We start from the raw sequence: 144179 nt of genomic DNA on the forward strand, positions 1-144179 counted from the left end.
TAAAAATGAGCATAAAATTAGCAATCTAAAAAATTGTCTCTTTTTGTTTGAGGATGTCTCCTTCTGAAGACCCACTATTCTAGACCTTTACCAGCTATTAAATTGACTAGTTCAGAAAAGCAATCTTGCACCAAGATCATAAACAAATTATTACAGCATTGAATCTAGAAGAGGACCTTAGGTTAGTACAAAGGAAATGGTAAATTTTTGGCAGTTGGTATTATTGACTTACAAACAAAGTAAACATACTATTCGATGCCTTATTTTATGCTCTTTCCAAATATAACAATTATTTTTGGGTGATTTTTTTGCAGTTCATATTATTGACTTACAAATAAAGTAAACATAATACTCAATGCTTTTTTATGCTCTTTCCAAATATAATAATCATTTTTGTTGGAAAATAATTTTACCCCCAAGCCTATATAAACCAATTCAGGGTATATATTTGCACATTAGGGGGGGGGGGTAAATTTTATTTCTGATATAAATGTGAAGTAAGTTTGAACTTTGCCCCCACCCCCCTGATGTGCAAATATATACCCTGAATTGGTATATATAGGCTAGGAGTGGGGGTAAATTCATTTCCAACAAAACTGTTTTTATTATATTTGAAAAGAGCATAAAAAAGGCATTGAGTGGTATGTTTACTTTATTTGTGAATCAATAATATGAACTGAAAAAAATTTACCCATTTTTGTAGGAAATGATTTTACCCCCACCCCTATATATACTAATTCAGGGTATATATTTACACATTAGGGGGGTGGGGGTAAAGTTTATTTCTGATACAAATGAGAGGTAAGTTTAAACTTTACCTCCCCCCCCCTAATGGGCAAATATACACCCTGAATTGGTATATATATATAGGGGTGGGGTTAAAATTCATTTCTGACAAAAATGACTATGATAGCCTATTCATAAACAACATTAAAAAAGGCATCAAGTAGTATGTTCACTTTATTTGTAAGTCTGCTGTATGAACTGCCAAAAATTTACCAAGGAAATTTTATAAGAAACTAGGCACCTAGTCCAATTTCTAGTCCAGATCCTAAGCATAGACCTAGGTTTACACAAAGCTACAATGAGGATTGGCCTAGGCCAAGGCTAGCCTATACCCAGAGGGGGGGTTTGAACCCCTCCCGAAATGTTTTTTTGACTTGTAAAAACGGAACATAAATGGATATGAACAAATTTTGTATGCGTTTTTTGAGTTTCTTCCATGTAACCCCCCCCCCCCCGAAAAAAAATCTTTGAGTAAAACCCCCTCTGAAAACAAATCCTGGATACGTCCTTGGCTCAATTACTTACAGATTAATCGTTCTTAGTCGGATAAATTTGTAGGGGTAATAGCTTTGGCACAACCAACAGATCTGTTAATGAAGAACTCGCCATCAAGAGTTGGTTTCTTTGAGTAGGATTCCCGCTGTCACGTTTAAATAATTCAAATTTTCTGACTCCTTGTGATGTTGTAGCTAGTGTTGCCATTAACGAAATAAAAAATCACCATTTTCTCTTAGAATAAATCAACAAAGGCAAAATGGTTGTGAAACATTTTAGTATGTAAAATAAATTCAAATCTTTCAACTATTTTCCATACCTAAGCATTTTTGTATTATATCGATGCATATTTATAACTATTTTTAGGTGATTTTATGCTTACTACCGGTATTCACATATTTAGGTGAATTTATACGTGCTATCACTATCAGTCTCTATTAGTCTTCAGTACAAAGAGAAGCATTTTTCAAACCAAAAAATTTTAAACGCCACATTCTTTCGGATCCGGTTCACAGAACTGATTACAGTTTCCACTTAACGTGTTCAATGTCCAGATATTACAGGTTTTTAGACTTCAAAGACAAATAGGAAATTAGTTTTTACAAAATGTACTTGCTTACAGTGGATTTAAGGCTATTTTGTACCAAAGCACTCTGTACCAAATTTTGTACCAAATATTTTGTACCAAATATTTTGTACCAAAGCACTTTGTACCAAAGTGCTTTGTACCAAAGCACTGGATAGAATTCACAAAATTTATGACTTTGGCATCAATTACAGTCCAAATTTTTAGCATGTATTTCCGGTTACTACAGAGTATTAGGTGACAAGTGTAAGCTTTTTGTTTTCTTACCAATAACTATCCACTAGCTGAATTTAAGCTTAAGAGTGAAATGGAACACAAATCCCAAATAAGAGGATTTGGTAAACATTCAGGTGAAAACTTGGCAGAGTTATCATTCCTACATTTTAACATTCCTTTTTGGCCAGAAAATATATTCCGGCTTTAAAACAGAGGGACCTCAAAATAAAAAAAAATATTTTACAATTATCTCTTTCTACACAAAATCTCTTTACATCTTTCTTGTATTAAAAAAAACGGAATCAATGAATGACAAACTAAAGGAAAATTTATTGATCATAACCCAGATGTAATTTCTTTTTCACGGAAGAACATATGGGCGTTCATGGGCGTGATTTATCTTTATGTATTTCCTTTCCTACTTCTTCATGAATTTAACAACTTAAAACTAAAACAAGATATTTCAGCTTCTTCTTGAATTCAAAAAAAAAAAAATCGTACTAACTTTTGAACTTAGAGGATAAATAGCAAAATACAATTTTGAACTGAATACAAAACATAATGCCTTCGTTTAATTATAAAAAGATATGCTTGAGTTCTATCAATTTTGATTATTAATCTTCTTGAACGTCCATTTTCTTCCATGTTTTCGCCTTTGACACATGTGCATTAGGTATGCCCCAGAATGCATCCGGGAGAAACCTATGCACATGCATGAGAGAATAAATGGCACTGGGGTTTGACCTGCTTCGCACAGGGCTCTTAATGAGCTTCAGCAGAGAAGAAGATATCTCTGATGAGACAATGGGGTGAGACAAAGACATTAGGACTTCCATGAGCCTGGGGAGAGTCAAGGACAAAGAATTTCCACTGCCGTCCTTACAAACCCCTAAAAAGAATCAAAATCACAAAATTTCTAGCTTGGTGTTTTTTATGGTTTTATCATCAACATGCGGAAGCATTTTCCACTCGGTTATGAGCAAATCTTATTCAAAATTTAAAGTTGCAGAAAATTTACGGTGCATCAAAGCAATAGAGGAAATCGTACCAAAAACGAAATTGTCGGATTGAAACATTTGAGCTGATCCAGAGGAGGATCACAGGCATTGATTCATGATTTAATTTTCAAACACAGCTTTTAATAGAAAAAGACAAGTTTGAACAGCACATTGTTCAATATTTGGTGTTCAAGATTTTTTCCTATCTTACTGGTGAAATTTTGATGAAATTTAACATTATCTCCTTCAAGCAGCTTTCCACCTTATTAAGAAGTAAATGAACTTGCACCTGTTCACTATGAAATTCTACATTTTTTTTTTACTTATAATAAATTTATTATTATTATTACTATTTTTATTAAGTTGTTCCACCACCGTTAGAATTTAACCAAGGAACACAGTCATAAGGTAATTTAAAATCATCGCTTATTAGGGGTTTGTGTATGGTATTAGTAGATGATATACTATCTGCAAGATAAGATTGAAAATAAAAGCTAAGTGTCCATATTGCTGTAGAAGACATTAAGCCACACTCCCCATCGTCAGTCATCTCGCTTTGCTAGGGTAAATTAGACAGCGCTCAGCTATATCAAGAAACGCTTGGCACTGTCTAAATTTCATTTTCTATTTTGGGCTAAACACAATAAACAAAAAAATGTCATGACTGAACTGCAAAACACACGGGTCTAAGACATGACACGTAGCAGCTGAGCAAAGGGTAAACAAATTTCAGATTCAACTGACAGTTACAAGCCATGGAAAATTATCCTTCAAACACTTTGCCAAGTCATTTTTGGATCCTAGCATGATGCTTGCATTGTCCGAAACAAAGGCAGCGATGTTTGTAAGTGGTATTTTTTTCTTATTTTACTTAATTAATCTACAATTAAGTTCTTCAACCCTTTACTGTTGCATCAGAAACAACTGGCATTGAATTAACTGCTCGACTGGTTTGTGCTCTTCCAGACAGTAATTGCGAACAATTATTACAAGAAATTTCATTGTTAGTCTGTCTTTGGATTCATTAATGATAATTGAGATCTTGGTGACTTTCAATGCTTTGATTATCTCGCATTCACGTGCTTTTTAAATTAAATTTTTATTATTGCGGTCGTATTTTTGTCCTTGCTGAGGCCATAAGGTGAACGAAAGGTTTGTCTTTTTCTTTTTTTCTGACTGCTTAATTTACTTTTTAACTTTCACTGCAACTGATGTCCTCATCCATGTGTCTTGCTTTGCAGCTCAGTGGCAGTTTCTTCCCTGGAGGAGCCTTTAACGATCCATCTGACTCTTTAAAAGCGTCTTCAAAGGATGAATTTCGTCAATTCAGAGAATTTATATCGAGGAAAAGAAGCTTGCAATCAGAGAAATTAAAGACGAGGGAATTATTTGATTCTGTCATTCATAATTATCGCGTTTTTCTTTAGTTTTAAGTCATGAGATGTCAAATAAACAATTACCTTTGAATTGAGAGACTGTGGTGTTAATGCAATTCCTCCTTCCTGTTAATAAATCATTTGACAGGATTTACTCTCTTCTGGGACTTGATGTGATTTTCATTGTTGCTTTTTTAACCGTGGATTTCATTTACAATTTGATGTGATAATCCCAGTCACTTTTCTTTCAATCATAGATTTTGTTGTCCATTGTTTTCATTTGGGATTCGTTGTGATTCTTGTTGTTGCATGTCTTCTAGCCGCAGATCTTGCTTTTGCTTCATTTTAGTACATTATTACCTACAATATATTTCCATGCATTTTGTTTTAGCTATTTGGATTCATTCGAAATCATCTATATAGTTCGTACGACACAATAGATACCAAAAAACTTCTTTCCCAGCTTTCCCCCACTCGTTATATTTTTGCTTTAATGGCGTTGTTATATAATCCTGTAACAACAGGGAATGTTCTAATGCTTATACCCTCTGATATATCTAAATCATCGCTGTATTCTTTGATTTCAAATCAATGGGTGGCAAATCAGTAATTTCAGACCATGACATGAATTCAATTCCTTCTTCCTGTTTATCCATTACAGACGCAACAATAACACGCTCCTTATTCCATTATAATTTGTGAAACATCTAAATTACGCATTAGCATTATTATCATGTTATTCTTTTGTTTTAAGTCACATTTTTGTTTGGAATTAAAAATGATTTTTGCTTTTTCTTGTTCCATGCCATTTTCATTAGCCGTTCAGAATTATTTGTCATCTTGTGTAATCTTTGCGCGTGTAATATATACTACAATTTAATTCCTCCATCCTGTTCGTCCTTCACAGACTCATACATAATAAATTAACACGTTTCGTTATTCAAATGTAATTTTGCTTTGTTTTCTAACCGCTGACTTCGCTGTGCAACATTTTTCTTTACAAATCAATTTGATTTTTACGATTTCTTGTATCCTACCTTTTTCTTTAGCTGTTTGGAGTCATCTGTCATCGTTTGTAATTTTGCATGCGTCATAGATATTAAAAATGATTACCAATATTCACCCCTAGACAAAAATTATGTAATTTTTGTTCTTGGAATGGATATAAATGTTACATGACTCGCATGATTTTTTTCTGCTATTAATTCTATTCCCCTTTCCTGTATATCCTTCGCAGACCCAAAATAAACAAATTCATTCCAAAAAGCGAAAATCATTCCTACATTTCATTATTTGTTTTTGGCCAGAAAATCTATTCCGGCTTTAAAACAGAGCGACCTCAAAATAAAAAATATTATACAATTATGACTTTCTACATAAAATCTCTTTAAATTTTCCTTGTCTTTTTGTATTAAAAAACGAAATTAATGAATGACGAACTAAAGGAAAATTCATTGATCATAACCCAGATGTAATTTCTTTTTCACGGAAGAACACATGGGCGTTCATGGGCGTGACTTATATTTATGTATTTCCTTTCCTACTTCTTCATGAATTTAACAACTTAAAAGTAAAACAAGATATTTCAGTTTCTTCTTGAATTTAAAGAAAAAACTCTTACTAACTTTTGAACTTAGAGGAAAAATAGCAAAATACGATTTTGAACTGAAAACGAAACATAATGACTTTGCTTAATTATAAAAACATATGCTTGGGTTCTATGAGTTTTGATTATTAATCTTCTTGAACTTCCATTTTCTTCCATTTTTTCGCCTTTGACACAGGTGCATTAGATATGCCCCAGAATGCATCCGGGACAAACCTATGCCCATTCATGAGAGAATAAATGGCGTTGGGCTTTGACCTGCTTAGCAGAAGGCTCTTATTCAGCTTCAGCAGAGAAGAACATGTCTCTGATTGTACAATGGAGTGAGACAAAAACATTAAGACTTCCATGAGCCTGGGGAGAGTCAAGAACAAAGAACTTCCACTGAAGTCCTTACAAACCCCTAAAAAGAACCAAAATCACGAAAGTTCTAGCTTGGTGTTTTTTTTTGGTTTCATCATAAACATGCGGAAGCATTTTCCACTCGGTTTTGAGCAAATCTTATTCAAAATTTAAAGTTATGGAAAATCTACTGTGTATCAAAGCAATAGAGGAAATCGTACCAGAAACGAAATTGTCGGATTGAAAAATTTGAGCTGATCCAGACGAGGATCACAGACCTTGTTACTGGCCTTGTTTCACTGTCCTTGTTACTTCAAAAAACTAATAATGAAATCTAAATAATAAAACTCAATTATTAAATTGCTTTAAATGTATTGTTAAAATTATGTTAAAATGTTTCTGACAGAGAATAAAATTTTTCTTGCTTTCTCTTTAAAGATTTAAACTTTAAAGATCTAAGACCAATCTAAATGATAAAAACTAAAATGTGTAGTTTTTGTTTTATTTATTTGAAATTTGAAATTTTTCTAGGAGTTGAAATTTTGTTGTGAAATTGTGTGAAATTGTGTTGTGACTATTCGTATTAACAGAAATTTGCTTACTTGCGTACTACTTACTTAAAACTGAAAATAAAACTAAATTGTTTCCTGTTCCTTTGAAGTTCATGTCTACACAAGTACTACACATTTTCTTTAATATCTTCTGACGCAAAATAAATATATTTATATTTTTTTTATCGTGATATTCTTCCATGTTCGTCTCTAGTTCTTACCTACATACGTACTGTATATTGTCTTAGAAAAATTTTAGACACAGAGGACTTTTTTTTCTTTTTTCTCGCTAAAATATTTAAACCCTAAAATTAAACATTGAAACTTAAACAACAAAAACTAGATTATTTTAAGTGTGTTTAAAATTCTTGTGCTCATAATAAAACTGAATTCTTTCAGGTTCTTTTATAGTTGCTGTCTACACATGTAGTCTAAGCACTCTTATAGAATCCTTTGAAACAGAGGAATACCTTCCTCTTATTCCCACCTTAGATTTTTTCCCATCTTACTGGTATGCGCTTCAAATTTTGCTCCAAATACATGTCTTTGAAGTTTTGCAGATTACCAAGCTTTGTAGCGTCTATAGCAAATGGGCTAGTGCGAGCCAAAACATCTGCTTTGATGAAATTTTACATTATTTCCTTTTAGCAGCTTTCCACCTTATTAAGAAGTAAATGAACTTGCACCTCTTCACTCTAAAAGTCTACATTAAGTCGGTTCATCACCGTTAGAATTTAACCAAGGAACACATAGTGTAATTTAAAATCATCGCTTATTAGTGCGTTGCATATGGCATTAGTGGATAGTATACAATCTGCAAGATAAGATTGCAAATAAAAGCTAAGTGTCCATATTGGTCTAGAAGATATTAAGCCACACTCCCCATCGTCAGCCATCTTGCTTTGCTCGGGTAAATTAAACAGCGCTTAGCTATATGAAGAAATGCTTGGCACTGTCTAAATATCATTTTCCATTCTTGGCAAAACATAATAAAACTAAAAATGCCATTACTGAACAGCAAAACACGCGGGTATAAGACATTACACGCAGCAGCTGACCAAAGGGTAAACGAATTTCAGATTCAACTGACAGTGGCAAGCCATAGAAAACAATCCTTCAAAGACTTTGCCAAGTCATTTTTGGATCCTAGTATGATGCTTTCATTGTCCGGAACAAAGGCAACAATGTTTGTCAGTGGCATTTTTTTCTGATTTCACTGAATTAATGTACAATTAAGTTGTTCAACCCTTTACTGTTGCATCAGAATCAACTGGCACTGAAAATTTCGAAATTTCGTTGTTAGTCTGTCTGTTGATTCATTAATGATGATTGAGATCTTGGTCACTTTCAATGCTAAGACTATCTTGTATCCACGTGCTTTTCAAATTACATTTTTGTTATTGTGGTTGTATTTTTGTCCTTGCTGAGGCCATAAGGTGAACGGAAGGTTTGTCTTTTCTTTTTTTCTGACTGCTTAATTTACTTTTTAACTTTCACTGCAGCTGGTATCCTCATCCATGTATCTTGCTTTGCAAGTCAGTGACAGTTTCTTCCCTGGAGGAGCCTTAAACGATCCATCTGATTCTTCAAAGGGTGAATTTCGTCAGTTCAGAGAATTTATATCGAGGAAAAGAAGCTTGAAATGAAAGAAATTTAAGACGAGGGAATTATTTGATTCTCTAATTAATAATTATTGCGTTTTTCTTTAGTTTTAAGTCATGAGGTGTCAAATAAGCAATTTCAATTGAATTAAGAAATCCTGGTGTTTATCAAATTCATCCTTCCTATTAATCAACCATTTTAAAGGATTTATTTTCTTCTGGGACTTGATGTGATTTTTATTGTTGCTTCTCTTTTAACCGTGGATTTCTTTTATAATTTGATGTGATAATCCCAGTCACTTTTCTTCTAATGGTAGATTTTGTTGTCCATTATTTTCATTTGGGATTCGTTGTGATGCTTGTTGTTGCATATCTTCTAGCCACAGATCTTGTTTATGCTTCATTTTAGTACATTATTACCTAAGACATATTTCCTTGTATTTTGTTTCAGCTATTTGGATTCAATCGAAATCATGTGTAAATTTCGAACGGCATAATAGATACCAAAAAGCTTCTTTCCCAGCTTTTCCCCAGTCGTTATATTTTTGCTTTAATGATGTTGTTATATAACTCAGTAACAACCAGGAATGTTCTAATGCCTATACCCTCTGATATATCTAAATTACGCATTGGCATAACCATCGTTGTATTCTTTGGTTTCAAATCAATGGGTGACAAATCATTTATTTCAGACCATGACATGAATTCAATTCCTTCTTCCTGTTTATCCATTACAGACGCCACAATAACACGCTCCTTATTCCATTATAATTTGTGAAATATCTAAATTAAGCATTAGCATAATTATCATGTTATTCTTCAGTTTTAAGTCACATTTTTGTTTGGAATTCAACATGATTTTTGTTTTTTCTGGTTCCATGCCATATTCTATAGCCATTCAGAATCATTTGTCATCTTGTGTAATCTTTGCACGTGTAATAGATATTAGAAATTAATTCCTCCATCCTGTTCGTCCTTCACAGACTCATACACGTTAAATTAACACGTTTCTTTAATCCATTGTAATTTTGCTTTGTCTTCAAACCGCAGATTTCGCTGTGCAACATTTTCCTTTGCAAATCAATTTGAATCTTGAGATTTCTTATTACATGCCTTTTTCTTTAGCTGTTTTGAGTCACCTGTCATCGTTTGTAACTTTGTATGCTTCATAGATATTGAAAATGATTACCAATATTCACCCCTAGGGAAAAATTATGTAATTTTTGTTCTTTGTTCTATAAATTCAATTCCTCTTTCCTGTATATCCTTCACAGACCCACAAATAAATAAATTCATTCCAAAAAGCCAAAATAAATTCATTCCATTCCAGGGTGGTTAAGAAATTCAGGTGTGGATTCATGTTCCCCTTCCTGAGTATCTTTGAAGACGCTAAAATAATGCTTCTTCATTTTATGGTGAAAAATCAGCAATTTTGATTGAGTTAAGTAATTCTGGTATGAACTCAATTCCTTCTTCCCATTCATCCTTCACAGACTCACACACTTTAAACTAACACATTCCTTCGTTCGATTGTAATCTTGCTTTGTGTTCAAACAGCAGTGTTTGCTGTGCAACGTTTTCCTTTGCCATTCAGTGTTATTTCTGCTGTTTATTCTTCCATGCCATTTTCTTTAGCTGTTCAGGGTCATTTGTCATCTTGTGCAATTTTGCATGCTTTATAGATACTAATACCACTCCTAAGGAGGAGGGAATGATGTAGTTTATGCTCTTGAAATGCATATAAATATGGTGCCACTCATATTACTCACGCCGAAATTACTCACATTACCCACTGTAATGTGGGTACAAATTACCCACTCACGTGCCATGCCAAAGTTAAGACTTTAATCAGTTTTTCTCAAACTTGTGACTTACCTGGATCGTTCTATCAAGCCAGAAAATCCCAGGGTTTCAATTTTCAAAAAGAAATTATGAGTTACAAATTTTTTTTTGCCAAAATTAATACTTTAAACAAATTTTCTCAAACTTGTGACTTATCTGGATCGTTTTTTCAAGCCAGAATATCCCAGGGTTTCAATTTAAAAAAAAAAAAACAAACTATGAGTAATTTTCTTAAAAAAATTATGCATACATAATGACAAGCACAGGTGCTCCTTAAAAGAGAGTAGATTGATATACTAATGAACAAGATGATTTTCCCAACCTGATTGTAGGAGACAATGACACTGAAGAAACTGGATATATACACTAGATTAATGATGTTGATAGTAGGTTGGAATTAAATGATCCAGACCTTAACAGCAAAAGTGAGAACTCAATATCAAGAGTTTCCATTGAAGTATTGGCGCTGGGAGAAGCACTGGTAAAAATATAAAAGTTGGTTAGAATCCTGAAAATGTCCTCCAAATCCCATGATCATTTTAAAGCTATCTGCAAGACATATAATTTTAGTCGATCCATCACAAACGATATGGATGTTCGATGGAACAGCATCCCTACCATGATAGAAATGTGTTGTCAAACAGTTCGTGGTAACGAACAGTAAGTAAGGAGCGACCCGGCTCAATGGTAACCGAAACTCTAGAAAACGGTATTTTGATACAAATAGATACATCAAAAGAATCAGATTTTAATGCTGATTTCAAATATCTAAGTTTCATCAAGTTTAAATTTACGTATCAAAAGTTACGCGAAAATTTGGCTGATTTTCGAAAAAAGGGGGAAAGACCCTCTAAAAGCTATGGAACCTTAATGAAAATCACACCATCATATTCTGCCTATCAGAGAACCCTACTGTAGAGGTTTCAAGCTCCTATCTACAAAAATTTGGAATTTTGCATTTTTTGCCAGAAGCAAGATCACGGGTGCGTGTTTATTTATTTTTTTTTTTTTTCCAGGGGTGGTCATATCGACCCAGTAGTCCTAGAATATAGTGGGAGGGCTCATTAGAATGGAAATTAAAAGTTCTAGTGTCCTTTTTAAGTGAACAAAAAAATGGAGGGAAACTAGGCCCCCTCCCACGCTCATTTTTTTCCCAAAGTCACCTGATCAAAATTTTGAGATAGCCATTTTGTTCAGCATGTTCGAAAATATTATAAGTATGTCTTTTAGGATGACTTAATCCCCCGAAGTTCCCGGGAGGAGGGCTGAAAGTCATGAACTTTACCCAATGTTAACATATAGTATTGGTTATTGGGAAGTATACAGACGTTTTCAGGGGAGATTTTTCCTGGTAGTGGGGGGGGGGTCGGGCGTTATAAGGGAGGATCTTTCCATGAAGGAAGGTTTCATGGGGGAAGGGACATTGCTATGAAGGGGACGCCGGACTTCCCAGCATTATTTAAAAAAAGATCAGAAATTAAATATAAAAAATTAAGTTTTTCAACTGCAACAGCAGCAACATCAAAACTTTAAACGAACAGAAAATATTACATATATGATTGGGTTCACCCCCTAGTCAATACTTCACTCTTTAAGCCAAAGATTTTTTAGTACTTTCATAAGAGCTATTTATTCTAATTAACGGCCTTTGTGATTAAGCGGTCATTTTTAAAGAATTGGAACAAAATTCGAACTTTTGCTTAAAGAGCAAGGTATTGACAAGGGGGCGAACCTCCTAACATACGTATTAAAAATATATGAACATAGAAGTTCGTTACGTAAGTTAATTCGTAAGTTACGTATATTTATTACTAATAAAAACGTTCGTAAATAAAATTAAACAAGTTTCGAGAAAGCCATTTAACCAAATAAAAGTAAATGAATATGAAAATTTTGTTTTAATTATTCATGTACGGTGAGCCAAGATCAAAACCTGCATTTATTCAAAAACGTTCAAAAATTAAATAAAAAAAAGAGTTTTTTTAACTGAAGGTAAGGAGCGACATTAATACTTAAAACGAACAAAAATTATTCCGTATATGAAAGGGGCTGTCCCCTCCTCAACGCCTCGCTCTTTACGCTAAAGTTTTACTTTCTCACAACTCTATTTTTGTTAAACAATAAAAACTTTAGCGTAAAGAGCAAGGCGTTGAGGAGGGTACAGCCCCTTTCATATACGAAATAATTTCTGTTCGTTTTAAGTTTAAATGTCGCTCCTTACTTTCAGTTTAAAAAACTTGTTTTTTTTATTTAATACCTGAAAAGAGCCATTGCGCGACTTCTTAAACTGAAACATTTGTGACGCTAAAATGAGAGAGCTCGAACTTCACTTCACTTCACTGCAATGAGTGGTCCATTTTGGAAGCTGTCATTAGGGTTCTTCGCCCGTTCAAACAGGCAACGGTGATAGCTATTGGGTGTCCTTATGTCTCTGCAAGCAAAGTTACGTTGATGGTTAAAGTATTTCATTTGCTTTTTCAGACACCCGATATTAGTGCTATGACTGAGTCAGTCAATGGCCTATAGGAATTATTGGTTATTCATCCCAGGCGATGATTTTTTTACCAGTCCTAGGTTTGATAGTCTACACAAGTTGGCTTTTTTTACCCTGCAATTTATGAAAAAATGAGCAAAAAAAACAGATATTCAGCTCGTCAGAGCCTTTCTTCTCTTCTCCGGTAGTTCATTTCCTAGCAGAGAAGTACAGAAAAACTATCTCCATTTCAGTTTAAATCTTTCCCAATTGACGTCCTCCCTATCAAGACATAGACTATCAGAAATACATCACTGACTCCAGATGAAGAAGACAGCTTGCTTTTTAGTTTCTCGACACGATAGGATACGGACGAGCTCTTCAAGTCAAAATATTAACAATATAAGAACTGCCCGCGTAGCAGAAAAAATTATCAGGGCATATGAAGAGACAGTTCCAGTCTTCTTGAGCGAGAAACAAAGATCAGGAAAAAAATATTTCTGATGCTCTAGAATTTTGAACTGACTGCTTCTACACTTACCCGGAGTTAAGTGAAATTGCATGCCTGTACCTTGCAGTGAAAAAAACGGAAATATCTGTCAAAACGGCCGTTTTTTTTAATAAAAAGGCCGTTTCTGTTTTTCGGTAAAAAAAAAAAGGAAAAAATAAGACGGAGGTCCGTTTTTTTCTCCGTTTCTGTTTATATTCCGTTTTTTAATTGCCGTTTTTACTGTTTCTGCTCTTGCCAAAAACAGAAACGGTACTGGCCCCTAAAACCTACGTTTGCATAGTTTGTTTTGACACAGATCAACACTCCCCTCGACATTTCCTGAAAGATGCACCTGAATGCCCTTGGTCTTTTTGGACACTAAGGGTCAAACTTACCAATCACTTTTGACTTTTGAAAAGGGTACTACAACTTTCAATTTCCTATCGAGTGACCCCTTCCAAAGTTTTCACGACAACTACTTTCATACAAAGTGTCTTGGTGAAAAGAAAAAAAAAATGGATACACGGAGCCCACCTCGCTCTTTGTTTAGGCAGCGCTTATAATGCAAACTTATCTTTGGACTTGGTTTAAGTGGAATCCTAAAGAAAATATTTTACTCTTTGTCATATATTTTGTGAAGCTTAAAAAACTTACGGGCCAGTATTCTCTTTCTAATAGCTAAGCAAGTTCACTTCGTAATGGACACACAAAAGTTTTTTTTTGTGAAGTCAGGCTTGAAGCTTAATCCCCAATCCCTTGAATTACACTTATCAAGGAATTCATCTACTCTTGGCTAGACAACGTAGAAACGTGTTACAATATTAGGCAATGAGCCCAAGTTTGAAATGCAAGAAGGGAGCCCTCATCATTTTCAACCCAAAAACTATCTACTCCTGCTGAAATATGTGTTGGTGAGGAGAGTTTGCCTTTTGGATTAAGTTCCGACTGTAAAAACCACATTATAAGGATTTTCTTTTAGCTTTATTGGCGATTACCAGCGAATTTGACTTCAGGCAAAAAACACTTCTTTTTTTCGAGAGATATTTTCAAACTCCCAACAGTTTATTTGCGGTGGCTTCTCCCCGCAATGGCATTTTTTTAATGCATTCTATTTCAGGAAAGGTTATTCTAAAATACTTTCATTCAATTTAGTATTAATTTAAGATTAGTTCCTTAGCTTACATTCTAGGATAGACTATTTCGGGTTTAGCTCTCAGTCTTCCTCTTCAGATACTCTTCTTCAAGCTTTCCTGATGAACATATATTCCCGTGTCATTTTAAGTCTAGCAATAAATTACTGGATATCTTCTAACACTTAGTATTAATTTGTAACGTTCATTGACATAAAATGCAATATGGGTATTGTCTTTTAATAATGTTACTTTAATTGCTACAGAAGTGCTACTATTGCTGTAGTGTCTTGGGTGTTTATTAAAAACCGACAGAAATAAAAAAAGACAATTGGATAATTTAGATTACTAATTCGTATACAGAAATTAATCCATACTAAATTTATCTTAATCCATATTAAATTTAAACATAATTAATCCATACTAGTTACTCCATTTTAAAGTTGACATTTATCTGTGAGTAGTAGTTAGTCAGAAACATTTTGTTTCCAAGAATTACCAAGAATCTAGTCTGAATAATAAAGGCCTAGGGTTAGGCTTGAGAAAATCTTGGCAGCCTAAGTAGACTAAACAGATTTTAACCTGATTTTGGTGACAAAATTTGGGGCTTTCTAACTTTTTTCTATACACTACATTTGAAAGTGACTGAAAAGACGAATATGCTGCAGTTTAGGGCAATTAACTGTCTGAACAACGTAATTTGTGCAGAAACTTCGGTTTAGAATATGCTACATCGCAATTCAGGGTAACATGGCAGATCACTTTTCAGTATGCGCTCAATCAGATTCATTATTCAGAAAGTGTTGGAACCAAAGAGTATGGGTAACTAATAGTAGTTACTCTTACTCTTTTATTGGAACTACAGTTTAAAAAAAAAATAAAGGATAAGCATCATCTATAATGAAAGGAACTAGATAGCACTAGCAGCTTTTTCAACATTACTGCCAATTTCCATTCTTGCCAGTTGTGATGATAATTAGTAGTCCTGGAAAGTTCAATTTGAAGCCATGGTCCCTTATATCACTGATGATAGTGACGAAATAAAAGGTAATATTATCATAGTATTATTGGTTCCTCAAAATTTTCTTCAAACCCAATCAATAAAAAAAAGAAAAAAATGTCCATTTAGGGAATAATGACATAGAATCATTAAAACAAAATTAATGCAATACCAGGAAAAGATGGCTTACTAATAAAACAAATGCAACAAGATGATTCATCTGAGTACAGTCCCATTGCTTTTTGGGAAAATGATAAAACTTGGGTTTGAACCCTATATTGATGAACTAATTATTTCAGATCAGTCAAGTGTTTGGAAAGATAGATCTACACTACATAACGTAATTCAACTTGAGTATGATATTAAGAAAGCTTTTACATGAAAGCGAGTCGTTTCAGCAGCATTTTTCTTTATGTAAATAAAACTTATATTAATCTTGATCAATATGAAATCTTCACGCAGGCTCATAAGTTTAAAGTAGGTTCATTCAGGGGTGCAGCTAGGGTTTTTAGTTTTGAGCGGGGGTATAAAGAATGTGCCAAAAATGCAGACACATAAGCTAAATTAAATCAAAACATAAGCTAAATTCCAAGGTGTTACAGCTGCGTACCGACACTTATAACTTTGCGGGAGGCCCCTCTCCCTCCTTACTTGTGCCCCTGGGTATATTTTTTCTATAGTTGATATAAGGTCATACAATTTAATAGATCTGTCAAACCTAAAGTCGGGGCAGAATGCTCCTCTGCCAAACAGGCGTCACTAGGAGTTCCTAGAGGAGGGGTTATGAGTCCTCTGATTTTAATTTGGTGATTAATGATACTGTTTTGGCATATTTTCGAACCTCCCATCCAATTTTTTTTTATTAAAAATGCACAAGTTGAGATATATCTTCAATAAGATTCGCTTTGTCTGCAGATGATTAGGTCATTTAGAGTGACTGCCATTTTCCTAAAACTTACCAACCCAAGCTTCAGAGAGCACTTGATCATTTGTCAATTTGGGTAAAACAAAGAAAATCCAGAATTTCAGTCCCCAAAACTCCGGGTTTAATTTTTTAAAAAAAGAGAGCATTGTCAGGAATTTCTCTCATTTAGTCTGGTTTTCGTGTGGCCTGCAAATTCATTTTGACAGCAAAGTGAAATAGCTTGGTGTTTGGCTTGATTCTAAATTAAACTGGATTCATCATATTTATCATTTGACTGGTGCTCTTGAAAAGCAGCTGAATTTAATGAAAACTGTCACTGGGCAAAACGGGATGCTAGCCGAGAAACCATTAAAAAGTTATTCCTGTTAGTGACATATGGAAAGATACTAGATTGTGGTATCCTGTCTATTACTTTGCATCCAACAAATCACTTTCTAACATCGAATGAACCATTCATTGTGGACTAAAGCTTATCATTGGTGCTCTAAAAAGCAAACCCATTGCTCCGCTATTTAAAGAAGTTAGCGCCCATTCTTTAGAAAAACACTTTTCGAAACTATCATCAAAATATTTTACAAAAGTTAACATTAAAAAAAAAATCATACTCGAAAATTTTTGTCTCGCTGAAAACCAAATTTTTCCTTATCGTCAACTGACCATCAATAATCTACAACAGGGTCGCCACCAGCTCAAAAATAAAATCCCGATTTTTCTTCTAAAAAAATCCCAGAAAATCCCGGAACACGGTTTTTAGACCATACAACATAGAGCTGCACAGTGACGACGTAAAAATCAAAACGCGTAATTAGAAGTGTAAAGGATTTGGAACATAAATTCGAGAAGCCTTTTCCTGGTGTCTCGTTACTAACAGAGTTAGCAATGTATATGTCAAAAATAGCTTCTCTATGAGGTCTTCCAGGAGGGCCAAAGGTTATCGTGTGAACATTTTATTCTCAGGCCAGTGAACAGCCAATCACTGGGATTTCCAATATTAGAGAGTCGGGACCAAGTGTATACTTGGAATGGGAGTCCATCTTTCGCCTTGTTTTTGAGAGAGTAAAGTATATTTCCGCAAAGTTGATTTTGAAGTTATTAAATGAAAAAATTATTTCTTATTTTGGGTTATTTGATATATTGCTCACGGATAAACATGCAAGTTACCGTTCTAAAGTGGTGGAGGATTTCTGTGCTAAGCACAAGATTGATCACCGATTTTCTAGTGGCTATAAACCGTTTTCGAATGGTTTATGTGAAAACCGAGTAAAAGCTTACAAAAACATATGCAAGGCCTACTGTTATGAATCCAAGTCTAATTGGTCGGAGTATATTCCAAGTATTCAACTGGTACACAATTGCGCTGTTTCATCAGCCACAAAATTTCAACCATTCCAACTTATGTTCGGTCGACAACCGATTTCCTGTCTTGATTTAAAGTTACTGCGACCGCGACGGGACGACTTCAACAGTTACGAAGAGTTTGCAGCTAGCCAAATCCAACAGCTTTTCTACCTCCACAGTGTTTGTCGCAAGGAAATCGAAAAATCAAGAGAAGTTCAGACCGGACAATATAATAAAAACAATACAAAAATTCCAAGGTTGAAAGAGGGAGACATTACCTATGTTCCAGGATATGACATGCAAAGGGTTAAAACTAAAATTTCGCGGTCCATATATAATAACAAAAGTAATACAACCAAACCAAGCTTTCCTACTACAGGAACTAGACGGAAAGGGTACCAGAAGAATAGTAAACATCAGACTAATGAAACCAGTCAAATACCCCTCCGTATTTCTTGCGAAAAATTCAGAGTACTCTGAGTATGTAAGTAATAAACCAGTCACTAAAGAATTGGAAAAGACATTAAATGATGTTGTGCGTTTAGGTCAGCGTTTAAAAGAAATTTCTTTATGTATAGATGTACCAATAGCACAACAACAAAGTTTAAGAAATAAAGGTAACTCAAGCACCGCCTACTTAGAATCAAGAAGCCAAAACGGAGAATTAACAGTCCAGGATTCCAATACCACCAACCCATTATTTGTGGATGTAAACACAGGGGATACTCACCTTGACATGACTAATGTATCTACTATTTTGTCGAAACATACTAGACCTACAAGTAATACTGTCCAGGGGAGTAGCACCAATAATAATGTAGAGAGATCCCCAGCAGTACTTCCATTTGTTGAACCACAAGCTAGTAGAGAAAAACCAAATAGGTCTAAACCGAGGCGTTCCGCAGCAATAAAACCCCGGGGATTTTATTGGGAATAATATCTTAACGTCATTGCAGCAGGGTATGAATTTTAAAGTTTCTGCAATTTCATTTATTTGTCGCTGGTATTTTCAGGATTAATTAGCCTTTCTCGGTCATTCCTTTTGCCCTAATTCAAACTTTATACATAATCCCAACTTTCCTTGTCCTCATCAAATTCAGGGGTATGGGGAACAAGTCTATTTTAAAGCATACAGAGAAAAATTAAATGTTAACATATCCAGCTTTCGACTACTGTTGTTAGTGTGGTTCGTTTATACTATGTAAGTTTTACTTATGCAAGTATCGTGTAGTGTTTATATCATGTAATTATTTACTAGTTTATGCTGTAGAATGTTAGTAGGTGAGAAGTGACTAATTTGGGAAGGGAATATTTTGAATTCAATTAAAGTTTGAGGGTTTAATTATAAGGGGGTACGCCAAATTTCGGAAATTTAACTTAAAACAGGGGGGGGGGAGAAACTGTAAAGTATTTGGAGCATAAATTCAAGAAGCCTTTTCCTGGTGTCTCGTTACAAACAGAGTTAGCAATGTATATGTCAACAATGGCTTCTCTATGGGGTCTTCCGGGAGGACAAAAGCTTATCGTGTGAAAACTTTTATTCTCAGGCCAGTGAACAACCAATCGCTCGGACTTCCGATATTAGAGAGTCGGGCCCAAGTGTATACTTGGAATGGGAGTCCATCTTTCGCCTTCGTCGTAGCTAGTTGTACTTGTGCTACCATATTTTCTCTGTGTGTATTCTCACGTTATTCAATAAATACCTTATACCAACGTTTACTGACTATCTTCGAATTTACGTAAACCATTACATCTGCCAATTATAAAAGGGCATATATAAAGAACTAACCAGAGGTTTACAGAAGTACGGTGAAACGTGGTTTTTAGCTGTAACTAACAACTGATTGTCAAAACTCCTAGTATTATTTCTGTGAAAACACTCTGGTGGATTAGTAGGATCTGCGACAAATATTTTAGGTCAAAGCAATTCACCAAAGTTCCAAAAAAACGTGTCGACGCATCCACGTTTCATCGTTATTTGAATTTCCCGCCCAAGAATTGACGTCACGCTTCGCAGCCATATGGCGCGTTCAGACTATCCAATTTTTGGAAAATGGGACGAAAATCTGGAAAAAGGAATAGTCGTCCAGACTAGGTGGTTTTTTTCAAAAACTTGGTGTTTTTTTCAGAAGATATCTGTACAAATTTATCGGCGCTATCCACATCAAATCTGTTTTTCCGAAAACAAATTTAGAGCCTCAGTTAGACAATTTACCTTTTTCTATTCAAAACCATCTTATACAACTATCTTTATTTATAACTTATCGTGTCTAATCGTCTCCTCCTTCTGGCATTTTTTCCAAAAAAGCTGTCCACGCTACGCTACAGAAAATAGATAGTCTGGATGCGCTAATATTCAATATGGCTTGGCAAGCGGTAAAAGTTTCCTTTTATCACGTCTTCACACGTCCCTTTCCCTTTTACAATGCCTGCTTTTCTGTTTAGCAAAAGTTTCGCAACTATCATTCGTCTTACAAAAGCATCCTTTTGAAATAAGCATCCTTTTGAACAGAATAAGTACAATGCCGTACGCTTTTTAATTACCTTTTCTGAAATCAACTTTGCCTGAGGCATTACACGCGGCAGAATGAACTACACTAACAAGAAAAGAAAATCCTTGCTGTTTTCGTTTTGAATTCGCCGCTCGTCGTTACATAATTTTCAAAAGTCAAATCCCGAACGAAAAAATCGTTGCCCCAGTGTACAAGCGCAAATCCAGGGGGAAGAAACAAAAACAGAGAATATTCGTGATGCCGTACAGAAAGAAAAATAGTAGACTATCAGCCAAAATCGTTGAAAATCTCTTTTTAATGAAAAAATCCCGGTTTTTAGCAAAAATCCAGGTTTTTTAAAAAAATCCTGGTTTTCTTACAAAAAATCCTGAAAATCCCGGACACAAAAAAAAAATCCCGGACTGCAAAAAAAATCCAGGAAAACCGGGATTAATCCCGTACGGTGTCAACCCTGATCTACTATCCATCATAGATGAGGTCATAGAAATAAATATATCCTGGGGCGATACGGATCGCCCCAAGGTAAAAATAAATAGTCTAATCCTTTGTCAACTAACAGTAGCAAAAATAGCAGAACTCCATGGTCAGAGATAGATATTTTCTAATGGATCAGTTTTCAAGGATGGAAAGGTACCAATTTGTACATTTTCTGAATTGAACAATATATCTATGGGCATAGGTCTAAAAGGATTGTTCCTCTAAACCCATGGATGACATCCAGGACTTCTCAAAAACTGGAGAAGGAAGAATAATCTCTGGAGAGCTTACAAAGGCGCTACACTTTCAGCGAGTGCTATTCGTCTTTGTCAATTCAAGATCTACCAGGATATACATAATTCCTTGTGTAGGAAAGCCAAATCTCTCTATTATCTAAATAATTTTGCTGCGTGTGGCAATAATATTTGTAAAACTTGGAAGGTAATAAATTCTGTACTTAAACCCGGTTCTCATTTCTCAATCTAGATCTTTACCTATGAGTCTTGTAATTGGTGATAAAGCTGTGGAGGGTGAGCTTAATGTCCAAGAGGCATTGACTTCATTCTTCGCTAATATTGGTAGGAATATTGCTTCTACAGTTACTTTGTCTCGGCCTAAGCCGGACTTTAGATCTTACCTCGAGCCGTCTTGTGTTAGGTCTATGTTTCTAGAGTCAGTAACAGTAAGTAAAATTACTAAAATTGTTAATGGCTTGAAAAATTTCGTCCTCATCTAGGCCAGATTCATGGGCGCCCATAAGGGGAGGCAAGGGGGGTGCTAGCCCCCCCTTTCCTGGCTGAATGACGATGTCATATGTTTGTATTAATTTAAAAATATTTTTCCACAAAATAACTTTTCAAAGAAAAGTAAAGAGCTCTATTAAGCCAAAAATGGGCAGAAATAAAGTCAAATAATCTTCCAAGCGTAAAAATGCCCCAAATCACTACCAACAATTAAATGAAACTCAAAACAAACATAAATTATAATAAATAGTCGAGTCAAGCTCAAAACGAGCAAAAATTAACATTACTAGAACTGACAACCCCCATGCCTTCTCAAGACCAGAATATACCTTAGGCTTTACTGAAAAAAAAATGACCGTGGACTGTCAGTTTATTATACATATACTGATATTTATTCATTAAAATTAAAAAAGGGTAAAAAAAGTTTTTTACTTATTTAAGTAAAGCAAGTGAAAACATTTAAACATATTTTGTTTTCAGTAAAGCGCAAATTATGTTCTAGTCTTGAGAAGGCAAGGGGGTTATCAGCACTACTAATGTTAATTATAGATCGCTTTGAGTTTGACTCGGGTATTTTTTCTAATTTCTGTTCATTTTGAGTTTCATTTATTTATTGATAGTGATTTGTGGTAGTTTTACGCTTGGGTGATTACCTGACTTCATTTCTGCCCATTTTTGGCTTAATGGAGCTCTTAATTGTGGGGGTTTGACATGTCCAATATCCCTAAACATGGGTGCCTATAAGGGGGGGGGGGCAAGGGCAAGTGGTTATCCTCAAAGACATAATCTCTGGACCTTTCAACTACACTGAACAAAATGGCTATCACAAAAATTATGATTAAATGTGTTTGGAGAAATGATTGCTGCACGGGGCGGGGGCTGGTTGACCTCCAATCACTTTAGACTGTTAAAAAGACCAGTAGAACTTCTGATTACCAATCAAATGAGCCCCCTCTGAGGTTTATACGACCATCCTTTCTATAAACACCTTATATCCCCCCAGGACATACCTTACAATCTTTGCTCTTAGGGTTGTGGGGGAGGGTGGGGGGGTTATCATTCTCAAAGTTATAATTTTTGGACCTTTAAACTACGCTGAAAAAAATGGCTATCCCAAAATTTTGATTGGGTGTGTTTGGGGAAGTGATTGACGTGGGGAGGGGGAGCTGGTTTCCCTCCATGAGCTCTTTTTGAAGTTCCCATGACATTTCTTTCTATAAGAAGGGCCCTGGTCTAAAAAACAAAACAATATATTGTGCCCACATTGCTCTTTACTTAGGCAGCGCTGTCGCGCTGCCTATGAAATTTTGTCTTGAGATTTCAATTATACAGCACTGGAAGTGCCGATTAGACCAGGTAAGCCCCCCTTAAAATTCAGCCTATGGGCGCCCATGGCCAGCATCGATCCCTACTAAGGTAGTTAAATCTATTCTTCCTTCAACAGTTTTGCCTCTAAAAAAACTTGTTAATCTTTCATTTGAATGTGGAGTTTTTTTCGGATGCTCTCAAGCGTGCTCGGATTATTGTTTTGTATAAGGGTGGACCAAGAATTGATCCGGCAAATTATCGACCAATTTCAATGTTATCAGTATTTAGTAAAATCTTTGAAAAGGCTATGCTTTCTCGTCTCCTTATTTTCCTAAGATCTAAAAATTTTCTTCATGATTTTCAATTTGGTTTCCGAATCAAGCACTCCACTGAACATGCATGTATGACCCTTTTGAATTTCATTCATGCTGCGTTCGATTTGGGAGTGATTTCGGCTGCCATATTCCTGGATATGCGTAAGGCTTTCGATACCTTAACCCATAAAATCCTTCTATCGAAGATGTATTATTTTGGCATTAGGGGAAATGTATTTTCTTGGTATCAGTCTTTTTTGAAGGATAAGTTAATTTCTGTTGATACACTTTTCTGGTCACCCTCACAAGTGAATTTTGGCGTCCCCCAGGGATCAGTTTTAGGGCCTGTGCTATTTTTGATTTATGTAAATGATCTTTATTATGTTGTAAAAAAGTAGAAACTTATTAATTGCTGTAGACTTTGTCATTCTAAGCCTTCCCTTGCCCATAGTGGCAACTATAGTTCACCTTCTTCTGATGTCCTTGTTTGTTTTCCTGATGACAGCACGCTTGGCACTTCGGGAAATTGTGAATAAGAGCTTCGATTAAATTTGGAAAATTTGTTTGAAAGGGTAATTTTGTGGCTTGATGCTAATTATCTTACCCTAAATTTTTCTGTCCAGTTTTTTTGTTTTTTCGCGTGTTTCCCTGGTTTATCCCCAGTTATCAGAAATTCACCAGCCAAGCGGGATAATTCATAGATATAAAGGATAATTCATATGTTCGTTTTTTGGGCATTCTAGTTGAGGAAAACATATCTTTCAAACGTCAGATTGATTTTATTAAAATGAAGATGTGCAGGATTTTTGGTTTTTTAAGGTAACTTATACGTAATTCTCCTGGATAAATTATTGAAACAGTTTTTTATCGCTTAGCTCAATCTTAAGTGTTTTATCTTCTAATTGTAGAAATCCCAATCTTTCCTTTTCCATTAAAACTACTGTCTCAGGTCTACAGTAAATCTATACATCTTTTATTAAAGTATCATCATTCAAAAGTTACCATTTTGCTTTATGTTTAGTTATTATATATTCTTTCATGAGTATGCTTTGCTTTTTCTCACCTTCATGGTGAACTCCCTCGGCCCCTAAGTGCCCCACTATCTTTTACCTCTGATCAAAATAGTTATAATCTTCGCAATATGACAAATCATGTTCAAGTTCCATTTACTCCTTGTATAAGATCAGATTTTAATCCTCTAATGGCGTGTCATATTGTTTGGAATAAGTTGATTGAATCAGCTCGAGGGTGCCACTCGTTCGGTTCGTTTATAAAAATCGTTAAAAATTCTTTGGCTTCTTAGAAGTTATTTTATCTATGTTTTTTATTTATTTCTTTCTTTTTGCATTATTTTTTGGGGTCTATTTAATCTACTTAGTTAATTTAGTCTATTCATTCTATTTATTTTTTTTCTATAATTTTTATTTTATTTATATTTTCCTTTCTTCTCCTTTTGCTGTTCTGTCTGTAAGTGATCATTTTAAATTTTCCTTTGTTTTTCATCTCTGAGTAAGTAACTCATTTGTCTTCCCCCCTTCTTTAAAGGCCAATGACCATAAGGGAGAATAGTAACATGTAATATTGTATTTGTATTTAATGAAGAATAAATCTTATCTTATCTTATTACAGTCTCAGATAATATTTTTATTTTTCCTTCAGAATGCCTAGCTCTCCCAAGAGCTTCAGACCTGATGCTGGATGCAGACTCAGGAGTATTTGTTATCCTCTCTGACTCTAGAAGTGTCCTTTCCATCCTAAAAAATGGACAAAGAAAATGAAATTACTGACAATATAGAAAAACAGGGTATCCACCACCCAATTTTTCGGAAGGTTGATCTTGCAGTAAATGAAACAGTAAATTTAATGATTTTTAATGAAAAAATCTAGATTAATAAGGACTGCATTGCTGCTATTTTTTTTTTACATTTGCTGAGTGTTGTGTCCCCCTGCGGATGATCCATCCTAATAAATAATTTGCTGATGTTATTTTCTGGGTGAGGACTAGGTATGCAATGACTAGACCACGACAGGCGTTATATCGTCTTTTAAAGAAGGGTAAATGCTAATTTCATAGTTGTATCAATATTGAAGAATTAATAGGTCATATCCCATCGAAATGTCAATGTTTTCCAATTGAGAGAAGTCTCCAATTAGGAAAATAAAATCGTTAGGGCTGAAGGTCTCCACACCTCTATTTTTGGGTTTCATTATTTTTGGTAAAGTAAAAGACCTAATAGCCTTAGATACATTTGATGATTTTTTGTGTTTAAAGGTATCTGCAATTGGTTGTAACATGTTTGTTGTTCTAATAGGAGGTTCCACCAGTCAGGTAAATCTTTCACGGCAATCTTAGAATTCTTTTTTTTTCTCAATGTGGCTTTTGTGGAGAGGCAGAGGATGAAAGCGGAGCGTATATTTCTCTGCATCTACATCGCGTGGTCTTTGGGCTAATTTTTTAATTTTACGCGTTTTAAGATAGTTTTCAGCGCATACTCCACAGACACCTTCTCACGCAAACTCGGATTTTTCCTTACAGATTAGGAATGCAAACTTGACCATATTCCCAGATTTACTTCCAAAACCCAAGGTTTGAAGAAAAAAAAAACCAAAGATTCTGAGCAATAATAATATACATATTTAACATACTTTTGGGAGTAGTGTTTTAATATACTTGTTTTTCTCGAGATGCTCCCAGGTTTAGGACTGAAAACAAGACTGAGAGCTTGGTAAAAATCCCAAGAAGTGGCAACAATACTATAGACTATTAAGCCTAAAGTCTATTAATTACATTATTGACAGAACAATTTTTTTTATTCTAATTACAGTTATTCATAACATGAAACAAAGCTTAAACACTTGTATATACAACACAATTTAATTTTATATTAAAGTATAGAACAAAAGCTATAAAATTTCTTGTGTGACTTTTACTGAGTCTTAAAACGTAGAAACATGACTAGCAGTTGAAACAAATACAAGATCTCGGTAAATTGGCTTATTATCCTGAGGTGACACCCTGGCCTTCTAAAATAAAACACAATAAGTGCTCAACAAGTTTAAGCCTAGTGATGAATCCTGAAGGCCAGTAGGGGTTATACGGAAAATGAAAAAAATAATATTAAATTGATAAAAAAGTAAATATGACATATTGTAGTACCTCAAAACTAATTGATATATCGTGGCTGCTATGCTTCAAAGCCTTATTTTACATTTTTACAATTCTAACATTTTTTCAAAAGCCGTTTACTAAGCTGTTCTCAAAGGGAATATAAACAAGAGAAAGCACATCAGGAGGATCAAAACTTGATTGAGAATACATTGCTCTACTGATCTACCCCTTGAGAACAGCTTAGTAAGCAGTTTTTGGCTATTTCAGAAGTTCGCTAATTTCAGATAGGAAGTTTATGCGTAACAGCGACAATATGTCATCATCAATATGTGTAGCAGCACAGAAAACTATATACGAGGTATGATGCATGCAAGATATCCTGAGCAATGCCAGAGCCACATTATAGCCACACTATTGGGTAGTAAAAGCCACACTAGCCACACTTTCTAGTAAAGAGATGTTTAGCAGTTTCAGATCACCTTGGTGTAACATGAGCATTTAGGTGCACCTTAAGCATTAAGATTTACTAAGAATTCTGTCTGCTATGCAGAAACTAATGACATATTTGAATTCAAGACATGCAATTTATATGAAATCACTTCCAAAAACCTTGGCACCAAAACCACGGCTGGCTTGTGTAATGTAGGCTATCCCGGGCGTAATTTGGAGAGCTGAGCTTCAAATATAGTCTTGGAGATTAGCCCCTCAGAGTTAAGACCTAAGGCATAATTTGACAGACTAAAGAAGTTAGTAGCTTGAAACAGCAATTTCTCTGTCTGTAAGGATTTGTAAAAAAAAAAAATACAAAATATAGTAATAGTAACCGATACTTGAGAACAAATTGGTGCCGATACAGACTTTCAAGCCAGGTTCTTGCCAGTTAAATGTCTGCTTCTGTAGTACAGGCGTGACAGTAAAATAAAAGAAAACACTTAAAATTATTGTCATTTTTTATCAATAGGTGTGACTATGATGTGGCTCGGCAAAAAATGAATCCAGTCTTTTTTATTTGGAGGGCTGATTTCAAATATTAACACACGTGCTAATAACAGGTGCAACTGACGGCTGACATTTGAGGGTAGTTTTTCAAGACGACATTGCGGTGCTCATCAAAATACAGCAAAGTAACAGAAGTCAGCTCTTTTGGTATACAGCATTTTGTTCGACTTTCAGGAACTGCTCGTACTTTTTGCAGATATTCGCTAAGAAGAGCGTAATTGGTCTGATGAGTTCTCTGGAAAATAAATTATTTTAATCTTAGAAACATTCACAGATAACGGTTCAAGAAAACAAAGACAGCTATGCTATTATTCATTAATTAAACAGTAATATTAAAAGGTAATATTAAGAAATATAATGATATTAAAAATTTCAGACAGGAAAATTCATCGTAATTAACCAGTAGACTTCTTGTAAAGTTTTCATTTTATTATCATACAATCTATAATGCGTGTATTGTTATTGTTTTAACGTTAATCGACTTTGCATGTGCTTTGAGAGTAGAACATAATTAGAAATCGGTTCTCTTGTTTAATACAAAGGTTTCGATACATCGTCTGGGGACGACATCCCAATATTCCTATAATCATCTAGACGCTTATAAACATTTAAAATTTATATATTTATTAAAATTTATAAACCATGTATAAAAAATCTCAGTCTCAAAATAAAAAAAAGACTACCAAATAACCTAACAAAGTTTTTACCTATCTTTAATCATACCGCAATTATTTTGAGAAAAATAAGATTTTGAAACAATTATTTTTTTTCGGAAAATACATTACAATTGGGGTTTTATCGACCAGAACATTTTTCTTTGAACTCCCTTGAACTTTCTGCACCAAAATGAGAGACTCTTCATCCCTAAAAACCAAGGTGCCCTAATCAGCATGTTTCACATTTGACAACAGAAAACAGTTAGAAGAACAGAAAACAGTTAATACGTCACGACTCCCGTTGTGAATTTAACATATGCCAAGATTTATTCACTAAAAACACAGGGTTTGGATAAAAACTCCAATAAATAGTCTAATTTTATTCAGCAATTTAATTTAGTTAATTTTGTTTAGGTAATTTTAATTTAGTCTCGGTTATTTAGTTAATTAGTTTACTTAATTTAGTTTAGTTAATTTTAATTTAGTTTAATTTTGCTTGATAATTTTATGGTTTATTTTAAACCATTTGTTTTATTTACATTTTATTTAAACAATTTGTTTTAATTTTAGTTTTTAAAATGTTACGTTTTTATTTTAGTATTTTGCAAAACTTTTTGAATTTATTATAAAACAGTGCAATAAAATTTAGTCTTGGTGCGATAAAACACTAATTGAACAGGTATATATGAATTATTTCCATGGAGGCCGACATCTCAGGCGGAGAGGGCAGTGATTTGAAGTAAAAGAAACATGCATTTAATTCATGAAGGATGAAAAACAATAGAAAATATCCTAACAGCTCTTAACTTCGGGGGAAAGGGACAAGCCAAAGGCCACCATCATACATACGCTCCGGTGTATACTAGATTTATAATCACTATTACCGTCACTGCGTTTGATTAAGGTGTGTAATTTAGAGAGAATACAAATCATAGGCAGCGCGCTAGCGCTACCAAAGTAAAGAACGATGTGGGCACAATGTGTTTTTTTTTCTCCATACCCGGGCACTTCGTATCGAAGGAGTTGGAGGGCAACTAGCCCCCCCCCAACCCCATCATTTTCCCAAACATATCCAATCAAAATTTTGAGATAGCCATTTTGTTCAGCGTAGTTGATTCCCACATATAAAATATGTTTTTCAGGAGGACACTCCCCCACAACTTTCGGGGCAAGGGTTTTAAGTTATGCACTGAGGGCATTTAAGAACGATGTTGGCACTATGTACTATTTATTATTTTTTCCTTTAGAGCAGGGCACTTCATGTGGAAGGGGTCGTCGTAGAAACTTCAAAAGGGGTTCGTTCGATTGGAAATTGAGAGTTTTAGTGCCCTTTTTAATAGTCGAAAGTTACTGGAGGGCAACTAGCCCCCCCCCCACACCCATCATTCCCCCAAACACATCCAATCAAAATTTTGAGATAATAATTTTGTTCAGCGTAGTTGATTTCCAGATAGAAAATATGTTTTTGAGGAGGACACCCCCCACAACCGTCAGGGCAAAGGTTTTAAGTTATGCCCTGGGGGCATATAAGGTTTTTATAGAAGGCGTTATCGTAGAAACTTCAAAAAAGGCTCATTCGATTGGAAATTCAAAGGGCTAGTGCCCTTTTTCATACTCGAAAGTGATTGGAGGGCAAATAGCCCCCTCCCCCCCCCCATGCCCATCATTTCCCTAAACACATCCAATCAAAATTTTGAGAGAGCCATTTTGTTTTGCGTAGTTGATTTCCAGATAGAAAATATATTTTTAAGGAGGACACTCCCCAATCGCCCTCAGGGCAAGGGTTTTAAGTTGTGCTCTGGGGGCATATAAAGTTTTAAAAAAGGCGTTGTCGTAGAAACTTCAAAAAAGCTCAGTCGATTGGAAATTCAAAGGGCTAGTGCCCTTTTTAATAGTCGAAAGTGATTCGAGGGCAACTAGCCCGCCCCCTCACCCATCATTCCCCCAAACACATCCAATAAAAATTTTGAGCGAGCCATTTTGTTCCGCGCAGTTGATTTCCAGATAGAAAATATGTTTTTGATGAGGACACACTCCCATAATCCTCAAGGTACGGATTTTAAGCTCTGCCCGGGAGGCGTACTAGATTTGTATTGAAATCTTCGTCGTAGAAACTTTAAAAGCAATTGATTTGATTGGGACTTCAAAGAGCTAGTGCCCTTTTTCATAGTCAGACGCGATTTGAGGGCAACTAACCCCCCTTTCACGTCGACCATTTCCCCAAACACATACAATAATCATTTTTGGTTAGCAATTTTGTTCAACGTAGTTGAAAGTTTTGGAAATTATGTCTTTGAAAATGACAACCTCTCCCCCACAGCCCTCAAGGCCGGGGTTGTAAGTTATGCCATGGAGGCATATAAAGTTTTATTGAAAGCGCTGTCGTAGAAACTTCAAAAGAGCTCATTCAATTGGAAATTGAAAGGGCAAGTGCCTTTTTTCAATAGTTGAAAATTATAGCGACTAACGCCCCTCTCACGCCCACCATTTTCCCAAACACATCGAATTCAAATTTTGAGATATTTATTTTGTTCAACATAGTAGAAAGTTCTGGAAATTGGGTATTTTAGGATGATAACCCCCTCAGAGCCCTCAGTGCAAGGGTTGTAAGTTAAGCCCTGGGGCATATAAAGTTTTTATTGAAAGTGTTGTCGTAGAAACTTCAAAAGGGCTCATTCATTTGGAAACTGAAAGTGCTAATGCCTTTTTTAATAGTTGAAAGCGATTGGATGGCGACTAACGCCCCTCTCACGCCCACCATTTTCTAAAACACATCCAATCAAAATTTTTGAGAAATAAATTTTGTTCAATGTAGTTGAACGTTCTGGAAATTAGGCCTTTTAGGATGATAACCCCCTCAGAGCCCACAGTGCAAGGGTTGTAAGTTATGTCTTGGGGAAATATAAGGTTTATATAGAAAGTTGTTGCATAAATCATAGGCAGCGCGATCGTGCTGCCTAAGTAAAGAACGGCGACACTCGAGAACGAAACAAGAAACGGGGACTAAGTAAAGAGGAGAACACTCCCCCACAACCCTCAGGGCAAGGGTTTTAAGTTATGCCCTGGGGGCTTATAAGAACGATGTTGGCACAATGTATTATTTATTAATTTTTTTCTTTAGAGCAGGGCACTTCGTATCGAAGAATTTGTTGTAGACACTTCGAAAAGCGCTCATTCAATTGGAAAGTTGAGTGGCTTTTGCCCTTTTTAATAATGTGTGTGACAATAATGAATGTGCATTGTCAGTTTAATATACATATACTGACATTCAGTAATCAAAATGTTAATATTATCTGATTTATTAAAGTTATAAAAGTAAAAACATTTATATTTTTTCAGTAAAGTGCATATTTTGTTCTGGCCTTGGGAAGGCTTAGGGGTTTTGCGCCCAAATTATGTTAATTTCTGCTCGTTTTGAGTTTGACTCGGTTAATTGTTGTAATTTCTGTTCGTTTTGGGTTTCATTTATTTATCGATGCTGATTTGTGGTAGTTTCACGCTTGGTAGATTATTTGATTTTATTTTTGCTCATTTTTGTTTAATCGAGTTTTTTACTTTTCTTTGAAAAACTTATTTTGTGGAAAAGTTTTTTTTAATTAATAACTTGAAAGAGAAGGATCTCATAATGAATATTAGACCTGAACAATAGAACTGTAAAGTAAGGAGCGACCCGGCTCAATAGTAACCGAAGCTCTAAAAAACAAATTTTGATAGCAATAGATATATCAAAAGAATAGGTTTTTATGCTGATTTCAAATATATATGTTTCATTAAGTTTAGGCTTACTCATCAAAAGTTACGAGCCTGAGAAAATTTGCCTTATTTTCGAAAAAGGGGGACACACCCCCTAAATGTCACAGAATCTTTATGGAAATCACACCAACAGATTCAGGGCATCATAGAACCTTACTGTAGAGGTTTGAAGCTCCTATGTGCAATAACGTGGAAGAAGATAATTTCTTAACCCCATTGGCCTGCTATAAGGTAAGAAAAGGAAACGAACAAAAATGGGGTTTTTAAGGCCAAACAAGAATACTGAATAAGCAAACAAAGTGAATATTTTGAGAGGACAGCCACCTCTCTTCTTACAAAAACGAGGAAAGGCGGTTGTCCTCTCGATATATTCGCTGTGTTTGTTTATTCTGTTTATCTCGTTTGGCCTTAAAAAGCCCATTTTTGATCGTTTCCTTTTCTTACAAAAACGTGGAATTTTGTATTTTTATTTGCCATAAGAATGATATTAAATACGTGTTTATTTGTTATTTTTTTTTTCTTCCCAGGGGTGATCGTATCGACCCAATGGTCATAAAATATCGCAAGAGGGCTTATTCAAACGGAAATTAAAAGTTCTAGCATCCTATTTAAGTGACCAAGAAAATTGGAGGGCAAATAGGCCCCCTCCCACGAGGATAACTCAATCTCCCACAGTTCCCGGGGGAAGGGCTGCATGTTATGAACTTTGCCCATTGTTTACATATAGTATTGGTTACTGATAAGTATACAGACGTTTTCAGCGGGGATTTTTTCTGGTGGGGAGTTGGGGTCGAGGGTTACGTGGGAGGATCTTTCCAGGGAGGAAGTTTTCATAGGGGAAGGGAGGGACATTACTGTAAATTAAACCCTTATTTCCCAGTGTTATTTAAAAAACAATCAGAAATTAAATAAAACCAACAAGTTTTTCAACTGAAAGTAAGGAGTAGCATTAAACCTTAAAATGAACATAAATTATTACGTATATAAGCGGGTTCGCCCCCTAGTCAATACCTCGCTCTTTACGCTAAAGTTTTTTTTTTAGGACTTTCAAAAGAGCTTTGTGATTCAGGGGTCATTCTTAAAAAATTGGAACAAAATTCAAACTTTAGCGTAAAGAGCGAGGCGTTGAGGAGGAGACAGTCCCTTTTATATACGGAATAATTTCTGTTCGTTTTAAGTTTTAATGTAGCTCCTTACTTTCAGAAAAAAAAAACAAAAAAAAACCAACAAGAATTTTTTTTTCTTTTTTTTAGCACTGAGGACGACTTGACGGAGGTCCTAGTCGAAATATTTGCTGGTTTTTCGTCTTCATATTTTACCACTGGCTGACAAAATCCTCGTTTTCTCAACCCTTTTTTGGTTTTATTTATCATTTATTATTTTCTTTCCTCTCTTAGCTTCATACGTCATGTATAGCCAGTGTGGTCTTAGAAAGTATTAATGACCCCTGAATCACAAAGGCCGTTTAGCTAGAATAAATAGCCCTTTTGAAATTACTGAAATACTTTAGCGTAAAGAGCGAGGTATTGACGAGGGGACGAACCCCCTCATATACGTAACAATTTCTATTCGTTTACACTTTTAATGTTACTCCTTACTTTCAGTTGGAAAAAACTTTTTTTAATTTAATTTATGATTCTTTTTAAAAAATGCTGGGAAATCCAGCACCCCCTTCATGGAAATTCTCTTCCCCCATGAAGAATTCCTCCATGGAAAGATCCTCCCACGTAATCCAATCCCCCTGACCCCCCCCCCCCCCACCAGAAAAAATCCCCCCTGAAAACATCTGTATACTTACCAATAACCAATATTATATGTGAACAATGGGCAAAGTTCATAAATCGCAGCCCTTCCCCCGGGGACTTTGGGGGATTAAGTCGTCCTCAAAGACGTGGTCTTTGAGGACATCTCGAAATTGTGATCCGGTGACTTTGGGAAAAATATGAGCGTGGAAGGGGGCCTTGTTGTCCTCCAGTTTTTTTGGTTACTTACAAAGGGCACTAGAAATTTAATTTCCGTTTGAATGAGCCCTCTCAACCCAATTTTGGTGTGCGTGTAACAGAACCACAGCGTAACTGAGCCCCAACCAAATGAACCCCTGTAACTGAACCACCGTGCAATTGAACCTCTGTGCATCCACATCCGTGGAACTGAACCCCCGTGTAACTGAACCACCGTGCAACTGAACTCCCGTGCAACTGAACCTTCGTGTAAACTGAACCCTCATGCAACTCAACTACCGTACTCAGTTTTCCAGTATTCTAAAAATATGAGGCGATATCATTACGTAAAACACAAGTTAGAATATTTACATGTTCAACCTTGTTAGAATTGTTTGTTTTTTAAAGTCATGATATAAAAGCCTGTCAAGATGATTTATAAAAAAGCTCTGTTTTTTGTCACAAAAACAAAGAAAATCTGACGTCACAAACCATTAAAGCTAGATTTATTTCTCCTTTTTCTTATGCCTGTTTGTGTTTTGTGAATGAGCCCTCTCGCGACATTCTAGGACCACTGGGTCGATACGATGACCTCTGTGGAAACATACAAAAAACAAACAAGTAAACACGCATCCGTGATCTTTCTTCTGGGAAAAAATACAAAATTCCACATTTTTCCAGATGGAAGCTTGAAACTTCTACAACAGGGTCCTCGAATACGTTGAATCTGATGATCTGATTTTCATTAAGATTCTATGACTTTTAGGGGTGTGTTTACCCTATTTACGAAAATAAGGCAAATTTTCTCAGGCTCGTAGCTTTTGATGGGTAAACCTAAACTTGATACTTATATATTTAAAATCAGCATAAAAATCCGATTCTTTTGATGTATCTATTGGTATCAAAATTCCGTTTTTTTAGAGTTTCTGTCACTTTTGAGCCGGGTCGCTCCTTACTTACAGTTCGCTACCATGAAATGTTTGAAAACATCAAGAGAGCTTCCTGCCAATCCAAAGAACAGCAATAGCTTTTGTATGCAAAAAAAAAAAAAAAAAAAAAAAAAAAAAAAAAAAAAATCGACAGCCTTTGTTTTTGGGGCAGCACATGCATAGGGGGTGGGCTAGAATATGTTCCGGAACCACCCCTAAAATATTGTATACGCACAATACATCGTCCAACAAAACAAAAATTCAGTAGGTCTATACCTGTTTTTGTAGTAAAAATAAAGGCATGCGTCATCGTAGTAAAAAACTCCTAACATACCTTTAATATTATTAACTATTTTAGCTTAACTTGTTCTAGTTTGTAAAGGTGTTTTATTCCCTACTAAATTTTATATGACAGGCAAGCATGACAAGGCTTCAGAGCCTCCTTCTCGCTCCTTCTCCATCTGGAATATTAAAATGTGCCTATTTCCCCACAAATGTTGGGAAATATTCCCCTCATTTCAAAATTCCCCTCATTTCACCAGCTATCTTGCTTTACTGAAATCACCCTCTCCTCAAACTGAATTGCTACTTATGTGCCTGTAAAGTGCATAATAGTCAATTGCTCTGAAAATAAGTGTTTTTTAGGAACTTTCAAAAAAGGTTCCGATTCTAATTACACGGCCCTTGTGTTCAGGAATCGGTCTTAAAGAATTGAGAAAAAATCGAACTTTAGTGTAAAGAACGGGGTATTGAGGAGAGGGCAGCCCGCTTCATATACGGAATGATTTCGGTTTGGTTTAAGTTTTAATGTTGCTCCTTACTTTCAGTAGAAAAAATATATTTTTTTTAAATTCTGATCGTTTTTTAAATAATCTCAGGAAATACGCCCCCCCTCCGTGGAAAGTTCCCCCACAAACATTCTTCTATAAAAAGTTCCCCCACGTAAAATTCTTCCGCTTGGAAATTACCCCCGGAAAATTCCATCCTCACTGCCAATTTTTTCCAGAAAATTTCTTGCTTACGATTCCACCTGAAAATGACTCCTTAGCATACTTTTATTTGAAGAAAGGCTTGCTTTTATCTATTTTCTGATCCTTTTTAAGGTAACGGAGGAATCCCCACTCGTGGAAAAGATTCCGGGAAACCCCCACCCCCAATGGAAAGTTTCTCCCGAAGAAAACTTCCCCATGGAGAATTTCTCCATGGTAGAAATAGAAATCCCCCAGAGAATTCCGACTCCGCTGAAAATTTTCCCCGGACAGTTCCCCCAAAACATCTTCACATGTAAAATGGGGTAGCCAACAAGAAAGTTCGACAAATAAAAAGAGTTTCAAATACAAATTCTGGAAAATTCCCCCGTTGGAAATTTTCCCTGGAAAGTTGACCCCGGAAACTTCCATCCCAACTGGAAATTCTGCCCGTAGAAAATCCATCCCCAGAAAATATCCCCTTCTCTGAAAAATGTCGGTACCCTTCCCTATTACAAATACTAAATGTAAACGGTGGGCAACTTTCATAGCTTGTGACCCCTCCTCCAGTGGTTCTGGGGGGTTCTGTCATCTACAAAGACATAGTTATTGTACCTTTCAACCATACTGAACGAAATAGCTATCTCAATATTTGGATCAGAGGACTTATTGGGGAAAAAAGGCCGTGGGGGGGATAGCTACCCCCGAATATTTTTGGTCACTTGAAAAGGGCACTAGAACTTCAAATTTCCCTTAGAATGAGCCCTCTTCTGACATTCTAGGGCCATTAGTTCAATATGATCACCCCTGGAAAAAAAAATAATAAACACGCATCCGTGATCTTTCTTCTGGCAAAAAATATAAATTCCATATTTTTGCCGCCAGGAAGTTAAAACCTCTACAGTGTGGTTCTCTGATGCCCTGAATCTGATGCTGTGATTTTCCTTAAGACTTTTTGACTTTTAGAGGGTGTTTCCCCCTTTTAGAAAATCAGGGAAATTTTCTCAGGCTCTTAGCTTTTAGTGGGTAATATTAAACTTAATGAGTCTAAGATGTTTGGAATCAGCATGATAAGCTGATTTTTATATTAATTTGTCTATTGTTATCAAAATTCCGTTTTTTAGAGTTTCGGTTACTATTGAGTCGCGTCGCTTCTTACTTACGGTTCGTTACCAAGAACTGTCTGATTGTTTGTGAATTTTGCCTAACAGTAAGAAAGAAGAGTAACATAAGGAAAGCAAAAAGTGCAGATCTTGATGCACATTTATGTTCGACTTGATTTTCTTACCAGTGTTTCCTATTTCACCTTTCCAAAAAGTGCTGATTATATTCTGATAGCTTGCTCAGGGGAACCTATAACTCATATTTCATTGCGCACTATTTTTGTTGACAAAATATTGACCAGAAAAAAAAATTATAGCTTACGTAAATTAAAAGTTTCTTACTTTAAACGTTAAAACTCGCACTAGATGCAAAAAAAAGAAAATAGATAGAAGTGAATACTTTGTTCATGAGTAAGCGGATATTATAAAACAATAAACTTAGCTTTAGTAAATTTCTTTCATCAATGTAATTTGATCAGTAGTCTTTCTTAAGAAACCTTAGAAAACCCTAGCATGAGTAAATATCCTTGTTAAAAGTTTTCTAGATACTCAGGACGGAAATGGGCTCAAGGTGTTACACGAAAAAAGAAATTAATTATAGAACTAGGAAAGAACATTCCCGATGGACATTTCATAGATATTCTACACACGAAATAATCTATAACGTAAAAAAACTTCGAAAGGGTTTGGAAATGCTGGGGTTGGCTTGCTTGTTTAAAAATTTAATCACATTTATAAACATAGTCAATGCAATAACGCTGATTTAGTAAAGGGCGATTTGTGTCTGACGGAACTGTGGTCCCTCCGACACCGTGATCGCCACGAGCTTTTTTAGAAGAAAGATTGGCATTCTGCACTTTTTTTAAGCGGAACCACTCAAGGATGTGCAATAAGCGTCATTGGAGGCATAAATTGGGCCCTTGGCACCTTCAGATCCAGCAGCCCTCCCTGCCACTGTCAACTTCTTAGTAGAAGATGTAGGCACATTGCTGGCACGTCTAAAGAAGTTTTTTGGCCAAGGATAACAATAGAAAAACATTTTGTTTTGTAATTTGAATAAGAAGTGACGGGAAAAACGAAAAAATCTAGGATTTTAGGGGCCCGGGCTGAGAGGCACCTATCCCCTGTCGTATGTACAGTGAAAATTGCATCTCATTTGAGCCAGAATGAGAAATAATTTCCAATCTGTGTCACAAGAACATAAAAGTGAACCAGTGATCTTCCAGCACCTACCCCTTAACCACCCTTTCACCGTAAATTTTATTGCAGAAGGGTCGGCATGTTCAATCTTTTTGAAACTAAATCATGCAAAATTTTCAGAATGTACGATTGAGAGACAAAAGAGCCGTGACCCTTCACCACCAACTTTTCAGCAGAAAGGTTGGCAGGTATGATCTTTTTTTTTTACCACCGAACGGCTTAAAGCTTATTGGCCAAGTACCGTGGGCCAAAGAGTTATTTGTCGTGATGATGGTTTTGGAAGCGTATGATCTTTTTTAGCACACAAACTAATAGAAATAAATAATAAAACTCACTGAGATACAAAAAGACATAAATCCTTTTATAAAAGGACGTGAACACAGATTTTTTGAAACACAGCAGTACTCACAACAATCCTCACACAAATGCTCCGAAAAAATCCCGCGAAAAAAAAAATCCAAATAGAAAGATTTCTACAATTGTATTTGAAAAGAAAAAAAAACCTGAAATGTTGTATCTTCAGCAAAACAACAATACATAGGTATTTTCTTATATTAAATGAAAATACACATTTTTTTTATGCGAAAGTAAAAAGATTTATTAAAACCAAACGAAAGAAAGTTATTCCGTTATTGCGGGGGCCTGCCTTCTCCTCAGCTCCTCACTCTTTACGCTGGAGCTTTTTAGTGCTTTAAAAATACTTCTTATCATGACTCAATAGGCCAATTCAAATTAGGACAGAAGTCAAGCTTTAGCATGCGGAATGGGAGCTGAGGACCGGGCAGCGCCCTTCATGCATGGAATAATTTCTGGCATTTTTTTTTTAATTGTATAGCCAGGGTTATCCTAAACCTAAGGAGGGCTACCGACCCCTAAAAAGCCATACTTTACATTAAAACTAAACTCTTGCATACCAAGGATTCAAGAAAATAGAGGTCATTTAGTGTATTTGCTTTCCGAAAAAAGTATAATCATCTAAAATGAGCTGTCATCTCCGCAATATGAGGGGAGTTTTAGTCCCTTTAGGGCTCTCATGCATGTTGAATTTCATTGCATGGTTTCTATCAAGGCCGCGATTTTTTAGGGGGGGGGCATAAAATTGCAGGAGCCGACGTTTTTTCCTCCGGAAAACCCCCCTCGAAAATTATACTCGTGGAAACTTCCCCGCCAGAAAACGCCCCCTTGTGGAAAATTCCCCACAGAAAATTCCCCACCCGAAGATTCCTCCGGAAAATCCCCCCATTGAAAATTTCTTCACGCGAAAAATAGAGCTACCACAGAGAAAGTACAATATAGGTATCTCAAAATGTCAATCAGTTGTCCTTAGGGATAACACAAGGACTATATATCAAAAACAGTTTTAGAACAGGGGCTGGTTGGTCTCCAATTATTTTCGACTTGTAATAATGGCCTATAATACTCAATTTCCTATCGAATGAGCATCCTTCAAAGTTTTTACGGCCATGAGGGGGAAGTTGGAGATGAGGAAGGGGCAGCCCCCTTCCTATGTGGAATAAAATCTGCTCATTTTGGGGTTTAATGTTATTCTTCACTTTCATAATAACAGCGTAGACCAGAAATATTCCCAGAAAGTAAGGGGGATTAAATATCAATTTCTACCCCCCCCCCACGCACCTTCCTTAGAACTAGTTCTCTATTTACCTGAAAGCTCAATGAGAGTTATGATGTTTTGGTGTTAAAATGCACCCTTTGAGGTATCTGTCCCCTCCCTAACTACAAAACAATCAGAGAACCCTACTGTAGAGGTTTAAAGCTCTCATGTGCAAATATTTGGAATTATGTATATTTTACCAAAGAAAGATCATGGACGTGGGATCACTTTCCAGATATCAATAAGGACTAAATATCAAATATGGTTCTAGGACAGGGGCTGGTTGACTCTAATTACTTTCTATTAAAAAAAAAAAGACTAAAACTATCAATTTTCGATCGAAGGGGCATCCTCCGAAGTTTCTACGACCATGAGGTTGAAGTTGGGGATAAGGAAGGGGCAGCCCCCTCCCATACGGAATGAATTCTGCTCATTTAAGGGTTTAATGTTACTCTTTGCTTTTACAATAACAGCGTAGATGAGAAACATTCCTGGAAATTAAGAGAAATTATACATCAGTTTCTACATCCAATCCCTTCCCCGTCCCTTATTTAGAACTAATTCTGTATTTATTTGAAGACTCCATGTATAAGTTTCAACCTAATACCCTCAGTTGTTCCTTATATACTGCTGATACGCCCTTTTGATAACTAGCATGCACACAGGGGACAGTATTTTTATTGGGAGGGGGGGCAAGAGGGGGTGCTGTTGAAGTAGGTGCTATTCAAGTGGTAGTGAAGAAAAGTAACTCTTTAACAATACATTATAATAATACATTAATACAATACATTATAAATAATGAACACACATTAAACAGTCATAAATACAAGTGCTGGTGCTTGGTATTTTACTAAAATTGTCAGCAATGAGCCGCTGCAGATGACAGTAGTATAATGTAAACAATTTATTGGATGGACAAAGGTAAACGTTGTATATACTCGGCTTTTTTCAGCTAGATTCACCCCTAATACTACAGTACATATCCCCCTCCACTCCCCCCAGCCCCCCACATCCTGTACAGGATGCTCAATCACATAATTGAACCTAGCTCTATTCTAATAGCCCTGGGTATTGCGCTATTCATTTGCTCGTAATTTTGAACGGATTTTGACTCTGTAAGATTTAATTTGTTGTACTAAACTTTTAATATACGTGATTTATTGAGATACTATTTAAAATTTGTATTAAATTGATTTGTTTTTGGGTTCGTCAATTTATGTTAATGAATAGCATTGATATCAGCGGGCCACATAAAGCTACAACAAAAATCCTTGGTAGCGCAATATCGCTGTCTAAGTAAAGATACAGGATAAGTCGAAGTATTACACACAGATTGTTTAACATTATATAGTGACATATTCCCCAAATTTAAAATTTGAAAGTGTTTGAAAAAGTTAAAGTTTAAGTTAGAATTATTAACTTATCCATGGGGTATTGTCTGACAAAGAATATCCAGAAAATCTGAAAAATACTTGGCATCATTGCGGCAGAAAGCTTAAATTAATTAAAAATTACCTGGGATGCCCTTCTGAAGAAAAATTGCGTCCTAGAGTTTGAAAATTACCTTCCCCTTTTTATCTTTGTTTAAATAAATGAATTCTATAAAAATTACGCAAAAGTTTTTCTTTTGTAAATCAGGGCATGGGGCGGGGGGAGGTATGCATTTCCGGAGGATGTACACTTGAACATCGTTTTTATGTCTATAATTCGCTTCACAAGCAAAGCTCGGTCTCCTAGTGCAACATGATACTCGTAAATCTGATAACAACAGAAAAAGAGAATGGGTTGGTACCGCTTATATATGCACAGAAAATTTCTAAATTGTGAGAAAATATAAACATACTTTGTTTAAATTCACTTTATTCGTTTCTCAGCAGACATTTTGTACAGCGTTTTGATGTAGAGATAAATGTCCCACAAGTCCCATAAGTCACAAGTAACTATGTCAAATGCGACTAGTTTCAGTCATAATTCTTAGCACATTTATGTCAATTCTTTTTTTGGAGCTGGTTAAAAGATATATTTAGAAAAGCGAAAATAGTGAGAAGTCAGCATGGTATCAAACAGTTCGTGGTAACGAACTGTAAGTAAGGAGCGACCCGGCTCAATGGTAACCGAAACTAAACAACGGAATTTTGATACCAATAGTACATCAGAAGAATCAAATTTTAATTCTGATTTCAAAAATATAAGTTTCATAATTTAATCTTACCCATCAAAAGTTACGTGCCTGAGAAAATTTGGCTGATTTTCGAAAAAAGGGGGAAAGACCCCCTAAAAGCTATAGAACCTTAAGGTAAATCACACCATCATATTCAGCGTATCAGAGAACCCTACCGAAATCAGAGAGGTTTCAAGCTCCTATCTTCAAAAATGTGGAATTTTCCATTTTTTGCCAGAAGAAAGATCACGGATGCGTGTTTTTTTTATTTATTTTTTTTTTCCCAGGGGTAATCGTATTGACCCAGTGGTCCTAGAATATCGTAGGAGGGCTCAAGGGAATGGAAATTAAAAGTTCTAGTGTTCCTTTTAAGTGACCAAAAAATGGAGGGCAACTAGGCCCCCTCCCACGCTCATTTTTTTTTCTCAAAGTCACCCAATTAAAATTTTGAGATTGCCATTTTGTTCAACATAGTCGAAAATCTAATAAATATGTCTTTTAGGATGACTTAATCCCTCACAGTTCCCAGGGAAGGGGCGTTATGAACTTTGCCCATTGCTTACATATTGTATTGGTTATTGGGAAGTATACAGACATTTTCAGGAAGGATTTTTTTCTGGTGGGGGGGCTGGAGGAGGGGGTTACTCTGGAGAATCTTTCCGTGGATGATGTTTCTTTGGGGTACGGGACATTTCTATGAAGGGGGCGCCGGATTTCCCAGCATTATTTAAAAAACTATCATAAATTAAATAAAAAAAAACAAGTTTTTTTTAAATCGAAAGTAAGAAGCAACATTAAATCTTAAAACGAACAGAAATTATTACGTATATGAGGGGGTTTCACCCCCTAGTCAATACCTCGCTCTTTGCGCTAAAGTTTTTTTAGTGCTTTCAAAAGAGCTATCTATTCTAATTAAACGGCCTTTGTGATTCAAGGGTTTGTGAATTAAATTTTTTTTTAACTTTTAACGTAAAGAGCGTGGTATTGACTAAGGGGAGAACCCCCGCATATACGTAATGACATATACGTAATAAAATAAACAATAAAAAAAAACGAGCGATACGGCTCAATAGTAATCGAAACTTTTAGAAACGAAATTTTGATGTCAATAAATGTATCAAAAGAATGGGCTTATAATGCTGATTCTAAATATATAAATTTTATTAAGTTTAGTATTTCTCATAAAAGGCTACGAGCCTGAGAAAATTTACCTGATTTTTTAAAGAGGGGGGAAACATCCCCTACAAGATAAAAAATTTTAATGAAAATCATACCGTCAGATTCAGCGTATCAAAAAACCCTATTACATAGGTTTCAAGCTCATATCTGCAAAAATCTGCAACTTTGTATCTTTTTGCCAGAAGAAAAATATACGAATATAGAAGTTCGTTACGCAAGTTAATTTGTAAATTACGTCAGAACCAAATTTAGAGACAGCCATTTAGCAAAAGAAAGTAAAATTTTTATGCAAATTTTGTTTACTTAGTCAATGACGGTGAGCCAAAATAAAAGCTGCATTAACTAAAAAACGATCAGAAATTAAATAAAAAAAAAGTTTTTTAAACTGAAAGTATGGAGCGACATTAAAACTTAAAACGAACAGAAATTACTCCGTATATGAAAGGGGCTGTCCCCTCCTCAACGCTTTGCTCTTTACACTAAAGTTTGACTCGGTCTCATAATTTATTTTTGAAACAACAAAAAACTTTAGCGTAAAGAGCGAGGTGTTGAGGAGAAGACAGCCCCTTTCATATACGGAATAATTTCTGTTCGCTTAAGTTTTAATGTCGCTCCTTACTTTCAGTTTAAAAAACTTGTTTTTTTATTTAATTGTACATAGAGGCAGCCCTACATTTGTGAGTTAGTATGTGAGTCCAAAATGTATGGAATAGGACGCTATCAGCGCTTATTAGGCATTTCAGTTACAAATAAGCGAATCGGAGTTTCAATGAAATACTGGAAATAAAAATTAAAACAATTAAATGATTCCTGGAAAGGGGTCCCCCTCTACCAAATTCCACAACCAAACTACAACCAATTTGACCTATCTAGTTATAACGAATATCATTTAAAAAAACACTAATTCTTATTTTCTTTTTCAATATTTTCTTTTTCATTCAGGAAATTAAATTAACTGTATATCTACCTTCTTATTCTTCAATGATTTCATTTCTGTCCTATTTGCAGATGTAGAGCGTGTATTCATTGCCAATTTTGAAAATTTTAAAACAAGAGAATCTAATGTTCAACTGATAGATTTCAAGAAGTGAGAGCACCTTAAATATCAGGGGAAAAATTGACTAAAAATATCAAATATCAGGGGAAAAATATCAGGGGAAAAATTAAATATCATTGGAGCAAATGTGGCAAAACCGGAAGCATAGAATGTTTTTCAATTTTGTAATTAACTAGGCTCACATTTTTATTCGATGATAAGGCTTCAAAGGCAGTTTATTTGGAAAAATATTAATGTGGAACATATTATGAAGCGTAATGCAACCATATTTTTCACGTTTTCCTTATGTTAAAAACGAGCCTGGATTAATAAAAAAAATATCTGTTCAAATTAAAGAGCAAATTTGAGACTTAGTTTTAGAGCTACTTAATAAATTACAGTTTTTTTTCCAAATTATTGGGGGGGGGGGGTCAACTGCCCCACCTTGTCCCTCCCCCCTCAACGGCACCACTGCATGCCCATAGTATGTTTTTCTTGTGTTCGACATTCCTCTTCAAAGCTCTCGGGTGTTATGCCATTCCCACGGGCATATTTACTTGACCTTTAGACTATTTTGAACAAGATGGCTATTTCAAAATTTTGATCAAATGTTTTTGCCGAGAAGGCAGCTAAGGAGGGCATGGGTAGGAAACTGCCAGTCCTCCATCCACTTTAAAACATCCACCTTAACATGCCCTGAAAGTTTCAAATTAATACCTTCAGCAGTTCTTAAGATATTGCAGATCCACCCTTTTTGATAAACTGGATGCACATAGTGCCTTTTGATTCAGTTTACGATACTCCTCAAAATTCCTTAAAGTGTCACATTTAAGCACTTGACCTTTGTGGATGCACCTTGCACTTGGTGCTGCGGGAGGGGGTTGTTAAATGTTAACTCTGTAGCCATAGTTATTAGACCTTCTGACTATTCCAGCTCTATGTCACCAGAGCTTCCGGACCTGACACGATTCCCAATCTCATCCTCAAAAGATAGGCCCCTTAACTTGCTGGTCCTCTCACCTCTCTGTACAGAAAATGCTTTGCAGCAGGATCATTCCCGAAAGCCTGAAAAATCGCTCATGTGGCCCTTGTTCCAAAGGCAGAATCCGACCTTATTAATGTAGGATGTTATCGTCCAGTAAGTCTGTTGTCCTGCGTAGGTAAAGTTTATGTAAGCGTCATTAATAAAACCCTTTACCAACACCTCGAGTCACATCTGTTGTTGGCAAAGATGCAATACGGTTTTCGCAGAAAAAGATCTACATTAGACTGTCTGATTGCGCAGTATCAAGAGTGGCTTGAGTTCCTTTCTCCGGGGCACGATATTCGCCTTCTCTCATTTGACATCGCAATGGCCTTTGATCGTGTATGGCACAAGAGACTTCTTTTTAAAATGAAAGCCTATGGAGTTGATGGTCAACTCCATTTGAGGTGTTTGCTGACTTTCTTCGTCACCGTTCATTGTAGGTTGTCATCGACGTCTTCATATCAAAAGAATACCCAGTCTTATCAGGAGTACCCCAAGGAAGTATTCTTGGGCCAACTCTTTTCTTCATGTTCATAAACGACCTAGGGGACAACCTTGTGAAGAAACCTTACCACTTCGCTGATGACACGACGACAAAAACATCAGTTGCTAAGGACGAAGATCCCAGCGAACCCCACAAAGAGCTTCAGGCTAGCCTGGAGAGAATTAAGGAGTGGGCAGATACGTGGCTTGTCAGCTTTAACGGATCTAAAACGAAAGAACTCCTAATTTCTAAGGCGCGTAACATGAGGGCCCATCCTGATTTCGTCTTCAAAGGAAAGGCAATAACACGAGTTGATACTCTACGTCAACTTGGAGTTAACTTCTTTTCGGATCTTTCATGGACTGAGCATGTCAGTAAAATTAGATCCTCTTGCTCCAAGAAGCTAGGAATTATCCTAAGATGCAAAAGTCTCCTCCCTGATGAGTCTATTCTGCCACTATTCATTTCGTGCATCAGATCTGTCATGGGATATGCATGTACTCTCTTCGCTGGTGCACCAAAAGCCACATAGCTCCACTCCAACGGTTTCAAAATCGAGCAGTTCGTGGAGCAACTTCTGGCAACACGATAGCTAAAACTCCAAAGTTGATCCAGGAACGCTTCGACGTGGCGTCTATGTCTGTTTTCTACAAGTACATGTATAACTCTTCATCAAAGGAGCTATTGAAGCTTGTTCCTGACAGAGCAAAGCCCTTGTGATCAACTCGCCGAAGTACGGCTCGTCAGGTCTACCTTGAGCAGGGTGCTCCCCATCAAGAATATGTGAAAACGAGTTTCGCCCGACGATCGGTCACCACGTGGAATAGCTTGCCCGCAGAGGTAATCTCGAAAAATCCTTCCCTTGACACGTTTAAGAGAAGGTATAACAAATACCTCAGTGTTGGAAAATGATGTAATTACCAGGACTAGTGGCATATCATCACCTGTGATGGAGCCGCGAAGCCTGTAATAAAAAAAATGAATAAAATAGCTATCTCAAAATTTTCATTAGATGCATTTTGGGGGGAAAGAGCACGGGGGGGATGCCCTTCGATCAATTTTGAATCTTAAAAAGGCCACTTGAACTTTCAATTTCCAACTGGATGAGCCCCCTCCAAATTTTATTCGACGACCCTTCCCATAAAAACCTTATATATTAACAATGGGCGAATTCCATAGCTTACAGCCCTTGGACAGAGGACTGGAAAGGAGTTGTCAACGTCGGAGGCATTGTTATTTGACCTTTGGACTGTTTCGAACAAAGTAGCTATCTCAAAATGTTTATCGGATGCGTTGGGGGAAAATGAGCATGGTGGGGTTGGTTGCCCTCCAATTACTTATGACTGTTATTAGGGCAATATAACTTTTAATTTACAATTGAATGAGCCCCCTTTGAAGTTTATACGACCACTCCTTCCACATAAAGTGCCTCTGGGAAAAAACAATAAATAAGGAATAATACATTTAGATCTTATGTTTTTTTTACTAGAAGCAACGCAATAGCATTGCCTCTGCAAGTGAGTATAACTCTCAATTTCCCTTCTACTGAACATAAGAAATTATCGAGGGAGAACAGGGGGGATTTTCAATGGGGGAGAATGTTCAGGGGGGTTTGCAGAGGGGGGATTTTCCATGGGGGGAGCTCCGCGGGGAATTTTTCTAGAGAGAGATTTCCGGGGTGGAATTTTCCCCTGGGGAAAATTTTCCGGGGGGATTTCCGGGAGGGAGGGAATCCCATCGCACCAAAAATGGCCAAAATAGTTACTTTGTTGTGGCATAATTAAAACGGTCAGTAAAACTTTCAATTTTCATACTAATGAGCCTTATCCCAACACTGAAGGACCGTCGATCACCCTAAAAAAAAAAAAAAAAAAATAAATAAAAAAAAATAACCATGAATCCGTGACTATCCATTTTCAGAAAAAATACAAAATGTCATATTTTTTGAAAAGAGGCTTGACTGCTCACTGAATTCCACTGAATTGAACCGCTCGCTGAATTCAAGTGGTTAATTTTGATGTGCGTGTAACTGAACCCCAAGCAACTGAACCCCTGTAACTGAACCACCGTGCAACTGAACCTCCGTGCAACTGAACCCCTGTGTAACTGAACCCCCCATGTAACTTAACCCCCGTGCAACTGAACCACCGTGCAACCGAACCTAATGCAACTGAATCCCAGTGTAACTGAACCCCCGTGCAACTGAACCTCCGTGCAATTGAACCCCCGTGTAACTGAACCATCGTGCATCTGAACCCCGGTTTAACTGAGCTCCCGTGCAACTGAACCTTCGTGTAAACTAAACCCTCGTGCTACTCAACCACCGGGCTCAGTTTTCCAGTATTCTACAAATACGAGGCGATATCATTGGGTAAAACACAAGTTAGAATCTTTACATGTTCAACCTTGTTGGAATTGCTTGTTTTTCAAAGCCATGATATACAAGTCTGTCAAGATGATGAATAAAAAAGCTCTGTTTTCTTGTCACAAAAACGAAAAAAATCGGACGTTACAAACCTTTAAAGTTTGTGTCTGTTTGTATTTTATGTCTCCGCTTTGTCACTATAGGACCCCCCCCTCCCCCGAAAAAATAACCCCCGTGAAAAATACCAACCACCACCCCTTCCGTTACTGGTTGGTTTCCAGTCACTTTTGACTTATAAAAAAAAGGAGTAGCACTCTCAATTTCTGATCCAATGAATATCGCCCGAAGCTTCTACGACCATGAGGCGGAGGTGGGGATGAGGAAGGGGCAGTCTCACTCCTATACGGAATAAATTCTGCTCATTTTGGGGTTAATAATAACAGCATAGACCAGAAATATTCCCGGTAATCAAGAGTGGTTAAATATCAATTTCACATTTTCGATGCTTTTAAAGTTTTTTTGTCGCCCTCCACCACCAAAAAATAACCCCCGAAACAAAAAACCTGGATACGCCTCTGAGGAATTTATATCAATATCTATCTCCTCCCTCTTCTCGCCTCTCTCTTAGAACTAATTCTATATTTATCTGAAGGCTCATTTAGACTTAGGATGTTTTGGTATAAAATGCACCCTTCAAGATATCTCCCTCCCTCTCTAACTACAAAACAATCATAAAACCCCATTGTAGAGGTTTAAAGCCCCTATACACAAATGTTTGGAATTGTAAAACAACAGGGAATTTACCTAAGACAGTGAAAAATGTATAGACCTTAAAAATATTTTGGCTAGTTTGGGAGGGAAGGGGTTGCCTCAAACAGTGCATTTTAATATCAAAACATCCCAACTCTCATTGAGCCTTCAGATAAATACAGAATTAGTTCTAAGAAAGAGACAAGAGGAGGGCAGACGTAGAAATTGATATTTAATTCCCCTTGCTTTCTGGGAGTATTTCTGGTCTACGCTGTTATTATGAAAGTGAAATAACATTAAACCCCAAAATGAGCAGATTTTATTCCACATAGGAAGGGGGCTACCCCTTCCTCATCCCCCCCTTCATGGTCGTAAAAACTTAGGAGGATACTCATTCGATAGGAAATCGAGAGTTATAATCCTTTATTATAAGTAAAAAGTGATTGAAGACCAACCAGCTGCTGAGGGGGGATTTTTACCAGGAGGTAGTTTTCACAGGAGGGTATTTTCAGCGCGGGTGATTATTTCACGGGAGGGGGGTATTTTCGCGGGGGTATTCTCCGGGGGTATGTGAACACCTAGACCCGTAGACAGTGAAAGGGCGAAGGGAACCCCATTAACAGACATAAAAAATGAAAAATAAATCTGGCCTTAATATTTTGTGGCGTCCGATTTTCTTTGTTTTTGTGACAAAAGAAAACAGAGCTTTTTTATGAATTATCTTGACAAGTATTTATATCATGACTTTAAAAAACAAATAATTCCAACAAGGTTGAACATACAAAGATTCTAACTTGTGTTTTACCCAATGAAATTGCCTCGTAATATTGTAGAATACTAAAAAAGTGAGTACGGTGGTTCAGTTGCGTGAGGGTTTAGTTACACAAGGGCTCAGTTTCACGGTGGTTCAGTTACAATGGAACCGTTAATTTTGATTGAAATCCTTCGTCCTTAAGGGGGTGTCTTTTCCCTGATTCTTGCCGAAAGCTGATTCTTTTACTGTATATATTGTTATCGAAGCTCCTTTTTTAAGAGTTATAATTACTAGTAGCACGAGATTGCTCCTTACTTACAGTTCGTGACCATAAACTGCTAAATATATAAAAATAAATATGAATCCAATATTTCCATTTAAGCGTTGATAAAAACAAAGTTTCTTGTAACACTTGCCTCCTCCTGCTAGGAATATCTCTGATGGTACTCATGATCGTCCCTCTACCTCTACCTCTACCTTCTCTGCCGGAAAGTGCATTAATTTAACTTTTATGCTACAAAGAAAACATTTTTTTGCAGTAAAAGGGAGAGCTATCACCGGGGTACACCGTATTCAGTTTTTTTCCAATAAAGGGAGACTAGATATTAATTCTAACTACCCCCTCCCTTCATTAACCTGATGGCTTACGATGAGTTAGAAAATTTGGGTATGAAAACGTATTTTCTAAGGGATCAACCCCCCCCCTTACCTAAACAATGACCCAGATGCTTTACTCCATAATAGCTTATGTGCAGTTATACACCACTTTAAATAATTTTGCTAGGTATAATTTTAACTCGGTTAAATGAAGCAACATATGTCTATGTAACATACCTGTTATTTTGGACCTGACATATCACATAGCCTACCCGATTATTTTGGACCTGACTCATTAGGAACAAATGCACAACCACGTAGAACTTTGCACCAAGTAGCACACCACTGCCTTTGAAACTGGGAAGTTTCGATAATTCTAAATCAGTTGGATATCTCAGAATTCTCTATCGGTATCAACTTGGCCCTCATTGTTTCAAAATTATAGTTTTTTTTGCCAAAAATGACAGAAAACGCCACTTGCGTGCAACATAATCTTTCTGGCTACTTAAAAATGGAACTAAAACTTTTAGTTTCTGCCGAATGATCCGTATCCCGATTTTCTAGGACAATGGGTTCGGTACGGTAACTTGCAAAATCGCTTGTAATCCCTGTACCGAATTTTCTTAAAAATTACCTTCAATCTTCCAAACTAATATCTGAATTACTCTAAATCACGGATGAAAAATCAGAGATTTTTACTTCGGAGTGTACGCACCCCTGTAAAGCTCAACAGTGGAATTTTGCATATTGTGTTAGAAAAGATTTCCATACAATTCCCCAATATTTGCATAAATAAAATTACATTCAAGCAAAAATCGTGTAGCCTGCTCTAAATTGGGTACTTGTAGGTTATTGGAAACACATTCATGAATTACACTTAGGTTACAGCTCAGAAAACCGGTTTCAAAACTACAAAACAAAAGACAGATGATGACGCAGCATACCAGTAAGATAGAAAAAAAATCTTGAACACTGAACACCACTGCCTGGAACGCAGAGTAGTGAAATCACCAAATCTTATGATAAAATCACCAACGGTGGCAACCCTAGTCACGTTAAGCCAAAACACTTTTAGATGAATGAAATTATTGCTAGCTGAAACCTGAAATCAGAGTTACCACCTTTCAGGGCACGTCAGCTTTTCAAAAATTGTTCAATAAAAAAAAATATAATTGCAAAGAACATTTAATTTTGAATCAGATTTTGTCACCCGGAATGACGGGGTACGTAATTATAATGACTGATTTACTTTTCTTTTATTTTTAACAGCCCCCCAAATAGTAGGTTGATTATAAAAAAAGTGATTGGTAGCTTTAAAGTAATAACTTAGATCAATTAGTTTATTCTGTAGCTATAAGTGTGTTCATGCTGTACATCTTTAAAAATGTTTTGAGGGGCTAGTAACTTCAGTTTTAATTCACACATGTAGTCAAAGAAGAAGAAACATTTCAGGAACGGTCAGGCAGTTCGTAGCAACGAACTGTAAGTACCCAGCGATGTGGCTTAATAGTAACCACGAAAGTCTAAAAAAAGGAATTTTGACATCAATAAACATGTCGAAAGATTTTGCTTATTATGCTGATTCCAAATATATAAGATTCATTAAGTTTAGTGTTACTTATCAAAATCTACGAGCCTGAGAAAATTTGTCGGATTTTCGAAAAAGGGGGAAACACCCCCTAAAATTAAACGAATCTTAATGAAATTTACACCATCAGATATAACGTATCCAAAAATCCTACTGTAGAAGTTTTAAGCTCCCATCGAGAAAAACGTGGAATTTTGTATTTTTGGCCAGAATAAGATCACGAATGCGTGTTTATTTCTTTATTGTTGTTGTTGTTTTTTTTTCTTGGCTGTCTTTTTCCCAGGAGGGATCGAATCAGACCAAAATCCTAGAATATCAGGAGAGGACTCATTCAAACGGAAATTAAAAGTTCTAGGGCTCTTTTTAAGTGACCAAAAAGATTAGAGGGTAAACTAGCCCCCCCTCCCACGCCCATTTGCACCCAAAGTCTTCCGATCAAAATTTGAGATAGTTGTTTTGTTCAGTATACGCGGACTATGAATCATCCACTTTAAAACTAATTCTCTTAGTAAAGGATCTTTGGTATTTGGAAATTCAGCCGAAAGAAGATCATCAATTTCGACTAGATTACAGATTCAATCACGAGGACTAATAATCAACAGCAAAGAATCTAAGGATCTAAGAACTATGCATTTGAGGATGACTTTACACCCAACAACCCCGGGGGAAGGGGTACAAGCTATGAACTTTGCCCATTGTTTACATATAGGCCTATTATTTGATATTGCGAAGCATACAGATACTTATCGTGGGGGGATTTTCTTCCAGAAATGTTACATGGGAGCCAGGCCAGATCCAGGGGGTTAAGGGGTTTGAACTCCGTGCAATGTTTATCCAACTCTTAAAAACCTAACACAAATCAAAATAAACAAATTTTTTATGCATTTTTTGATTTTTTTGTGACCCCCTCCACAAAAAATAGTTTTGATGCCCCCCCCTTAATTTTTTTTTGATACGGGACTGCATGAGAGGATCTTTCCACGGGGGAATTTTTTGTGGGGCAAGGGATTTTCTATGGAGGAGGGTCTGGATTTCCAGGCGTTATTTAAAAAATAATAAGAAATTAAATAAAAAAAAAGTGGTACTCCTGTATTAAACGCACTCTTTTAAAGCATAGCATATATTAAATGCGTAACATAACCTAGGTATCTTTCCCCTCATCCTAAACCCAAAAAAACTAAAGTTTAAATATTGTAAACACAGTGAGAAACCACTGTTTGTAATCCAATTCTCTGTTGAAAGAACCTGTTTGACTAGTTTCTTTTATCATCTATCTCTCGTGGTTTACAACTAATAGAACAGTACCAAAGATTGAACTTTACCAAAGATTTTGATCTTTATAAAGTTTATTAAACGGCCATTGTGTTTCACGAAACATTCCTGGATAATTGGTACGGAACGTCAAATTTTAGCGTAAAGAGCGAGGTATTGAGGAGGAAGTAACTCCCGTCGCATTCGTAATAATTGTTGTTTGTTTTAATTTTTAATCTTGCCTCTTAGTTTAAATTGAAAAATCTTGTTTTTATTTACTTAATATACATATAAAGGAATTAGGATTTTATGGCAATTCAAATTTACTCCTTGTTTCTGCTTCTATATTTCGATTATATGCGCTTTACTTATTACAAGTCTTTTCATGTGCTAGAATTTGTAATATGGTATTATCAGAAACAATTTACACAAAATTATGTTACTGCAAAATGTATATTAAAACTGTTTGTTATTCATCATTATTTGTAAAATACGATGTAAAGTTTAAAACTATTTATGTCTTAAATCATAATAAATATTTTGCGAAATTTAAAACTAAGTCACAACAATCACAACAATTTTTTATATAACACTTTTTGAACAGCTGACGTGCCTTGAAAGATGGTAATTCTGATTTCAGGTTTCAGCTAGCAATAATTTCATTCATCTAAATATGTTTAGGTTTAACATGACCAGGGTTGTCACCCTGACCTGGAAGACTTTACTGAATCAGAGAGGAAAAATTTTACTAGATCGCATCTGTTTTTACTTAATGCTCCAAAAAAATTTTGCGCGTGCATCAAGCATTGATTTTTACTATAGGAGGATAATCAATACGATTTTCACAATCTTTTTCCCTTTTTTCTTCTTTTTTTTCTCTTTTTCTCCTTCTCATAGTAGGCTATGACTGAAGATTCCGGAAACCAATAAGTTCAAAACTCCTTATATATATATATATAAATATATATATATATATATATATATATATATATATATATATATATATATATATATATATATATATATATATATATATATATATATATACACATACATACACACACACATACATACACATATATACTATATATATATATATATATATATATATATATATATATATATATATATATATATATATATATATATATATATATATATATATATATATATATATATATATATATATATATATATATATATAATGTTACATTTCTACTTTCTGTTAATTTCTCTCAGCAGGCTCCTTTTTCCTCAATAAGAATTTTCAAACTGAGGAGATTCACCTAATCATCTTGGGTGGTTGGCTTTTGTTTTGATTCCAATTGATTCCCAATCACCCCAAATCCAAGTGTCATTATAGCTTTATTTTTAGTTGGTAAGATTTGATACACAGAAAACTGATTTTGTCGACCTTTAGACGTTGGAAGTGAAGCGTCTGTTTATGAAAATAGGTGACTGCTTGTCTTTCTCTGAGACAGACAAGCAAAATTGTGAATTGTAATACAGGCAAGCAAAAATTGTAAATTGTCATATGTTTACGATAATTTTTTCCCCTGAATTCATGGAAAATAAATAAAAGTTTTGTTTACTATAAATCATGACTTTTTACTAGTTTTTACTAGATTTCTGGAAATTTACTAGATCCTCTAAATTTACTAGATTTTTTTTTTACTAGATCTAGTAAAATCCTACTGACGGTGGGAACCCTGGTTGCCACGGTTGATGATTATATCATAAGATTTGGTGGTTTTACTACGTCTGCGTCCCAGACAGTGGTGTTCAATGTTCAAGATTTTTTTCTATCTTACAGGTATCTGGGATGCCAAATGGAAACTTTTAGTGGCTTTTGGACACTTTTTCACTCTGAGGGATACTATTGGGTCAAAAAAGGCAGCTTTTTGAAAAAAAGGACACTTTTTGGACAAAATTCCAAATGTCTTTATTTTCTTCATTCTTTTATAAATACGACTGCTTTTAATTTGTACTTTACTCTTAAGCTTTGGTAACGTCTTGGGGATTTTTCTTAGATGTTTTTTCGCCCTGCGCGAACGCTATTTATCCACCGAATAGGAATAGGACCTAAAGTCTTTACCAATGTGGTATGCTAGAACTATTGAATCCATCTTTTTCTTCTATCTTACGGTTGACGTTTGTCATCAAGTCGGTCAACTTCAAGGACCCACCTACTGCTGGTGGCAAAGTCACCAAGGCCGCTGAGAAGGCTGGAAAGAAGAAGTGAACGGCCAGTCCCTGCTGGCACGCTCCGCGTAAATCCCTGTGGCGTGTAGCCGTGTGCATATGGCTATTAAAACACTGCTGTCATAGAAAGAAAGGAGTTTTGCAGAAAAGCTTTGCTGCGGTTCAATTTTATTTATAGCAGCTAGCGAATGTTTCTGTTTTGTATTCTATACTTTCAGATGTGATTTTTTGTCAAACGCTAGTCGCCGGTTTCTATCGAGTATAACTCAAGCGAATTTATTTCAATCGGCCTTGTCTTCTCGCTTTTTTAGTTCTTGAAAACGTCATTTTTGCTCAGGGCTACTTCTAAATGTTCAGAAAACGGCAAGATAGAGGAATTGTTAAACGATTTTAACCAATTGGCTGAGTGGTTAAGGTGATCGACGTCTTTTGTTTAGCTTTAAAACCATGTAGGTCAAAATAGACGTTTCGTTGCTACAGCCGTTCGGACCTTGTCGCAGCCAAAGATCCTTAATAACTAATGAATATCAAAGACTCGCATCTTTTTCGCATAACTTGTGAAAATGCCAAAGTGAGAATGAATCTCTATGGTTGGTTCTTTCCTTTTCGACTAAGATAGGTAGCGATATCGATATAATATTTCGCTCTGTTGAAATTCTCATGACGATTTTTTTCTGCCATCTCTTCAAATTGAACTAGCGCTAAACTTAATTTATAGGTAGTGTTAATGTCAAAGCTGGAAATACCTGCAGAACTCATGCAGGTAACAGACCGCTAGGTAGCAGAACTAAGAAGGGGGAATTTCACAGTTTTTTCGGCACTTTTTTCACAGGTTTGGAAAATTCATAGTGGCAACCCTGCATTTTGGCTAATTTTCTAGAGGGGCACTAAAAGTGTCCTTTTTTGGCTGATTTGGACACTTTTGTCTCTAAAAGTTTTGGCAACCCTGACCGGTATGCTGATACAATGCATTGTACGTAGATAGAATGCATTGGACTTGTATAATTTGGACTATATATTTGCACATTAGCGGGTGCGGGGATAGGTTACGTTTGGTAATGTTAGGTTTTTATAATTCTGTTTCGAAAGTGTTATTTGATCATAGTGTTTTGCTATATTTCATTAGGATTAACCTAACTTTACTTATTGGGTGCATTTCTAATAACCGACAAGTACACTAAATTCACAGCCGAGTGCTATTAAAATTAGAGTGGCTATTAGAGCCACTTGCTAGATGGTTACAAGTATCTGCACCGTTTCTTTTGTAAAAACAAACACACATACATCAGTGATCTTCCTTCTCCAAAAATGTTTTGTTGATGTTTTTTTTTGCTTTTAGTTTGGATTTTTTTCTTTTGTGCAAGAAGCGACATCTACGGCATCACTGATAAAGATTCTATGTCACTAGCCTTCAGAATTTCCGTTTTCAAACAATTAATTAAAAAAACTTTCCTAAAAATATGTTTTTAAAATAAAAGTAATGGACATTTTAAAATTAAGCTCAGGTGATAAAAATACATGTTTAAATTAAAACTAAACACGACCAGAAATTACTATTAAAGAATAAATGAAACCCAAAACAAATAGATACTAAATAACCAATCATAGGAAAAAACATACAACAAGTAATAATACAAATTAATAAATAAATCTTAAAGCGAGTAATGCTCAGATTGAACATGAAAATCAAGCTTAAAACGAAAAAAAAAAATTTTGCTATTAAAGTATAAATGAAACTTAAAACGAACAGAAATTAAATAAACAATCAATGCGAACAAACATACAAAATATATTATTGTAAATGAATAAATAAATTTTAAAACAAGTGAAACTTAAATTGAATATGCAAATTAAGTTTGAATCGAGTAAAAATAACTACAAACAAAAGTTTGGGTATCGCCTCACTGCAGAAGCCTAAAACCTACTGTGTCATTGGCGCTTTACTGAAAAAGATTTATATTACAAATATAATTTTCTTTTGTACTTAATATTGAAGATAAATATTAAAATTTCAGTAGAATTTTGAACTGATGAGCTTTCAACAATTAATATCATTATACATAGAATATTCAGTTTAATTTATTAGTTCTTTCCAAGATTGGTCAAGACAAATATAGTTTCACTACAAACAAAATTTGGATACTGCCCCCTTCTTTAACTGTAAAAACCTAAAGCCTTCTGCGCCATTGGCGCCTTACAGAAAACTATATGAATCTTGAACAGTCTTGGAAAGTATAAACAAAATCAAATTGAATATTAGATATATAATGATATTAATTGTTGAAAGATCCATCAGTTCAATATTTTTTTTTCACTGCAATTTTTATTTTCGTTTTCAATGCTGTAAGAACTGGAAAAGAATAAATTTGTAATATAATTCTTTCTTAGTGAAGCACCAATGACGCGGTAGGCTTTAGGTTTTTACAGTTAAAGAAAGGGGCAGTATCCAAGTTTTGTTTGTAGTGAAACTATATTTGTCTTGACCAATCTTGGAAAGAACTAATAAATTCAACTGAATCTTTTATGTATAACGATATTGATTGCTGAAAGCTCATCAGTTCAAAATTTTACTGTAATTTTAATATTTATCTTCAATATTAAGTACAAAAGAAAACATTTGTAATATAATTCGTTTTCAGTAAAGCGCCAATGACGCAGTAGGTTTTAGGCTTCTGCAGTGAGGCGATACCTAAACTCTTGTTTGTAGTTATTTTTATTCGATTCAAACTTGATTTGCATATTCAATTTAAGTTTCACTTGTTTTAAGATTTATTTATTCATTTACATTAATATATATTGTATGTTTGTTCGCATTGATTGTTTATTTAATTTCTGTTCGTTTTAAGTTTCGTTTATACTTTAATAGGAAACTATTTTTTTTCGCTTTAAGCTTGATTTTCATATTCAATCCATGCATTACTCGCTTTAAGATCTATTTATTCATTTATATTATTACTTGTTGTATGTTTTTTGCTCTGATTGTTTATTTAATTTCTGTTCGTTTTGAGTTTCATTTATTCTTTAATAGTAATTTCTGGTCGTTTTGAGTTTGAATTTTAAAAGGTATTTTTATCTCCTCAGCTTAATTTTAAAATGGCCATTACTTTTCTTTGAAAAACTTTTTTTTCGGAAAGTTTTTTAATTAATTTTTGTTCGTTTTTGATTGAAAAAAGTTTTAAGTTTATATGGCATGGGGGGGGGAGGGGTTGCTGACGGTCCGATTATTCTTGACTTTAAAAAACTGATCTAGAACTTTCAGTTGAAATCGAATGAGGCTTTTTTCAAAGTCTATACGATTACCTTTTTGATAAAAACCTTATATATGAACAATAGACAGCTTGCATAACTTGTGGACAGCGATTGACAACAATGAATGGATTGAAAAAATAGCAAGTTTAATTAGCATATCTTGCGCTAATTAAGTAAATTACATTACTTTAGACTACGTTAGGGGGGGGGCGCCCCCTCGCCCCTAACCTGGATCCGCCATTGCCTTACACTCTCTGTTTCTTTCCTTGTTAGGGAGGAGAGCATATACTTAATAGGTTTGTGTTAATACCAAAACATTCTAACTCTCATTGGGCCTTCAGGTATAAACAGAATTAGTTCAAATGAAGGTGTGGGAAAAAAGGACGTGGGGGGGGGGGGGGTTATTTGCCCTTCGATCAATTTTGACTCTTAAGAGCTGGACTAGAACTTTCAATTTCTAATCAATTGAGCCCTCTCTGAAGTTTATACGAGAATCCCTTCCAGCCCCCTGGCCCAGGGGGGTTTTGTCGACGCTAGAGTTTTGTTACTTAACCTTACAACTATTTTTAACAAAATGGTATTTTTAACCCTTGCATATAAAGCAGCTCTGGGGGGAAAATAATAAAAAATATTGAAGCTATATAAAAATTATTCATTTATTTATGTTTGCACAGGTTATCTTTATGTTTGTAAGATAGTTAATTTTAATTTCTGTTCTTTCGGTGTTTTGTTTATTCTTTAACAGTAATTTCTGGTCTTTTTGAGTTTGAACTATAATAGGAACTAATTTCTGCTGGTCTTGAGTTCAATATGGCTCTTTACTCTTCTTAGAAAACTTATTTTTATGTAAGTTCTTTTTAATTAATAATAATAAAGCACTGAAATACTACGACATTTGCCAAACATAATTTGATTACATGATTTTGGAAAATCAAGCCCGATTTTTTCCCACCATAATGAATGGATCAAAAAGATAGCTTCTAAAAGTAATAGTTAGGTTTATCTACTTGTCGATAAAGGACGAACAGTGTCGTTTTGTATAAACCATTTTTCGGATTTTTTCCGCCAAAATAATTTAGCATTTATCGCAAAGTATGTATTTTAACCTTATTTTAAGTATGGCTGTAATTTAAAGTATTTTATAATAGATTTACTATGTGTTCTTCCCATACAAAACATTACCTTATTAAAGTCTTTGGAGTGGGGGCAGCGTATTTGGCATAAAAAAGAAAACTTTAGCCTAGACAGTAGGAGAGGGGGAGGGTGAGGTTGGAGATAAGCATGGACACTGTTCTGTTTTCTGGAGAAACAGGAAAATAATAAACAGGGCTTGATTGAAACAGAACAGAAACAGAACAGGTCAACAAAAAAACAGAAGTCCTGTTTCTTTTTCTGTTCTGTTTTTTGGTAAAAACAGAAAACAGCTGTTTTCGTTCAAAAAATATTAAACAGCTGTTTTTAGAACACCTAAAGCTTAAAGAAGAAAAAATTTGTAAATGACAAGTTTTGGTTTATTATTAGTTCTATTGCAGCATTTTCCGCCAAAAAGAACAGTTTTTCAATAAAGGGGCGAAAAACTGTCTATGCACACAACATCACCATCCGTTGTTATGGATATTTTCTTCCATTTTCCCGTTCCTTTTTTCCAAAAATGCGCTTTTATGTTTATAAAGAATCTCCTCGAATTCTCCAGAAATGCGTACTAATTATTTGAGACGTTTTGAAAATAAAATAATTTTCGTCATCAAATTGTGCAGTCAGCTCAAAGTCATTAGTGTTTAAGTAGAGCCCGTAGTTACTTTGGCGGGGGACAGTCTCCCCCTCCAGACCATGCTATCCTCTTCCCCCATCCTGATGTTTGGAAGCCATCTGAAACAATGTATGAAAAAAGAAATCTGCACGGGAAAATGACACTTCTTACCACCAAGTCAAAAATTTTCGTTGCCTCGCAGCTTAAAACAACTATTAAAAATTAATTATTTCCTAGCCAATTTGTGTGAGAGACAAATCAAAAGGAAAATTCATGGTTTAAGGGTACTTTGTATATTTTTACGGCGCTTTGCGCTAGAAAATAATGTTCTAGGCCCTCAACCGAATTCATTCTTAAGTAAATATGTAAAATGAAATTTCTCAAATTCTGAATTTCAAAGAAACTTAGACCTTTTGCTACACAATACTTTCTTTAAGCATTCTCTTCTCTTAATAGGTTTCCAAAGGAATGCAATATAAAAACAATTGCACTTTTTGATAACTTATCTCGAAAATTTCTTTTGCTTTGCGGCACTTTCTCCAACCCATACACTCGCTTCATTATAGAAGGTGTTACTACATCAAACTTTTGTTTTAAAAATATGAGTGGGAATACTTTTGATTATTTAGGCACGTTTTCATGGTCCATTCCCAAAGGAAAAGGAGTAGTGACAACCTCGACTATCAATGTTTGATCAAGTGTAACGTGTCTTCGGATAGCCTGTGTTGCAACCTCATTTTTTGACAGACTCCCAGCTCCCCGCTCTTTTTCTCCCTTACTTTCACCGCCCTCTTCTTTAGACACCGCATCAGTTTATTCAGATTCTTCAGAAAGCGTATTTCTATTTCCGGAGTTTTCAGAACAAAGAAAAGAAAGACCGTCTGAATCGTTTTCAACAGTTGGATCGACATCTTCGACTTCATCAAAGGGTTCCAAGCAATATTCTTCAGGGATGTCATTGGCTATGCTTCGAGTGGACAAAAATCCAAGAACTCGTGCAACAGATGAACGAAAACAATAGTAAAAACATGAAGTTCAGGAAAGGGCTCATATCTTACAGGCTTTAGTGATATTGTTCCCAGAATCAGTCACAACGCGGAATATTTTATCTGTCATTAAAAACTTCCTGATTGTAACTTGGATTGCTCAAAGGGTATTTGTAGTTGTATGAGAATGATTATGCCTCTTGAAATGTGAAAGATAGTGGTGCAACCTCTGCTTATTTTTCATCTTCCTGGGGTAATAGGCAGGGATACATATAAAGCCAGATCCTTTTGCAGACCAGCAGTGAAAAGTCAAGCTAGTCTGAGTGGCAGATCTTAAAGCAGCCTTCTGAACTTCTTTTTTTTTGGCAGCAAAACTTATGTGACAATGGACGGTTCACCCAAATGGTGCTTTCAAGCCCCCTGTTGTTTTTTTTAATAAGCTTTTTAATATCTGGCTTATAAAATGCAGAAAGTGGCAATTTGTCCTTAAACAGGTTTTTGCAGCAGAGCATCCGCAGACCAGCTTATTTTGATCGATTGGAAATAAAAATAACTGTCGTATCTCTGCTCTTCTTATTCCAGATTTCACTAATCCATTACCCTATGTGTCACTTGCTTTATTATCCGGAGCTCTCTCAAGGGAAGCAGCCTGACTTGATATGTTTTTTTAGTTGGTTTGGGTTTGTTGTTTTCAGCACCAGCCGCGTATACTTTATCTTTGCGCATATCAATTGTTTGCTTCCTTTTAAGATAATATATAAATATCATGGCAGAAACTCCCCTAGCCTTTAGAGACGCTCTTCAGAAGTTGCACCTAACACTTCCTTTGCTTCCTTTTTTCCATAGGGTACCCAGAAAGATGTCTTGGAAAATCCAAGTCGTTATCAGAAAATGAAATCATGCTTGTCATAAAACAAAGGTTGATTTTAGGATTTTTCACAAAATTAGAAGCACCTTCCAGTAGCCTGCCATTTTGAAAATTGCACCTCCAGCCAAATATCTGACCTCTTCCACCTCAGTGGCGTAATTAGGGGGAAAAGGGCAAATTTCCCCCTGAGCGGTTTCGTTTGCGCAATGAGCCAAGAAAACCTGTAAGCAAAAAAAAGCAAAATGACAGCTCCTAGCTACGGTTTCCTAAAAACTTAGACAATTTGCAGCACAGTATTATAAGGTTACTTTCATTTATTATTTTTGAAGTGTATTGTGTATCAACCATGGCCCAGTAGGGCTTTTAGTGTTAATTAATTAAAATAAACTTTTCCCACAAAATAAGTTTTTCAAAGAAAAGTAAAGAACTCCATTAAACAAAAAATGAGCAAAATCAAAATAAGATATTCTACCAAGTGTGAAACTACCCCAAATCAGCATCGATAAATAAGCGAAACCCAAACCGAACAGGAATTAACATAAGTTGGGCTCAAAACCCCTATGCCTTCCCAAGGCCAGAACAAAATTTGCACTTTACTTAAAAAAATATAAATTTTTTTACTTTTATAACTTTAATAGATCAGATAATATTAACATTTTGATTACTAAATATCATTATATGTATATGGAACTGACAATGCCCATTCATTTGTATTTTTAGACCTCTCAATTTCCAATTGAATGAGCCCCTTCTGAAGTTTTACGAAGACTCTATAAAAACCGTATATGCCCCCAGGGCATAACTTAAAATCTGTCCCCGGGGGGCTCTGAGGGGCTTGTCATCCTTAAATGCATGATTTCCAGAACCTTCAACTATGTTGAACGAAATGGCTATCTCTAAACTTTGATTGAATGTTTTGGGGAAATGGTGGGCATGAGAGGGGGAGTGTGAATTACTCTCCACTCACTTTTGACTATTAAAAAGGGCCATTTCAATTTCCAATCAAATAAGCCCTTTTTGGAATTTCTACAACTTTCTATATAAACCTTATATGCCCACAGGGCATAACTTACAGCCCTTGCAGTGAGGGATCTGAGGGGGTATCATCCGAAAATGCCTAATTTCCAGAAATTTCAACTACGTTGAACAAAATGGATATCTCAAAATTTTGATTGGATTTGTTTGGGAAAATGGTGGGTGTGAGAGGAGCGTTAGTCGCAATCCAATCACTTTCAACTATTAAACAAGGCACTAGCCCTTTCAATGTCTAATTGAATGAGCCCTTTTGAAGTCTCTACGACAACACTTTGAGTTAAAACCTTACATGCCCCCAGGGCATAACTTACAACCCTTGCCCTGAGGGTTGTGGGGGGGGGGCAGTTGTCATCCTCAAAGACCTAATTTCCAAAACTTTAAAATACGCTGAATACATTGGCTATCTAAAAATTTTGATTGGACGTGCTTGGGGAAAAGGTAGGCGTGAGAGGGGGGGTAGTTGCCTCAAATCACTTTCGACTATTAAAAAGGGCACTAGTCCTTTGAATTTCAAATTGAATGAGCCATTTTTCAAGTTTCTACGACAAAGATTTCAATAAAAAACTTATATACCCCCAGGGCATAACTTATAACCCTTGCCCTGAGGGTTGTCGGGGAGTGTCCTCTTCAAAAACATATTTTCTCTCTGGAAATCAACTACGCCGAACAAAATGGCTATCCCAAAATTTTTATTGGATGTGTTTGGGAAAATGGTGGGCGCGGAAGGGTGTTAGTTGCCTTCTAATCACTTTCGACTATTAAAGAAGTTACTAGCCCTTTCCATTTCCAACCGAATAAGCCCTTTTTAACTTTTCTGTGAGAACACTTTCTATAAATGCCTTATATGTCCCAAGGCCATATCTTAAAACCCTTGCCCCGAGGGCTCTGGGGGGGTTGTCATCCTCAAAGACGTAATTTCCAGAACTTAAAGCTACGTTGAATAAAACTGCTATCTCAAAATTTTGACTGGATATGTTTGGGGAAAAGGCGGGCGTGAGAGGGGGGTTAGTTGCCCTTTAATCATTTTCGATTATTAAAAAGGGCACTAGACCTTTGAATTTCCAATCGAATGATCCTTTTTTGAAGTTTCTAAGACAACGCCTTCTGTAAAAACCTTATATGCCCCCAGGGCATAACTTACAACCCTTGCTCTGAGGGCTGTGGGGGAGTGTCCTCCTCAAAAACATAATTTCTATAATGGCTATCTCAAAATTTTGATAGGATGTGTTTCGGGAAATGGTGGGCGTGGAAGGGGTGTTAGTTGCCTTTCAATCACTTTCGACTATTAAAAAGGGAACAAGCCACTCCAATTTCCAATTGAATTAGCCCTTTTCAAATGTTCTACGACAACTTCTTCGATACAAGGTGCCCTGCTCTAAAGGAGAAAATAATAAATAATAGATTGTGCAACATCGTTCTTATATGCCCCTAGGGCATAACTTAAAACCCTTGCCGTGAGTGCTGTGGGGGAGTTTCTTTCTCAAAATCACGTTTTGTATCTAGAAACCAGTCACGCTGAACAAAATGGCTATCTCAAAATTTTGATTGGATGTGTTTGAGGGAATGATGGGCATGGGGGGGTCTAGTTACTTACCAATCACTTTCTACTATTAAAAAGGGCACTAGCCACTCCAATTTCCAATTGAATGAGCCCTTTTCGAAGTTTCTACGAAAACTCCTTCGATACAAAGTGCCCTTGTATGGAAAAAATAATAATAATACATTGTTGCAACATTGTTCTTTAGTTAGGCAGCGCCATTGCGCTGCATACGATAAATCATATCATATTAATTTTTACAGGAATTTGATTGTCTATAATAGGTATTTAAGAGACAGATACAAGAAATAATATACTGCTTAGTGGCATTTTTTATTTATTTATTGTGCTGTATGGCAAAAATTACCGTGTTCAACGGAAGATAAGTTATTCTACAGAATGAGAAAAGTGTATCAGCATTTTATAAGACTTTGGCCTGCTAGGCCAGAATCAGCTAGTTAGGCCACTGTTTCAACTCTAGGCTTTTCCCTGAAAGGGTCTCCATTGATTATATTTAGAGATGGTTGAAAATGTATATTTGACATCTTGAAAAAGTATATGTTGTTATGTTGATGCAATAATACGTGCCAGCAAAAACATATATTTCTACTGGACAAGACTTCAATACATTTACATTCCTCTCTGACTAAACATTTAAGAAAATTTGCAATGAATAATTGGTATTTATCATGTATAGGCTAGTATGGTAATCATAGCAAATCACTGTTATCTAGCAGAATAAATTCCATAAAAACCGTTGAACTAAAGTTTTCCCGGTTAAAGGTGCGGATTACTTCCCATATAATGTAGGATACAGAGGCCCTGCCAATAGAACCAGGATATACAGTAATAAGTGATTTGTTTGAATCTTGCTTCACCTTGACAGTATCTGTGCAACTTTGCTGCTCAATTGACTGAATAATATACACCAAAAATAAATTGTTTAAGTAGAACAAAACTGAACCTTTACCGTTCTCCCATTTACACACCTACCTACTCTCATCTGACTCCTAAGCCCTAATTTTGCATAGCTTAAACAATCTAGCAGCACATTTGATATGTTAGACACACTGAGTGCCATCATTTTACTTACTACTACTCTATATTAGCGCTCCAATCGCAAAAACTGTATGGGGCGTAACCACGCTTCTTCAAAATTTCAAATCACGATTTAAAACACTATTTTGCAAGTTCGAAATTTCTTAATATCTCATTCTCGAATCAATAAAGTAAAATCAAGAACAGTAGAAAAACAGTTGGTAAAAAACAGAAACAGGACAAAATAGTTATTACAAAAACAGAAACAGAGACAGGTAAATAGAAAACAGGTCATCTGTTTCTGTTCTGTTTCTGTTTTTTTGTAAGAACACAACAGAAACAGGTACTTTAAAAACAGAAAGAAACAGAAAACAGAAACAGTGACCATGCTTAGTTGGAGACTCATCCAATACGGGGCGGAACTTCACTTATCTCCTCCGTTCCCGATTTAGGAGATTAGAGAGACTCTTTGGGATGTACAATGTTGGACCGTTTGAGTTGTGGAAGACGTTAAAATACTTAAAAAATACTTTATATTTTTAGTTATTGCAGGATTGCTTTCATAGATTGTGGAATGGTGAGCCCCCTGGCCCATGATTTGGGTGAGCCTCAACTCATAATATGCAATTTTGATTAATTGTTCCGTGTTATGTGCATATATTATTCTATATATGTTATTTTGAGTTATACTTTTATCGCATTTCGTCCATTTTTAAGCCTTGAGATAAAAACTGAAACCTTAGCGTAAACAGTGGTGGGGGGAGTCCCCCCCTCACATGCATAATTGAGCAGCCACAGAGAAAGTAATAAAACTGAAAATAACCTATCTTTTGAATATGTCTTTTTTCAAAATACACGAAAATATTTGTCTAAAGGAACCTGAAGGGCTATCTTTGACATTCCCTTCGATTCTTTATTCCCGTTACATTCATATGTAAAATCTAGAATATTATCGAATGGGTTGAGTCGTCCCCTCCCTGAATAATTCGAATTTGGAAAACTTACCCCTGGGAAATTCGTCCCCCCTCCAAAAACATTTTCTTTTCCGGCTGATAATTCCCCCGCGTTAAACTCCACCCTGCAGAAATTTCCCAGCCGTGGAATATGCTCCCCCAAACATATTCTCCTCAGATAATTTCGGATATTCATAAAAATAGAAACTGAAATTTCTACTCAACTTTTTAGGTCAGAGGCAATGCTATAGCGTTACCTAAGTAAAGAGCCATAAGGGTTCAATGAATTAATAATTACTTATTTTTCCAGGGGCACTTTATGTGGAAGAGGCGGTCGCATAAACTTTGGCACGGGGTTCATTGAAATACAAATTAAAAGTTATAGTGCCCTTACACCAGGGGAGGATCCAGGATTTTTCTAGGGGGGGGGGGCAAAAAATAGGTTGATCCGATAAACTTGCGTTAGGAGCAAGCTTAATTAGCGCAACCTTGCGTTAATTAAGTAAATTGCATTACTTTAGGCTACGTTAGGGAGGGGGGCTAGTTGCCCTCCAATCTCTTTTGACTCTCAAAAAGTGAACAAGAACTATCAATTTCCAATCAAATGAGCCCTCTCTAAAGTTTATACGAGTATCCCTTCCATAAGAAATAATATGAAGGATTCGGAGAATCCTTAAATTACAACCCTTGCCCTGAGGGCTGTGAGAGAGTTGTCATCCTCAAAGACCTAAGTTCCAGAACTTAAAACTACGTTTAATAAAATGCCTGTCTCAAAATTTTGATTGGATGTGTTTGGGGAAAAGGTGGGCGTGGGAGGGGGGTTAGTTGCCCTCAAATCACTTTCGACTATTAAAAAGGGCACTAGCCCATTGAATTTCCATTCGAATGAGCCTTTTTTGAAGTTTCTACGACAACACATTCTACAGAAAACCTATATGCCCCCAGGGTTTAACTTAGAACCCTTGCCTTGAGGGTTGTGGGGGAGTGCCCTCCTCAAAAACGTATTTTCTATCTGAAAATCAACTATACGGAACAAAATGAATAACTCACAATTGCGAGTCGATATTTTTGGGGGAATGCTGGGCGGGGAGGGGGCTAGTTGCCCTCCAATCACTTTCGACTATTAAAAAGGGCACTAGCCCTTTGAATTTCCAATCGAATGAGCCTTATTTGAAGTTTCTACGACAACGCTTTCTATAAAAACTTTATATGCCCCCAGGGCATAACTTAAAACCCTTGCCCTAAGGGTTGTGTGAGAGTGTCCTTCTCAAAAACATATTTTCTATCTGGAAATCAACTACGCTGAACAAACTGGCTATCTCAAAATTTTGATTGGATAAGTTTGGGGGACTGATGGGCGTGGGGGGGGGCTAGTTGCCCTCCAATCACTTTTGACTATTAAAAAGGCCACTAGCCCTTTGAATTTCAAATTGAATGAGGCTTTTTTGAAGTTTCTACGACAACGCCTTCTATAAAAACCTTATATGCCCCCAGGGCATAACTGAAAACCCTTGCCCTGAGGGTTGTGGGGGATTATCCTCCTCAAAAACATATTTTCTATCTGGAAATCAACTACGCTGAACAAAATGGCTATCTCAAAAAGTTTTGATTGGATGTATTTGGGGGAACGATGAGCGTGGAGGGGGGGGGTAGTTGCCCTCCAATCATTTTCAACTATTAAAAAGGGCACTAGAACTCTCGATTTCCAATCAAATGAGCCCCCTTTAAAGTTTCTACGACGACCCCTTCCGTAGAAATGCTTCTGGGAAAAAAAAATAATAAATAAAACATTGGAGCCGTATGGCCTTTACTATAGGCAACGCTACAGCGTTGCCTCTGATTGAAACTCCGCCGGAGAAGTTAAAGTCTTCTGGAATTCTTCGGTTGGGAGTCTATGTTGTTTGGCAACTGGTCACCAGAAGAAGACATTAAAATTTCTCATGACTACTGTAAGCAGAAGGAAAGTTCATCCGAGTTACTGCTATTACTTCAACTCTGGTAGATATTGAATTAAAATTTCGGTAAAGATATAAAATAGTAGATCTTCAGGAGGAGACAAGCTTAATTAAAAAGAGAGACATTCTTAGATTTTTAACTTTGTGTTCATATTAATGGTTTTGTTCGCGTTTTGGTACTTATGTACTATTTGTAACACACGCGAAAAGGGAAGTTTGGTTAATGCTAATGAAATAAAACAAAATAGGATGAAAATATAATAGTTTAGAAACAAATTTTGGCTATATATTTGCACCTTAGGGAGGGGGGGGGTAAAGCATAGCATATATTAAATACGTAACCTAACCTACCCTAACGCAACCTAGGTACCTTTCCATACCCCCTAAGCCCCCAAAAACAACAGTTTAAATATTGTAGACGCAATGACAAACCCCGCTTTCCAATCCAATTGTCTATTGAAAGATACCCCTTTGACTAGTTTCTTAAGCATACTTCCTATATAATATGGGGCGTTTGTTACAAATAGTACATAAGTAACCGCGTTTTTGACAATGCATCCCTAGCCTGCCTCTAAGGGTCTCATACAACCCTAGGCTTTACAAAAATAAACGACCCCCCCCCCATGAAAAAAAGTGATGCAATTCTTACTTTATAATATGCTGAGGTATCAATGAATCAAATTTCCTTGTTGCTTCTTATTTTCTCTGTTTTCAGTTTTTGAATTGATTTATCAGTTTTCATCAACTGTTATGTTAGTTTTTTTTTTATATAGTCTAGGGCTATATGAATCCATAACAGGGAGACCAGGGATGAATTGTCAAAAACGCAAACAAAACCATGCAGAAGAACAAAAATTTAGCAACGTAGAAATGTCTCTCTTTTTGTTCTAACACATCTCCTTCCCAAGAGACGCTTTTCTGGACCTTTACCAAAATTTCCTCAGAAAGTGGATACAGAGGTGAAGCTAGGGTATTGAGTTTTTTTGGGGGGGAGGGGGGATAAAAAGAACGCATGTATCATCCACTCTGCCAACAAATGCGGACACATAAGCTAAATTAAGACGCCAAAGACGCCCGAAGTTCCAAGCTATCGGCACGCCCCCTTAGCTGCGCCCCTGGATGGATAGGGTATATTTTCGTAGAATTTTGATTTAATGGCCATGTCAAAACGTTTTAAAAGTTACTGGGAAGGATATATGATATATCCTTTTTTCTGAAAGTAGAGGAAATGAAAGAACTGTGTACTAAAGTGAATAGTGCTAATAAATTGAAATAGCACCATTGTTTTAAAGTCATTCCAAGAGTTAAAATCTGTTACTTATTGCCATACGCTGCCAAAAACCCTAATCATGCTGTGACTTTTTAGACAGCAATACCTGGCACAACATAAAAGAGTTAATTACCATCAAAACGAGATCCCATATTGTATTTGGCGGTATTGCACATGCTGATTTTATACATGTCGTTTATAGTGTACCCATAATATAGTGTACCCATAATATCCCATCATTTTTGCATCATTTAATTTCCTGTAGACCCAGGGTAGGGGTCGAAAAGGCCACCTGGCGGTACTCTTTTTATTAATAATTACTCTTCAACCAAAGTGGTAGTGAAGTAGTTCGAATTACATACGAGGGTGGTCCCCATTAATATAATAATGATAAAGAAGCAGATTGTTTATTTTGGAAGTACTTTGTCGGGCTCTAGTGTGAGTGCTTTTGTTATTTTACGACAGCTGGTACTAAGTTTTTTTTTAAATCGACACAAGTTTCCTGTGGTCGAATAAGAGGATTAATAATAAATGTTTATTAACATTCAATGGTTTCATTGAATGTTAAAAATCAATAAAAAAATCTATTATAAAAATTCAAATGTTTAAAATCAATAGAGGATTAATAACATTCCAGGGTGTAACCAAATTCCATATCAGGACTGATTTCTAACCAGGGTTGCCAACATGAGATATTTAGAACAGGCGAGTCAATTGAATAGGGTGCAATTGCCCCTTATATTCTTTTGTCCCTCATAAATTTGAAAATTGATTTTTTGTTGTTGTTTTCAATAAAAGATTCCATATTTTCGGGATTATCATTTAAAAAAAAAAAAAAAAAACGAAATTGCCTCCTCACAGACTTTGAAAAATGGATCCCTCCCCCCTACAGACAAATGAATTGGCGAGTAATGATTTATTCCAACATTAATTTTTCTCGGTTCAATTTATCCTCCTGCGTTGTCAGTTATTTATCAAGTGCAATATATGCAAGATTGCTTCTTCAATGAAAAAAAGTGTTGAACACCTTTTGAATTGTGTTTAGTCAGTTCCATGGTTTTAAACGAAATAAGCGGAATGAAACACAGCACGTGTTTAAATTGGCTATTGTTTCCGTAGTTTGTTGAGTTTTGCATAACCTGACTTCTTCTGTTTTCTAGGTCTAGTGGCAATTCTGGTCCAAGTAAGTGAAAAATCATTACATAACCGATTGATGCTCGCAGAGTACGCGCTTGTATTTGATTTTTGAGAATCCAAAGGGACATAATCTCCAGAATCGTTAAATAGCCATTTGAGGTTCGAACACTACATACTTATATTTGATTTTTGAGAATTCAGGGGATATAATCTCCAGAATTGTCATATAGCCATTTGATGTTCGATGAGCATACGATTATATTAAATTTTTCAGAATTCAGGGGATATAATCTCCAGAATTGCTATAGCCTAAAGCAGTGGTTCTCAAACTTCTTTAGACACTGTACTCCTTTTTACCCACAAAACTTTTTAGGAAGCCCTTCTCAGTTACCGATACTAAGTAAACTATAGCTAAAATATAAATAAAATTGCCAAGCATAGAGTTAAAGGGCTGTTTTATTTTTCTATTGGCCGGCTGCGTACCCCTCAAAATATTTGCGTACCCCCAAGGGGTACGCGTACCACAGTTTGAGAACCCCTGGCCTATAGCGTTCCAGAACCCAGAATCGACATTATGTAGTCATTTCATGTTCGAAGAGCATGCGTTTATGTTTGACGGGGGTGCTACCATTTCGACTAACCGTCAAAAGCACTAACCGTCATAACATCTAAAAGGAAAATCCGCCAGAACCACTAATCGTCATAACATCTGAAAAAATTATAAGTTTATATAATAATAATAAGTATAGAATAGTTTAGAAGCGAATTTCGGCTAGATATTTGCACATCAGGGGGGTGGGGGTAAAGCATATCATATATTAAATATGTAACCTAACCTAGGTACCTTTTCCCCCCTAAATCTCAAAAAACTAAAGTTTTAAAATTTTAGATGTTATGGCGGTTAGTGGTTCTGATGGATTTTTTTGTCGATGTTATGACGGATTTTGTAGAGCACGCATTTTGTAGAGCTCCCGACGTTAGTGCTCCTGACGGTTAGATGTTATGACGCCTTCCTGTTTGATGTTTGAGAATTCAAGGGACCATAATCTCCAGAATCGTTATGCAGCTATTTAATGTTCGAAGAATACGCTCTCACGCCTGATATTTAAGATTTCAAGGGGATGTTAATCTCCAGAGCAGGGATGTACAATTAAGGGTTTACTTGAATCGTTAAATTCACCAATTAAATTTGCTATTTTTAAGCAAATATAATGCAATTACTGATAACAGCACTTTTTTCTACCCATTACAATTCAAATACGATAACCGTGGGTGCCCCCTTCTCAACCCGTCACTCGTTATGCTAATTTTTTTTTTTAGTTCTTTAAGAAAGTTTCTTATTCCATTTCAGTTTTTTATTGTTTTAAAAAGTTTTTAAGCGCTTTAAGAAAGCTTGTTGTTCCAAATCAACGGCCTTGTTTGTTTCAGCAGCCGTTCTTAAAAAAGTATGACTAGTAAAACTTCACGGTAAAGAGTGAGGAGTTGAGAAGAAGGCAGCCCTCCTCATATTCGGAATATCACCGGTTCATTTTAATTTCTAATGTTGCTCCTTACTTTCAGTTGAAAAAACAGTTTTTTTTGTTTAATTTCTGATCATTTTACAAATCATTCCTATATAGACATAACAAAGATATGATGTGGGCTACCGGCCCCATATACTCCCAATTTCTTACAATTCAGTTCTACAGACCAATAATTGTAAATTGATTAGTAGCGTCCCGCGTTTTAAGTTTTTCTGCTTAAGAAGTAAAACATTCAACTGTAATTAAAATTTTTGACAAAATCTGAATTTTTAATTAAAATTTTTGAATGAACATCAATTTTATCGTTCATACGTTTGAAAATTCTGCGTGACTTTTGATCTTCTCGCTTTTAATTAAAGCTCCTCGTAGCACTCACCAAATCCCCACCCCCACCCCAAGAACTTTCTTTGTGAGGCTGACGATGTCTCGCCTCATCTTTTACACCTCTTTGCCGGCAGGCGTTTGAACGTAAAATTTTATTCTAGATAGAAAAAATAATTTCTTAAACCACACTGCTTCTCCATTTACGAAAAATTACCCATTATTCTCGCTTAATTTTTGTATGCTAGATATAAAAATATTAAAAAGATTAAAGGCACTATACCCCCCCCCCCAAGCACCAATAATAAAGGCATAGACCACAAAAACTTCCTGGAATAGAGAGGCCTTCAACGTATATTTCTGCCTCCCCCTCCCTTCCTGCAAAGTCTTCCTGTACTTGTCTGAAGGCTCATTAAGAGTTAGGATATTTCGTTATAAAACTGTATTTCTTTGAGAAATCCCCCCTTCTTTCTACAAAATGACCCACCATCCCTCCTTCATACTAGCTGATGCGCACTTATACACAATTATGTATAATTTTATGAAATACGAAGCAAATTAGTTTAGTTAAATGATTTTTTTTTGTAAATTCAAAAACAGTTTTCTGCAATGAAAAGGGAGAAACTACCTCGCAGCACCTTTATTCAGGCTTGGTCTAACAGGGGGACTGGGCTGATGGACATACATAACATAAAATCAATAAAAAATATGGTAAAAAAAATGTTTTTATTTGTTTGTATAAATAACTTTATCATTCTGTTAGGCAACGCTAAATGTTTTAATTCTGGGAGACAAACTTGAGGCTGTCCTCTCATCAGGTCCACTGTCCGATACTCTTCTCAGGCGCTTACGCATGATTTAATTTCGGGGGAGGGGGATAAAAAAGTTCAGGAGGGCTCAATAATCAACTAAAATAAAATTTACATGATGACTTGAAGAGAAGTGCCCGGCAATTCAAGAAAATTTAGTTGTTTTTTTCTTTGGTTGGGGGGGGGGGCTCATGACATTATTTCACATTTTTGGATTTTTTGAGGAAACAAAACTGAAGCAGATATTGAAGAATGCAACCAAAGGAAAGCAGACAGATAAAATATGGTGGCTATATTATACCTCGTTACAACTTCCAGTGCAAATGCTGACATTAAAGACTTTAGGCGATATGACCCAATCAGACCATCCTATTTCATCTATGTCAACAGCAATTTTCTGAAGTCCACACTGCCTAGGTTTGGTGTTAAAAGATGGCAACGAAGAGTCTGGAATACTATTTCCAATCTGAAATATATTTGAGGATTGATTTTTAATGAAATTTATATATATAAATTTCATAAAGCATTTTGCATTAAAATTGCAGTTTATGCATTTTTAGCTTCCTTTTAATTGATTTTTATTGCAGTGATTAGAGGATCAGTAACACAAAGCAAAAGTTTATATAGATGATTTTAGGATGTTTTTTTTTCGATGCTAAACACTGCTAGACACTGTTGCTAAATACTCCTGTGTGACTTACTATTTTGTTGTCTACTTAGAAAAAGAATTCAATTCAATTTTTTTCCCTGTCGGATGGGAGTTAGAAAATTTCGAGAGAAAAGATCAGGAGAGCGAGAGAACTCTACGAAACTTGATGAAAATTCAAAGTACAATGATTTTTTTTTTCAGCTAATGACTGTTATACCTATGACGTCAAAATTTGGCAAAACGCATCAATACGAAGTAGCAGGGTTAAGTCTCCCTTCTCTCCTTGGCTTGGGTGTAGTTTAATTTTGTTCAGTTTTCACTTACATTTATAAGAATCAGTTATCCAAAAGAATGTCCCAAAATTGTAGGTAGCAAGCTCCCCACCTCTTTAACCCAGGATTCACCACTGGCACCTGTGGTACTTATAGCTATCTGTACAGAAAAGTATTTAAGAAACTCTGAAAAAAATGTAGGTGTGTTGCTTTGCTGTGCACCGGTAACACGATTGTTACACCGTTGAGACTTAGTACAAAAATTAAGGTGAACTTATCAAAGTAAATTGTGCAGCTTTTTTGGGCCTTGTTTTCAAATTTTTACAATCGTTATATTTTAGATCAATTTTAAGTTTTTATTACATAGCTAATATTCATGTTTCAACTCACCATATTGCTTCCTTTAAGCCACGAAGCAGGAAGTGTTATCCGATCCTTATTGCCTTTGAATTTCCTTGGTTTCTTATAGCCTCTCGGATACGGGATGTATTTAGATCCTTTTCTACTCTTGTTTTTGTATTTTCTTGAAGGCCGACTTTTCATAATGAATTTATTTGAAAAAATGTCAAACTTTTTCGGATCAACAATGTCATTTGATCGAGATTCTTCTGATTCATATACTGGTAACTCAATGATATTATTATCAATCTCATTATTATGTATTGATCTGCGGTGTCGAATAGGACGTTTTTCAGCGCCGTTTTGTTCTTCTTTAGAAAAAACAACTACAAACGGCTCCATCTTTAGTAGTGTTTCAATGTGGTTCTCAAATGCCGCAGAAATGATGAGTAATTGCCGTTCGTCACCTTTCAAAATTAGATTAACTGCGTGCGTAATGTCTCTGTGAGTTAATTTGTCACCAGAATTTATAATCTTTAAACTTTGTAAGTCCTTAGAATGGTGAAAAGCATCCTTAATGTAGACAATTATTTCATCCTCATGCATAACGCTGTTACCCTGAAAATATATGTTTGCAGACAAGATCTCTTCGTTGACGGTGGCTAATGAAGAAATATCATAAACAAGAACATGCTTTCCGTGATACAAATCTAAAAGAAAAAAAAGATGCTAAAAATTGAAAGAAGTTCAGTTTAAAGTTAACAACACAGCTTACTATAGATTTTTATAATGAAAAAATGTAGTTAAAAACTGCTTAAAATCTTTGAGAACTTTTGTTTATAAACCAATAAAAACGTGGTGTATGAAAAACTTGGAAGTGAAGAGCCTTGTTTAACTCACTTATAGGTGCGCTATTTTTGTGTGAAAACTGATGTAAAGACAAGATTTTTCATTTAAGGCATTTAAAAATTTTGAATTTTTGGGAGTATTTATGGTAAATAGAGGAATTGTTGAGTGACCTAAAAGTACTTTTGCTGATTTTATTGTAATTTTAGCTCCACTGTGGAAGAGATTCCCTATGACGGAAGGGCACCCTGAAAAAATGGTTGGGCAGTTTTTTTTTATATATAATGATAGTTTCCTGTAGAATAGTTCAAAATTATTAGCTACTCAAACTTAAGGATTAATTGAAAATGCAAAGATTTTTGCCTTTTAATTGAAAAAAAGCGGTATTACATTGGCTTGTTTCATGGGCATTTCTTTACCAGCAAATAACGTTCTTGGCAGTTTAGAAACTTCGTTATGAAATCTAGGATCAATAGAAAATTAAATACCTAAAGATATTAGGAAAATAAAACTAATCGAAAGATACTAAAATAAAATATTTGAACACACCGCGTTCTACACTCGTTTTTGTTCGTATTTTAAATTAGTCAAGAAATTGAAATTTACTCCGACTAAGTCCCCCCCCAAAAAAAAGTAATCCTTCTGTTTGTCATTAAGAGAACTTAGCTCCTATCTAATATTGAGGTGAGTAGTGCAAATCTACAAATAAGCCGCACAAGCTAGTCTTTAGCCACCCCAACCCCCAAAACAAAAAGGGTCTTTATAATTATAAAATTTACTCATTTTTACGTGTAGTATTCATTATTGGGACTTGGGAAGTATACATACATTTTTCGGGTGGGGGGAGGGATTTTCTGCTGGAAAGATTTTACATGGAGAGAATTTTCCATGAGGATGGAAGTTTTCAGGGAAAATTTTACACTGGGGGAATTTGCCAGGATTCCTATGCGAAATTCTTCGTATGTCTTGCTTTCTCTTTTGCCGACTCAATTTTACGCATGGAGATCTTAAGAGTAACTGTCCTTGGCGAATTCTCACCAGGATTCAATTGTGTAGAGGATATATCCGTGGGAAGGAGGGATTTTCCATGGAGGCGGAGCGAGATTTTCTGGTATAAATTAAAAAACGACCAGAAATTAAATAAAAAAACACGTTTATTAAACTGAAAGTAAGGAGCAACATTAAAACTTAAAACAAACAGAAATTATTGCGTAGATAAGGGGTATATGTCCATGGTGAATTTTAACCAGGATTCAGTTGTCTAGAGGATATATATTATATTTGTGGGGAGGAGGGATTTTTCCGTGGAGGGGGTGCGAGATTTCCTAGCATTATTTAAAAAACAACAAGAAATTAAATAAAAAAAAGTTTTTTCAACTTTGCGTATATGACTTTAAATATTTACATAACTCATATTCATAACTTTGCGTATATGAGGGGGAATCCCCCTCCTTAACATATAGCTCATTGCACCAAAGTCCAAATTTTCTCCCAATTCTTTAACAGCGACTCCTGAAACACAAGATTCGTTTAATTAGAACAATAAGAAGCTTTTTCAAAATTAATAAAAAACTTTGGCACAATGGGCGAGGTGTTGATGAGGGAGAACCCCCCTCATATACGTAATAGTTTATATATTTTACGTTTTAATCTTGCTCCTTACTTTCAGTGGGAAAAAAGCTTTTTTTATTTATTTATTAACTTAAATAAAAATGCTACCTATAGGTAAGTGTAGCTATCCACTCCTCTCTGGCACCCACTGTTCCTGCTCATAATCGATCATTTACCGCAAGTCAAGGGCATTGAAGTAGCACACTACTAGTACTACTAATACTAACAACTCACCTCAGCACCAAGCCGCATGAGGCCAATACAGCTACGTACGCTCCTCCTCCATTCCGATCTTTAAAGCCTCCCGTTTTACAACCTCCCAGGAAGTTCCCATTTCCTTCAAGTCTTTCTTTATTACGTCCTCCCACCCCTGACGATGACGACCTGCTTTCCGTTTAGCCCTAGACGGTTGACCAAAAAGGACAATCTTTGGCAATCTGTCATCCTTCATACGCGCAACGTGCCCTTGTCATCTCAACCTTTCTTTCCTTATAGCCCTAGAAAGCGGGATTGAACTACATTTTTCGTACGGTCTACTGTTTGAAACACAGTTAGTCAGCTGGATCCAGAACAGTCCGTAGGCAATTTCTCTGGAATTAATCTAGCCAATCTTCATCCGCTTTCTGGAGCGTGCATGCTTCAGAACCATCTTTGACCACTGTCATCACTTTAGCTTCTAATATTCTAATCTTGGTTTGCAGACTTATCTTCCTATTCTTCCAAACTTTTTTAATTATAAAAAAAAACCTGAGCCTTGGCTATTCTACTTTTAACATCTTCACTGCTCCCATCATCTTTACTAATAATTAATTAAAAAAAAAAAATCCACAAAATAATCTTTTCAAATAAAAGCAAAGAACCCCATTAAACAAAAAATGAGCAACAATAAAATCAAATAATCTACCAAGTGTGAAACTACCACAAATCAACATCGATAAATAAAGGAAACCCAAACGAACAGAAATTACAATAAATAACCGAGTCAAACTCAAAAGGAGCAGAAATTAACATAGTTTGGGCGCAAAACCCCTATGCCTTCCCAAGGCCAGAACAAAATTTGCACTTTACTGAAAAAATATAAACATTTTTACTTTTATAACTTTAATAAATGAAATAATATTAATATTTTGATTACTAAATATCAGTATATGTATATTAAACTGACAATGCACATTCATTTGTATTTTTTCAGTAAAGTGCAAATTTTGTTCTGTGAAAACCTTATATGCCCCTCAGGGTATAATTTAAAACCCTTGCCGTGCGGATGGTGGGGGAGTGTCCTCCTCGAAAACATATTTTCTATCTGGAAGTCAACTACGCTAAACAAAATGGCTATCTAAAAATTTTGATTGGATGTGTTTGGGGGAATGATGGGCGGGGGGGGGGCTAGTTGCCCTCCAATTTCTTTCGACTATTAAAAAGGGTACTAGCCTTTTGAATTTGCAATCCAATGAGCCTTTTTGAAGTTTCTACGACAACGCCTTCTATAAAAACCTTATATGCCCCCAGGGGATGACTTATAACCATTGCCCTGAGGGATGTGGGGGAGTATCCTCCTCAAAAACATATTTTCTATCTGGAAATCAATCAATGAATCAATCAATCAATCAACCTTTTATTTTTAAATAAATGAACAAACTAAACAATTAACATGAACATTTCGACTCAAAGCAATGCTTGTACGAGTCACACCCGATATTGGTAAACAAATTTATATCACACTATGAAATGAAAGAGAAGAGTTGATAACATAAGAGAGGGATAAAGAATTAGAAAGGAAAGAATTGAGACGAGGTGGAGTCAAAGAAGGAGAGTGAGAGGATAAAATACAAACGAAAAATTGAGACATTAACTCATGCAGTATCCAATACTGTGTAAGAGAGGTATCGTTTTTGGAGTGTGACAAATGATTTTATGGATTAAGTAGATTCATTAATTGAGTTCCATACAGAAATACTTCTATAAACTGGAGAGTGTTGAGACCTTGTAAGCCTTCTTCTCGGTAGCATAAAATTGTACTTGCTGCACCGGAGAGCTCTTCCTCGATGAATTGTGCTACAAAGTTCGAAGTACCAGGAAAGACCTTGAGGAATTCTATTCGATATTGCCGAGTGTGCTAAACGCAGATTACTAACGTTGATTATCTCTGTTGTATCTATTGTTCCAGTGTCTCTGTATAGGTCTGTTGAGGGGTATATTCTGGGAAGGTAATATGTGGCCTTAACTGCACGGTTTTGTGATCTCTTTAAGGATTTTAGATGAGATTTGAATGTATTGCCTCATACAGAACAGCAGTAGTTCAAGTAGGGGAAGACAAAAGCATTATAAAGCATTTTCATCATGTCAGCACTTAGAAGCAGGCTAGCTCTATGTAACATTGATGTTTGCCTTGAGATTGTTGAAGACAGCTGGGATATGTGATGTTTGAACGAAAGAGAGGAATCTACAAATACGCCAAGGAACTTTGTGACTAGGGAAATCAACTATGCTGAACAAAATGTCTATCTTAAAATTTTGATTGGATGTGTTTGGGGGAATGATGGGTGTGGGGGGGGGGCTAGTTGCCCTCCAATCCCTTTCGATTATTAAGAAGGGCACTAGCCCTTTGAGTTTCCAATCGAAGGAGCTTTTTTGAAGTTTCTACGACAACGCCTTCTATAAAAACCTTATATGACCCCAGGGCACAGCTTAAAACCCTTGCCCTGAGGGTTGTGGGGGAGTGTCCTCCTCAAGAACATGTTTTCTCTCTGGAAATCAACTACACTGAACAAAATAGCAATCTCAAAATTTTGATTGGATGTGTTCGGGGGAATGATGGGCGTGGGGGGGGGGGATTGTTGCCCGCCAATAACTTTCGACTATTAAAAAGGGCACTAGCCATTTTAATTTCCAATCGATAGAGCCCCTTTTGAAGTTTCTACGACAACGCCTTCTGTGAAAACCTTATATGCCCCCCAGGGCATAAACTAAAACCCTTGCCCTGAGGATGGTGGGGGATGTTCCTCCTCAAAAATATATTTTCTATCTGGAAGTCAACTACCCTAAACAAAATGGCTATCTAAAATTTTTGATTGGATGTGTTTGGGGTAATGATGGGCGTGGGAGGGGCGATAGTTGCCCACCAATCAATTTCGATTATTAAAAAGGGCACTATCCCTTTGAATTTACAATCGAATGAGCCTGTTTTAAAGTTTCTACGACAACGTCTTCTATAAAAACCTTATATGCCCCCAGGGCATAACTTAAAACCCTTGCCCTGAGGGTTGTGGGGGAGTGTCCTCCTCAAAAACATATTTTCTATCTGGAAATCAACTACGCTGAACAAAATGACTATCTCAAAATTTTTATTGGATGTATTTGGGGGAATTATTGGTGTGGGGGGGGCTAGTTGCCCTGCAATCACTTTCGACTATTAAAAAGGGCACTAGAACTTTCGATTTCCCATTAAATGAGCCCCTTTTGATGTTTCTACGACGACCCCTTCCATACGAAGTGCCCTGCTCTAAAGAAAAAAAATAATAAATGATACATTGTGCCAACATCGTTCTTATATGCCCTCAGGGCATAACTAAAAACCCTTGCCCCGAGGGTTATGCGAGAGTTTCCTCCTCAAAAATATATTTTCTATCTGGAAATCAACTACGCTGAGCAAAATGACTTTCTCAAAATTTTGATTGGATGTGTTTGGGGGAATGATGGGCATGGGTGGGGGGCTAGTTGCCCTCCAATCACTTTCGACTATTAAAAAGGGCACTAGCCACTCCAATTTCCAATCGAGTGAGTCCTTTTGGAAGTTTCTACGACAACTCCTTCGATACGAAGTGCCCGGGTATGGAGGAAAAAAATAAAATACATTGTGCCCACTTCGTTATTTACTTAGGCAGCGCTATCGCGCTGTCTATGATACTACCAAGGTAATGGAAGCTGTCCACCTGATCAATATTTTCGTTACCCAACTTCACCTTTTCATCTTCATTTATTCCTAACCTTAGTGACTTAGTCTTGTTAACATTAATTTTCAATTCTATTCTAGCACCCTGAACTCGCAAAACCTCTAAAAGTTCATTCAATTTGCTCACACTTTCATGTAGGATGCTTAAATCATCAGCATAATCTAATTCCAGGAGAGTTTTCCCTCTCCACTGGATCCCGTGGTCTCCCATTGCCTTTCCTTTACTTCTTGAGACAAAGTCCATCAAAATGATCCATATAAAGAGGGATAGGAAGCAACCCTGCTTAACTCCTGATTTAATACAAAACCAGCTGCTAACCTCAGTTCCTACCTTAACCGCAGCAGTTTTATTCTTGTACACAGCACTAATCACTTTAATATATTTGCTTGGTATACCATACAAGCATAAGACCTTTGCTAAAGCTCTTCTATCAACAGAATCGAACGCTTGCTCATAATTTATAAAACTCAGGACCAAATGTGTTTTACAGTTCAGGCACTTCTCAATTATTATTCTAAGAGTGAGAATTTGGTCGACACATCCTCTACTTCTAAAATCGCACTGTTCTTCTCTTAAAACTTTGTCTACAGCATCTCTCAGTCTAAAAAGTTTCATACTACTAAGTAATTTGCTACCTACAGAGACCAGAGTAATGTCTCGATAATTACCGTACTCACTCTTATTACCTTTCTTATACAGTGGTTTAATTAAAGTTTTCTTAAAATCGTTAGGTACTTCCCCTTTTTCAAAAATCATATTCATAATCTTCAGTAACTTGTTTCTAACCTCATAGCCACCAAGTTTAAGAAATTCATTTACCACACTATCAGTACTCGCAGCCTTATTAGTTTTTTATCCTTTTAGTATTGTCGCTAATTCTTCCTCGCAAAACAAATCTTCCTTCACATCCAAGGTATCACAAACTTTTTCATTTTCCTCTATATGTTTTCCTGCAACCCTATGTCGGTTCAGCACATTCTCAAAATTTTCTGCCCATCTTTCTTGGACTCTTTCCTTGTCACTAATTGTGGTCCCGTTCTGATCTTTAACTAGGACAAGCCCGGATTGACTACTCCCTCTCTATTTATTGACAAGGCCAGTACAATATTTACTATTATGCCGTCTAGCTGCATCTTCCAGATCCTCGGCAATTTGATCCATGACATCTACTTCACACCTCCTTAGTTCATGTTTTAATGCTTTCTCCACTTTCTTTACATTCCTTTTGTTTTCATACGATCTTTCACTCAGATAATTCTTGTACAATGCCCTTCTCCTCTCCGTTAAACATAAAGCTTTTTCACTAATATTCCTGGCTGCAGTTCTAACTTTCTTCCCTAGGCCACCATCAGCAACTTCAAGAATTGTTTTTCTAAAATTATTCCAGCCATCTTCCACATTGTCAAATCTTAAACTCTTAAGTTTAGTATTCAACTGTTCCTGGGAAGTTTCTTTCAAATTCTCATCCTGGAGTCTACCAACATCATGACTTCCTGGGAGGTAGGTACCCTGCACAAATTTCAGCTTTAGATTAACCCTAGACACTACTAGATGGTGATCTTTACTTTTAACATCACTAATAACACTCCTATATACCCTGGTATCTTGTATTGATCATGCTAGTCTTCGGTATACTATAGTATAATCAATAAGGTTTTCTGTCTTACCATCATGTGAATACCATGTCAACTTATGGGCCATTTTACGATCAAACACTGTATTGGTTATAACTAGATTGCTACACCTGCAAAATTACAAAAGTCTGTATCCATTACTGTTTTCTTTTCCTTCACCAAATTTACCTTGGCTTGGATGCCATCCATCCCTATTTCTACCTACCTGGGCGGCTAAATCTCCTAATAAAAACACCATATTTCTACTTTGGACCCTGTCCCTTTGCTCCTGTAATTGTAAGTAAAATTCATCTGAGTCACTAGTATCTCCGTCAGTCGGTTCTGCAGGGGCATATACTACCATAACTGATACTCTGAGCTTTTAGTCATAAAATGAGCAATTGGTATTCTATTATTAATACCTTCCCAGCCTAAACAGGACTTAGCAGTTTCCTTATCCATCATGAGCCCTACTCTCTGTCTATGTACCCCAACCTTCCTGTCTGACTAAACAAATTCTATATCACCTAATTTCATGCTTCCTACCCCTGGGATATGAGTTTCTGAAACTCCCAGTTTAAATCGTCTGAAATCGTCAGTCAAAATGTCGATACGATAGTCATTTTGTAACGTCGCAACATTCCAAGTTCCAATTTTCATATTCTTTAAATCATTGAAATTATTTTGGCCTCAGGAAAAGCAATGATCCCAGATGCCAGTGCAGGACGGGGATCGCATATCTTCTCAAGTCTACACCGAAGTGCTTAAGCAGGCTTAGAACCGGACAGTAAGAAGTCCCGGGGACCTCCAGTAGGAATGGAGGCTTTTTGCAATCCTGGGCCGATCTGTTTGATGGGCATGATGGAAAACCACAACATGTTTTTTAGCACTTGGCGATGCTCTTCTATCAACAAGAGTTGAAATCCTGTACAGACAGTCTCAAGCCTATTGCCTCCAACTCATTATATATTCATACCTAGAATTATTAGGTTACAACGGGGATGTAAAATATGTAAATATTCAAATAAATGCAAAATTTTAGACTTTTTTTATGTTAAGAATAGCATCCAAAATGGCAAATTAATTAACAATTTTAATCTTCAAGCATAAGTTAAAAGCATAAACTTCTTGAAACATCAGTTAATCTTTAAGTATAAAGTCTACCGACATTGATGGATAGAACTGCTAGAGAGTAAGGTACTGTCTTTGAAAATTGGATTCAGAATATTCATAGTGAACATTTTACAATTTATGCCCATTTTGGATCGTCACATGGGGGGCTATGGCCTCTTGTTACCCTTGTACTAGAATCCCTGGAGCTTGCTCTTATTTTCTCCTGTTAAATTTTGCCCTCAGATTCTTTATAAATCTTGTAAATATTTATCCTTCACTTATGTCTGATTTTATAGACAACTTCTTTTTCCGTATATTATTATAATAACATTTAAACCATGGATATGGTTTAGAGTAAACGTGAGTTGTCTGATATTGGTCTGTTTTCTCCGCTGGGATATGATAAAGCACTAACAAACCGAAGCCTTTTATAACATTAAAACCAACTAGCTGATATTTTGTAGCTTTGACGATTTTTGTTCATAAGTTACTTTATTGATTCTGAATTAATCAATACATTGAATTACACACATTTTACTAGCATTAAAATTTCTTTACAAAATGTTGATGGCAAACGTAATTTTTCAATTTGTTCACTGCCTCTTCGTGTCTAGCAACCACTACTAACAATATTATTGTCTTAGCCTCAGGTTGAGTCGTATTGATTCCAGTAAAATTCTAGCTTAAAGTAGGGATACTTTAGCTATAACTACAATCTATACCGAAACAGTCTAATGTCAACCCCCCCCCCAAAAAAAAAACAAGCAAAAAAACCAAAAGCGGCTACAATGATTACCGACCGATTGCAATCGGCTTAGTTAATTCTAGCGAACGTTAATGCCCAGAAAACACGCCCACCCTTCTTAATCTAGAATCAGTTTAAATCTACATAAAACAAAAAGCAGATAGATAGAGAGAGAGAGAGAGAGAGAGAGAGAGAGAGAGAGAGAGAGAGAGAGAGAGAGGGAGAGAAAGAGAAAGAGAGGGAGAAGAATTAGAATTATGAAGTTTTAACCGAGTCTGCAGCAAAAATGGCTGATGGAGCATATACAACGGGCTGATATGATTAAATTTGTATCCTTAGAATTAGTGCAATATCGAAACAAGAAAAAAAAATGTTTTTTTTACACAGTAAAGGTCAGTTGCACTGCACAAATTGTGTCTGTAACATTTCATTAGCATAAATTGTTTGAAATAGAGGAAGCATGCATCAGTTCGTCGAAAATATCAGGTTTCAAACAGTTCAAGGTAATAAAGAAAATATCCTCGTGCATCTAGTTTTCCAAAGTGGGCATGTAACAACTACTACTATTAATAACTCGTTGTAATACCAAACCACCTAAGGCCAAAACAGCTGCGGACGCTCCTAATCCACCCCCAACATATTTTAAGCTTCACTCCTCATTTCCCCCGACGAAGTTGCAATTTTCTTTAAACCCCTTCTTATAACCTCTTCTCACCCCATTCGGGGAAGATCAGCTATTTGTTTGGCTCCAGGTGGACGGCCCAAAAGTACGATCTTTGGCAATTTGTCATCCTTCAGATGTAAAACGTGGCCTAGTCCTCTTAACCTTTCTTTCATTAGAGCCTTAGCATGGGGAATCAAATCACATTTTTCGGACAGCTTATTGCTTGATATACGATCAATCAAACGCATGCACTAAAATATCCCGCGTCCACACAAATTATGTAAAACGTTATATACAGTTAAGCAGAGGGAAACTCCATTCGTATTTAATATCAAATACTATATTTCGATAACCCTATGGTAGTCCACAGGATTGAAGCGATGCTTGGTAATACCAGGCTCTGAGTTCGACTCCAACTATTGCAAAGGCTGGGCGACAGGCTTGCTACCTGTTCTTGTAAAAAAAAACCACCAACTGAAACGCCAGTCGGATACCCTATGCGCCATCAGTGGTTATTGAGGATATATATCTTTTTTGCTATGTTTTGATGGTATTATTCTTATTACCAAAAAAAGAACAAAAAAAATATAAGTTTCCGTTAAAAATTAGCAGGAAAACATTAGTATGAAGAAAGCCGGTCTACAAGATCTGAATACCTTTTTTTATTTTGTTTTTATGTTAATATCCTTGTTACCAAAATAGGAAGAAAATCGCAAGTTTCCCTTAAACGTTAGTAGAAAACGTTAAGGCTCAGCAACTGAAACTCCAGTCCGACGCCCTATGTGCCATCAGTGGCGTTCTAGAGTATCTGTCTCCGTTTTTACTGTGTTTTGATGTTAATATTCTTGTTACAAAAAAGGAAGAAAAACGTAAGTTTTCTTTAAACGTTAGTAGGAAAACATTAGTAGGAAGAAAAACCCAGCAACTGAAACGCCAGTCCGACGTCTTATGCGTCATCAATGGTTCTAGAGGACCTATATACTTTTTAACTAAGTTTTGCTGTTAAAATTCTTGTTACAAAAAAAGGAAGAAAAGCGTAAGTTTCTGTTAAACGTTAGTTAGTAGTAAGAAAGGCCCAGCAACTGAAACGCCAGTCCGAAGCAGTATGAGCTATCAATAGTGTTCGTTAAACGTTAGCAGGAAAACAGGTACTGTTCTATTAACCGGGCTCTTTTGAATACCGCAATGCATACCAGCCACGAAATATATTGAGACGCCGGATGGAAAAATGTTTACAATGGCGTCTGAGATACAAAAAAAGGCAAGAACTGTATTTAAATTGTTGTTTTGTGGGGTTTAGGGGGGGGAGGTACCTAGGTTAGGTTAGGTTACGTATTTAATATATGGTAGGCTTTGCCCCCTCCCCCTGATGGGCAAATATATAGCCCAAATTTGTTTCTAAACTATTATATATTCATCCTATTTTATTTTATTTCATTAGCATTAACCAAACTAGCACTATATAAAATAGCCCGGTTAATAGAACAGTACCGGAAAACATTAGTAGGAAGAAAGGCCCCGTAATTGAAACGCCAGTCCGACACCCTATGCACCATCAATAGTTCTAGAAGATCTGTATCCTTTTTTACTATGTTTTGATGTTAATACTCTTGTTACCAAAAAAAGGAAGAAAAACGTAAGTTTTCTTTAAACGTTAGCAAGAAAACAATTTAGTAGGAAGAAAGACCCAGTAACTGAAACGCCAGTCCGACGCGCTATGCGTCATCAATGGCTCAAGAAGATCTGTATTCTTTTTAAAAAACTATTCTTTGCTGTTAATATTCTTGTTACCAAAAAAAGGAAAAAAAGCGTTAGTCATGGCAAGCGAAGCATATTCATCATTTTAATATAACAGAGAAAATTCATTCATTAAAAGTTCGGTAGATAATATAAAAGGAATGCCCTTAACAAATCAAGTCATCTTAATAACATTTTGATGTAAGTTAAATTGATTGTTAAAAAAACAAGGCAGACGTTTTTTACACGCCACTTGTAAATCAGCCCATTATCTTTAAGGTAGGTAAGCTTAGGATAGACCGGCATTCTTGAACTAATGGATTGGAACATAAGCCTGTTCAAAATGTCAAAAAATTAATGAACGATGCTCTTTAGTAATTTAGTAATTTATTGTTGACCAAACATTTTATAGATATATTTGTCAAAACAGAAAGGCTAATCTCTAGGGGCGGGGCAAGCTAGCCAAAGAAAGACTAGGAATGAAATAAGTGAGAAAATAAATTTCTAATAGGAGGCTGAAATATCATTATAAAGTACAAAAAAAGGATAATGAATTTCTTTAAATCGTTAATCAAAATCAGGAAATAGGTGCCCAAATATGGCTTGATTACTTTGGTTTTATGGATTTGTCTCTAAAAAAATTCGTGTTGGATGCCCATTTAGTAATGTATATTGTATGATAAGAGGGAGCTAATATTCTGTCAGATTTGCGCAAATGTATTTTACATATCGGGAAGCTTGATAAAGGACCAGAATAAAAAAAAAAATTAATTCATTTGGTACCGCATACGTAACTACAAAAGAGATTCGATTTTTACCACTTTTGTACTATTATAAAACGCTTTATGTTATTAGACAGACAAAAGAGTTTTGTCAGCTTTGAGTAATTTACCTGGTCATTGTAATGGCAACATTAAGCTTTTCGGTAACTGAATTTCTTTTATGTTATAAAGGCGAACATTTAACTTCGTAGAAAGTTCCTGTCAGGGCAAAACTTCAGTTTCAAAAATAACGAGGAGCTGAATGTTAAAAAAAAAGAATATTATTACCGAATTGGGTACTCTTGCATTATATGGGGCTTTCTAAAAAGTCAAGTTTGGTTATTGCTAATGAAATAAAATAAAATAGGATGAATATATGATAGTTTAGAAACAAATTTGGGCTATATATTAGCACATTAGGGGGTGGGGGGGGGGGTAAAGCAATGCATATATTAAATACGTAACCTAACCTAGGTACCTTCCCCTCCCCCTAAACCCCCCAAAAAAACAGTTTAAATATCGTATACGTAATGAAAACCACGCTATCATTGCCTACTCTATAGTAGTTAACCCGTCAAAAACGGGTTTTTGTGACTGGTTTCCTTGTAAAGGCCCATATAATGCAAGAGTACCAATTACCCCGAATTGCTTTCAAGGTGTCCAGACTAGGGCCCGACCAATATAACGGCATGTTGATATGATCGGACCTATATGGGAGTCAGTGTCATAACTGTACATCGGGAAATCATACTGGATATCGGCCGATTTTTTTTTTTTTTTTTTTTTTTTTTTTTTTTTTTGCGCACCTTATTCAGAATATGGCACCAAATTTCCTCATGTCTAGTCTTAGGGGCGGGGCATTCAGCTAATTGTGACCATCGTGGAGAGAGCAGCAGTGGTGAGTCAAATGAAGCCAAAGTATACTTTTGGTCAACACGCACCTGGTCTCAGTATAAATATTAAATTTTATACTGTGTTTAGTATTTAACCGTGCACCTGGTGCAGCAATGTTAAAAATGTATGGTGAGTTAAAGAAAGTACAACTTCCAAAAGAACTAAAAAGAATACAATAAACCATGCATTTCTATTTAATGAATGGTCATTTGTTTAGTGGAAGATTCAATTGATTAAAACCATGAAATCCAGTCATGGGCGCCGCTAAGGGGGAGGAGGTGTCGTTACGTGGGGAGGGGGTTTGAATTTTGTTCAATTCTTTGGACACTCCTGAAACACAGAACGACTCCTGAAACACAAGAATTATTTAATTAGAACAATAGGATTTTTTTATGTAAGTACAAAAACACTTTAGCACGAAGAGAAAAGTGTTGAGAAGGAGGCAATCCCCTTCAGACACCTAATAATTTATGTTCGTTTTAAGTTTTAATGTTCCTCCTTACTTTCAGGTGGAAAAAACTCGTGTTTTTTCATTTAATCAGCGTAAAATGCCAATTCTTTTGATGTATTGACTGTTATCAAAATTCTTTTTTTTATATTTCTACTTGCTATTAGACCGAGTTAATCCGTAATTACAGATCCTATATATATATATATATATATATATATATATATATATATATATATATATATATATATATATATATATATATATATATATATATATATATATATATATTATATATATATATATATATATATATATATATATATATATATATATATATATATTATATATATATATATATATACAAGACCATCAGTGTGTTTATTTAGTTAAGAAAGTTGTTGTCAATGAAAACACAGTTAAACATAATTAATTTGTAACTTCCAACATTTCCGTAGTCTCCTCTACATATACAACACCATCAGTGTGTTTGTTTAGTTAAGAAAGTTGTTGTCAATGAAATAACAGTTAAACATAATTAATTTGTAACTTCCTACATTTCCGTACTCTTGCCGCCTAAAAGGCGCCCGATAAAAACTAACTTACGGCGCCTAGGCCCAATCCAAAAGTGTCCCATGTTGACAGACTGTCAAACATGTCCTTATTTAAACGCAGAATCACTAGGTTAAAAATATGATTTTTATCACCGCTTATTTGCTGCAAAATCCCTATTCACATAATGGACGCTTTCCATAGTTATTTACTTAATCATCGTGATTTTGAATTGGACGTGGTTCAACAAATGGATCAATAATTAAGTGCACACAAACTGAGGTGTTTGTAAATTTGTCCGAGGCATGCAGATACTCCGGGAAAAGAGTCTTACTCCATCTCCCCCACCCTCACGAAAAAAGTCTCATGATTTTAATGGTTTCATTTGCAGATGTTTCTTATAAATTGCATTATTTTTCTGATTTTACCAAATCGTTCCTTCCCCCTCTGAAAATAAACTGCCGCGTCCGAACCTGTTTTTGGCCTCACTTTTAGTTAAACTAAAAGCACTTAAGTTGATCTAACATTGATATTATACTTGTTTTCTGGAAATAACTATGATCACTAGTTGGCATTAAGTCATTTTTTGTATAAATTGTGTTGAAAGCAGATTATATTGTTCATGTCAAGTTTACTCTAAAAATTCCACGGTCATGCTAGCACAACTTAAGATTTTATGTTCCATTATGTGATCTTATGGAGCAAATTTTGTCAACAACGTAGGTAGTGCCAAGAAGACTCGAGCTTCACACAGAATTTGACTTTACGGAAGTTTATGCCACTTATGGAGAAGTGAGCATTGTAGAAAAAATAGAATTTCAGGGCGAACAATGAGAAGTTTTGAAAATAAATCATTAGAATTTTCCCAGGAAGACTTGCACGCTTGATCAGAGCTTGCACCCCTATTCAATAGTTTTAGATTTTGAATAACCAATTAATTTATTCAACCAATAAAATTACGATAAAAACACTTCAACATAGAATCCCCCATAAGGCCCTATGACCAGGAAAAAAACAGAAATGACACAAATACAAAAAAAAGAGAAGAAAAGTATTTTCAATATAGTGCGTTTCAAAATTCAAAGACTCAACACACACACCCACACAAAACAAAGAAAAGAAAAAACAATATTTAAAAGACCCAAACAACAAGGGATTTTAAGAGTCCCCCTCCCAAAAAAAGAAAAAAAAGAATATATGGGACTATCCAATGAATTAAACAAAATGGTTCCATTGCAACTGAACCACCGTGTAACTGAACCACCGTGCAGCTGGACCACCATGCAACTGAACCACCATGCAACTGAACAACCGTACAACTGAACCCTCTTATAACGGAACTTTCGTGTAACTCAAACACCGTACTTACATTGGGTAAAACACAAATTAGAATCTTTACATGTTCAACTTTATTGGATTTCTTCGCTTTTTAAATTTATGACATAAATGACGGTCCAGATGATTCATGAGAAACTTCGAAATTGTTGTCACAAAAACAAAGAAAATAGGACATCATCAACTCTTAAAGTTAGATTTATTTCTCTTTTTCTAGGGCTGTTGATGGGGGTTCCTTTCGCCCTCTCACTGTCTACGGGTCTAGGATTTTACCCCACTCACTCTCCGAAGGAAACCCTCTACTGGAAAATACCCCCTCGCGTAAGATATAGTTTTCTAAATTGGAATATTTTATTTGGGTTCTGTTATTTTTTAGTTTAGCTGAGAAGTGCTAAGGAAAGTGGAAAAGAGGAATGTAAGTCTTGCCCGCCCCCTCCGCTCAAAAATTTTCTTCTCACGGAAAATCCTCCAGAAAATCTCCCCCCCTTCGGAAAATTCCCACGCTTCAAATGCCCGTATGTTTCCAAATAACAAACACTATCTGTAAGCCATGGACAGTTTACAAAACTTAAAAAGGTGCTTAAACTTCTGCAATGGGGTTCTCTGATTGCTTTGTAGCTAGGGAGAAGGAGATGCCTCAAAGGGTCCATTTTAATGCCAAAACATCTCAACTCTCTTTGAGACTTTGGATAAATACAGAATTAGCTCTATGGGACAGACGAGAGGAGGATGTAGGTAGAAATTATTTATAATCCCCAGGTAGTTCTAGTCTTTTTTTATAAGGCGAAATTGATTGGATACCAACTAACGGCAAGGGGCATTTTTCGGGGGGAGATCCTCCGCAGGAAGGTATTTTCCCGGGGGAGGGGCACTTTCCAAGAAGTAGTATTTTCCGGAGGCATTTTCAACAGGAGGTGTTTTTCCCGGGGGGGGGGGGGGCTGGTTGCCCTCCAATCACTTTTCACTTTTAAAAAGGGCACTGAAGCTTTCAATTTCCAATCGAACAATAAAACGGGATTAATAAACGTGATTAACAAAAACCCCGCAGTTCTCGGAGCAAGGGCTGTAGGTTATTGTAAGTTAACCATTGCTAAAATTTAAGGATTTTATAGATGGGATGGTCGTACAAACTTTGGAGAAAGCTCATTCGATTGGAAAGTGAAATTTCAAGTTTAATCTTGAAAAATCAAAGGTAATCAGAGAAAATCAACCTCTCTCTCTTAGCCGCCGTTCCCCCCTCCAAATGCATCCGATCATTTTTTTCAAAATAGTTTAAAAGTCAAATAACTATGCCTCTGGGATTAACAACCCTACCAGCAGCTCCTGGAGAGGGACTGTAAGTTTAGCAAGTTACTCACTGTTAAAAAATAAGGTTTTTATGGAAAATATTTTTGTAAAGGTCTTATTCACCTGAAAAAAAAGAGAAAAAAATCAGCTTTAATGGTTTGTGACATTAGATCTTCTTTTTTTTTGCAAAAATAAAACGAAGCTTTTTTATGAATGATCTTGACAGGTGTTTATATCATGATTTTAAGAAACAAACAGTTCCAACAAGAATGAACATGTAAAAATTCTAACTTGTGTTTTGTCCAATTATATTACCTAATATTTTTAGAATACTGAAAAACTGAGTTCAGTGGTTCAGTTGCAACATTGGTTCAGTTACACAAGGGTTCAGTTGCACGGTGGTTCAGTTGCACAATGGTTCAGTTACACAATGGTTCAGTTACACGGTGATTCAGTTGCACGGTGGTTCAGTTGCACAGTGGTTCAGTTGCATGGTGGTTCAGTTGTACAGGGGTTCAGTTACATGGGGTTGAGCTGCACAGGAATTTTGTTGCACTAGGGTTTAGTTAAGTGGGGTTCAGTTGCCTGGTGGTTCGTAATACGAGGGTTCAGTCGCTCAGAGGTCCAGTTATACAGGGGTTCAGTTGCACGGTGGTTCAGTTACACGGTGGTTCAGTTACACGACTGTTCAGTTACAGGGGTTCAGTTGCCTGTGGTTCAGTTACATGGTGGTTCAGTTACACGCACACCAACCAAAATTCCAAATATATATGATTGCTCATGATGATAGTAACGATTTTAGGCGATGATTATGATGGCCTTGTAGATTTTTTTTTTTTAGCGTAATATGAAATGATTTGTTTAAACGTGAAAGCTTGTGCGTCACGTAGCGTAACTTGATTATTAGCTAATGAAATTGTGTATTTAGTGTGAAAACAGCTGAAAATATTCAACGAAATAAGTTTCTATGTTTGATGCATTCTTAAGTTTTAAGGGTAGATTTTAAATTTCCAACTACTCTCACTGCTTTATTTTGGATTAAACCTAGTGGTTTTATATGCGTTCTAAAAATATTTAGATAAAAAGTTATACAATGATTTATGTAAGATGTAATGAAAGAATGATGAAGTATCATTAAAACTAAAGGTTGGAAAAAAATGTGTTTTAGAAGATGGATAGACCGAAATTTCTTCTGTAAATGGTCAATAGGGTTCCAGAATGGCAACCAGTTTAATTTGGTTTAATTTGTTCAGTTCCATGTATAAGAAAATGTGAATTGCCTCTATAATGGGTCTTTACCTCTTAGTCATATTACATGATTACTTCACAAGAGGAAGGGGACAACACCTGTGGTTACAGTGGAATTTCTTTTTGTACATTAACGTCTGATGACTTCATTGTATAAGCCATATACAAAAAAGCTATATTCTCTAATTGAACACTAGTTTTTGCATTTTTTTTTCTGATGGAAATACCCCCCCCCCCCTCTCTCAAGAAAAGGTTAGTACTACAATATGTTTAGGAGAATAGTTAAACAGCTTACACCCCACCATATTTCCTATTTTATCTTAACACAGAAGTTTAACTTGACTTTAAATTAACTTTTCTTAACTTGAAGTTTGACGACAACAAAAGTACAGTTTGGGATCACACAAGTTTAAATTTTGAATTAAAAACCTCAACATTTTCATTTTTTTTTCCATTTACCTCTTTCTATAGAACAATTTCAGTTTGTTCTGAATCCTTTTTCTAATGCGATGTTTAAAGTATCTTAACAAGAAAAATATTTTTGCTAAGGATATTTTTGCAATTACGGAATTGTAAGATGTAAATTAAATTCTTACGGGGGTATAGCATGATACATGTGCTTTTTTTTACAGTGGTTTCCATCCAATTTTGGGTCGTAGCCCACCTAAGCATTTCTAAAATCCTAATGCCCCCCCCCCCGTGATATTTAAATTTTGTTATTCCAAATTCTACGTGTATTCACGGGAAGGAAGCTTAAAGGGGCATTAACTAGGTATATGTTTTTGGGTCGTCCGCTAGGTATATTTTCTATTAATGAAAAAAAAAGTCGTCTGAATACAACACCTTTTTACAATACATAGCGTTATTGTAACATTATCATGTATCTTTTTTACTCCTCAAATGAATCTGAATCTGACGTCATTCACAGGAAAAATGTTCTTTTCAAGATTAAGGCTCTAAGGTATAATCAGTCAAAAGTTGCACATCTGGCTCATGACCCACCAAAATATTACCATGCCCAATCGGTTGGGCCTGTGCCCCATGTTGGGAATCGCGGTTTTGCTGTTTAAGGACACCCTAGACGGTCAATCATTTTGATCAAAAGCTTCCGTCAATCAATTGATTAAAGCATGGTCTAGGAACCTGTTTGACGCTTGAGTTAAGCGTTGATGGTGACTGATAGAAAGTTTGAATGAGTCAATCAGTTCCTAGACGGTCAATCATGCTTTAATCAATTGATTTTGATCAAAATGATTGACCGTCTAGGGTGTCCTTTACTATTGTTTGTTTACCTTAGCTGAATAAATATCTATATATCTATAATACGATAAAAATGAGCAGAATTATAGCAGAGTTATTAATCAAGAAACTGTATTTTGGCAGAGTAAGGTGGGAGATGGGAGAGTAAGTGATCCTCTTTATACCTCCAATCACGAGCACCGGATGTATCATTTAGTCATCATTTTGGAATATATTTTCTCCTTCATTATTTAATTTTCTTATAGATATTGCCGAGTCTTCTTTAAAAAATAATAAGCATTCCGCAACAATATACGCATCTGGACAACACGGATCTATGACAAAGGCTCTGAAGCAAAGGCAATCGAAGAGTTTGAGTATCTTCTTTAAGCTGAATGGGCAATCGCAACTGAGCAACGTTATTGTTTCCCAAACAAAAGTGTGAGACAGGAGGAAAAATAAGTTTTAAACGAATTTTTCAGCGGTAACATCTTTGGTAGTACGAACGATATAGTATTTATTCTATAAGAGGAGTTCATAAATGGTACTAAACATTATAATTTTCATACATCTGGGCTAGGAACATGCCAATAGCATACAAGTTATGTTACTTCTAAAAAGCTGGATGGTTTCCTGAAGAAACTTTAATTTAGCTTCATTAACTTTTAACAATCTTCTATTTTATCCGTTAAAAATAAGGAAATATTGAAAATACTCCCTAGCGATGCATTAGGATTCAATTTACACATTTACATTGATCATTTTAATTTACACATTTCTGGGATAGAAACATGCCAATAGCATGCAATTTTTGTTTCTTCTAAGAACCTGTAAAAATGATCTCCTGAAAAAACTTTATTTTTGCTTATTTTAATTTCAACAATCTTCTCTTTTAGCCATTAAAAATAAGGAAATGTTGAAAATACTAGCAAGCATTGGGTTTATAAGACCACTGTTACATAAAACGTTACAAAAGGGAAAGGATGCCATATTCCCTCCCCCTGGATATGGCACCGGTTTCATTTAGTTTTACTCCACAAACTAAAAAGCCAGGGTTAAAATCATTGAAAATGAGCGAAAACTGAGGCAGAATTTCAAAGTCAAAAGATGGTAGAGCATTCGCGTAGATTAAATTTTCTCAAATGAAAGTAAAGAGCGACATTAAAAAATTAAAAGGAAAAAATTACTCCAAATATTAGCTGCTCCCTCCTCGACCCTTCGTTTTTTACGCTAAAGGGTTATAGTTCTTCAAAAATACTTCTTATTAAAATTCAACAGCCCTTGTGTTCAAGCAGTTGTTCATAAGGGATTAGGACAAACAAACTTTACGCAAAGAGCTGGGGGTTGAAGAGAGGGCAGTACCCACATATGTGGAATAATTGTTAATTTTAAGTTTTAACGTCACTCTTTGCTTCCATTTAAGAAGAATATATTTGTTTACCTAACTTCTCTTCATTTTCACAGAGTAGCCAAGGTTACCCTGCATGCGAGGACGGCTACTACTCCACGACTTCGAAGTTAAACCAAATGTAACTTTTACACAGCAATGATTAGAGAAAAAAAAATCATTTAATACATTTGTTTACCGAAGATATGTTCACTTCATAAGATGTTCCCTACCGAAGTATTCACTTCATAAGAAAAAAGAACAATTTCATGATTTGTTGATATTGCCTTTAGGTCTCTCATACATGTTGAATTTCACACCATGATCTTCATCATGATGGCACTTTTTTGGGGGGAGTTTATTACCTGTTTCTAAAATTATAGAAAATTTCAAGTGCTTATACGTTTTAAAGAGTAATTTTAAAATTATTTCATTTTGCATATTCAGAATTAGTATGAATAACAGATTTAGTTGTTGCATATGAGGTAATAAAAATTTTTTTAGGGCTTTGTTTCTCATTCCTTTAACTCTTATTTTTTTAAATGCTTCGAAAATGACATTCATTCCTAAAAAAAAAAAAAAAAAAAAAAAAAAAAAAAAAAAAAAAAACTTATTAAAAGGGCGGGGGTCAGAATATCAAAAATTATTTATAGGGTCATTATTTCTATGACTTTAATGGCAAGTTTTTTGAAAAAAGTTATTTTATGGGGATCTTCCCTATGGATGCCAGTAGGCAGACGATGCCCCCGGGAAGCAGGCAGACATAAAATATTTCAATTAAATAGGAATCAGAAATATTACCATTCAAACTCAGTGAAAACAAAACATCGGTAGAACTTGCACCCCCCCCCCCTCTCCCTACCAACTTCCCCAAGAAATTCCTTGGCGACAATCGTCATGCCCCGAATCCACTTTTCACCTCTGTGCCAGTAGACATGGGAATGCAATCTTTTACGCTACGTAGAAAAATATTGTGGTAATGAGAGGGGTGCTATCAACCCCCCCCCCCCTCCTTTTTCACAGTACCAATACTACAGGCATAGACCAAAAATATCCCCAGCAACCAAGAACAATTAGAGATTCATTTCTCCTACGAATTAAATCTTTAGGCTACAAGAGAAAACGTTTTGATACTCTTGCATTATGCGGGCCATTCTAATAAGTCAAGTTTGGTTAATGCTAATGAAAAAAAAATAAAATAGGATGAATATATAGCGGTAAACATGTCAAAAACGTGTTTTATCATTGCCTACTCTAGTTAACCCGAGAGGCCCGCATAATGCAAGAGTACCAACGTTTTTATGCAATAGGAAAGCTGTCAAAGCTATCCCCCTTATTCATGCTTAGATCAAATGAAGGGAGATTGAAGATTAATTACAACCCTCCCGCCGTCCAGATTCCTTTCCATATATGGCTTATGGAGACTTAAACAATCGAAGCCTTAAAATTCACTCTTTGAAGAATCTCGCACCCCACCCCCTCGCCGGCACAATGACCCACCAAATTCCCTTCCTAATAGCGGAAGCGTTATTATACATCATTGTACATAATTTATGAAAAATCAAGTAAATCAACTTAGTTAAATGCAGCTTTAAAATAAATATCTATATTAAACATCAAACTTGTATGGACTGCGTGACTTTCTAAAAACAAGTGCACCAATTTACGGAATTACATCCTCTGAAACTGGGAGGCTCAATCAAGAGCACATTGAGGATTTTTGTATGGGGGGAGGGGAATAAATGAAAACTTTAAAAGACGCATCAAAAATTTGCTCACATGAATTTTTGTTACGTTTTCACAAGTCGGATGGGGGGGAGGATCAAACCCCCTTGCCCACCTGGATACGCTATGAGCTCAATGTGTTGCTTTGATACTTTTAAATCGATTGGGGAAAGCAATGTGGCCCCCTTTGGGGAGAATAGTAGTTTGGCACCACAAAATAGCAGAAAACGTCACTATCCCGTGGCATATTCTCTTTGGCTACTTGTGAAGGGCACTATATTTTTAAATTTTCGTTCAAATGAAACCTCTCCTGATTGTCTAGGACCATTGGTTTGATACGAACACCCCTAGTGAAAAAAAAAAATAAAAAAACAATGAAAAAGTTCCAAATATGTGTACATAGGAGCTTGAAACCTGCACAACAAGGATCTCTGATATGCTGAATTTGATTGTTTAATTTTCATCAAGACCATGTGCCTTTTTGAGGATGTTTCCTCCCTTTTTCCAAAATCCTGCACATTTCCTCAGGAACGCAGCTCTTAATGGGTAACTTTAAACTTAATGAATGTTATATACTTGAAATCAGCATAAAAAGCTGGTTCTTTTGATGAATTAACTATCTTATTATCAGAACTCTTATTAGATTTTGTTTACTATTGGTCCGAGTCGCTGCTTACATACTGTTTGTTATCATGAAAAGTGTGATAAAAAAAGGTCAAATTTGTTACATAAAAATTAAACCACCAAACTTTAAACAAACAGGAATGATCTCAACTATGAGGGGGCTGCTGCTCCCCTTACACTATATATATATATATATATATATATATATATATATATATATATATATATATATATATATATATATATATATATATATATATATATATATATATGCTATAAGCTGTGATATATCATATTTACTATATATACTGTGTTATATATACTATAAGCTGTCATTCCTGTCTTTGCGCCTAGCTTGTTTTTTTTTCATTATATAGCCTACTTTGAGGATGAAAAGATTCCGATTAGGTATACCTGTTATAAGCGCAGCATTTTCAGTTTTTTTTTTCTTTTTTTTACATTAATTATAAATAAAACACTTAACAATGAGCAATTCCTTATACTTTTTGCATTTTAGTATAGCCTAAGTAAAGCAAAAATTAATCTTTTAATGTTCAGAAAGGGATTTTGATGAGGGGGAGGATATGAACCAGTACTGTCAATCCTTAGCTATGGGGAGGACCGGCTGTCAAAACTGCACTTTTTGATGTTTCCAGCACACAGCCCAGAATCAAGGCCGTATTTGGGGGGGGGGGGGGTTAAAGAGTTTGGACTCTCCTCCCAAAAAACTTACAAAACATAATAAAAATGAATATAAACATATTTTCGATGCGTTTTATAAAACTTTTTTTTTTATCGTAAACCCCTCCCCGCCGAACAAGATCCTGGATGCACCCTTGCCCAGAAAATAAAAAATATTGATTTCTCCTTTTTTTTTCTTTCTTCCCCATGGGTGATCGTATCGAACCGTTGGTCGTTGAATATTTGGAGAGAGCTGAGTTGAAAGAAAACTGCTATATCTAGTAGCCTTTTCAAGAAGGAAAAGAGATCGTGCCACAACGAAGTGACCTTTTTTGAAGTAGAAAGACTGAAAATCATAATAACGGCACCATTGTTGGCCTAATCTCTATGGTCAACGACCCTTAAATGGAGGTTTACAATACCCCCTTTTGTATACTCTTCTCCCAAACCCCTTAATAAATGAAAACTAAAAAACACATTGAAAAAGCTAATTCAATTCCTTAGTTCTATTTTTGATGAAAATAATTGTTTTTTTATGTTAAAATTCTCCAAGATACCGATGACAAAATATCCCTCGAGCTGCTTAGTGAGAAATTGCGAGAGAAGTGAGAATGTTGTGAAAAAGTTGTACACATCTTGTGAGAAAGTTTAAGGGAGGCAGGAAGTAAAACTTCCTACCTCCTACGGGAGGTAGAAGATAGGAAGTAATGTTCTATTTTAACAAAATATTATATAGATTTCTTTAGTTCCATCGCCTAAGCTAAAGATTCGTTCTTTTTGCAAGTTTTATTGTGTATATTCAGAAAATAGTAAAACGAGGATAAATTAATTAAAAAATCCACAAAGTTTTCGTACGGAAGTAAAAAGCGAAGTTGAATTTTAAAAGGAACGAAAATTATTGCTTCACAGATTCCACATGATATATCTACAAAACTAGATCAAATAAACTAACTCGTAATGTTTTCCAGTTTCTGTAGAATTCTGAAAACTAGCGCTTTGCTTGAGCTTTATAGAGCACTATAATCATATACTAAAAGTTATCTATATCATGGTTGGTGCAAGACTATTAAGAGCCTTAGAAATTATTCTTGTATTTTCTGGAAGCTACTTGTGAAATTTGAGAACATCCTGTTTTATGGGTTTGGTTTTGTGCTTTCAGTAAAGTGCTAACTTTTAAATTCTCTACATGCTGGGAAATACCAGGAGGGAGTTTATTTGAGCTACTTTTGTAGATAGATGTTGTTTAATCTGCGAAGTAATAATTTTTTTCCTGTTAAGTTTCAACTTCATTCTTTACTTCTGTAAGAAAACTCAGTTTAAAAAAAATTCAGTAGGAACTGTCTGGTAAACAAATATTCTAGGAAAAGCAGTGAGTAGCATTTCCATTTTATTTTTTCTGTTGCCATTACCATTTAGGGGTTGTTTCCTGGAACTGCACCCTTGTCAAAATTTCTTATCGCCTGGGGAGTCATCGCAAATATTCTATAATACGAAAACAGTCTAAATATAGGCTAGTCTAAACCATTTTAGAACCATAAAAAATCTAAAACCTGACCTAAAACGTCCAAATTCCTTCCGCGAAACTGAAAAAGCTTAATAAAAACCAAGAAAAAACTGATTTTCATACTTGGAAAGTTTATCAGTTTAGCGAGAGAGTAACAAGTTAGCATTTTTCTTTTTCATTGCTAGCTCTATCATTTAGAGGGTTAACCCCCTAAAACCACAACCTACACCAAGTTTTACATGGTGTGAAAGTCATTGCAACTGCAGTACAATGCAAAAATAGCGTAAATCATTTTAAACCATAAAGAAAATTAAAAATAAGAAATTGAAAAAGAATTACCCAAAATCTTCGTCAAGACGCCTTAAAATTTCGAAAAAGAAAGAAATTTGTTATAAGAAATGTGGTTGGTCAACTTTGCAGTCTTTAGCGAAGTCAGCGGTTTTCTTCAATTGTGTGAGATGTTTTGCTGCAGAACATTTCTATACGCATAAGGCAGGCCCAATCAAAACCAGGACCGTTATCAGTGGGTCGAAAGCCTCAGTTGCCATCCACGGCAAGGGGGGGGGGGTTAAAAAGATCCAATGAAAGCCAAGGGGCTTAGAGATGTAATGTCTCATTCAAGAGGGTGAAAGGCCCTAATGCCACCTAGTGAAAGTAAGGGCATTTTTAAAGAGTAAAAACCCGAGCTGTTGACGCGGGGAGTTATAACATAAAGCCCAAGAAGTTGTTTTCTTCATTAAATGTACATACATTTTCGTTATATATATATATATATATATATATATATATATATATATATATATATATATATATATATATATATATATATATATATATATATATATATATATATATATATATATATATATATATATATATATATACATATACACTCACTGCAGCACTAATCCACCTGAGGCCAAGACAGCTGCACAGGCTCCTCCTCCACCGCAACCTATCCAAAACCTCCTTCTTTAATCCCTCCCAAGAAGTCTTCATTTCCATTAAATATTTCTTTACGTCATACTCCTACCTCATTTGGGGACGCCTGCTTTTCACTTGGCCCTAGACGGCTGGCAATGACAATGACGACCTTTGGCAATCTGTCGAAGCCTCTAAGAAGTAATTTTTTGTTTTGTATACTTATATTGTAGTAGCGACGGTGCGGGGGGGGGGGGTGACCAAAATTTACCTGGGCACCAACATCCCTAGCTACGCCTGTGCCTACTTGCAGGGCCTTATCCAGGATTTTTTTTCGGGGGTGGGGGTTTTAAAAGGATTTTTTGGGGAGAGGGAAGGGGGGTACAACAAAAACTTTAAAAAACACATCAGAATTTGTTTGTATTTATTTTTGTTACGTTTTTACGAGTCGAAAATTTCAAGGGGGTGGAGAGGGGGTTCAAATCCCACCTCCCCGTGGATACGGCTTTGCTTATTTGTGATTTCCAGCAAACTAATTTAAAATAAAGTTCGTGTAGCTAGCTCTTTAAATTAATAAAGCTTAACGAAAGTCATTAACTAAATGAAAAAAACTGAAGACATTTAGATGAAATGTTTCAGGGTCTTAAACAGAATGGTGAGTAATTTAGTAATAGTACATTAAAGTTACCCCTCCTCAGGAGGGGTAACTTTACGTAACCTCCTGTTGAGTTAATTAGCAGAGGGGGCCAGGCAGACCCCATACCAAAAATTTACGAGAATGTTTGTACATACACGCAAATTAAAATATATTATTTTATTTTAAATGCAATAAAAAATAGAGATGTATTTCTAAACTTATCCGTATTTACGGGCAGGAGACAAATTACAAGAACATATTATCAAAACAATAAAGTTCAAGCAGCTCCAAGGGTACTCAGGGATATTTTCTTGGGGGGGGGGAGGGATCAGGGGATATGCCTTAGGGTAGGAATAATGTTTCAAAAGATGGTTTTCCCAAGATATGTCCCATGTTTCACAAATAACACATAAAATAGGAGCTCTTATGTATGACTGGTCATCCAGGAGGGAGGAGGTAATTCAATCCTTCCCTCTGACACGAGTATCCTAGAACCGGCCAATTTAAATCGAAATTTCTGTAGCTACCAAAGGTATATTCAGGATTTATTCAGGGAGGGGGGTAATTTACGGGGAAAGGGCGGTTACGAAAAACTTAGGAAACACATAAAAAACATGATTGTATGTATTTTATTACTTTTTTACGAGTTGGAAAATTTTAATTTTTTTTTTTTTTTGGGGGGGGGGGTCAAAACCAGTAATATACTCATGGATACGGCCTTGGTAATCACCCATGTAAGTTAGTAAATTTTCACAAAATATGTAGCTAACCTTTTTTAGGTAAAAAACATCTCACTTCATCGTTATCCAAAGGGAACGCTTGTACAGAGGAAAACTTTTGATACAAATGAAGCATATACTCTGGAACTGCATATCCTAACCCACTGGAGCTTGTCACAAAACTATTTGGCAAAAAAGACTGTTCGTAACACGTTATCTCGATCGTGAAAGTTATAAAATATAATATAAGCATTAATATATCTGCCATTTTTTCACATTCTCATAGCAATTGTTCCCATTAGCTGAGCTCTATTCGAAACCTTACTGACAAGAAAAAAGATGATCATGGCGCTTAGAGCTGGGCGGAGGCAGAACGTTATTAAGGTCTCAAGTACCTGTCAGGTATGAAACTCCAGGGGCCTTTTACAAGACACTGAGGACCAATCAGCAGGACTTGAAAAATTATCTGACAAGAAAGCTTCCATATAGGAAGCACTTTGACAGAACGTTATCTGTCAGCCTTATATCATCAAAAAATCCTTTCTGTCCTAGTGTGGGAAACGGAGAATTTAAAGATTTGAAATTTCTGTCTTTTAACATTTGATGAATCGTACACCCATGGTGTTGTATATTCTATTATTAATCTAAAAAAAAATCCATAAAACAAGTTTTTCAAAGAAAAGAAAAGAGCTCCATTAAGACAAGAATGAGCAAAAATAAAGTCAAATAATCTTTCAAGCGTAAAACTATCACTATCAATAATTAAATGAAACTCAAAATGAACCGAAATTACAATAAATAGACAAGTCAAACTCAAAATGAGCAAAAATTATCATGACTAGGGCTGATAACCCCCATGCCTTCTCAAGACCAGAACATAATTTAAGCTTTACTGAAAAAAAAAAACAATAAAAGACCGTAGATTGTCAGTTTAACTGATATTTATTCCCTAAAAAGTCTGATAATTTTTTGTTTATGAAAGTAAGAAAAGTGAAAACATTTAAAACGTATTTTGTTTTCAGTAAAGCGTAAATTGTCTTCTGATCTTGAGAAGGCATGAGGGTTATCAGCCCTACTCATGTAAGTTTCTGCTCTTTTTGAGTTCTACTTGTCTATTCTTTGTAATTTCTGTTCGCTTTGAGTTTCATTTATTTATTGATAGTGATTCGTGGTAGTTTTACGTTTGGAAGATTATTTGAGTTTAATTTTGCTCATTCTTGGCTTAATAGAACTCTTTACTTCTCTTTAAAAAAATTTTGTTGAAAACTTTTTTCGAATTAATTTTTGTTCGTCTTTTACTGACATAGTCTTTTTCATTGAAAAAATAATATTGATATCTTTTCAATTTTTCAGAGGCAACGCTGTAGCGTTGCCTATAGTAAAGGCCATACGGCTCCAATGTTTTATTATTTATTATTTATTTATTATTATTTTTTTCCCGAGGCACTTCATATGGAAGGGGTTGTCGTAAAAACTTCAAAGGGGGCTCATTCAATTGGAAATCGAGAGTTCTAGTGCCCTTTTTAATAGTCGAAAATTATTGGAGGGCAACTAGCCCCCCTCTCCCACGCCCATCAATCCCCCCAACACATCCAAATTTTGAGATAGCCATTTTGTTCAGCATAGTTGATTTTCATATAGAAAATATATTTTTGAGGACATCACTCCCCCACAACCCTCAGGGCAAGGGTTTTAAGTTATTCCCCGGGGGAATATGAGTTTTTTATAGATGTTATTGTCTTTTAATCTACAAAACCGTATAATTCGTCGGTAAATTCAAATTGCTAGTGCCCCTATTAATAGTTGAAAGCGATTTGAGTCGAACTAGCCCCCCCCCCCCCCAAGCCCCCCCTTTCCCCAAACACATCCAATCAAAATTTTGAGATAGCCATTTTGTTCAGCGGAGTTGATTTCCAGATAGAAAATATATTTTTGAGGAGGACACACCCCAACAACCCTCAGGGCAAGGGTTTTAGGCAAGGGTCAGGGCAAAAGTTATACCCTGGGGGCATATAAGGTTTTTATAGAAGGCGTTGTCGTAGAAACTTCAAAAAAGGCTCACTCGATTGGAAATTCAAAAAGATAGTGCCCTTTTAAATAGTCAAAAGTGATTGGAGGGCAACTAGCCCCCCCCCACCACGCTCATTATTCCTCCAAACACACCCAGTCAAAATTTTGAGAGAGTTCCTGTTTTCAGCGTGATGGAACTCGACACAGAAAATATGTTTTTGGGGAGAACACTTTTCCACAGCCCTCAGGGCAAGGGTGATAAGTTTGTCCCAGGGTACTAAAGAGTTTCTTCTTGAAGGCTTTCTTACAGAAGATTCAAAAACTGCTAATTCAATTGGAAATCGAGAATGTTTCGTGTTCGAAAAACACGTGTTCTGTCGTGGTTTACCTTGTCACTGGTACATTCTCTTGATTTTTCAAAGTTCATTTTGGACTTTTTTTTCGTTGAAGTGTAAGAGTTGGAATATTTCAGTAGTGTTTTGTCGTGGTTTACCTTGTCATCGTTACATTTTCTTGATGTTTCAAAGTTCATTTTTTTTCGTGGAAATGTAAGAGTTGGAATATTTCAGTAGTGTTTTGTTGTGGAACACCTTGTCACCTACACACACACACACACACACACACACACACACACACACACACACACACACACACACACACACACACACACACACACACACACACACACACACACACACACACACACACACACACACACACACACACACACACACACACACACACACACACACACACACACACACACACACACACACACACACACACACACACACACACACACACACACACACACACACACACACACACACACACACACACATACACACACACACACATACACACACACACACACACATACACACACACACACACACACACACACACAGACACACACACACACACACACACACAAACACACACACACAGACACACACAAACAGACACAGACACACACACACAGAAAGAAACAGACACACATACACATAGACACAGACACACACAGCCAAACACACAAACACACACAGAAACACAAACCCACACACACACACACACACACACACACACACACACACACACACACACACACACACACACACACACACACACACCTTTTGCCGCTGCTTAAAGCAAACTCAGATTTGGATTTGAAAAATAGATTCTTCATTAAAGTTGTGAACTATTTATATCGTTCTTGTAGCCTGGAAAATCAATGTCCCAGTTTCAAGAAACAATAAGACATGTGTTGGCAGTTCTCACGACTTCCTTCCAGACCATTGTGTGCTCGTTGTTCATTTTCAGGTGGTAGCTGAACTTTTAAGCTTTGTTTTTTTTTTAACACGAGAAAAGGTCGTGTATAACATACCATGATTAAAAACAGGAGTACGAAGGTCGACGTCAGTAAATTCAAAAGCTTGGCCTTGCGACTTATGTACAGTCATGGCAAATGCGGGTCGAAGCGGAAATTGATGTCTTTTAAAAGTACATCCAAGTTGACCTTTACTAGAGTCGACTGTAACTCGAGAAATGTGAACTTCGTTTCCTTATTTTTTCCAAGTAATTATATTCGCCTTAATTATGTTGTTACATAATTTAGTAACAATAAGACGAGTTGCATTACACGTCTTTCTGAAACATCTAAGCTACACAAAAACATATATATTGTATTTTTATCAATTTGTAAGTCACGCAGTGGTAAATCTGCAGTATCAATTGAATTGAGGAATTCTGAGGTAAATGCAATTCCTCCTTTTCTTTATTATTTACAGAATCAGAACTTTTGTAAATGAAACCCAAAACGAACATAGATTACAATAAATAACCAAGTCAAACTCAAGACAAGCAGAAATTAAAACGAGTAGGGCTCAAAACCCCCTTGCCTCTTCAAGGCCAGAACGTAATTTACACTTTACTAAACAAAATTTAAATGTTTTCACTTTCTTAGCTTTAATAATTCAAAAACATAAGAAAGTAATGTTTACCGGAAACACATAGCTTAAAACAACTATCTTTTTCAGTAAATTTAAGATTATATTCCTGCTTGTTTTGAGTTCGACTTGATTATCTATTAAATTCCTGTTTATTTCAAGTTTTATTTATTTATCAATGGCAATTTATGGTATTTTGCTATAAAATTTGGAGTCAGTTACAAGCCCGTATTCAGAGGGAGGGGGCTAGGGGGTTGTAACCCCCTCCGCAATATTTGTTCTACTCGTAAAAACATAATAAAAATTCATATAAAAAATTTCGATAGTTTTTTTAAAGCTTTCTTTGTAAACCCACTTCCCCCTGAAAAATGCCAAATCCTGCATACGCCCTGAATCAGTTAGAAAACAGGAATGGGCTGGGAACAACACACAGACAGACTCCTTATCAAAAGCAATATTAAGTCATTTAATACCAGGTCCGTGGTATTAAAATAACAAACAACATTTTCAGTAGCAAAAAATTGGAAAAGGAAATTATTCAACCGATTGGACTATGTAACATTGTTTATAGATTCTAATTAGAACTTCTTGAATTTTCACAAATAAAAATTTTCAAAACGCAAGATATAAACATCTTGCCTAATTGGTTGAAAAGGAATTATGCGTAGAAAAGAAAACAATAAGCATTGGGGGCGTTAACGCGGTCTTTTTGTTTGACTGTCTAATAATTTGTTTTTGCGATAAGATACAAGCAAACATGGTAACAGGAATCAAAGGAAACAAACTCAGTTTCGGAAGTTAATACATACCTGTATTATGATCATTAAAACTTGATAAATAACCCCGAAAGGGCACACTGGAACAAGATCTTAAGGGGTTGTTCTCCTGTCCAAGCCATCTTAGCGCTTGAGGTATTTGTTAAGAAGCTTATGGGGTAAGGCTCTTTGGTAATGGTTCAGTGATTTTTTTTTGTTTTCCGCTCGTCACTAGTGAATATTTTTCTTCCTTATATTAATGAAATAAAACTTAAACTATTTTTCAATCATTTAGTTCTAATTTCACAGTTCTTTTTGTTTATTTGATGTATGATTTTTTAATGATGTAGAGCCTATTTAGGTTCCATTTGGGATAAAAAAAATAATTGGAGGATATTCAAATATTTAGAAGCATCAAAAACTGCCCTCATTTATATAAATTATTTGGTACTGGAGGGGTCAATGCAAGAAGTAGTACTATTATGGTTTGAGATTTCTTCGTCACACATCAACCACCACGACTTCTGTATATGGGACACTGCTACGGGTAGCCTAGGAGACCAAGGAATATAGCTAGAAATAGTTTAAGCCGTGGGAAAATACTCTTTCAAACACGGTTTGGTCCTTTTTCATTAAATAAATAAAAAATTGTCAACTGAAAGTATGGGGCAACATTAAAAAATTAAAACGAAGAGAAATTACAACGTATTTCGTATGTGAGCGGGATTGCCCCCTTCTTAATACCTCGCTCTTCACGCTAAACTTTTTTAGTACTTTTTAAAAAGCTTATGATTGTTCTAACTAAACGACTCTTGTGTTTGAAAAGTTGTTTTTAAGGAATTGGGACAAAAGGTCAAGCTTTAGTGTGAAGAGCAAGGTACTAAGAAGGGGGCGTCCCCCTCATATGTGCAATAATTTCTGTTGGTTTTAAGTTTTAATGTTGTTTCTTATTTTTGGTTGAATTTTTTTAATTTAATTTCTGATTGTTATTTAAATACTACCACTACTACTACTAACAACTCACCGCAGGACCAAGCCGCCTGAGGTCAACACAGCTACGCACGCTCTTCCTCCATCCCAAACTATTCATAGCCTCCCTACTACACCCTCCCACAAAGTTCCTATTTCCTTTAAATCTTTCTTTATGACGTCCTCCCACCCCGGACGAGGACGACCTGCTTTCCGTTTGGCCCTACACGGTTGGCCGGAAAGAACAATCTTCGACAATCTGTCACTCTTCATCCACACAATGTGCCCTAGCCATATCAACCTTTCTTTCATTATTACCCTAGAGAGCGGAATTGAACCACATTTTTTGTACAGCCTATTGTTTGAAATACGGTCAGTCAGCCGGTTACCCAGAACAGTCCTTAAGCAATTTCTCTGGAAATCATTTAGCAAATCTTCATCCCCTTTTCGAAGCGCCCATGACTCAGAGCCATATTTGACTACTGTCATCACTGTAGCGAGAGAGCAGTATTGAACCACATTTTTTGTACAGCCTATTGTTTGAGATATGGTCAGTCAGCCGGTTACCCAGAACAGTCCTTAATCAATTTTTCTGGAAATCATTTAGCAAATCTTCATCCACTTTTCGAAGCACCCATGACTCAGAGCCATAGTTAACTACTGTCATCACTGTAGCTTCTAATATTCTAATCTTGGTTTACAGACTTATCTTCCGTCCGGATTGACCACTCCCTCTCAATTTATTGACATGCCAGTACACTCACTGTTACATAAAGCGAAGTCGTGATTTTTACTAGTAGAAAAATAATGTTTGTTGTAACACCCTTTTATTGGACTGAATTTTGATGGACTTGGAAATTATTCAACATTTTTTTTACATATCTTAAAATGACATGAAATATGCTTGTGGCTGTACCAACGGTACTCTATGACTACTCATCGACACTATGCAACTGTAGCAGTGACACTCTATGGTTACTTATCAAGACTACCTAGTTTATTATGGGTATTAAATCAGTAATTTTCTTAGATTGGAAGGTTAACCACCGATATCATAAAAAGTGAAGATGAATTATTCGAAAAAATTGAGTGCACACGATAAAATCGTCGTTGTGGTGAATGCAGACAGCAAAATATATCTGAACTATGAATCAATCACTAATGGGGACCTTATTGGAGATGTATGCTTAAGTTATGGTGACAGCGAGGAGTTAAATTCCTTCGGAGTACCCAAGAATTTCAGTTGTGTAAATGGTAGATATGCGAGAGTAACATTACCAGAGAAGTTAGTGCTCAAAGAGACTGCAAACATAAAAATAATTGTTGATGATCGGGAACAACTCGTTGCTACTGTTGCTAGTAACAAATTACCTGTTTATACATCCTAGCGTCATCTTTCCGGTATTAGCATTTTAAAGAAGACAAGAAGAAGACATCCATACTCTTGCACTAAAGTCATTAATCGTATCTTGTCTATGTGTCAAAACTGTTATCTGTGTAAAAATAATGTGACAATAGACAGTGAAATCGCAGGCAAAATAAAAAGGACATGTTTTTTTGTATTTAATTTTTGAACGTTTTTGAATTGATGCAGCTTTTGATTTTGGCTCACCGTACATGAATAATTAAAAAAAAAATTGTATATTAATCTTACTTTTATTTGGTTATATGGCTTTCTCAAAATTTGTTTAATTTTATTTATGAACGTTTTATTAGTAATATATATACGTAACTTACGAATTAACTTACGTAACGAACTTCTATATTCATATATTTTTAATACGTATATTAGGGGGCTCGTCTACTGTTCAATACCTCGCTCTTTAAGCTTAAGTTTGAATTTTGCTCCAATTCTTTAAAAATGACCCCTTAATCACAAATGCCGTCATTTAGAATAAATAGATCTTATGAAAGTACTAAAAAACTTTGGCTTAAAGAGCGAGGTACTGAGTAGAGGGTGAATCCAATCATACACGTAATATTTTCTGTCCGTTTTAAGTTTTGATGTTACTCCTTATCTTCAGTTGGAAAACTTGTTTTTTTTATATTTAATTTCTGATCTTTTTTTAAAATAATGTTGGGATATCTGACGCCACCTTCATAGCAGTGTCCCTTCCCCCATGAAAACTTCCTTCATGGAAAGATCCTCCCACATATCCTCCCACATTTTTTGAATTTGTACATGCCCCAACACCAAACAATATTCTATGGCTTTATTTTATCAATTCAGAACAAGTTCTTTTCTTAATATTCCTCCTAAATCTGTTATTTCAACTTGGAGTACACATCTTTTTTCCCATCCCGACACTTGGTTGTGACTCCATGTACGGCCCGGCACAAACCAATATTATTCAAAGGCTTTAATTTTATCCGTTCAATAAATGTACTTTTATGAGTGTTCCTCCTAACTTCTTGCCCAAGATAAAGTACTATATATGCATCTTAGATGACAGTAGAAGATAGGCTAAAACAGTTTCATCGCTTAAAAAATGCGAAGAAGAAACATAAAATATTAGTAAAAATATACATAGTTACAAATTTCTATTATAAAAACCCCCTCTTTTATTTCTTAAGAAATGTGAAGATTTCCTATAGTGGTACCATGACTTTCTTGACCTTATGTTTTTTTTGTTGCGATCACTTTCTTGTTTGCCATAGCTCCTTTTCCATGACCAACGTTGTGATTTGAGATTTCATAGGGTGGTAATGCTTCCTTTTCCCCCAAAAATTTCTCACTTGACCAAGTTCAAACTGAGTTTATGTCTATTCTATTTGAATTCATCTTCTTCACATTCATCTAATTTGTTCTAAGGTCCCCATTCTCTAAATTGGTTGCATTAGACTCATATGAGCTGGTTAAATCGTGATATTGAACTTTACATATGAAGCAATCACAGTAAAAAGATACTTCTACTTCGACACTGTCTTCCATCATTGGTTCGTTAGAAACTAACTTTGTGAATGATTCAGATATCAGATCTATAAATAGATGAAGTGTTAAGCTTAAAGATGTTTATTTTTAAAGTTCACTATTACACACACGACTTAGCATATTTAAAAAAAACGATATCCTCTCTCTCTCTCTCTCTCTCTTAGTTAATCTCTCTCAATCTCAAACATTAAAATTATTGCTAAACCTCTTTAGCTACAACGATCTATTTATCACTTACCCAATATGATGCCATATTTGACAATTTATCGTAATACATTTCCTAGCATTTTCGATTTTTTAAATTTAGCTTCTTGTCAAAATTCCTTGCTAACGTTCCTAGGACTTGGTCAAATAGACAGCTGAACAGTCCAGGCAAAGTCAGATTTATCGAAGCCATCTTTACTAAGATCTTACCAACGTTTTCCTAAAACCAGGAAATTTCATACTAATATAAATGATTTTAATCTTTTCGGTGGATTGTTTCATTGGACTTGGTTAAAAAAAGATCTCTGAACAATCTATGGGTATCCTAAAGCTAAACATGATCTATCAGTCGTAAATGAAAATTGCAGATAAGCTAAAACATTGTTATTGCTTAAAATAAATTTAGGAAACAAAAAATATTTCGAAAACATACATATTTATATATTAAAAAAAAGAGTAATCTATTTGATCTGAGGAGGAGTGAAAATTAACGTTATTTGAGATCTGATACATTTGTTAATATAAGGCATTTATTCCTGTACCTAGTGAGCAAAATATGTAACTTTGTCCTCCGCATTCTAAACTGATTGTAGATATTTATTACATTTGATGTCTTCCAAATTGAATAATGTTATGTCTTTATCACATTTTTCTAGCTAGAGTTTGTCAGTTGGCACGTTTCCCTTAACATAAATAGCTTGCACACCGAAAAAACTGCATATTTCCTGAATTTCCTCTTGTACATGTTTTATTTCATAGCCATTTTCATTACGTGGTCTTATGGTTTTAGCGTAAAAGCCGTTTCGATTTATAAAATTTAATGTTGGATTCCATCTTTTTTTTCTCGTACTTATACATATTGTATCTGACGTTCCATTTATAGCTATGAACTTCACGCCGTTGTTCGTCTAGCAGAAAGAAAGCAGCTTGGAAAATAATGCCAGTTGAAGAATATTTCAGACCAATATATTCTGTATCAATCACAACAAACATTATTATAGCTGAAAAAAGGGCTTAAATTAAATAAATATGTAACATTTCTGACAATCTAACAAAAACAGCACACTTTTTTAGAATAATTCATTTTCACTTTAAAAAAAAATGATGCAGGTGTTTATCCCTCCAATGTCTGAAAATTAGTGATTTTATGCATAAAATAAACTAGATAGTGTCAACAACTAGTTATAGATTACCATTGGGACAGGCTCATAGTGTCTATGAACATGCATCGAGTGCAGATGTATGTTTACCTTCTCTTTGAGTCAGTTTAAAGATACGGATTGTTCTTTACTAACATTTTATTCCAGTGAACCTTTTGAACATAAAAAAAGAAAATCCATTTCTATTTCTGTATTGATCAATTTCTCAGAGGCCATCTTTAATCATTAATAAACAATACTGAAGAAAAAAAAAATCCACTGTTTATCAGTATTAAATTATTAAGTCGGCTTTTTTTTTCAATGAAACGCCCCTTTTAATTATAATTCTCATGACTAAAACTTATCTATTATTAAAATGATTTGAACACTGATCTCGTCCTTCAAATGTAATAGTCATTTCTATGAATAATGATTGTTCATTGCTAACATTTCATTCCACCGAAATGTTTGAAAATAAGGAAAATAAATAAAAAACCCGTTTCTATTTCTATATAAATCAATTTCTAAGACAATTTTTGGGATACGGATTGCCCTTTACTAATATTGTATTCTATAGAACTGTTTGAACATAAAAAAAAGAAAACCCATTTCCATTTCTGTTTAGATCAATTTCTCACATACCATCTTTAATTTTTCTTAAAGAATACTGAAGAAAACCACACAATATGCAAATATGTACCCCAAATTTCTTTCTAAAGTACTTGTCAGCCATTCTTTATTTTATTAAGTAAACTTGTCTTTTTTTCATGTATCTAAAAGCTCGTTAATACACACACACAGCTCATAGGCCTAACATTTACATCAAACGACATTTTCACTGCTAGACCCCAAATATATTAATGCGTCCAGAGAAAAAATTCTAGCAGGGTTACAATTAATATTTGCTTTACGCAACCCCACCCCCCCCCCCCCCCACAATGTGCAAATATGCACCCCAAATCTGTTTTTAAAGTATTTTTCATCCATTCGTTATTTTATTAAGTAAACTTGTCTTTTTTCATGTGTCTAAGAGCTCGTTAACACACAGCTTATATATCTAAAATTTACATCAAACGTTATTTTCACTGCTAGGATAGTAGAAACTAAATTAACCCTGCTACCATTTTTTCTCTGAACACATTAATTTATTTGGGGTGTAGCCTAGCAGTGGAAATGTCGTTTGATGTAAATTTTAGGCCTATAAGCTGTGTGTGTGTGTTAACGAGCTCTTAGACACATGAAAAAAGACAAGTTTACTTAATAAAATAACGAATGGATTTTTTAAATCAGCGAGAATTTTTTAAATATACGATTCTAAACTGCGACCCGCAGTTATAACTTTCAGTCTTGGGATTTCTCCTGGAGGCTCTTCTTGAAGAGATGTTTCGTTCAAGTCGAGTAAATGTTTTGGAAGTCGTGGTCTTCCAAGCTTTTTGTATATTTGCTTAAGTTTTTCCCTGTGCTTCTGTACAGTAACCAAGTCAATGCCTCTTTTATTACGCTTCTTTACCATCTTTCACAAAGCACTTTTGTGAACTAACAAGGCCAATTTCTTTAATTGCCTTTCTCTTCCTTCAAAATCTTTGATCGCAACCTAATTTGACGGAGCATTCCTATTTGCCTAATATGTTGAAATATTCAGCTTTGATGTCAGTCGATACAAGTTGAAACCCTGAACGTTTATCACCTGAAAACCGGTAATTATGCCCGCCTATTGAAACTCAATATGCAACTGTTCATGAGGTACTTATATAAAACTGATGGTAACAACTTCTAAATAAAGTAATGAAAATGTCTTTTTTGAACTAATTAGGAAAAACACTTAAAAGGCAAGTTGTTCCTTTTAATATTTTCTGCAAGTCCGTGTTAAACTTATTAAACTTGCATTTATCGTTTCCTCATACAAGTTGAAATGGAATTTGCACGAAAAAGTCTAATTTAGAAAGCCAAGTAAAAAATATTAAAAAAATAGCAAACTCAGATTATATTGCTAGATCAGGGGAACAGATAGAAACCAAAATCGATGCCTGAATGCGTCTGTTGTCGCCATACAAGCTAAAAATATTTAACAAGAGATAGCCGGGATTTTAAAAGAGATAGCCGGGATTGTTTCTATTCTGTCCCTCCTTAAGCCATGTCTCAGTTAAAGCTATCACCTGAAAAACAAAAATATTAGCTAAATCTTCAATAAAGCTATAACTTGAATTTAGCCCTTGGCAATTCAGATAAACAATATTGAAAAATTGCCAGGTTTACGGCATATAGGACCAATCTCACACGGTAAAACATAATTCGAATCTTCGAGCTGCAAGCGAATACCGCAACCAAGGTCCGAAATTCCACTCGAAACATCATTATATGCACATACAAAATCTATTTTATTACTCTCTAATTCCTTTAATTTCTGAGGTGCTGAAGGAGATTTAAATATACTATCCATAACTAAGATTTACAAGCCCTATCTTACGGTGACTCAATCTTTGACACAAATAAACACTGAGGTTAAATACACATATCAATCGTCTAAGTACTTCATGAACTAAGAAAACAAAACTCAAACTTAACTTCGGTATTATTAACAGAACAATACTTTGCTTATGGTTTAGTCGCTTAGCACACACGACCTTTCTAACCATGCAACACCTTCCGTATTCCTTTCATATCCTAAAGGTGCGCAAATATTTCCAACAAATTAAAAAATTCTTCAATTATAAATATATCATTAAGAACGGGGAACAAAATTCATCTATAAAACAAAAAATAATTTTTCATTAATAATACACGGGACAAGAGGGAATAGAACACAAGGGGGGGGGGGAGACTAATTGCAATTATAATTAATTAAATTTCACTTTAATATCACAAAACATAATTGAAAAATTTGCATAGAAGAAAAACATGAAAAATAAAAAAATATAATGGCACCGGAATTTTAGTCATAATTCATTTTATGAAATCAAATTGGGCGTCAAATTGACAAATAAAAACCCAGAATGGGCTACAAAAAAAAAGAAAAAAAAGATTAATAACTTACTCATGTTAACAAATATGCATTAAACATAAAGTAAAAGGTGATTAGCCATACCCCTATTAAAAAATGATACCTTGCTATTTATTTTGGCAAATAACTAGTGGACATCTTAAAAAGATAGATTTATATGAAGCCTGTTGAAATTAAATCAGGTGAGATATGAGTCTATTACGAAATAAAGAGATTACGAAACTAAGCATCGCAATTAATGATGACTCTATTGGATACAATGAAAGTACTGAAAACATATAAAACACTGACATGATATGAGAAAGAAAAATCATTGCCAAGAATTAGGTACTTTGCAATTGACTAAATATGAACTTAATCAATAAAACCAAATAATAATTTTTTTTTTATTCTTTAATACAGCGTGCAAAACAAAAAAGAAAAAACTATATACTTCACTTCATTATGTATACTTCACTCCATTAATAATCAACAAACAGAAGGAGTAGGAAAAGTTTCACAACATTATATTAAATCTTCAATCCATTGATTCATTCTGAGAGTCAAATCGACCTCCACTAACACCAGCCTGGTTATGTTTAAAATGGGGCACAACCTAATTAGCAGCACTAGATCGCAAATAATAATTTTGCGGTGGGGTGAGTTCTTGCAGTTTGGGGGAAAACTATTAGAGACCCAAGCTTCAAAACCAAGTTCACGTAGTTTCGCCTTTTTTGCAAGGAGATTCTTCCGCATTTTCCGTACTTCGGGGGGAGCGTCATCACTAATGTAGACGTGGGACAATGACGAGAGTTTTGCATTTTAGCTTCCTTTCATTCTTCAATATATCAACTTTCGTCTCCTTATCTTGTACCTGAACTTTGATGACCGTTTCTGAATGTTTCGTTCAATGATTTTGAAATTAGGCACCACGGCAAATCCAAGGCCTGAAGATACAACACTCGCAAAGATATCTCTTGCAGCAGACATCGTTCCACATGGGACATTCCACGATACGAGATTTTTATCAAGTTTTTCGAATTCAAGCTTAGCTAATCTGTTGCCAGTGACATCAATTTCAGGCCCCTGATTCAAAATCTCATCAGTGAGAACTTTTATTTGGTTCTTTAGTGCATCATTTTCTTTTTCAAGAGAACCCAGGCGGGTATCATTATTTGACAACGATTGCTGAAAATCACTTTGAATATTCTCTAACTTAGCCACTCGATCATCAAGAGACTTAAGTTTATTTTCAAGTGAGTCTAATTTTTTTCCTGTTGTCACTTACAAGCCCAATCACAGTTTTGATGCTATCAGATAAAGTTGCCAATGCCAACGATATATTTGAGATGGAAGCTGAACTAGTACCTGATACGTCAAATAAATTTTTTGAATTCCCACCTTCATCCTCATCATACCTTGATCGTTTTTTCCGTCCTATTTTTAATAATTAAGAAATACCGTACAATTCAATTCACGATAACAGTCCAAAGTTTAATAATAGTAACCGATCTAGTAATAAATGGGCTCTAGTAATATACCATTAGTATCCTTACTTAAGTAGGCAAGCCAATAATTGTTTCTTAGTAATATATCATTAGTATTCTTACTTGAACAGGTAAATCAGTATCCAAATAAACATTATCAATGAAATTCAATATCCAATTCACTTGGAATTTATAACCGTGAATAATGTACGCGCACCAAGAAACGAGGTGTTACTCGGTCAAAGTCATGATTGCTAAGGAGCAATGCAGGTCAATAGTAGCCAAAACTCTAAAAAATAGAAGTGTGATATCAATAAATATATCAGAAGAACTGGCTTATTATTCTGATTCCAAATATATATTATTCATTAAGCTTAGTGTTACACATCAAATACTACAAGTCTGAGAAATTTTGCCTGAGTTTTGAAAACGGGGGAAAATACCCTCTGAAAGAGATAGAACCTTAATGAAAACCACACCACCAGATTCATCGTATCAGAGAACATTACTGTAGAAGTGTCGACATCTTACCTGCAAAATGTGGAATTTAGTAATTTTTGCCAGAAGAAAGATCACAGATACGTGTTTATTTGTTTTTTTGTTAGTTTTTTTGCCCATGGGTGATCATATCGAAACATCGGTCCTGTAACAGCGGGAGAGGGATCATTTGATCGAAATTAAAAGTTCTAATGACCCTTTTAAGTGACCAAAAAGACTGAAGAGAAGCTAGCAACTCTCCTATGCCCGTGTTTTTTCCAAAATCGTCCGATTAAAATTTTGAGACAGTCATTTTGTTCAACATAGTTGAAAGGTCCAAAAACTAAACCTTTCGAGATAACATGAACTCCTCAGCCCCTATCGAAAGGTCCTTAATTTATAAGGTTTGCCAATTGTTTACGTATAGTATTTGTTATTGGGAAGTTTGAATACATTTTACGGGTAGGGGAGAGGTGGTGAACTCTGCTGGGGGGACTTTCAATGGGGAAGAATGGTCCCGGGAGCTGAAAATTTCAGACCAAATATTACTCTGGGGGAATATGACAGAATTCCCGTACGAAATTCTTTTTATTTGCCTTACTTTCTCTTTATCGACTCAATTTTACGTTTGGAGATCTTAAGGGTAATTGTTCGAGGTAAATTGTAACTGGGATTTAATTGTCTAGAGGATCTTTCTGTGTGGGGGGGGGGACATTTTTCCGTGGAGACGGCACCAGATTTCTCGGTATTATTTAAAAAAAAACATCAAAAATTTAATTTTAAAAAACAAGTTTTTCAACTAAAAGTAAGGAGAAACATTAAACCTTAAAACGAACAGAAATAATTACGTATACGAAGGGGGTTACCCCCCCCCATCACCTCGTTCTTTACGCTAATGTCCTAATTTTTCTCTCGATACTTTTATAACGACACCTGAAACGCAAGAGTCGTTTAATTAGAACAATAAGAAAAAAAAATTTAAGTACTAAAAAACATTAGTGTGAAAAGCGACGTGTTGTAAAAAGGGTGACCCCCTTCATATACTGAAAAGGGCTGTAAGTTTTGAAATTTGCCCAAATTGTTTATAAATAGTATTTTTCATTGAAATGTACGCTAATTGAGAGATCACCGGTTCAAACGTGGTTGTTCCTCGATTTTGTCAGAAGTGAAAGCAAGAGCTATGACTATGACATTAAATTTTAACGTTAAGTAGTCAAAATTTTTATCAAAAAGTTTAAAAAACAAGTTTATCAAACAGTTATATATTTTTGTGTTATTCGAAAAACGATCAGCAATTAAATACAATTTTTTTTTTAAACTGAAATTGAAAAGCGACCTTAAAACTTGAAATGAACAAAAATCATTCCGTATATGAAAGGGGACTGTCTCGTACTCAACACCTCGCTCTTAGTCACCCCCTATCACTTTTGACTTTTAAAAAGGACACTAGGGATCCAGATTTCCAATTGAATGGACCACGTTCGAAGTTTATATGATATTCAACCACCCTTTCTTGAAAAACCTTAAATCTCATTAATGGGCAATTACTATAGCTTGTAGCCCTTGCCCTGTACTGTGAGTGGGGTTGTCATCTCCAAAGATATAATTAATGGATCTTTAAAATATACTTAACAAAATGGCTATCTCAGAAGTTTGATTGGTTGTGTTTGTGGAATGATGGGCGTAGGAGGAGGAGGGGGTGATACCCCTCCAATTACTTTTGACTATTAAAAAGGGCGTTAGAACTTATTTCAAATCTAATGAGCCCCTTCCAAAGCTTACGACCACGCTTTCCATAAAAACTTATATGCCCCCGGGGCATAACTTATAACCCTTACCCTGGGGGCTATGGAGAGAGGGTTTTCCTCTTTAAAGGCATAATTACTGGACCTTTCAACTATGCTGAACAAAATGGATATCTTAAAATTTTGATTGGATATATTTGAGGAAATGATGAGCGTGGGGGGGAGGCTGGATACCCTCCAATCACTTTTGACAATTAAAAAGGGTACTGGGACTTGCAATTTCCAATCGAACGAGTCTCTTTCGATGTTTCTACGAAAACTTCTTCAATACGAAATGCCCTGGTCTAAGAAAAAAAACTGTTCTCGCAAGGCTTCGCTGTTTACTTAGGAAGCTATTACGCTGTCGATGATTAAACTTGCCATGATTTTGAAGCCTTGTTATAAATATCTTATTACAGAAGAAGAAAAGGTAAATTTTCTTCCATTTTGTTTAAACTAGGAATTTTTCTTATCTGCTTAATATATGATCTTTTTAATATATTGTGTAATATGTGATGTTTAATGGATTGATTGTAATCACGGTTCCAAGAAATCTGATCACAGAAATCAGTGAACACAAAAACCCGGCTTACACTTTTTTCCGACAAAAGTTCGGCTTATTGTACTTTTTAGGTAGAAACACTTTTTCGGCCCTTTTTGTCGGACGTTGACAACGTCGTCAGTTGGCAATCCTGATGCCGATAGTATTTATTCCTTGTTTTACCCACAACACAACAGCACTATAATAGGGCATAAAAAGGTTATCATTTCTGTTATTCGTTCACTTATTTTAGAGCTAGTGGCGGGGTGCTACTATTTCGGTGAACCGTCACAAGCACAAAACGACATAACATCGAACCTTCATAACATCTACAAATTTCTTACAAGTTTATATAATAGCAATAAGTATATAATAGTTTAGAAACAAATTTCAGCTATATATTTGCACATCAGGGGGGCGAGGGTAAAGCATAGCATATATTAAATACCTAGCCTAACCTAGGTACCTTTTCCCCCTAAACCCCAAAAAACTAAAATTTTTAAATTTTCGATGTTATGACGGATCTTGTACTGTTCCTGACGGTTCGATGTTATGACGCCTTCCCGCTAGTGACTACACAGGTTTAACTATACATACTCCCGGAAATCTGACGACCCTGGTTAAAACTATTTCCGAGTCCCAAGCTAGGATACCGACACTAGTCAATTCCGATTCAGGAGCTCTTCATATATTATTAAGGAATAAACATATTCTGGCGCAATTCTTTGATTGATCGAAATTTGGGCTGTGCCAAAAACGGAGAATCTCATGTGTCGCGCAATAGGTAATTTTAGAATATAATGAGTAGGACAAAATATTACGAATGACTTGTTAGTCCTCGCAGTTAAGGCACAAATCTTTTGGAAGAAAATCGACCTTTCGAGTCCTGGCAGCGTCAAAGAAGTAAGGTAAAAAAAACCGTATAGTGTTTCGATCGAAAAATAAAATGTCATTAAGTTAAAAGGAAGAAAAAATGCTTTGAACATTTTGGGCGAAAAATGAAAAGGTCAAAAAGGTATTACGTGACAGTGATGCACAATCATTACGTAAGGTGTGTCCTCTCGTTAAGTTACAAGCGGGAGTTCACCATGGGTTCCTGAAATAAGGTTAAACAAAATTGAGTCAAGCATATGACACCTGACCATTTAAAACAGGGTAGGTCATGTGACGTCATTGGAGTCCAGAGGGGTGGGTCATGGGAGCCTTGCAAACTGTTTTGCCTTTAAAATCGGTGATTGCATTACACAGGTATGACGACTTGAGGGGTTGGTAGCTCCACTTATCTGACCCTTTAAGGCACGAGGTTGTGTCGCGTGATGTAATAGGGCTCTGGCCGTCTAAGGTTTTTAATAGAAAACATCATGGGGGGAATAGAAAGAGGGGGTGGCATTGGCTAGTAGCTCCATTTATTATCAAAGATATCGAAACCAACATCACATCCAACAATCATAACCAACAAACCACATAACCAACAATCATAACCAACAACCATTAATCATAACAAACAACCATTAAAAATAATCATCAATCAACAACCAACAAACATAACCAACAACCAACAATCATAACCAACAAACCATATAACCAGCAACATAACCACCATAACCAAAAAACTTAACCAGGAACCATTAATCATAACCCACAATCATAACCAACAACCATTAATCATAACCAACAAACATAACCCACAACCATTAATCATAACCATCAATCAACAACTAACAAACATAATCATCAAACAACAAACATAACCAACAAACATAATCATCAATCAACAAACATAACCGACAACTAACAAACATAACCAACAACCAACAAACATAACCAATAATCATAACCGTCAATAATGAATCATAACCAACAACCAACAGTCATAACTAACAAACATAACCAACAAACCGCATAACCAGCAACATAAACAACCATAACCAGCAACCCACAGCCATATCCAGCAAACATAACCAACAACAAACAAACATAACCCACAAACATAACCAACAATCAACAACCATAAGTTAATTTCCCTGTGGCTGCAGTGACGTCAGAGGGCGTGTTGTAGAAACAGGGCTTGTCTTTAAAATCCTATTCTATTTTTCCTATGGATGACTTTAAAATCCTTTGCTATTTTCCTACCTGTGCCGTCACGTCAGAGGGCTCTCACGGGAATAGCCTAATAACTGCAACTTTTAAAAAATAATTCCGGATCGGATTCGAAGGGGGTGGTCTGTACTAGAAACTGAAGATATGTCACTACTATGGTTGTTCCCAATATTTTCGAGTAAAGGTGACGGCATATATTGTTCCCATAAACACAGCCGGGGACAAAATTATTTGTAAGAAAAAAATCTAAAGGGATACACTACTTGGATCTTCTTAGGACGAAAAGTTGGAAAACGATATTTGACCAGTCAGACGATAAAAAAAATTACATGATTACTACTGTTTTCATTGACTCTTGCATTAAAGGACGAACAGGCAGCATAATCGCTCAAATCTCTCTATGATATTCCAGTGCCCCGCTAGCAGTGGAGGAGATGGAAAAAAAAGGACACATCAGTGCTACCCATGTAAGAAAGTGAGTTACCTTGTTGTTCAACCCAGGGGACTGCTAGTTACCAATAATGTACTTTTTATTTCAATCCAACGTCATTTTTTTTTTTTAGATGTTTCAGGCTATTTTGGACTCCCATAATTTTATGTCAAAAAAATTACTATTAAGACTATCTTAGATAATGGTTAATGTCACTGAGTCAGCTAGAAATGGTAATTTTTTCTACTCACTTTTCAGGTTTTTTTTTATACACATTTGTAATTTTCTGTTACTATGGACCGTGGTTCATACCTAAAAAGGTTGCAGGTACCACTGCAACCAGGATATTTCCACATGATCTATCACTCAAATACCTTTTGTACAAGCCCGCCTCTTCTCTACTACACTTAGAGCATTTTCATTAATATTCCTAGGCGTGTTTCTAATTTTCCTCCCTAAGACACCATCTGCTGCTTCACATACCATTTTCCTAAAATTATTCCATCCGTATTCTACATTGTCAAATTTTAGACTCTCTTAATATTCTCTTAGACTCGCTTGATATTCAACTATTTCTGGAGAGTTTCTCTCAAATTCTCATCCTAGAATCTACCAACGAATAGCTTCCCGGAAGGTAGTTTTACTTCCTATATTCCCGATTTGGATTAACCTTAGACACTACTAGATAGTTATCTCTACTTTTAACATTAACAACAGCACCCCTATATACCCCAATATATTGTGTTTATCCTGCCAGTCTTCAGTTTATAATAACATAATCAATAGTTTTGTCCGTCTTACCAACAAATGAGTACCACGTTAACTTATTTATGGCCATTTTATGACAAAATATTATTTTAACTTTTCGTAAATATGTGCCATGGTTTGTTCTTTATTAGGTTTCAGCTATATCCGATGAAACTTACACAGTCCTCATTTATAAAGAACTATATCGATCCATTATGTATTTCTTATATTATCCTGTCGAAAGATTAGCGTGTATAAATATTGCATTCACTTATTACGTCAAATATGGTTACAAGCTACAATTATGACGTCATTCATGAAGCTTTTACATGAAAATGCGGGTTTTTTTTTAATTGATTTATTTTAACAACTATTATTTTTTAATTACAAAAGGCACTAGATGTAAAAAATTTATTTTTAAATGAGCTATTAAACAGCTCTCTAAGAGTTTCAAGTACCCAGCTAGCTGAAGAGGAAAAAAAAAGTTTAAAAAATTTGCCGTCGATGCAGAATATCGTAGTTCATGTCACTTTTCTTGTTTTTCAAGCCAACATCTATTTCTTAGTATGGGCCGTGATCGTCTCTTACTAGGTTGCTAGCTGCCGCTGCAACCCGGATAATGTGTCTCTAAAAAATTGCAGCAGTCCATAACCGTTGCTATTTTCTCTTCCTACACCAAATTTACCTAGTCTAGGATATCATCTTTTCCTGGTCTACCAGCTCCTGGTCTAACATCTATCTAAAAATGCCCTGAAAGCTTTAACTTTTTGCTCTAAGTCGTTCCTGAGATATTATCCTGTAATTTTCGTAAAAAATTGCTTGTTTAAAAAATTTTTTTTTGTTAATTATAAGGTACTATACGTAGCAATGTCTTTTTAATTAAGACATTAAACATACCTTACATTTTCTCAAAGATAATCACAAACAGGAATTGGCCCCGTTTGTTATTTACTAGGTTGCAGCTATCCCTTCAACCACGATCTTGTATACAAAAATGCAGTTTTTCGTAAAAAACCGATCTTATTTAATTATTTTTTAATTACAAAAGGCACTAGATATACCAATTTCCTTTAAAATAAGCCATTAAATATCTCTCTATGATGTTTTTGTAACTCGTTAGCCCTGGTAAAAGAGAGAATAAAAAAACAGACACATCAGTGCTACCAATGCCAAAAAGTGATTTTCCTTGTTCTTCTAGGTGAGAATCTGTAATTCTCCTTTATAAGGTTTTTGACCATGCTGATTCCAATGGTGCACTCTTCATTTCCATCTGACGCCATTTCCACCCGTTTGTCTTTTGCTAGGTTGCAGCTATCACTTCAGCCACGAACTTGTATATAAAAATGCAGTTTTTCTTAGAAAATCTGCATTTTAGTTTAATACTGTTTTTAATTACAAAAGAAACTAGATCTACCAATTTATTTTAAAATAAACTATTAAAGATCTCTTTACATTTATAAGACAAAGAAAAAAAAAGGCTAAGTGGGAGAGAAATTAAGCACATATTAGAGGTGTGCAAGACTCTTCCAGCACAACCTAGCCAAGGCATGTATTACATTTCACTTTAATATTTTGCTTATTATGGAACATAATTTGTTCTTTACTATAATCTTTGGAAAACTTTAACTAAATACCTCTATAAGAAAGGTTATAAAAGAGTGAAATCTGGTAATTATAGAGGCACTAGCTTGGTTTCTGTACCAAGCAAATTACTTAGTATGAAGATACATTTAGACTTTGAGTTGCTGTAAATAAAGTTTTAGGAGAAGAACAGTGTGGTTTTAGTGGGAGAGGATGCTTTGACCAAATTTCTATTCTTAGATTAATAAATCTAAGGAGTGTCTGAGTCATCAGGCCCCTTCAGTCCTCAGCTGTGTAGATTATGAGCAAGCATTGATTCATCCAATCGAAGAGCTTTAGCGAAGGTCCTATTCTTGTATGGTACAACACACAGGAAAAAGCTTTCGGCGTTTTTTTTTTCTTTTATAACAGTAAAGAGGGAACCACGAAGAATCAGGCAGCAAAGTCAGTCAATTATGGCACCATACTCCAGAGAAGCAACTTTTCAAAAGCTTTCAACTTTTGAAGTTGAGGCAACTTTTCAAATATTATCTTATCAAAAGATATGATAATATTTCATGCATATAACGATGCATATAACCGCTTGCATTATTATGCATATAACGATTCAGCTTTTGTTAAAAATTGCAATTTATATTAATATTTCGGTTACTATGGGCTCAATTTCGTTCTTTGCTATAAATCATGCTTAGAACATAGCTTTCTTATCAACATTCCTTATTTCATTATAGATTATGAACAGCCGTTTGATTTTCGCTGATAGAATAGCAGTAGTAAATGTCCTCGTACGGTAAAATATATGATATACATGGGATACACATATGAAACCCTTCAGCTTTTTCTTAGCAGGAACTAGTAAGGAAGGAACTACGTCGTCATCGCTGTTACCCAAGACAAAAGTGCACTTGAAACAGTCTCCCAGATCTCTTAACTTTTTTTGGTGGTTTTTATCACTGAATTGACCTGCCAGCCTTTTATAATAGTACACAACACCATTTTAAGCGTCTATCAGGATGTCAAGTGGAGTGCTAAAGTTCACTAGCGTTCTTCATGTCGTTCGGTTTATTTTTGGACTTCCCTGCTCAAATGTCGTTGTAGAAAGATTTTTCAGCGTTCTGAAGACAGTAAAAAATGAAAAGAGGGATGGGCTCAAAAACGTAACTTTGGCTGCGACGATTTCTGCCATGTACGGGATGAGGCGTAAAGGCCCCCCTACGTTCACCGAGAGTTTAAAGAAAAAAAATGAATACCGTGAAATCCGATGCGACTGCGTCCGAATGCGTCAATTTTTTAGGCATTGGGAAAGACAATGGGGATGGCGATGACAACGCTGACTCGGGGTATTAATGTTAGCATTTACGTTAGCATTTAGTGTTTTCTCTTAAATCTTATTATTTGGTGATTTTCATTAAATTTTTCTGAATACAGTTTAAAATGCGTCTACATTTGGCATTTTCTGAAAAACTGGGAGTCAGGTAGTAGTCTACACTAGTTAAAATTGAATAATTCAAAAGATCAAAATGCAGGCGCTGTCCTTAAATCAAGCTTTAAGTGATTCATTTTTGCTACTACACTCTGCTTCAAACTAACAACTCAATATAAAAAAAAGTAAAAAAAAAATAATGTGTGAAAAAGTGTCCGGTTGGATATCATTCATGCCAATCCTTCGTACCAATTCAAATAAAAACAAGGGTGTTGCAAAAGTAGTAATAGAGAAGGAAAAAATAATGGCAAAGAAAAACAAATAAATAAAATATATGCATATGGTCCAGAATCTAAGATATGGACCCGGAATCTATAAATCAAAAACGAACTTAACTAGTCAACAAATACAAAGCATTTTTTAAATGAAGATGTAAAAAGAAGGTATTTTGGTAGACGTAAAAGGTCTTGAGTTGCAAAATAAGTCGCCTTGAATAAATGCTATTCAAAGTCAGCCTAATAATGCTTTGCTTGTACCTTGGAAAGAGGTCAGAAAATGGGGAAACTTTTAGGTATTTTGGTATTAAAAATAGGGATTTCTAGGGATATTTCACCAGCCTCTTAGGGAATTAAAACATTTGAAGGGGAAACACTGATAATATAGCGTAAGAATCAATTTTGTTAACATTCCTGTTCAAATAGTAAGCACGATAACCTACTTATTTCGAGATTGTGTCCTACCATAAATCTACTCTTTTTTTCGCACTTAAATACTTTATTCCCAGATTAGTGGAATTGAAGCATTGCATCAGTGCTACCTATGCAAAATCGTGATTTTCATTGTTGTTCCAGTCAGGGGACTGTAAGCTTCCTGTAGAGGATTTCAGCAATGACAATTCCATAGGTGTACTTTTTATCTCGATCCGACGCCTTTTTCATGAGTTTCAGGCCACTTGAAATTCTCTTAAGTTTGTTTTTAAAATGAAATTTTTCTATTGGAATCGTATAAAAAATAATTACCATTCCTAAATCAGCAAGAAATGGTAATTTCTTTTTACTGGCCATGTTTTTTCAACGCTTTTTTAAGTTTGGTTACAATTCACTGTGGTTAATCTTTTACTAGGTTGCAGCTACTGCTGCAATCGCGACATAAAGGCAGGGGGAGGGGTTGTTAAAGGTTTGAATCTGGAATTCGTACTTGAAATAAACGAACAATGAACGAAATGGATCTTCATTTGAAACTGAAACTCGTTTTACTATATTTTATAAAATAGAAGACAAGCTAAAATGTAAATATTTGTTTTAAAACAAGACTATTCACAAACAACACTGGATATAACATGAATTAGCCTTTTCCTAGAAGACTGCTAGAAGACTTGAAAGCTATTTTCCAAAGCTGCCACGACACGCAGGACTTTTCTCAGTCTTGAAAGTTGTGTCCCATTTATCCGGTGTTTTAGCCTAGAAAAAAAAACTTCTATAAACAGAAAGTAGTTTGACCATAGCCAAATTAAGACATCCAATGTAGTACGTTATCCTACACACCACACTTGGGCATGTATTTTAGTTTGTTAAATATAGAACAGGATTCTTAATCATTGCTGAGTTTACACTAAATACAACTACTTTTGTCTAGGAAAAAAGTAGGATTGGATTAGTAGTAGCAATTGTCCCCCTAGATTTTGAAAAAAAGTTTTTTCTATCTTCATTTTATAAAATGAATCCTTCCCCTCCCCCTACATTTTCATGAATTGGTGCCCTGTTTCGAAATTGGACAGCTGAGTTTTCTGGTAATAAGAACTCTTTTTAAACCTCTGTTCTCTAACTCTTTCTGTATGCTAGAAAAAAGGACAAAAGATATTTTAAAAGTGAGCGAGTTGTAAAAATAACAAATAAAACACGAGGAAATAGGTTAAACCAATCGATAAATCTTGCTGTTATTGGCGAAAAGATGAGTGGGATGACAATTTATCTTACCCAACCATGGCGCATAGCACCTTTTGAGTTACCGCAGTCCCAATATGCCACCGGGAAGTGTTATTGAAGATGTTAGCCTCAAAATCACTGATCGAAGCTTAACTTTACACATTCTTAAGATTATTCCCAAAAAATGAGTTTTACCTTTAAAAAGAGAATCGGCTATTGAAGATAAACTTTTACAGCCATCTAGATAAACTTTTAGATGCCAACTTGACTAAGTCCTTATTAGGTGTACTTGCACACACTTTCTTAAGCAGACGCGTCTCGACGATTTTGTTTTCTTAAAAGCAATTCTTAAAAGCTTTTGATAAGAAAAAAACAAATTTCTGCGTATAGCAGAAAATGATTTAATCGTAATATTTTTGTCTGGTAGCGAGATACTTAGAATTTGTCTTAAGTAGGAGCATACATGTCAAGAGTAAAAAACAGCAAAACAAAGGTAAAAAACAAAGACAGTTGCATTTAGATGTGCCAAAGAACCACATCACCAGAATAATCAGTATAATCAAAGGATTATTCGTAGGTAACGACTAAAGTTAAAATTAGATGTATTTTAAATTTAAAAATTGTCGTCACTGAGAGGAGAGGAGGTGGAATTTAATTTAAAAAAAAAAAAAAAAAAAAAGGATTATTCGTCGACAAAATTAATCTAATTCTGCTATGTTAAAAAAACAAATCTTGAAAATTCGTTTAGTTTTTATTGTTGTTGTCTTTAACCTTTTGTATTTTTCTTTCTAAGTCCGCATTTTGTTTGTCTGTTTTATATCTTCCACAATACTATCAAAAAGGAAATTAATACAGCTCTACTGTGAGCTTCATACCAACAATAGAGACATTAAGCAATCACCTAATTCTACCTTGTCACAATATTTAATAGAGTTGCACTAATTTTGATAATTTTTATGATGATATTAGCCCCGATTTCAAATTGAATAGAGACTGAATGTACATTTGGAATTCGTAATTACATCGACATAACACCTCAAATGAACACCTCATTTAGAACCAAAACCAAACCACTATTGTAAACTTTCAACCAACAAGATACATTAAGGAATAACCTAGTTATATCTTGTCACAATATTTAATAAAGTTGCACTAATTTTGATATTGTTCTGATAAGACCAATTCCGATTTCAGATTGAGTAGGGGCTGTTTCTTCATTTAGAATTCTTAGTTGCATCGAAACAACACCTCATATGAACACCTCATTTAGAACCAAAACACTATTTTTCATCACCAACGTCTTAATACCTTTTTAAGTCCTGGCTGAACTTGTTCAAAGTAATGTAAATAATTTTCTTATATCAGATTTCTTACAGTATTTTTTGGAGAAATACAAATTGAAAAATCCATTAAATATATGATATATCATCCATAAGTTTTCTTAACCTGTTGCCATATATAATCTTAGATTCTCACTATAGTTTATTGGGTCTTGATCCCGTAAATTCAATCATAGGTCATAACCTAGGGTATATGTAGATTTTTAAAATAAATATATTATTTTATTATTTGCTAGATTTCATTACCGTACCAAATTCAAATTGAACCAGAAACAATCTATCTTGTCATTGGGTGTTGCGTATTCTGTGTTGCGTATTCGTGTTGCGCATTCTGTGTTGCGTATTGGCACTATCAGTCTATTGGAAGCGATATTGAAAGTTATTAAGACGTGAGTTTTATTTAACTATTTTTATTTTTCTTAATATGTTGTGTTTAATTTAGCTTAATTCATTTTTTTTTCGTTGATAAAGGCTCTTGGACGTGGAGTCGAAATATTCGGATTTTTATACCCGTTTTCTCTCTAAATTTTCATTTGTTAAATCCTGTTCAGGATAATGTAGCTAGGAACCTTTTATTGTGCGTTCACTGTTGGTTTTATCTTTATTTTCATCGTTTTTATCGTCAGTTGAATGTTATCCTTACCCCATTTTTTTTGTGACACAAACTGTCAAAAACTGCACAACATGTCTTTAAAAAATCTGACTGCACAAACTGTCACAAACTGCACAAACCGTCTTTAAAAAATCTGACTGCACAAACTGTCACAAACTGCACAAACCGTCTTTAAAAAATTTGACTACAGCAATTGTCATAAACTGTCTTTTAAAAATTTCCTAATTGCCCTATCTTCTTTATTGTTTGTATTGTTTGTAACTAAGAGTGGGTACACATGTGGCTTTCAGGGATTATAATTCACGACTGCGAAGCAGTGCGGAGGAGAGGGTTGCCTCGTAGATCAGAATCTTCCTTTTTAATTAGATATATCTCTACCTCTACATGTACAGCAGAAGTAGGGAAAAGAGCCCAGGTATTTGAACAGCTGTACGACTTTTTAAGCGAGTATGTTACCCTTTCCTTCAAATCTTCAAGATTAGACCCTTTTTAAACTGGGAAACTCTAAAATGGATTAGCAACCCCAGTATTTTCTACGAATGCTCTTCTTGGCTAGTGTTTTCCCTAGTTTTTCCAGTGACTATTATTGGAAAAAAATGAAGCACTTTAAAATATTTGAGTTTAGTTAACAGAGCTGGAAGAGTTACAAGCAATAGAAGATACACTTACAACAATGGATAAAGCGTGCACACCATTCTTCAATTCCTCACTTAGCACTTCGTTGACTAATCGATGACACTGAAAAACAGAAAATATTTCATAAATCATGATAAGTTTCTAAAAAACAGCTTGAAACAGAATGCCAACGATATTTAGTCACTTTAGGGCAGTGGCCCTGGAACGCCTCGTATAGCCCGAATAAAATACGAAGTTGGAGCAAAGTTAAATTTTAACATAGAAAATTATTTTTAAATAATCTGCAATTGCAAAATTGGAAATGGGATATTTTTGAACACAAGGTGGGCTATTAAAAAGTTAAGTGAGTCATTTTTAAGTATTTCCAAAAAGCATCACAGACAATGTAAGGAGGCGTGTCAGCCAATATCATTTCCGTCACAAAGACAGGGTGTTCATTATTTAACATTGAGCTCAATACTCTTAAACACACAAGAAAAACTATGATGAATAGATTATTCATTCTCTTCATCGCATAGCGAAAACGCAGACAACATATAAATCGACATTCCGAGCTTCGAACTCGAACGAATGTCCAATCCTACAAGCAGCATACTTATAATTTCCGATATTTAAGTCTTATCTACCTCCCAACGGATTTTCTTCAACACCAAATAGTCTAGCAAATAAACTCTGATTTGTATTTTATTCTCATTTTTTAAACTGCAAGCGTTTTCTTAAAATTATTACTTCAAAAAACCCATCCAGATATTTAATTCTGAACATTAAAATAAAATTTTTACAATTTGGTTTGCTCGTCTTCCAGGCTCGGGCATGTGAACAGGTAATTTGTTATGGGGGAGGGGCAGCAGTTTCAATACAACGCCTACTCTTTACTATGCGAAATTTCTGGGCCTTTAAAGTTTCAATCCCACTTTTTACCTCTATGTGTACATGAAGGTCTATGTGTAGCCTACATAGAAGGTCTGTGTGCACATATGCCTAAGGCAACCATAAATATCACACTTACACCCAGGAGTACCTTGACGCTAAAAAAAAGAACAAAAAAATGTTATACTCCCCCCCCCCCCTACTACTCTAAAAAATTCAATTATTTGTTTGAAAACCCTTTATACAAAAAGACGGAGCACAAACAAAAGAGAATAATCTAAGAAACACGCTAAAGCGCACAACCAACAGGCAAAATCACAGAAAACGCATTGCTAAGCTCAGTGCCAGTACCAAAACCATGGACAGTTCCACATCACTAAATCAAACAAAGGCAAACACTTAAAAACACAAGGCATACTTAGACAAATTACTGTGCCAGAACCGAACACCAAGGATAGCTCAGTTCCCTTCTTTTTTCAAACCGCTTTCGAATACCGTCACTTCATATTGAAAAACTTTATATTCTTTCCTGTGCTCTTTCACTTTTCTTCAGCTCCATGGTGATATTCCAAGGTCCCTTATATTTAAATCTTTTTTTGCATCTGATCGGTCAAATTATCAACTCCGTAGTTCTCTAAATATCCAAATTCCGCATACACCAACAATACGATCCGATTTTAATCCTTTTGTTGCGTGTCATTTGACATGGAACACCCTTCCCGATTCGGCTCAAGAAAGCCACTCGTTTGGCACCTTCAAAAGACTCGCAATTTTTTTTTCCATATGGTTAACTTTTCCTTGACGTATATAGTGCTATCCATTTTTGTTATTATTATTATTATTATATTTATGAAGGTTGTGATTCATTGCAGTTTGATAAAGCTTATTTAATGAACTTTCGTTTTTTTTTGCATATATATATATATATATATATATATATATATATATATATATATATATATATATATATATACACAACAATCTACGAATGCTCCATGGCCTGTAGGAGGCGGATTATGAAAAAGATCACATAACATTAAACATTTAAACTCTTAACATGCAAAAGCATTTGCTTCATAAAAATGGAAAGGAAAAAAATAATATATATACATACACACACACACACACACACACACACACACATATATATATATATATATATATATATATATATATATATATATATATATATATATATATATATATATATATATATATATATATATATATATATATATATATATATATATATATATATATATATATATATATATATATATATATATATATATATATATATATATATATATATATATATATATATATATATATATATATATGTGTGTGTGTGTGTGTGTGTATGTATATATATTATTTTTTTTTTCTTTCCATTTTTATGAAGCAAATGCTTTGCATGTCAAGTGTTCAAATGTTTAATGTTATAAGATCTGTTTCATAGTCCCCCTCCTACAGGCTATGGAGCCTTTGTGGGGATTTGTAAATTGTTGTGTAATTATTTTACTGTTATATGGAAATTAAATCTATCTATCTATCTATTCCTTAATGGACCATTACATTAAATAACTTGTTTTTCTACAGAAATAATTGGGGAGAAAACACTGATTTTTTTTTTCAAGATGTGAATTGTAGATGCAACGAGGGGGAGAAGGGACAAAGAAAATATTTGGCGAAGCGGAAAAAAGTTGATCAAATTTTCGATTTATCCGAATTTATAAGAATTTTACAAAATGGTTACATAGGGATTATATAGTAGAATAAAGGAATTTTAAAATACGGACCTACCGTTACCCTAGGACTTGCAGATAAAAGTTTCATGTCAATCGAAAAAAGACTTTGGCCTATTCTAAGGTCCCATTTTTTAGGGCCCGTTGCTTCTAGCCTCAAGATTTTTAATATTAGGGTCCCCATGTCCCAGGAATTTACTCATGTAAGTTTCCTTGCATTTGATAAAAAAAATTTTTACCCTTTTCTGGGTAACAAAACATATTAAAAAAAATTTACATTTGGGATGCCTTGGTCTAATGACTTAAGGATATAACTTCGAATTCGAAGCCAATCAGAAATTCTTTTGGTCCTCTTTCAGACCACATTACCAGCTGGGGAGGGGGGGCTGCCTCTTGTCTAAACTTATTCCCATAAATCAGGACCTTCTTCGCCCGGGACTTTAAATCAATCCGGGACATAAAGCTGTCAGTCTATTTTTGGGTCCCTTAACGCTCAACCCATTTCTCTCGCATAAATTAAGGTCCCCTTACCAAAGGAATGATCTCTTGAAGAATTAAGCCAATCCACCGACTAGCCTGTCAAGAGCATACGTGCCTAAATTTGTTCTACTATAAATCGTATATAGGACCAATAGGCAATTTGCATATTTTACAACCCTGGCTCCTGGGGCTGTGTGTGTCATATCACCACTTCATATTTACTGGACCTTTCAACATTTATGAGCAAAATGGCTAGTTTAAAATTTTGACCAATGCCATAAGGGGTTAAGGGTGTGACCAAGGGCAAAAAAGGCATTGGAAAGAGGAGGCAGTCGTTGACCTCCAATATTTTTCAACCCTTAGAAAGAAAGCTAGATACCTCAATTATCGATCTATTAGCCCTCTCCCCAGTTTCTATGACCACCTCAACCACACAAAACCCTCCTCCCTCTCCACAAAAAATATGGGAGGAACATCGCTCTTCGCGATGTCTACGCTAGTGCGCATACTTTATTGAAGTTATTTATGAATTTTGCAGTAGATCTAATACTAAGGATTGACGCAAAATCCTAAAACACTGGATATTTTTCTGATTTTTGAATTTGTCTAAAAAGACAGAATTCCCAACCCCCATCCCAAAATGTTGCAAAAATAGTTTAAAGTTATGACACCTAATAATCCCTCATCTCTAATTGTGAGTTGTGTTGACTTGTTTGATCTGTTCGAGAAAAAATCTAATACTACTACTACTACTAGACAACAGCACCAAGCCACCTGAGGCCAACACAGATACGCACACTCCTCGTCCATCCCAATTTATTCGAAGCCTCCCTCTTTATACCCTCCCAAGACGTTCTCATTTCCCTTAAATCTTTCCTAACGACATCCTCCCACCCCATTCCAAAACGACCCGCTTTTAGTTTTGCCCTAAACGGTTGGCCGACGAGGACAATCTTTGGCAATCTGTCATCCTTCATCCGCAAAACGCGCATCTCATCCTTTCCCTCATTATAGCCCTAGAAAGTGGGATTGAATCACATTTTTCGCACAGCTCACTGAAATCTAATATTATACTTTTAGATCTAATGCTGCGAATTAACACAATTCGCAAATGAATTGATATTTTTCTGATTCCTACACTTTCTTGTCCCCCTCCGTAGAAAAACTCAGGAGCAACCCCCATAATGCGGTTACCTCGGATATGCACCCCATTGATAGTTGCGAGTCAGGTTAGCTTTTAAATGCCTTGTATGTCTTTTTTAGGGAAAAATTAAAGCAATTAACAGTATTTTAATCCCAATGAGTCTATGTAAGGATTGATTTTTAAAAAAAAAACTTTCTCCACGAAATAAGTTTTCCAAAGAAAAGTAATGAGCTACATTAAATCTAACACGAGCAGAAATAAAGTCAAAAGGTAATTCAGGCGTAAAACGAATATCTATCAATAAATAAATGACCCAAACGAACAGAAATTACAGTAAATAATTAAGGGGAAATTTAAAACGGACAAAAACTAAGCCAAACAGGAGTAGGGCTAACGCCCCTATGCCTTCTTAAGACCAGTTGGTCATTTGTGCTATGCATAATACAATTTTTATTTTGATCTGTGTGCATTTATTATCTGTGTGATTGTTATACAATTTTTATTTTGATCTGAGGTGACCTCCAGAAGGAGGTCACCTCCTTCTAACTCTTCTAGGAAGCAGGTAATTAAAATTTGGGGGGTGTTTTTGGATTCTAACCTTTCTTATAAGCCTCATCTCTCCTATCTCCAGGGTATTCTTTCTCACCAGTTTGGTGTCCTCCACAGAGTTCAATCCTTTCTTCCCACTGAGGTAATGGTCTCACTGTATTATTCATAATTTTCTTATTGTTGTTCTTTTTGGGGTGTGGCATGTTCTTCTCTATTAACTCGTATAAGACGCCTCCAGAATAAAGCTGTGTTTGGACTTCCCCCAAGGTACTCTTCCGTTGATTTGTATAATGATATTGGTATTCAAAAATTTGACTCCCTAGTTAAAAAGAAATGTCTCCTCCTAGCTTATAAATTTTTACATTTTTCTCTTCCTAATAGCCTGTGAAGTTTTTTTTCAAAAAAGCTCCATCTTCTAATATTTCCCTTTCCCTTCATAAGCTCCATCTATCCATTGAACTTCCACTGTTTCGAATTTCTTTTTCCCAACATTCCCCAGTTTATCTAGCTACTAAACTATGAAATTCTCTTCCCTCTGATATTTCGTGTGAGAGGTCTTTTCTGATATTCTTTAATTCTGCTAGTGGGTTTCTTAGACTATAGTGAGATTTCTGTATTTTTTTTCTCTTTGTCCGTAAGCTTTTACCCCTTTTTTATGTGTTAATGTATAGCTTTATTTTATATTACCGTATTTTCCGTATTTGAAATTGTTGCTGTATTGATTGGGCCCCCTACGCGCTCAGCTTTTGGGGCTATGTTATCTGTTGTATTTGTTTTCTTTTACTCTTTCAGTTTTTGTTCTTTATTATTGTATTTGATTTTTATAGTACTAATAAAAAAAAGAAATTGAACAGTCAGTATACATAAATGTAAGTCGACCATCCCCTCAGTATACCCTGAAAGTTTCAGCTTAATTCCCTTAGACGTTTCAGAGAAATTGAAGATACACCTTTTTGACAACCTTGGATGTACAAAGTGTCTTTTTATTTAGTTCAACACTCCCCCTCCCCATTATGCTGATTTTTCCACAGATTTAGTTTTAAATCCTCCTCGAGTTTCCCTGAAAGTTTCAAAAGGGGCGTGGGACGGGGGCTGGTTGCTCTCCAATCAAGTTGACTCTTCAAAAAGGGCACTAAAACTTTAATTTCCTATCGAATGATCTTCCTCCAAAGTTTCTACTACCATTATAATCTTGTTAGCAAGAGTGATCTATAAGTCTGTTTTATTAAGAAAGCTTCGTTCCCATTCTTTCCTCACTTTCCACATTTTCTTAAGAATGACATTAACTTTAGTGAACTAAAGAGGAATGGGCAAACTTTCCTTGTTTTATGAAGGAATGATTCCTTCTCTGTCCAATCAAGTTAAGGAATGAAAAAGACTTGCTACTGCAGCAAGCAAGGAAATTTCTTAATAAAACAAGCCCCATGTTTTGATTATGGTAACTGAGGACTTGCGATAAGTGCATTACACTGTGCTTGGATTATAAATAGCCCCACCTAGATAAAAAAAAAATTCATCCAGAGAAAAAAAAGACTTACTTGGATTAATGGAAGCTTTTCAAACTTCTGGGACACCACCAAGACTTTGAAGTGAGTTTCTGATCCTTTGGGTACATTATGCATGTAAGACTCATTTAGTACTTCAACATGTATAGGTTTAAAGTGAGCTTCTAGCTTTCTGTTAATTGCGTCAGCAACTGGAGTAGACCCTGTCATTCTACGTGTTGATGCGTAGTGTCTTCCAAAGGCAGGAGTGAGCTTTGCGAGCATTGACTATTTATCTATAATAAAATATTCTTTAAATAAATCAAGAGAAATAATAATTTGAATTGTACAAGTAGAGCCGATCATGTATTCTTGGCTATGTCCTAATACTAAGCTTTCTCTGTCTCAATTAAGGGTGAAGATGTTGGTGGATGCACAGAGGGTTGGGCTCCTGGCTCTAATTATCAGACAAATGTCCCTTTTCTTAACTTAATTCCTTCCCTAAAGCTATAGTTCGTCCCTGACCCTCACTATCAATTAAATGTATTTTCCCATAACTCTAAGCTAAGCGTAAGTTTAAGCTCGTTTCTTCGTTTCCCGCATTAACCTGTCGGAAAAAGCGACTAAATAAAGTAAGGGTAAAATCCAACTAGACAGTGACTCATCGAGCCACACGAGGCGGTTGCAAAGTTTTGCGGTTTTGGCTAGAGTTTAGCTTCAAACAGGAATTCATTGGGTTTAGAAATTATGCAACAAAGACATTGGGTAAACTATGGCCACCGGTCAGAACCTGGAAGAGAGCCCACCCCCGGAAGCAGAGTGCATCGTCTTCTTTTCTATTATTAATCAAAAAAAAATTTTGCACAAAATAAGTTTAAAAAAAAAAAGTAAAGAACTCCATTAAACCAAAAAGGAAAAAAAATAGAACCAAATAATGTTCCGATCAGACAACTGCCAAACATTATAAATAATACTCGAGTGAAACCCAAAACAAATAAAGAGAAAAATATGTCAAACTATAGATAAGCTGAAGATTATTTGTGTACTACTCTAAACCCAGAACCTTCTGGAATCCAGAATATAATTTGTACTTTGATGAGAAAAATCAAATGATACTAATGAAAAAATGTTCATCGTTATTTTAATATACATATGCTGGTATTTATTCCTTAAAGATCTCAATTAATTTTTTATTTCTTAATTATAAGGGTTATAAAAGTGAAAACATTTAAAAGAATTTTTTGAACAAAATGGCTATATGAAAATTTTGATTGGATGTGTTTGGGGAAAAGGTGAGCGTGAGAAGGGGTTTAGCTACCCTCCAATCTCATTCGACAATTAAAAAGGGCACTAGCCCTCTCAATTTCCAATTAAATTTCCAATTAACTCAAATACATAATTTCCAGAACGTTCAACTAAGTTGAACAAAATGGCTATCTCAAAACTTTGATTGAATGTGTTTGGGGAAATGGTAGGCGTGAGAGGGGGGTTAGTTGCTCTCCTCTCAGTTTCGACTATTAAAAGGGCACTAGCCTTTTCAATTTCCAATAAAATGAGCCCCATAAAAACCTGATATGCCCCCAGGGCATAATTTACAACCCTTGCCCTAAGGGCTGTGGGGGGGGGGGGGGGTGTAATTCAAATACCAAAGTTCCAGAACTTTCAACGACGTTGAACAAAATGACTATCTCAAAATTTTTATTGGATGTGTTTGGGGAAAAGGTGGAGGTGAGAGGGGGTTTAGTTGCCCTTCAATCACTTTCGACTTTTAAAAAGGGCACTGGCCCTTTTCAATTTCTAATCGAATTTTGAAGTTTCTCCGACAACTCTTTCTATAAAAACCTTATATGCCCCCAGGCCATATCTTACAACCCTTGCCCTGAGGGCTGTGGGGGGTTGTCAACCTCAGCCTAACTTCCAGAACTTTTAACTACGTTGAAAAAAATGGCTATTTCAAAATTTTGATTGTACGTGTTTGGGAAAATGGTGGGCGTGAGAGGGGGTTTAGGTGCCCTCCAATCACTTTCAACGATTAAAAAGAGCACTAGCCAGGTCAATGTCCAATCCACTGAGGCATTTTCGATGTTTATCCGACACCACTATATCTCAGAAAAGGCTATACACACAGGGCAGAACTTACAAACTGTGTCATGAGGGCTGTGGGGGGGGGGAGTTGTCATCCTTAAAGACCTAATTTCCAAAACTTTCAACTACGTTTAACAAAATTGCTATATAAAAATTTTGATTGTATGTGTTTGCGGAAATGGTGGGTGTGAAAGGGGGTTAGTTGCCCTCCAATCATTTTCGAATATTAAAAAGGGCACTAGCCCTTTAAATTCCAAATCGAATGCTCCCTTTTTGAAGTTTCTACGACAAAGCTTTCAATAAAGACCTTATATGCCCCCAGGATATAACTTATAACCCTTGCCCTGAGGGGGTTATCATCCTCAAACACCTAATTTACAGAACTTTCAACTACGTGGAACAAAATGGCTATCTCAAAATTTGATTGGATGTGTTTGGGGAAAAGGTGGGCGTTAGTTGCCCTCCATTCACTTTCGACTATTAAAAAGGGCACTAGCCATTTAAATTTCCAATCGAATGAGCCCTTTTTGAAATTTATACAATACTTTCTATAAAAACCTTATATGCCCCCAGAGCGTAACTTATAACTTTTGCCCTGGGGGCTGTGGGGGGGTGTGCCATCCTCAAAGACATAATTGCCGGACCTTTCAACTACGTTGAACCAATTTACAGTACCTACAATTTATTATTGTCACCTACGTTATTGGTCCGATGTAGGAAGAAATTCCTATGCCATTGAGGTGTCTTCTACTGGAGAAGATATCTGAGTATAGACAGGAGTACCATTCGATAAGACCAGATAGTTTTCTCCTCCACACTAGCCCCCGAGTGCAGAGATCGGAAGTGGCATGAAAAGAGAGAAGTTTGAGAGAGAATCCCCAGAGACATTTTTTCTCCCCTCTCCCTAGAGACGATTTGATCGGTTCTAGGGGCATAGCCGTTCTACATGTAATTTATATAAGTTATTTCACGTTTAAATTGTAAAGAGGAGACTCCAGTACCACTCTGACCTACTTCCTCCACAATCTAATATTGTTGGCAACCTCGTTTGCCTCTAATACTCGTGACAGCAGACCAGCGTCACTGCCTCTAGTATTGGCAGCGATTCGAAAACGTGTTTCTGAAGACACGGGCTATTTTAGCCTATAATTATATCCTAAAGATTACGCCAATACCCCCGAAATTAAATACCATATTAATAATTTAAGATTTCGATGGCTTAGTCATACCTAGGATATACGTATTTTAACGGCGTTTTCGATCAAATGGAAAGTTTATAGGCATAAACTTTCATACCCCTTTTCAAAACGCTGAACCCCAAAACGGTTCAACGTAAGAAATACTTGCTGTCTTACCAGGCCATGGAACCTTGCGCGGGGCAATGATGTAATTACTTTGTTTCTATATTTTGTGGAATTGAGATGAATTGATTGTTTGAATTAATTTTGAAAGAGGTCATTTCGATTTCTAGAAAGGCCAACTCAATTGCAAGGTAAAGTCCCAGGGCTACTGCAGAACTGCACGTATTACCTTACGATGGCAGATTTACCGAACATAAATATACCAATCAGTGAAAATATGTTATTTTTTCGTCTTGCTAAAAAATATCTTAAACCAAATAAATGTGAGGCTTCACTAGAATTACCATGTTGATAACCTAGCAGGATACCAGAAAAGCAGGGCTAACCTTATGAATGACATGTGTCTTGCGTCAGTGCAAAGTTGAAAAAGATGGTGATAATCAGCAAGCAAGATTAGAGTTCTGCTCTACATAGAGAAGCATCCAAAAGGCTGCTACTGAATCTAAATACTCTTTTCGTGGGATATTAGCCCGGGTTATTCGGTGCCTTAAATATACATCTATCCCTGCTATTTAATGTGAACTAGGCCCGTCAACTTTGGAAACAGAAGAACAAGAAGAATGTAATTTGTGCTATGAATTTAGACTTGAATAGCCAAGCATTTATTTGTTGCATTATGTATCCAGCCAGAAATTTTGATTCTTCACATGTGAAAGGTGTGAAGAAAAGAAAAAAATTCAAAAGAAGAGAAAAAAGTAAAAACAGGAAAGCAAAGTGCCAACCAGATAAAATTTAGCATCGAGACGCTTCGAGAAAGCGTTTGAAAGCTAAAAAGCTTTTTCCCGACTCCCCACTAAGCCGTGAGATTTGACTTGACTTTTGTCACATGTGCAAAGGGCATATAGCCCAGAAGCTCTGGTCGCAAGAACAACTAAATAAATTTTTAATAAAAGAAGGGTACTGACTTGGACCGACTTGTAAGGCTTCTGTAAGGCCTGCTAGGATTTTGTGAAAATAAGTTCTAACTCTCAGATAGGATTTGTGTCCTACTTTTATAAAAAAAACATTTCCATTTTACACCCCAAACTTGTCCCCCAGGGACAGAAGACCCTTCAAGTTCTTGTCAATTATTCAAACTACTACTAACAACTCACCGCAGCACCAAGCCGCCTGATGTCAACAGAGCTACACACGCTCCTCCTCCATCCCGATCTACTTAAAGCCTCCCTCTTTACACCCTCCCAGTAAATTCCTATTTCCTTTAAATCTTTCTTTATACCATCATCCCACCCCAACCGCGGACGTCCTGCTTTCCGTTTAGCCCTAGACGGTTGGCAGAAAAGGGCAATCTTTGGCAATCTGCCATCCTTCATCTGCAGAATGTGCCCTAGCCATTTCAATTTTTCTGTTATTATAGCCCTAGAAAGCGGGATTGAACCACACTTTTTGTACAGCCTACTGTTTAAAATACGGTCAGTCAGCCAGGTCCCCAGAACAATCCGTAGGCAATTTTTCTTAAAAACATCAAGCAAATCTTTGGCCGCTTTTGGGAGCGCCCATGCTTCAGACAACTGCCATATTTGACAACTGTCATCACTGTAGCTTCCAATATTCTAATCTTGGTTTGCAGACTTATCTTCCTATTCTTCCAAAGTTTTTTTAACTGTGAAAAGACACCCTGAGCCTTGGCTATTCTACTTTTAACATCTTTACTAGTCCCATCGTCTTTACTAATAATTATTTGAAAAAAACTACGTTTTCTAAAGAGTTAAAGAGGCTGAGTCACAAGTTGGAACCTTAATTAGGAGGTACAGTTGGGGCTGCCGCCCCAAACCCCCGCTTTCGCACCCTTTAAATAATTTTTTTTTTTTTAACTGAAAGTAAGGAGCGACATTAAAACTTAAAACGAACAGCAATTATTCCGTATATGAAAGGGGCTTTGCCCTCCTCAACGCCTCGCTCTTTACGCTAAAGTTTGACTTTCTCACAACTCTTTTTTTTAAACAACAAAAACTTTAGCGTAAAAAGCGAGGCGTTGAGGAGGGCACAGCCCCTTTCATATAAGGAATAATTTCTGTTCGTTTTAAGTTTTAATGTCGCTCCTTACTTTCAGTTTAAAAAACTTCTTTTTTATTTAAAGGCTGCGAAAGCGGGGGTTTGGGGGCGGCAGCCCCCCAACTGTACCTCCTAATCCCTGTACGTTTTAAGGTTCGAACTTGTGACTCAGCCTCTTTAACTCCTTTAGAAAACGTAGTTTTTTTCAAATAATTTCTGCACATTTTTGTACAGTTTATTACTTATTATTGCTTGACTAACTGTTAGCTGATCGTGTAAGGAGTTAAGATGGGGCTGCCGCCCTCCAAACCCCCACTCTTGAAGATTCTTGTGTTAAGGCTTTTAATTCCTGAATACTCAAATCAAATGCACAGTAAGATTTTCTTTTTTCAACTTGTCTTCGAGCATGCGGCTATACGGCATGTTATCAAAGCAGTGGAGACTTACCTGTAACCTGAAGGCCGACTGTGATATTCTTCTGGAGATGCCTGTTGAGCCGAAGGGTTTAATAGATTGGATTTAAAAAAGAAACTGAGTTTCTTTTTTAAACTTTAAATTCAATACATAAAAAATTTCCTCTAACGGGGAATCGAACCCGGGTCTTCTGCCTGACAGTCAGGAGTAGCGACCACTGTACCACAGAGAAGTGATATTTTTTTTAGTCTCTGCAGTCTATTTTTGATGCAAGCGAATCCCCACAAAACTTGATATTTGGTTTTTGGAAAACAGGGAAGGAGTGATCGGATTGAGCTGAAATTTCGAGGATAAGCTCCCAGGCCCCAGGAAAGCTTATCCTCTAAATTTCAGCCCGATCAGACAACGTTAAAGGGGGCTGTGGTGGGAAAATTTAACATAGGCACTTATAGGAAAACGAGGTTTTTCGTAAATGTAAATTCGGGGGATAAGTTTTTCGGTCTGAAAATATCAAAAGGCCCTAACAGGTCGAATTCCGCTTCGAATGAGTCCTCATTCACCCGGATCCGTTGCCAACTGTGGCCTGTAGGCGTGGCTAATAAAAAAAAAAGAGAACTGAACATTAAGTGGCTATATCTGGTTTTTGGAAAACAGGGAAGGAGTGATCGGATTGAGCTGAAACTTCGATGATAAGCTCCCGGGCCCTAGGAAAGCTTAACCTCTAAATTTCAGCCCGGTCGGACAACGTTAAAGGGGGGTTGTGGTGGGAGGGTCGAAACTTCCGGCCCAGTTTACCCCATGAAGATAAAGTCGGAGGAGGAGTGAAATTTTGCACGTTTCTGAGTTTGAGCTTGGGCAACAAATTATAATCAGCACCGTCTCCCTACGACCTCTAGGACCGGAAATCGCTTAAAATTGTGGTAGGTTGCTTCTTGAAAGAGGCACAAGTGTGCCTCTTTGATACTACCAAGGTAAGTGAAGCTGTCCGCCTGATCAATCTTTTCGTAACCCAATATCACCTTTTCATCTTCACTTATTTCTTGCCTTAGTGACTTAGTCTTCTTAATATTAATTTTCAAACCTATTCTAGCACCCTGACCTCGCAAAAACTCTAAAAGTCCATTCATTTTGCTCACACTTTCATCTAGGATGCTTAAATCATCAGGGTGATCTAAGTCCAGGAGACTTTTTCCTCACCATTTGATACCGTGGTCTCCCATTGCCTTTCCTATGCTCCTAAGACAAAGTCCATGAAGAGTAATCCACATAATTGGGGATAGAACACAACCCTGCTTATCTTCTAAATTAATACGAAACCAGCTGCT

General features: G+C 35.7%; 4 protein-coding genes across 6 annotated transcripts in view; 1 reads left to right on the forward strand and 3 right to left on the reverse strand.

The window, feature by feature from the left end:
• LOC148951920 (uncharacterized) overlaps nucleotides 1–1426 on the reverse strand; it is a 120174-nt gene extending 118748 nt beyond the window's left edge. For both annotated transcript variants that reach the window (XM_089089396.1, XM_089089395.1), the window contains exon 1: nucleotides 1312–1426. The gene's annotated coding sequence lies outside the window, so the exon portion shown is untranslated. The remainder of the gene's footprint in view (nucleotides 1–1311) is intronic.
• A 24482-nt stretch (nucleotides 1427–25908) lies between these two features.
• LOC148951921 (bone morphogenetic protein 3-like) lies at nucleotides 25909–103044 on the reverse strand. The gene is made up of 4 exons (XM_089088759.1): nucleotides 102760–103044; nucleotides 74516–75174; nucleotides 73506–73670; nucleotides 25909–27453 (listed from the first exon to the last, which is right to left on the reverse strand). Exons 1-4 carry the CDS (start codon nucleotides 102974–102976, stop codon nucleotides 27262–27264), a joined length of 1233 nt encoding a protein of 410 aa, XP_088944885.1. The 5' UTR covers nucleotides 102977–103044; the 3' UTR covers nucleotides 25909–27261.
• A 24445-nt stretch (nucleotides 103045–127489) lies between these two features.
• LOC148951922 (bolA-like protein DDB_G0274169) overlaps nucleotides 127490–144179 on the reverse strand; it is a 31199-nt gene continuing 14509 nt past the window's right edge. For both annotated transcript variants that reach the window (XM_089089401.1, XM_089089402.1), the window contains exons 2-4: nucleotides 137054–137295; nucleotides 130761–130829; nucleotides 127490–127673 (exon numbers count right to left, since the gene is read on the reverse strand). In XM_089089401.1, coding sequence (XP_088945527.1) covers nucleotides 127596–127673; nucleotides 130761–130829; nucleotides 137054–137284 — 378 coding nt within the window. In that variant the 5' untranslated portion in view covers nucleotides 137285–137295 and the 3' untranslated portion in view covers nucleotides 127490–127595. The remainder of the gene's footprint in view (nucleotides 127674–130760; nucleotides 130830–137053; nucleotides 137296–144179) is intronic.
• The window catches only part of LOC148951923 (maternal embryonic leucine zipper kinase-like), a 208035-nt gene continuing 193686 nt past the window's right edge, over nucleotides 129831–144179 (forward strand). The window contains exon 1 of the mRNA XM_089089398.1: nucleotides 129831–129867. The gene's annotated coding sequence lies outside the window, so the exon portion shown is untranslated. The remainder of the gene's footprint in view (nucleotides 129868–144179) is intronic.

The sequence above is a fragment of the Artemia sp. Qi Xiang Cuo genome, chromosome 5, assembly GCF_049724085.1.
Source record: "Artemia sp. Qi Xiang Cuo chromosome 5, ASM4972408v1, whole genome shotgun sequence".
NCBI classification, from domain to species: domain Eukaryota; kingdom Metazoa; phylum Arthropoda; class Branchiopoda; order Anostraca; family Artemiidae; genus Artemia; species Artemia sp. Qi Xiang Cuo.

Excerpts from the sequence above, each read along its gene's own strand:
- LOC148951921 (XM_089088759.1), bottom strand. The coding sequence starts at position 102,976 with ATGGCAGATATATTAATGCTTATATTATATTTTATAACTTTCACGATC. Across the intron at positions 73,671-74,515 it reads GGCTTAAAGGAAGCAATATG|ATTGGAAATAGTATTCCAGA; the intron begins GTGAGTTGAAAC and ends AATATATTTCAG. Across the intron at positions 27,454-73,505 it reads GCACTGGAAGTTGTAACGAG|AGAACTCATCAGACCAATTA; the intron begins GTATAATATAGC and ends TTTATTTTCCAG.